The sequence below is a fragment of the Balaenoptera musculus genome, chromosome 15, assembly GCF_009873245.2.
Source record: "Balaenoptera musculus isolate JJ_BM4_2016_0621 chromosome 15, mBalMus1.pri.v3, whole genome shotgun sequence".
NCBI classification, from domain to species: domain Eukaryota; kingdom Metazoa; phylum Chordata; class Mammalia; order Artiodactyla; family Balaenopteridae; genus Balaenoptera; species Balaenoptera musculus.
The window spans coordinates 48133628-48269694 of NC_045799.1; the positions used below are offsets into that span (position 1 = coordinate 48133628).

The 136067-nt window shown below is 46.8% G+C and overlaps 3 protein-coding genes across 8 annotated transcripts; 1 reads left to right on the top strand and 2 right to left on the bottom strand.

The window, feature by feature from the left end:
- Positions 1–14514: 14514 nt before the first annotated feature.
- KAT14 (lysine acetyltransferase 14) lies at positions 14515–54088 on the bottom strand. Of its 5 annotated transcripts, none has more exons than XM_036825299.1 (11): positions 53805–54088; positions 51428–51546; positions 46845–46966; positions 32170–32351; positions 29895–30311; positions 29212–29780; positions 20301–20437; positions 20088–20134; positions 19217–19417; positions 17467–17657; positions 14515–15492 (listed from the first exon to the last, which is right to left on the bottom strand). In XM_036825299.1, exons 1-11 carry the CDS (start codon positions 54061–54063, stop codon positions 15319–15321), a joined length of 2418 nt encoding a protein of 805 aa, XP_036681194.1. In that variant the 5' UTR covers positions 54064–54088; the 3' UTR covers positions 14515–15318. The 5 variants fall into 5 exon arrangements, with proteins under 5 accessions (XP_036681194.1, XP_036681193.1, XP_036681196.1 ...); XM_036825298.1 differs by having other exon boundaries at positions 29895–30314; XM_036825301.1 differs by lacking the exon at positions 20088–20134 and having other exon boundaries at positions 19217–19392.
- Positions 54089–54330: 242 nt separating this feature from the next.
- On the bottom strand, positions 54331–57645 carry LOC118881018 (protein PET117 homolog, mitochondrial). Its single transcript, XM_036825303.1, has 2 exons — positions 57424–57645; positions 54331–54514 (listed from the first exon to the last, which is right to left on the bottom strand). The coding sequence occupies exons 1-2, from the start codon at positions 57517–57519 to the stop codon at positions 54365–54367; spliced, it is 246 nt and encodes an 81-aa protein (XP_036681198.1). The 5' UTR covers positions 57520–57645; the 3' UTR covers positions 54331–54364.
- A 34358-nt stretch (positions 57646–92003) lies between these two features.
- On the top strand, positions 92004–132372 carry OVOL2 (ovo like zinc finger 2). 2 transcript variants are annotated; one of them, XM_036824222.1, is made up of 4 exons: positions 92004–92463; positions 93128–93333; positions 104161–104353; positions 131971–132372. In XM_036824222.1, exons 1-4 carry the CDS (start codon positions 92364–92366, stop codon positions 132171–132173), a joined length of 702 nt encoding a protein of 233 aa, XP_036680117.1. In that variant the 5' UTR covers positions 92004–92363; the 3' UTR covers positions 132174–132372. The 2 variants fall into 2 exon arrangements, with proteins under 2 accessions (XP_036680117.1, XP_036680116.1); XM_036824221.1 differs by lacking the exon at positions 131971–132372 and adding an exon at positions 117879–118582.
- The last annotated feature ends 3695 nt before the right edge of the window (positions 132373–136067 follow it).

A 136067-nucleotide genomic window follows, 5' to 3' on the forward strand; every position in this document is an offset into this window, starting at 1 on the left:
ATGTCCTTCACCTGCCTCTTGTCCATAGAAAACCTTAGCCAAAGAATAAATTTAATCAGAGAAATGAGAAAATATAGAAACAAAGGAAAGCAGTCAAACAGGACAAAATAATAATAGTTTAGCCGTTAAACAAAGTCAAGGACCTTTAGTTCCTCCTCAAGGGCTATAGATCATATTCTGAGCCGTGTCCTGTGAGCTGTCTTATAGATACTGAAGCCCCCACCAGGTGGAAGAAGTTAACTACCTGATGACCAAACTGTAGCCATGACATAAGCTGCCGCAAATCCGAGAACTGGCCTCAAAGAAATGGGAACAAACCGACCCTGGAACTGAAGACGGACTGTGCTTAAAACAATCAAGATGATGCTGATCAGACCACCGGTGACATTTTGAGATGACTGTCAGAGCTGACTGTGCTGTGCTGCATGCGGCCCCCTCCCTCTGCCTATAAAAGCTCTTGCCCACTGATGGGCAGTGGGGAGTTGGCCTTTGGACAGGAGTCCGCCTTCTCCCCCCGTTGCTGGCAACTGGAATAAAGCAAACCCTCCTTTCCATTAACACTTGCTTCTCGTATTGGTTTCCAGCTGGAGCAGCCAGAGCCCTCAAGGAGCCCTGCGGGGAGAGACCAGTGCAGATTAACGATGAGTGTAACCCCGGGAAAGCATGGGATGCAGGAAGAGTTGAGAACTTGCAAAACTCACCTTTCTCACCTAAAGGTCAGCAAAGTGGTGGCCATGGAAAGTACAGATGAGCACAAGTGACCTTCTGCAGTGCTGGAAAGGGCCGGTGTCTTCAACTAGGTATCTCATATACCTAGGTAAAAAAAGTCATCAAGCTGACCCAATAAAATACACAAATTTGAAAAAAAAAAAAAAAGAGCCTGGTGGTGCTGGGTGGAAGCTGGCAGGTGGTGAGGCAGCTGTTCAGGCTGCTGCTCTCCAAGGCCTCCTCTGGGCGCTGGAGGGTCCCTCGGCCCCCATCCCATCTCCTCAGAGTTCTATGGGGAGGAAACAGGGTCAGGGACAGTGACATGACCAACTATGAACCAGTGCACTTGGCCCGCCTGGCGGGCTGATGGCTGGGGGTGGCTTCCAGAGCAGAGTCAAGGCCTTTCCCACAAACCCCTCTGGGATGGGCTGGGATACTTGACACGCAGCCTGGGCACACATGAGGGATCCACAGCACAGTCACCCAGGTGACCCCACAAAGAGGGATGGAGAAGGCCGCTCTCTTCTCTTTGGCCATCAGCCAGGACCTGTGCCTGCAGACCGTGTCCCTGGCCTTGCCCAGGGCCCTATGAGGGGACTCAGACAGTAAACTCCTTGGAGATAAGAGTCCTCTTGGGAATCCTGGTGCCTTGCACAGGGCTAGAGACTTGGAAAATGATTGGCCCAAACCCTGGCACTGAAGACTCTCTTCTAAAATTCGCTCTGGGCTCTCCCTCCTCTGAAGGAAGGAAGACTCTGCACTCACCATCTCCAGCTCAGAGGACTTCTGATTGGAAAGGCCGACTCATCCCAGTGTGGACCCCACACCTCAGGCCCTCAGCCTGATGGCCCCAAGAAAGTCCACCTGGAAGCTCAGATTTCTTTTCTGCCCCTCCACTTCAGAAAAAACCCAAGCGGAGATGAGGTGACAGTTGACCTCAGCCCTCTCACATCATCTACTTGCCAACAAGCCGCCCACCCACCAATCCACTCAACCCCCCAACCACCTGCCAGGCCATCTGTCCACAACCTCCTCCAACTTCTGTCACATGCCTGTCCTTCAAGGAGCCAAGGGTCTTTGGAGATGATTTTCTCCTTGAGGTTGACTGGGTGTTGGAGATTTTCAGAGATGGCGAGATGATTCCACAGTCAGGAAGCCTTCATGGACGCGGACAGATGGGAGAGGGGCTGGATGCTGGGGCGCTGCTGTCTGCCCCCCCAGGTCCGGACCTGACACCTGCTGGCTCTGTGAGCTCGGGCGGTTTCAAGTAACCTCTCTGTTCCTGACTCATCTGACCTGCAAAAGCCGGTGAGGTAAACCACCAAAATGGCCACAGACCTTCACCCCTCCTTGTATCATGCCCTGTGCAACGTGACTGCAGCTCCTACCACCCAGAGGTGGACTGATTTTCCTACCTCTTGGATCTGGGATGACCATGTGATTTGCTTTGGCCAAGAGAATGTGGCAAGAGTGATGATGTGCTGATTCTGGGCTAGACCTGAGCAAGCCTTGGTACTCTCTGTCTCTCTCCCGCTCCCACCCCTTCCCCCAGCACGTAAACACGCCCAGGCTAGCCTGCTGGGGGATGAGACACCACATGGATGAAAATCCCCGTAGCTCCAGCCAACAGCCAGCCAACTCCCAGAAGCCTAGCTGAGCTGTAGGGAGCCCAGCCGAAGCCAGGACTGCCCATGTGAGCCCAGCCTAAATCATTCACTCACAGAATCACAGGCAAATAACTGGTGGTTGTTTCAGGCCGCTAAGGTTTGGGGTGGTTTCATGCAGAACTGCTGTGGCCACAGGTGAGTGATGCAATAGGATTATACGACTCCTGTACCTCAGGGTCACGGCGGGAGTTAAACGAGATGCTCTACGGAAAGTGCTTAGCTCCCTGCCTGGCACGAGGCAACATCCCATGGATGTTAACTGTTATCCCTGCTGTGGGACATTGTCCTGTGTGAAGGTCACAACTACGATCTCAGCCACATCAACTGGACTACAAGTTGTCTCCACTCGAGAACCCAACCAGCCACTCGTGGGCCACCTGTGGCCCCACCTACAGAAGCCTGGGCTCTGCCTGAAATTTCTAGCAAAACCTTCTTAAAGTTATATAATTAGCAGGTGCATGAACTGGCTGAGGTGGGACGTGCCAGGTCTGGCTGACACGTGGAAATGCTGGACTCCCGGGCCACCTCGATATGGGGCCCCTGCCACAACACAGCAGACCGTTCCAGCAGTCTCTTCAGGTCCAAAGAGAAACGTGGGTGGGGCGGGGCACTGTTTATCTTTTTTTTAAAGCTTCCCAGAGGACATTCTGGCCCGCCTTGGAAATGCTGGGCTTGAGTGCAACTGGACATGAGGGTGAGCAGGTGGCCTCTGGAGACCAGCCTCACTCCCACGGTGCGACAGCTTCGAACGTGATGAATCGCAAAGGGTTTGTGGTGCTACCTGACTCTGACTGAAATTCTAATTCCAGAAGTGAGTCACGGACTTGGCACCAATACCGTGGGTGGTATGTACAAGGATGGTTTTTGCTGCCTCGTTTGTGGTGACAAAAAAACTGGAAACTGCCGGAATATCCAACAGTAGGGGGATGGTTGAAGAAACTGTGATACTTATAAACCTCTGTTTCAAAGTAAATTAAACCTGTTTTTTGACCTAGAAGGACCGTTATGATGTATTGTTGAGAAAATCAAGTTGCAGGATAATTAATGCACTGAGAATAATCCTATTTTAATAAAATGATAAAAATCTCATCTAACTGTATAAATATTAGCATATGTTTGTGTGGGTAAGGAAAGCGTATGGAAGGATACACACCTGGAGGAGTGGAGTAGGGGGGAGACTATTAGCTTTTCCTTTCTTTTTATTTTTTATTCAGAGATCATTTTAAACTTACAGAAAAGTTGCAAAAATTAAAATAGTACAAAGAACACCTATATATCCTTTGCCCAGATTCACCTACTGTTAACATTTTACCCCTTTGGCTTTATGATTTGTGCCTGTTCCCTGTCCCGCCTTCAGTAAATTGCAATCTACACACACACACACACACACACACACACACAAATTCTTCCCTGATCCATCTGAGGGTAAGTTACATGCATCATGGACATTTACCTCTAAATACTGCAGCATGTATTTTCTAAGAAAAGAGATGTTCTATTACATCTCCACAGTATAGCCTTTGGCTTAAGAAATTTAACACTGATACAAAGTATGTTCTCTGATCATAAGAGAATTAAACTAGAAATCAGTAGCAGGAAGATACATGAAAACATTCCCCCAAGATATGGAAACTAAATGACTCACTTCTAAATAAACCATGGGTCAAAGAAGAAATCACAAATGAGAAAACATTTTGAATTTAACAATGTTAATACAATCTTTGATCTAATCCACCGATGACACACTGTTTATTAATTCTTCATGTCCTTTGACATGTGACTTGATACTACCACTAACTGGCGTTGAGTAGAATTTACCTCCCTTCCCTGCTGAAACTGGGCTGGGACATGGGACTTGCTTGGGCCAAAGGAAAGGGGGCAGAGTGAGAACGTGCCAGTTCCCGACGGACGCTGGTGTTCTTCCTCTATCCTGTGTCACTGCCACTGTTATGTGAACAGCATCACCCCGGCACCTGCTGCACTGCTTCCCTGGGACCCAGGGAGAACACGTGTGGGGCAGACCTGAGCTATACGCACAGACTGAATGGGAGGGGCCGAGCCAAGCCCTGCCAACCTGCAGACGACGCACGGGAAAGAAATGCTGATTGCTGTGGACCACCGAGAATTTCGCATCTGTTATGCAGCGATGACTGATCGTATGGTAGCCGACACATACAAAACACTTCCTTCACATGAGGGATTGTTGTAAGGCCTTTACTAATGTTAAGTCACTGCACAGACAACGGTCCTTTTTCACAAACGAGGACGCTGAGTTTAAGCTGCCAGCCCAAGCTCACATGGTTAAGACGCTAACGGTTAACACACTAATGGTTGCGTGACCATGGGACACACTCCCTCTGGACATCTGCTGGGTGAGACCACAGTTTGTGGTCCTCTGAGCCATTCTGAGCTGGGGCTTCTCTTACTTGCAGCCGAAAATATCCTGCCAAGCCCACGTGCACAGCCTGCCTCACTCCCCCGGCCTCATCCTCTCCAGCCCCGGGGATGTCTGACGAGCTTGGGGAGAAAGATGCACTTTTCCCAAACACTAGTTTACAGTCGGGATCCTCCAAGATGCCCCAAGGGTCACAAAAGCCAACAAGTCTGGTTTTCTGTCCACAGACGTGCAGGCAGGAAAAGAACAAACACCAACATGTGCAAAAGAAAAGGTGGTGCGACAATAAAATGGAATTAAACCCCGAGTCAGGAGAGGAAGTGGGCCCTGCTCCGGCTTCATCCAGGGAAGGTCAGTTACCAGAAGCTCAGGTAGGCCTTCGGGCTTGGAGAAGGGATGCATTTCGGAAAGTGAGATGAGGAGCCTCCCCTTGGGAGGCCCGGGGTGGCAGCGGGAGATGACAGGCAGATCCTCCCGGACTAGTCCTCCCAGCCTGTGCGTCTCAACCTTGGCCATCACTAGAATCACCTGGGCTGGGAAGCCACACCCCAGCCCAACTACATCAAATTCTCTGTGGACGGGACCCAGGTGTGGGCGATTTTGTGGCCGAGGCTGAGAAACACTAAGCAACAGCCTCATTTTAACTAGGGTCTCCCCCTCCCCTGAGGGTAACCACCATTGTTCCATGGCCCCCAGCTACCAGGCAGCCTGCCGAGTACTCCACATGTTCTCACGGGTCCTCCTCACAACAAATCACAGGTTTTTAGCAAACAGGGAACTGAGGCACAGCCAGCAAGCAGCAGGTGCGGGACTTAGGCCCGAATGGTCCAGAAGCCAAGCTTTTTACAGCCATGCCCCACACCTCAGTGATTCAAATGACCTGAGAACTAGGTGAGGACAGAAATTTCCAAGAGGCCCAAAAGGGGATCCGGGCTGGTGGGCAGAAAGAGGGGTCTGCCGTCGGACTGGGGAGGGGGGCCCAGAGAGGGAAGTAGGGTTCCTGGGATGGCCGGTCTGGGGAGACCAGGCCTTCGTCGACTAATGAGAGCAGATAAACGAGGGAACCAGGCCAAGGGCCCCAGAGACAGAGAACAGATGTCCAATTCTTCCCTGCGGCCTGCTCTCCCAGGACTGGGGGAAACAAGTACACGGGGTTGGCTGAGGACCAGCACCTACCTGCCTTTGAGTTGTTTTGTTTCTGCCTTGGTCCCTTCCTTCTCTTACCCCCTCCTCCACCTCCCTCCTTAATACCACACGAAGGGGACTTTTGAGGGACCCTCTCCACAAATTCCCCAGATGGGACCAGCCAGTTAGACTGGGTTGAGAATCACCACTTCAATTGTGGGAAGAACTCATATGAATAAATGAGAAACACCAAGATCTCCCTACTCCCTGGAGATTAAGAGACAAAGGATGCAAACAATTTATAAAAGAAGGAATGCTACTGGGAAACAAACAATGGAAAATGTTCAACCATACTAATAATTTTTTAAATGGCAAATTACTGCCTATTAAAAATTAGCAACAAGTACTTCAAGTGATAATAACTAATTCTGGTAGTTTTGAGGTGAGACTGGTACCGTAACACATTAATGACAGTGTTGGCAATGAGAAAGTGACAATGAAAATGTTCACATCTTTTGACTTAAGAATACCATTTCTGGGATCTATCCAGAAGTAAAAAATCCAATCCATGGCAAAAAACCTTCAGCACAAATGTGTTCACTGCAATGTTTTATATAAAAGCAGGAATCCTAATGAGGAGCACTAAAAGAATATGAAAACAGAACCATTAAAGAATGGTCATGAAAACCATTTAGCAACTTGAAAAAAATGACTGTGATATAACAATGAAGCGATACAAGTAAGTAATTCCTAATCTATTTTCTGTCTCTATTAACTTGCCTTTTCTGGACACTTCATATAAAAGGAATCATACAACATGTGTTCTTTTGTCTGGCTTCTTTGAAGTGTTTCAATTCGTGATGTTTCACCCCTGTTATAGCATTTATCAGTGCTTGCTCCTTTTTATTGCTGGGTAGTACTCCACTGTACGCCATCTATCACATTTGTTTATCCATTCATCAGCTGATGGTCACTTGGGCTGTTTCCACCTGGAGGCTATTGTGAATAATGCTGCAATTAATATTCATGTACAAGTCTTTCTGTGGACGTATGTTTTCATTTCTCCTGAGAGGAACTGCTGAGTCATACGGTAATTCTATGTTTAACATTTTGAAAAACTGCCAGGCTGTTTTCCAACACGACTGCACCATTTTACATTCTCACCAGCAATGTATGGGGGCCCCGATTTCTGCATAGCCTTAGCCACCTGATTATTTATGTCTTCATATCATTTGAATATCATTTGAATTGTGAATATCATTTGAATATCATTTGAATTTGAACACAAAAGAACATCATTTGATGTGAATATCATTTGAATTTCTCTAATGACTAATGATGCTGAGCATCTTTTCATATGCTTACTGGCCATCTGTATACCTTCTTCAGAGAATTGTCTAGTCAAATCATTTGCCCATTTTAATTGCAGTACCTTTTTTTTTTTTTTTTAATGCTATTCTTGTCTGCTTACATTCTTTTTTTTTAATGTATGTATGTATGTATGTATGTATGTATGGCTGTGTTGGGTCTTCGTTTCTGTGCGAGGGCTTTCTCTAGTTGTGGCAAGCGGGGGCCACTCTTCATCGCGGTGCGCGGGCCTCTCATTGCCAAGCACAGGCTCCAGACGCGCAGGCTCAGTAATTGTGGCTCACGGGCCGAGTTGCTCCGCGGCATGTGGGATCTTCCCAGACCAGGGCTCGAACCCGCATCCCCTGCATTGGCAGGCAGATTCTCAACCACTGCGCCACCAGGGAAGCCCTGTAGTACCTTTTTTTAACACTTCATTTTTTAGAATAGTTTTAGGTTCACAGAAAAATTGAGCAGAAAGTACAGAGATTTCACAAATATCCCTGCCCCCCATACACAGCCTCCCCCATTATCCACATCCCCCACCAAGGTGGTACCTTTGTTACAGGAGAACCTACACAGACACATCACTGTCATCCAAACTCCATAGTTTACATTACAGTTCATCCTTGGTGTTGCACATACTATGGGTTTGGACAAATGAACAATGACGTATATCCATCGTTATACCATTATACTATCACACAGAGTATTTTCACCGCTCTAAAAATCCTGTGTTCTGCCTGTTAATAATCCCATCCTCCCTCCCTAACCCCCAAAATCTGATCCTTTCCCTGTCTCCACAGTTTTATCTTTCCCAGAATGTCGTATAATTGGAATCAGACAGCAAGCGGCCTTTCCAGACTGGCTTATTTCACTTAGTAATATGCATTTAAGGTTCCTCCATGTTTTTGCACGCTTGATAACTTGTTTCTTTTTAGTGCTGAAAAATATTCTGTTTTCTGGACATACCAGTTTATTCATTGACCTGCTGAAAGACATCTTGGCTGCTTCCAAGTTTTGGCAATTATGAAAAAAGGTTCATGTGCAGGTTTGTGTATAGACATACATTTTAACATCATTTGGGTAAATATGAGGTGATTGTTGGATCATGTGATAAGAGTACGTACGCCTATTTTTGTAAGATACTGCCAAACTGCCTTCCAAAGTAGCTGTACCATTTCGCCTTCTCACCAGCAATGAATGAGAGTTCCTGTTGCTTCACATCCTCGCCAGCATTTGGTGTTGTCAGAGTGGTGGATCTGAGCCATTCTAAAAGGTGTGTAGTAGCATCTCGTTTTCATTTGCATTTTCCTGATAATATGATGTGGAGCATTTTTTCACATGCTTGTTTACTCTCCGTATATCTTCTTTGGTGAATTGTCTGTTTAGGTGTTTTGCCCGTTTAAAAATCAGGTTGTTCATTTTCTTATTATTAAGTCTTCCCTGTATATTTTGGATAACAGTCCTTTATCAGATGTGTGCTTTGCAAAGATTTTCTCTCAGTTCGTGGCTTGTCTTAATTTCTTGACAGTATCCTTTCACACAGCAGAAGTTTTCATTTTAATGAAGTCCAGCTTAGAAAATCTTTCTTTCATGGATTGTGCCTTTGTGGAACCAACCAGGACCCTAAGGGGTCTTCCCTGGGACAGACCCCTCCCCCCACATCCTCTGCTTCAGCTCCTCTCTGAAGTACCTAATAGTACCTGATGTACATTTCCTGAGTTGTTCTACAGATGCCAAAACCCCCACTAGATAGAAGAGGTTAACTACTTGATGACCATGAGTATATAGCCCCCCAGACCTACTAGAGCCTAAAGACTGATCATATGAACCCCTGTGACACTACCCTGTGACCTCACCATCAGCCAATCAGAGCTGATCACTTACCCTGGGACTCCCTTCCCTCACCTTACCTCTCAAAATGCTTTGCTGAAAACCATCGAGGAGTTCGTATGCTTTGAGCATTAGCTGTCCTGGATTCCTCGTACAGCGCCCTGCAATAAATGCTGCTCTTTCACCACAACCTGGTGTCAGTTGTTTGGCTTTACTGCACTCCGGCGAGTGGACCCAAGTTTTGGCTTGGTAACATTTCATGTTGTATCTAAAAAGTCATCACCATACCCTAGGTCATTTAGATTTTTTTCCTATGTTAGCAGTTTTATATGATCCATTTTGAGTTAATTTTTGTGAAGGATATAAGATCTGTGTCTAGATTTTTTTTTTTTTTTTTTGCACGTGGATACCTAGCTGTTCCATTACCGTTTGTTGAAAAGACTATGTTTTCTCCACTGTATAGCCTTTGTTTCTTTGCCAAAGATCAGTTGGCTATATTTATGGAAGTCTATTTCCGGGCTCCCTGTTCTGTTCCATTTATCTAGCTATCTGTTCTTCCAGCAATACCAGTGTCTTGATTACTGTAGCTTTATAGTATGTCTCAAAGTTGAGTAGTGTCAGTCCTCCAATTTCATTCTTTTCCCTCAATATTGTGTTGGCTATTCTGGGTCTTTTGGTTATAAACTTTAAAATCAGTTTGTCAATATCCACACAATAACTTGCTGGGATTTTGACTGAAATTGCTTTGAATCTATAGATCAAGCTGAGAAGAAATGACATCTTGACAATGTTGAGTCTTCTTGTGCATAAATATGGAACGTCGCCACATTTACTCAGTTCTTTGATTTCTTTCATCAGAGTTTTGTAGTTTCCCTCATATAGACCTTGTATATATTTTGTTAGGTTTATACCTGCTAACGTAAATGGTATTGTTTTTAATTTCAAACTCCACTAGTTCATTGCTGGCATATAGGAAAGTGACTGACTTTTGTATAAATAACCTCATATACTGTAATCTTGCTATTCACCTGTTAGTTCCATTTTGGGGTCAACTTTTTATCAATTCTTTCAGATTCTCTACATAGACAACCATGTCATCTGCATACAAACAGTTTTATATCTTCCTTCCCTATCTGTATACCTTTTATTTCATTTTCTTGCATTAGCTAGAACTTCCATTAGCTAGTACGATGTTAGAAGGAGTGGTGAGAGAGGACACCCTAGTCTTGTTCCATCTTAGCTGGAGGGCTTCTAGTTTCTAAGTATTCTAGTTTCTCACCATTAAGTATGATGTTTAGGTGTAGGTTTTTTGCATAAGTCCTTTATCAAGTTGAGGAAGTTCCCCTCTATTCCTACTTTGCTGAGAGTTTTTATCATGAATGGGTATTGGATTCTGTCATGTATCATGTGATATGATCGTGTGATTTTTATTCTTTAGCCTGTTGTATGATTGCATTAATTGGAAACAAGGAGTATTTGTTAAACTATGGTACATGCCTATAACAAAATATAATTCTACCATATATGATTTTTTAGAACATATGACAACGTGGAATGTTATTTGTGATCACCTAAAAAAAACACAACCCCAAAAGTCGTATATCTTATAGAACAAGATATACAATATGATCACAGTTCATTTTAAAAACTAGTATATGAAAAAAAAAGACATATGCAAGAGCACATGTATGTGCATAAGACAAAAGGCCTTGTAGGATTTATACCAAAATATCTAAAGCAATGGGCTCTGCTGGGTTAGAGAAGCCTCTCCGGTAGCTGGTAACAAGCCAACGTGAAGTAAAGCAAAAAGGGTCATTTGACATGTAACGTCTAGAAAAGGCAAATCTATAGGGACAGAAAACAGACTGGTGGTCGTCTGGGCTGGGGCAGGAGTGGGGACTGACTGCAAATGAGCACCAGGGGCCTCTCTGGCCCCATGTTCTACAACTGGATTGAGTGATAACTCCATAAATCTACTAAAAACCACTGAACTGTACACTTGAAATTGGTGAATTTTATAGTATGCAAATTATACCTCCACAAAACTTTCAAAGGAAGGAGGGATGATTTACTATAAAATGGGATGCATGTAAGGGGAAGCCTTCCCCAATCCTGAGGGGGAGCCTCAGCCAGCCTCAGGAGAGGCCTCACCTGAAATCTATCTGAAACTGTCCCAGTCCTTCCTGTTCTCTACAGACTGGCCCACAAACAAAACAAAAAACAAAAAACCGTGGCCACCTAGAGCTCCTGCACGCTGGCCACGAGGAACGCCCTCACTGCATTCCTAGCATGGATGAGGTGTCCACCAGCTACAGCCCACCCAGTTGCCCCAAAGGGGAACAATTCCAAGCTGGGCAGCTGCCCTCTGGGTGTCACAACTTCAGAGGCTTTTCCATAATGACCCTTGTGGTTGACTATACTTTGGTGCTCGCCACCCCCCTCCCCTCAGGAACCACATATCCCAGTATTTGTCCTTGTGAAGCCCTCCCTCCGGCGTGGTCTAGGAATTCGGCCACGTCACTGGCTCTGGCTGATGGGTCAGCAGTAAGCACGATGCAAGTAGAGGCTTGAGAAGCACTTGCAGTGGGGTCTGTCTTCCCAGCTACCTCGCCATGAGGTGGTGTAAGCAGTCCCACGGGGAGGTGGAAAGAGAACTGAAGCCCCCGGCCAGCACCCCAGCTGAGCTCCCAGATGACAGGGGCTGCCCCAGTGCCCCTGCCAGCACCACATGGAGAGAACCATCCAGAAAACCCTCAGAATCCCAAGAGAAAAGAAACCGCTATGGTGTTAAGTGGCTAGAGTTTGTGGTGGTTCCTTACGTAGCACTAGGTAACACAGACATCCTTTGGCCTCTTGGTCATCAGAGAAGTCCTGGTGAGTGTTGAGAAGTGCCACCTGTAACACTGAGTGCCCGGCCCACCTGCCCAGGACACCCTACTGTGCCCCTGGGGAGGCAGGAACTCTTGCCGGCATCTTACTGAAGGGTGACAGGCAGGCCCTCACTTAAGCTCAGGCCACTGCGGACCCCACTCTAAAAGCCGCTTCCTCAAGGAGATATGAACCTAGAAGGCTAAGACGCCATTGTCTGGATACTAAGACCAGGGGTGCAAAGTCTGAGTAGCAGGGTACTGACATATCCTCAGTGAATCTCTCCATAAGACACGTACTTGAGAAGTGAACCCTGCCTGCCTTAACTAAAAGTTAACGTTGCCAGAAACGGGACTTATGTCCACTGTATTCCTGCCCGAGTGCCTACAGAAGCTGAACAGGAGCAAAAAGCAGATCCCCCCAAATCCTGGGACACTGTGCAAACCAACTAGCCAGGACGCTTCAGAAATGTCCACATTCACAAAGACTTGGGGACGGTTCCTGATCACAGGAGACAAAAGGAGCCTGACAACTGAATGCGACACGCAACCTTCATCTTCTTTTGCTATAAAGGGCAGTATTAGGACAATCAGTGAAATGTGAATTAGGTCTGTACATTAACAGCAAGAGATCAAGGTTAACTTCCTTGATTTTGTCACTGTACAGCAGTTAGGTAAGAACATTCCTAGCTTTTATTAAGGGTAAAGGGGGCACAGTATCTGCAACTTACTTTTAAATGGTTCAGAAAAAAGTGTGCGGTGCACACACACGTATGAGTACAGGGGGCGCAAACGTGTGAAATGTTAACATTTAGGGAACTAGGATGAAGGGTACCTGGGAATTCTTTGTACTCTTTTGTAACTTTTCTGTCAAGACTGAAACTATGTCAAACTTAAAATAAAACATTTCTAAGATACTGTTTGGTGAGTCATTCCTTTTGAACCTTTGTTCCAACCACTCGGCTGGCTCCAGAAAGGTCTTCCCTCCAGTCTGAACAGGGCTTGTTATTGCTTTTTGGCTCACACACCCCTCTGAAAGTCTGATGAAGCTTCAGGCCCCTCCCCCCAAAAAAATTCACACTCACACACACCTGCCTTTGCACACGACCACAAACGCTGACCTGGGAGCCCAGCAAGGAAAACATGGAAGGTCAGAGTGGGAAGCGAATCAGCTCTGAATCCAGGCCGCCTGTCAGGGTCCAGGGGCCTTAGGCCCCGGGGAGAACTCCTCCCCAACGTCACACGCCCCGCAGGCAGGGAGGGGCCGGTGCCAGGACTGGGGTCCTGTCCTCTGCTTTCTGTCTGTGCGCCCTGGCACGGACTTACTCATCAAGCCCATTTTCTCTTCCTTAAAATTGAGGCAACGGTACGACCACCTCATGGAGTCGCTGGGAGAGTTCAGAGCTCAGGAACGGGGCTGACATTTTTCCTACTCTTAGCACCTTGTACCTGGTCTGCTCGATGCTGCCTACCCCGAGCCCAGCTGGCTGGGTGCTGAGTGCGCTCAGGGCAGGCAGCGGCGCAGACATGAGGCCCCGCCTCAGGCTTACGCCCCAGAGGCCCCAGTTGCCAGCAATTCTTGTTTTTCCTGATATCCTCTGAGATCAGGCCTTTGCTTTCCATCCCACTTGGAGCCCACTGCCTTTTGCTAGACATACCTTTGATTTAATGTAGCCTTTAGCCACATTCACTTTAGAATACTAGACATTTTGGCCAAACGTGAACATACGAGCTTTTCAGCCCCCATTCACCTTCGCCTGGAAATTCTCTCTCAAAATGACACGAATTATAAGGTGTCACTCAGAGTGCAAATCGGTCTGTCTTGAAGCCCTGGAGTTTCACTGCAGAGGAAAGTATGAGAGGGCAGGTCCGTGGACACACACACACCCGGGGCGCGTACGGGCTGGGGCTCAAACCGCCTGTCTCCCCCGAGTGTCAGCTCTTCCTCGAGCTCTGGGGTGAAAAAATCGATCACTTTAGCCATAAAACAGACACACTCAGATAGTAGAATATAACATACCTGTAATCTTAAGAACCTAAACCTTAAAGGCCAAGCAGGCAGCAGGTGACAGCTGGCCCCTCCCAGTCTGTTGGGGGTTCCCGCAGGGCCAGGCTGGGAAATGCTGGTTTTGACCCTCTGGAAGGGGAGAGGGTGAGGAGGAGCCCGGAAGACTCCTTTTCGGAGGCTGACCATCGCTGCTTTGATCCTGGCACCTGAGTGACTCCGCGTGTCCAGCCCGGGGCCTCATGCGGGGGAGGGGAAAGGGAGCCCCGATCCCAGCCAGGTTAACAGAGATAAGCGACAGGACAGCTGCAGACTCTTCCTGCGGGGGCGACACACGTTCCCCTGGAACGAGGGGATTCAAGCTCCCTCTAAGCACAGCCTCCAGAACAGAGATGCCTGTGGTCCACGGAATACCAATGCAAAATTTTAAATGTGCAGAGTTTTCTAGAGGGTGTTCAGCCTTTTTTGGATTCTCAAAGGGATTCATGTCCCGAAAAGATAAGAACTACTGCTCTTAATTAAAAAGAGTTTGAAAGCAAACTGATGAGACTGAAGCTCTGGCCATGGGTCGTCACAAGGAAAGATTTTTATTTGAGAACATCGGATACTTCTGGAAATGTTCCTGCTAAATCCAAAAACACCTGACAGTCCAGCTCCAACACTCACAAACCCACCAACAGCCTCGTTCCACAGACAAGACGGGACCGTCCACGGCCGGCTCCCCTCCCACCGCCACTTGCCTCCATCCAGGGGCACAACTGAAATGCCAGGCCGCTCAGCTACTCCGGCCACAGGAGGGGAGAACGGGATCCCGCCTCCTAGGCCAGGGCCCCGGTGGGGGATGCTCACAGGGGCACAGCTGAGGCGACGTCACACACGAACACCGTGACCAAAGTCCGCGAGTGCCCGACGGGTCCCCCTGGCTTCAGTGACAGCACAGCCAGGCTGGGACGGGCTGGCGTCCACCGTGTGATCATCTCACCACCCCAGGACAGCATGGTGCCTCTGAAGGAAGCACCGCAGGAACCCTTAACCGCGATCACAGTTCTCACACTTTAAACGGGACAGAATCTCTCTCCCCAAGAACACCAGTTTGGACCTTCCTGGCTCGACAGGCTGTCGGGCAAAGGACAGCGCACCTGCCAGTCTTAGTTGACCGTGGAGTCCAAGGTGTGGGCAAAGGCCTGTCCAGAAAGGGCTGGACAGCGACTCAGCTGAAGGGGCGCCCACTACTGATGCCACTGCCCACGCCGCTCTCAGCTCGGCTGAGATCAGAACCCGCGGTGAAGCGAGCACCTGCTGCTGGGGGTCTACTGACGGCCCTCCTCTACGAGCACGTGTGCCCCTCTGTGAAGGGGTGCACTCACATCAGCGTCGCAGCCGCAGGAAGAACGCGTGTTTACACTCCGCGCTCTCCAAGGGGTAATATTTATCGTAAAAATCTAAAACATATTCTTCAGTCTTGAATCCAAACTTCTGGTAGAGCAGCATAGCAGGGTTGCTCGCTGAGACGTGAAGGGTTACGTCCTTGCCCATGCAGGTCTGCCAAAAGAGTGGAAAAACACAAGGTGAAAACAAAAAAGCCGGAGGGAAAATGAGTGGGTGAAGTAACTTTTAAGTGTAGGCAGTCAGTTACAGAAACCAGAGACACTGGGGCCTGAAGCTGAGACACTGCAGCACCAGCAACAGCAGGAAACCTGACCCTTCTCTGCCACCACCAAAACACCGCCTCGAAACGTTCAAGACCAAGGAAACGGACGGTAAGCTGGGTGTGTTCTTTTTCTCTTTGGAGCAAAGAGCCAACAGGGATACTTCACTGTCAATTGTTTTATATTCAACTGCATTTAAATACATCAAGCATATCAACACCAACATCACAACATTCTTGAAGAAACAGAGGATAAGACGAGACATTCTGCTTTTAAAAACTAGACGTCATTCTGCAAGGGAATCGTAAAAATTCCCTGCCTAGACCTTCCAGAAAATATGTTAAATTATGTAGCCAGATATGAAATATTAAGACTTCTGTTTAATTACACAACCTGAATACCTTATACAGACATTCTGAATCACAAAGACACCCTCTCATCACTCCCAAACTTCTGAGAACTGAGGTTTCTGCATTTAGCGTGGGCCTAATCCTAGGGGAAAAGAGTGATGCTTGCTCTGTCAAGTCTAGGCGAGTTCTTGGATTCTTTAGTTAGCTACACAGAAGAAAGTACCCCGAAAGCCACATAAATTCACAACTTGCTCTTTAATGAGGAGGCACTGAGATCCTAGACTTGATGAGTTCCTGAGATTTTACAATCCCAGGTCAAAAGTAGACAGATTCCTTCTCTTCCCTGCTTCCCTCACATTCTGCATCCAAAGGCATTTTTAGGACAAGAAAGAACTACAAGCACACCAAGGACGAGAGTCCTCTTTACGCTGCAAGTTGGCACAGTCCCAGCAGCGCCGTCGCCGAGCACAGCTGACCGTCTGGGTGGTACTGTGTCTGGGCCGGGGTTTATGGTCTGGCCGGGGGCCAGGCACCCACATACAAAGACGGACACTCCTCCTCCCAGCCAGGGAGGCTCAGTAAGGACCGAGTGTGCCACCAGAACATCACCCCTGCCCTATCCACTGGCCCTTGCTGGTGAAGGAGAAGGCAGAAGCCCGTGGCCAACCTGCCAGGAGAGGGTGGACACGGGGAGGTAGGCCCTGTGCACGGGGTGGGTGAAGGTGGGGTGTGGCAGGGATCATGGAGACAGCCTCACACTAACTGCCAAGAGAGGAGAGGAGAATACAATTCCTCGATAGAGGGTTCTCAAGGTTCTCACCAACATCTGTGAATTATTGAGCAAGTTTCATTAAAAACTGGAAAAAAAACCACTGAATCATCTCCATCTTCTATTTAAAAAGAATCTTGCCCACGTGACACACAATGCTCCATACCCAATGGTTTCTAAATAAGCTTCCAGGTAAATTCTGGGGGAAAAAAAATCCTTGCATGTTTTTCTGGTGTTAGTATATAAATATATGGTCTATTTTCCTCAAAGGTGATACAGATATATCAAGGGATGAATTACTTAGAAGGTTCATAGCAACAGTAAAATTAAAAACAAGCAGCATTAACAGAATGCACGTACTACTGATTGATAGCTTTGCTAAAATGTTTAAAAATACTTAAGAACTAAAAGTCACTTCTCACTTCCACTTCTCAGAGTCACCGCGGTGGTGATTCCAAGAGCAGCAGCAGTTACAACATGGACGGTACAAGTGCTCTAGGCTCCCACTCGTGGTACTTTCCTCATTTCATTTACTACACACGTTCACAGACTGATTTCTTTGAAACCTGGGTGTGAGAAGCGACCCTCTTTTAGGGGGTGAAGGCTGCTCTCTGGGGGTTAATAACCTCGTGAGCGACACGGACCGGCTTCTCTTCACTGGCGGCGCCTGGCGCTGGCCCCCTCCTCCTCCAAGCCTTTCCCGGAAGTCCAGAGGCAGGTGGGCAGACGGCGAGCAGAGACCACGTACCTGAATCAGATGATAAATCATGAAAGTCGCGATCCCCGCTCTTCTCCACTCAGGATGGACAAACAGAAATGAAATGTACGCTTCGTTGTACTTCACATCGGGGACCATGAAGCCAAAGGCAATGATGACTTTCCTATAGAGGACGACGACGCTGAAGTCCGGGTACTGCAGGCACTCGGACAGGTCAACACCTACGGAGAGAGGCCAGCAGGGTCAGCCCGGGCTCGGGGGCTAGTGAGCAACAGGCCACTCAGTCTGTGCTTCCAGCTGCATCTGCGTGCTAAAACACCCAAACTGGAGACAGAGACATTACCATAGACACCACACATTCAGATCATAAAAATAAAAAAGTGAATTTTAGAAAATATCAAAATTAGCATCGCCTGGTCTACGTACATATGTTAAAAGAAGAGAAGCAGGACAGGGTGGGTAGCAGAGAGCACGCAAGCTCAGAACTGGACGCACCTAGCGTTGCACTCGGCCTCCAGGGCCGCGAGTGCCAGCTGGCGCATCCCTAAGCGCCCCGCCTCGGTGTCTGCCTTGGGTAAGATGAGAGATACCCAGACCCCAGGGGGCTGGGGAAAGATCCCGAGACCGCCCGTACACAGACAACTGACAAGCTCTTTGGTACAAATGTCACATTTTACAATAAAGGAGTAAAATATAACATAACTCCATGCTTAACGTTTGGAAGGCACCCAGTGTAGGGGCAGGAAGTAGCAGACACTCCCAGAATGCTCCTTTCAGCCCCATCCCACTCCCCACCACGTGCACTGTGACATCCTGACAAAATCTTATCCAGCTCCTAGAAGACAAGTATTATTTCCTTTACATTCCAAAGCAGCGCAGTAAAACAGATCCACAAAGAACGTGTTTATATTTAGCAATGAAACTGTGTTCCTTTGATCGATGGCTTCAGAGACAATATGTTAAGGCTGATAAAATCACGAATCACATTGGATTTATTCTTATTTTCAAAGTCTGTAGTTGGGATATTTGGCTTTTTAAAAACAACTTTTGGGACTTCCTTGGTGGTGCAGTGGTTAAGAATCTGCCTGCCAATGCAGGGGACACGGGTTCCAGCCCTGGTCCGGGAAGATCCCACATGCCGCCAAGCCCGTGTGCCACAACTACTGAGCCTGCACTCTACAGCCCGTGAGCCACAACTACTGAAGCCCACGCACCTAGAGCCTGTGCTCTGCAACAAGAGAAGCCACCGCAATGAGAAGCCCGGGCACCACAACAAAGAGCAGCCCGCGCGCAGCAACGAAGACCCAACACAGCCAGAAATAAATTAATTAATTAATAAAAATAAATAAATAAAAACAACTTTTGGCTGTGCTAACACTCTCAAAAGGACCAGCTAAATAAACAAAGCACACAGAATTATTAAGGAAAAATCAAAAGTGTCCAAATACGCCCAAGCTACCAGCCTGTGTGGTGCTGATGGACATTACCTGGGATCTAGACACATGTGGAAGCAAAAAAGGGTGAATCATTTATTCTGGAACCAGAGACAAACAGGGAAGAGGAACAAACAAAAACACTGTTCATTAATTTAACTGTTGGCTTCTTCTGGACCTTAGGAAAGAAAGAGATGTTTATATTTTAATATTTCTGTGTTAGCAGAGACAAACTGAATGAAATCATGTAAGGTTTTGGGGGCCACACGACATACACTCATTTTAAAAACTGCTAAAGTGAATGACACAGAAAATGGATCTGCCTAGTTTGGGAGGGGAGAACATACCAGGCCAGAAAAACTCCTGACACATGGAGTTTATCGTCGGAATGTGATTTGGCCGGACATAGCAGTAATCAAGAGGTGCATCCGGCTCTGGCGTCCAGTGAGGGTCACTCCTGTACAGGTGGGAACGAATCTGGGACAGCAGCTGCAGTTTGGGTGGCTTTGTTTCATAATCACGCCTCCAGAACCCAGAAAATAAACAAACTGAAGTCAAGAAAAATACCCATTATTCCCAGCCATTTGATTCACAAAACTCTTTGATCTGCTTGAAATTTTAAATTAATTTGCACTACTTTTATGGCGGCTGACTTAACAGCTACAATACTTTTCTGGTATGAAATTTAAAATTCATTCTATTAACATTCGTCAGACCCAACCCCTCAGTACCTGCCAGGAACTCTACTAGTGCTGGTGAGCCTTGATGAACAGAATGGGGAAACAGAAACAGCATCCTAATTCAACCCTCTGAGTGCTGTGACACAGGACAGAGCCCAGGAGAGGAAGGCCCAACCCTGCCAGGACAGCTGGGGACCAGGAGGTGGAGGAGGCTCGCTTGCTGCTTCCCGGCGTCTGCCCGGGAGGGCGGGGCTGTGCCAGGAGGACCGCATGACTGGGGGCTGCAGAGCAAGCGTGGTCAGCAGAGACAACTGTCAGTCACGCACAGCCCAGCGCTGGGGCCTCTCCGGCCAGCTCGGCGTCCAGGGCGCTGCCTACACAAGGAGACTCATCAGCAGTCCACATACAGGCCCGACTGAGACATCATCCCATTTTTTCATTTCACAGACGACTTAATATATATACAACTTTGAAATTTAAAACAAAACAATGAGTATGATAATCATAATGAAATCTAACAGAGTTAACTTATCCTTGCCTTTTATGTTTCTTTCAAAGGACCATCCTTTCTGCAAAAATGTACAGCTGAAACAAGCCAAGGATGAGACTGGACACAGAGCACAGACTCGGTCCTTGCTGATGCCAGCTCACAGGTCTTGGTCTTTATTCACTCCAACTGGGGAACAGGGCTTGAAAACCACAAACACTACTCCCCATGACACGCTCGACATCACAGCTCTTCTCTGTATACCTGATGTAAGGCTTTAGGATCCGAGAAGTGTAAGGGCTGACAATGCTCTGGTCCACAGCCATATCTTCTGACCCCACCAAACGGTACAAAAATTTTGTGGTCTGGTGCCGAAATCCTTTCCTGGATGGCAAGGCAGTCTATGAGAAAGACATGCTAGTTACATAAAAATAAAATTACTCAAAGGATTGGTTTAATTTCCACAGATAAGTAGTACTTACAACATTTTTATGTGTCAGAAAGTAAGTCCACAGGAATTAATTGGAAAGCTCAAGGTTCAATACAAACTTCATAGGTACCTTTACATAAAAATGGATATGAAAAACTAATTCCGGTTTAATAGTTTAAAAGCAAAATAACTTTAAAAATTTTTAAGTTTTGTAAAGATTCTAAAAGAGATTTAGACAGGTGAAACGCAGAATTGATCCCTGGATTTACAGCCTCTCCAGATTTCATGTTGTCTATAAAGGCACAGTCAAGCCACTCATCAAATGTTCACCAGTCCGAGCATCAGGGGGGAGGGGTAACACACACAGGCCTCCTGTCTCATGAGTGGTCTCTGTTATCACAGGGGCGTGGGGGTCAATCACTGCTGCATCTGCATGTGGATCTATTACAATATGTCTCTACCAAGTAAATCTGACAAAAGCAGGACTGATGCAGATTATCATCCCTAAAACACAGCATGAGCGTAGAGGCCCGACCAGAGGGTCAAGGGGGACGCAGTCCTGCTCCTCCAGAGGATGTCCCCACAGAAGGGCTGCAGATGTCTGCTCTCCAGACACTGCTGCTCCAGGGCCCTCGGTCATGTCGTAACAGAACATGACAAGTAGGGTTTTATAGCAAAGAGCTCAGATGGAAAGACTAAAAGGCACATTTATAAAGTGGTTTCCCAAGGGTTGGATGAAGTTTAGAAACCTGAGTTGTTTTTGTAGAAACAGCTTGCTCTTAGCATAGAAAATAACTTCGCTGGAAGAAGAGCAAGAATTCTTTCCTTAATAATTTGCTCTGATTACTTTCCCAAACCGGACACCAAAACTTTCAAAGGCCAACTCTGAAATTCTTCCAGGACTTTGCATTTTAAAGTGAAATTCAAAGTTGTGGTATACAGTTTCCAAATATGGCCCAATGCTTCCTCCTGTGCCTGAAGGTACAAGTGTCTCCCCACATGGAAAGGTGGAGTCAACATCCCCTCCCCTGGAATCTGGCGGGCCTGGGACAGGCTGGACCAGTCAGAACATGGCATAAGTAACATTCTGGGACTTCTGAGCACAGGCCATAAGGGAGCCGGCGGCTTCCACTTCCTCCCTCCTCGAGCCCAGCTGCCACGGTGCCCAGGCGCAACCACTGAAGGGCTGGCGGTCACACGGAGACAGGCTCTGGAGGACCCAGCTCCCAGCTGAGTGGAGCCACAGGGTGGCCCTTCCTTCAGCACATGAAGGAGAAGAACACCCAGCTGAGCCAGTCCACAGACTCAGAAGAGGAATTAAATAGTTACTGTTTTAAGCCACTAAGCTTTGGGCTGGTTTGTAACGCTGCAGAGATTACAGCGGCCCCTGAGCCCATGAAGCAGCATCAGGTTAAATGGGAAGGTGAGGTGTGTGAAAGCCCTGGATGCGCGCAGTCCCCACCCCTTCCCTCTCCCTTGCTTCCACACCAGTTTGAACACCCTCAGCTTCTGCCTGGAACACTACTCTAGAATCTACTCCTGGTGAAGGTGCTGTGAAAACTGTTGAAATGACAACAAAGGACTTAGAATATTGCAACTTAGTTGACAAAAGCAGCAGCTGCAGGGTTTAAGACGACTGACTCCAATTTTGAAAGAAGTTCTAACTGTGGGTAAAATGCTATCCAACAGCACTTCATGCTACAGAGAAATTGCTCATGAAAGGAAGGGTCAATCAATAACGCAGACTTCACTGTTGACTGATTTTAAGAAACTGCCACAGTCACCATGATCAGTCCACAGCCATCAACATCAAGGCAAGACCCTCCACCAGCAAAAAGATTACAACTCACTGAAGGCTCAGACGATGGTATTTTTTAGGAATAAAGTATCTTTTTAAAAAAATAATAAATTTATTTCTTTTATTTCTTTTTATTTTAGGCTGCACTGGGTCTTCGTTGCTGCATGAAGGCTTTTCTCTATTTGTGGCAAGCAGGGGTTACTCTTTGTTGCGGTGCGCAGGCTTCTCATTGCGGTGGCTTCTCTTCTTGCGGAGCATGGGCTCTAGGCACACAGGCTTCAGAAGTTGTGGCACACGGGCTTAGCCCTGCACCAGGGCTCGAACCCGTGTCCCCTGCATTGGCAGGCGGATTCTTGACCACTGCACCTCCAGGGGAGCCCCAGGAATACAGGATCTTTTAATTAAGGTATATATATTGGATTTTTAGAGATAATACTATTACACACTTGATAGACTACACTATACTGTAAACATAACTTTTACATGCATTGGGAAACCAAAATATTCACGTGACTCTCTCTGTTGCAATATTTGCTTTAATGCAGTGGTCTGGAACTGAACCCGAAATATCTCTGAGGTCTGCCTGTAAGCACTCAACAAACAATGTTAAGGATAGGTCTCTTCAAAAAACCAAATGAAAAGATAAAGAAGTAATGGCGTCAACATTCATATTAGGAGTCCAGAAGGGGAAGAAAAAAATAAAGGAGAAATGTATTTAAAGAGCATGATGAGGAATTTCCCAAAATAAAGAAGCATGAGTTTCCCTTCAGGTTCCAGTCCTGCATGTAAGGAGCTTGGAAGTCCTCACTCCACCATAACAAGGAAAAGGCTGAACAAGCTGAAAATCAACAACTCTTCTCCGACCCATCAGAGAAGTAAGGTCACAGGGCAAACCGTTGCCTCGCAGACTGGAGACAGACAAGTGGATACAGAGGTTCACAACCTACTGGAGTAAGAAGCCTCGGGAAGCAGTGCCGTGAGGGGAAAACCTTACCTGCCATCGATGAACTGCTGAAGGCTCAGCGAGGACAAGTCTGAGAGAACAGACACCAGGCAGGCCCCGCACTTGCGTGAGTTTTACCACTAGGAGGCTCTACCACGTGCTCACTGTGAGGATCAAAGAAAAATCCCCTCCTGCTGCCATGGGGAGCAGCTCATTCTGAACTGTCAGGGTATCTGTGCTCCTTAACAAGGCTGCCCTCAGGCGAAACTATTCTGCCAGAGCCTAACCTACCTGAGGGAAGGGAATACCCAGCCCCTGCCCCCTCTAGCCACCTTGTCCCACCTAACTGGGGAGGAAAACTGAGAAGCCCTTGTGGAGTCTCAGCCCAGGGGCACATGCTCACTTAGAGACCGAGGACCAATCCGAGGACACCTCCCCCCCACATCACTAACGGTCTATTCCCACAGTGCCTTGTACCCAGGACACCATCCTTGGCTGTCAACAAAAAATTACAAGGCAAGCTAAAAGGCAAAAACACAGTTTGAAGAGCCAGAAGCATCAGAACCAGACTCAGATATGGCAGAGATGTTGGAATTACTGAACTGGGAATAACTATGATTAGCATGTTAAGGGCTCTAATGGACAAAGTAGAGGACATGAAAGAACAGATGGGTAATTTAAGCAGAGATGGAATTTCTAAGAAAGAATAAAAAAGAAATGTTAAGATCAAAACCACTGTAGCAGAAATGAAGAACGGCTTTGATGGGCTCGTTGGTAGACCGGACGTGGCTGAGGAAAGACTTCCCGAGCTTGAGGACATGTCAACAGAAACTGCCAAAACTGAAAAGCAAAGGGAAGAAAGGCAGAACGGAACAGAATATCCAAAAACTGTGGTACAACTACAAAAGGTGTAATATATGCATAATGGGAACAGCAGAAGGAGGAAAAAGGAACAGAAGAAACACCTGAAGCAATAACAACTGAGAATTTCCCCAAGTTAATGAGACACCAAACCAAAACCACAGTCCCAAGGAGCTCAGAGAACAAGGAGGATAAACGCCAAGAAGCATGTTGGACACGTGTAACTGAAAGAGAAGAGGTGCCAAGCAAGATAAATGAGAGCAAAAAACACTTGAAACGCATGAACACAAGTCAAGATCAAAAACAAAGAGAAAACTCGGAAAGCTTCCAGGACATGGGACAATAAAAAGGGAGGCCACCTACAAAGAAACAAGAGTAAGCCTGACATTGTGGCTCCAGGAAAGACACTACAGCAAGACGATGATGGAGTAATAATGCTAAAAGTTAAAAGAAAAAACAAAATGACAATTTTATATCCAACTATGTTAGCATTTAAATGCAAGAGTGAAGTGAAGATCTTCTGAGGCATACTGGTTTAAAAATTAACCTCAAAAAGACCGTATTTTAAAGAACTATTAGAGGAAGTACTCTAGCAAGAAGTTAACCCAGAAGAAGCAATGGGAAGTGAGACTGAGTGAACACTTTAGTGAGATTTACTGGTACCTAAACAAGCAACACAAAAGAAAAAAAGGCAAAGGAGAGCATGCAAAGGTATTTTTTGGTTTGCAGGGTGAAGAGCACATGATAATATTAAAAAATTAACAGAGAAAAATCAATACATGTCTTAAGTTAGGACCTATAAAAAGAATAAAAATAGGACATACAATTTTCTTTACAGAAAAGATTCAACATCACATAGACTATTTTCTTTGACTGCAATATAATTTGATTAGAAATTAATTACTAAAAGATACTGTAAAAATTCTCATGTATCTAATAAAACTACGAGTTATTTACCACTAAATAACTCTTGGCTTAAAGAGGAAATGCTGAGAAAAATTACAAAACGCAAAGTACTGATTGATAAAAAATCACATCATTTCAAAGGTCATGAGTCATGGTTAAAATATCATAGAGACAGTTATAGCTATGAATATACTGATCAGAAGACAAGAAAGAGAATGGATTGAACAAATGCATTTACGGCTGCTCCCCTATGTAACTGCATTAAAGAGATACTAAAATTCCAGGTTAAAATGGGGGATTAAACACAAACATCCAATTTTATTTCCTCCCAAAACCCAACTACAAGAAACAGACTTAAAAAAAGAAAAGACAAGCAGGCAAGAACAAAAAGATCAGGAGAAGAAACCAAAGTAACTGGGAAGCAGATGGACACAAAGTAGCAGATTTAAAGCCAAAATCCCAAGCTGGCTTTCAGTGAAGTGAGAACCAGCCCAACCTGTACTGCAGAATCCTCCTAAATTAACCCAGGTGGCAGCACCAGGTTCCTCTGGAACTGGGAAAAACTAAGGAGCAGATAAAAGCTGTGGGCGGAGCAGGAAGGCCCCACACCTCCAACCCCGCCCCCACCGGCGGGGTGGCTGCCCTCCCCACAGGAGTCTGGGGGCCCAGCTCTGCAGAAGGCCTAACCAGGCTCTGGACGGGCAGCTCACGTGGCACTGAGGGGTGAGGACTGCACCAGCTGAAGGCTAAGTAAGACCCCCTCTCCCGGTGGCCACAAGGGTCCCGAGACTGAAGAGTCTTCTGCAGGGACTCTGACTGGCCTAAGGGTCTAAAGGAAGTGACACTGGGGGTCCTCGGCCTAGAATTCCCTGTTCAACCTAGCTTTCCCGAGGACTCTGAAAGCACTGCTCCACTGCCGGCTTCCTTCCAGTATTGCTGTTAAGCTGGCACTCAGCTTTACCCAGCGCTAGCTGGGGATTCTGGCTCTAAGTTCAAGGCCTTTCAGACACACAAGGTCTCAAAGTTTACTTCCCAGGCAGCTTTCCTCTGGAAGCCACTAGGATGTGCTTCACTAAAGAAGGGAGTAAACCTATGAAAAGGTAAAGATGGGGAGCAGGAAACAGGGGGTTCAATCCAGCAGAGGGGAAGATGGGGCTCCGGCAAGGGGAGATGCCAGGACCACGATGGCGGCCAGTACAGAGCGACAAGTGTGACTCAAGGGGCAGACATCCTGAGGCTACCGTCACTAAGCCTCTGCCCCACTGGACCGTCTTGTAAACCCGAGGACGCTTGTCCGTGCTCAGCTTGGTTCACAACGCATGTGAGGCTCCCCTGCTCCCTCTGCGGGCTCCCTGGGTCAGCGGAGGACACTTACCCCACAGATAACCGCCCTGACCTCTGACAAGCTGGAGGGAAGCACGGCAGCCCTGACGCAGGACAGGGACCCCCCCCCGCAACCAGATTTCCGCACATTCGCTGGTACACGCTGCAGCCCGCTGATGCTCACACTCCCAGGACTCCTTAACGACCTTGGCCACCGACTTCCCCAGGAAGGGGTCACGGCACGGCAGCTGAAGCCAGAACACGACTGGACGAGCTTCCTGGGGCTGCCGTATCAACACTGCACAAACAGGGGGCCTTAAACAACAGAAATGTATGTATTCCTTCTCTCATGGTTCTGGAGGCCAGAAGCCAGCCAGCAAGGTGCCAACAGGGCCGTGGTCTCCCAGAAGCTCTGGGTGGCAGTCTATTCCATGTCCTTCTCTTGGCTTCTGGTGTGGCTGGCAAGGCTTGCTGCCCCTTAGCTCTGCAGACACATCACTCTAAAAGCTGTAAAAGCTGCCTCAGTCATCACATGGCATGTCTCCTGTGTGTCTCTCCTCTTGTAAGGACAGAAGTCACACTGGGTTAAGGGCCCAACCTACTCCAGTGTGACCTCAGCTTAACTACTTATACCTGCAAAGGCCCTATCTCCACATGAGGTCACATTCACTGGCACCAGGGGTCAGGACTTCAATATACACTTTTGGGGACACAATTCAATCTACATCAGTGACCCAAAAAGCCCGTCAAGCTTATCTTCTCCTGGAAGCCTTCATCTAATAGCAGCAATTTCCTTACACAGCTCCATCTGTGCTTCCTACTTAGTTTTCAAAACAAACAAACAAACAAAAAAACAACTAAAAGTACACTGTTTAGGGATAAAGACGTTAAAAAGGCAGAGGAATGATTAACACTGAAAGTCAGGAAGTGGCTCCCTCTGGGGGGAGCAAGCAGTGCCCAGAAGGAGCTTTAAGGTGTTTTTAATGCCCTGTGTCTTAACCCAGGAGCTAGATTCATAGTTATTTATCTTATTAACCTCTAAATTATATCCATATGTTCTATGCATTCTTCTATGGGTACGATGCATTTCATACTTTTAAAAATTAAGTATAGGGATTAAAAAGACAAACCTATGAGAACAAAGAAGAGGTGAGCAGATGACAGCAACGAAAGCATATGAGTAAGAGGCAAGTGACTAAGACCAGCAGAGCCAAAACCTAAGGCAGCGGTGAGGACAGGCCAGAGCCGGTGCCTCAGGACAACGCAGCAACGGGGGCATCAGGTCCTGCTGAAGCTGAGGGTGAGCAGGGTGGCTATGGACTGAGCGTCTCTTTAGTTAAGAGGTTAAAGCTCCAATGACACCTCTGCCGTTCACATCCAGAAATGACCCCTCCCTCCAGGGGCAGGCTAGACTCTGGCGGCTCCAAAGAGATTCTGAGGCAGCCAAGGGTGGAAGCTCTGTCCTGAAAACGGAGATTCAGGTGAAGTTTAACAACTGCATGGTCAGCTCCTGGTCCTCCCTATGAGGCTTCTAGGATGTAGGCAGGCAGGTTACTACTTCCCAGGAAAGGAAAGCTGGGAAATAGGGAAATAAAGAAAATTAAGGGGATCCAGCTACAGCAAGGGTCTTTGGCAAACTACAGACCCCACAAGCCAAAACCAGCCTGCTTTTGTAAATACATGTTATTGGCATACAGCGACGCCCATTCATCATGTATCATGTACGCTGCTCTCACACTGCACAGCAGGGCTGGCCTGCAAAGCCACAGCTACTTACTATCTGACCCTTTATAGAAAAGGCTTGCAAATCTCTGGTCTAGAGGGCCCAATATCCAAACAACAGGGGTGTTCTAAAGAGACAAACCAGAGACAATAGAAGATAGGAAATTCCAGAACTCGAGAAGGAGCGTTTCAGGGACTTCCCTAGTGGTCCAGTGGCTAAGACTCTGTGCTCTCTATGCAGGGGGCCTGGGTTCAATCCCTGGTCAGGGAACTAGATCAAGCATACCATAACTAAAGATCCTGCATGTCACAAAGAAGATCCCACGTGCCACAACTAAGACCCAATGCAGTCAAATAAATAAATAAATATTAAAAAAAAAAAAAAAAAAAGGAGCATTTCAAATGGCAAGGCCCACAGAGCAAAGGCCCAGCCCCAGGAAAGAAAAGCCCCACATGTGGTATCATCACTGAGTAATATCAGAACGCTGGCAACAAAGACCAGATGCCACTAGTGTCCAAAGAAGCAGACAGGAAAATGTGCAAAGATCCAAACAGGCAATTCACAAACAACTAGGAAACAGAAAAAATGTTTAACTTCACCTGTCATCAAATAAATGTAAAAAAACAAGGCTTCATTTTACAGCCATCAGATCAGCAAAACCAGTTGAAGGATGGTTAGTAGCAAACTCCAGCAAAGATACAAGAGAGAAGTCGTCTTGCTCCTGCCGTGGGAAGGCGGATTCCAGCACTTCTGGGTGGAATCAACTGTTCCCGGGAGCGCTCACACACAGGCATCCTCCGGCCACGCTGACCCACACTGACCCCAGCTGCTCTTTCCACAGGGTGTCACCTAACTACACAGATGTTCACACGCCTTCACTCCTGCTCAGCTCAGTGTCCAGTACGCTGTATGTCCTCAACAAACCTGTCCATCAAAGCCACGACCCAAACCATGTACAGCCACCCTCAGGGACTAAGAGATACAAAGAAAACATCTAGGTTCCTTCTGGAATCCCCAAAAGGAAAACAAAAATCCAAACTCAGATGTATGAAAGGATGTTCATATTGGACAAATAAAAAAAAATACAGCCCAGCCATTTTTGTACCTCTCTCCCTTGCTGTTTTCTTCCACATCCCCACGTGCTCCTTGGAGCTGCAGCCCCAGGAGTTGGAGAGCGAGGCCAACACTTACCTGGTACCGGTCAAGGATTCTGAAGTCCTGACAGGTTGTCCTGTACATGGCTTGTCCAGCCGGAAGCCTGGAAACTCCTCCTTCTTTGGCCCCATAAATCCCGTCCACTAACAGAAGCGCGGCATTCACAACCTGATCCAGGTCAAAGAGCGGCAGCCCCCGGTCCCTCTTCGCCTGCCGGACAATCAGCTTCCGCTTCAGCCGCCGGGCCTCCGGGGTCATGGCCACGGCCCCGGGACAGGCTTCCAGCCGCTTGAGGAGCAGCTTCTCCTCGTAGATGCTCACGGGGGTGAACCTGGGCCCTTTGGGCTTCCGGTCCTTCTCCAGCACGGGCTTCCTCTTCTCTCGAGCCCTTGTTTGCAAGGACGTGTTGGAGTCTGTGTCCTCGCTGTCGATGTCCATCCTGTCGGGCTTCTCCTCCTCACTCTCCACCTCCTGCTTGATCTGCTCAGGCGCTCTGACCTTCTTCCTGCCTCCAACCCCTGGCCCCGAGGCGGCCAAGCCGGCAGGGGGCGGGATGTACTCCATCCCGGGGTCAATGACGCCGTCACCTTCCATCTCATCGTCATCTGCGCAGAGCAGAAAGCAGGAGGGGAATGCAGACCCGCCGCCCACAGGGACAGCACACACACTGCCATCAGGGCCACACACAACCCAAGAGACCCGAGGACGGGCCGTCTTACCGTGAAACAAGGCTTGTGGCGGCATCACGTCTGGAATCAGATCAGCTTCTGAGAGCAGGCTGGGCGTGGCTGAGTGAGAGGCAGGGGTCCCAGGGGCAGAGAAATCCAGAGACGGGGAAGGAGATGGGCTTGTCAGCGGGGTGCGGTCAGAGGAGCTCAGGGACGAGAAGTCGATCACTTCTCCTTTTTCCAGAATCACATCCGGCCTGCGTCCTCGGCTGATGAACTTCACAGGCGTCGAGGAGGTGCTGCGGTCAAGAAAGCCAGCCGCCTCTTTCTGGGCTCTCCGGATGTCCTTCGCTTCCTGAGTGCGAGACCTTTTCTCTTTCAATTCCATGGCAGATTCCACAGGATTCCGACTCACCCGCTTTCTAAGTCCCTCGACAGTAATGATGGGATCTAAAGTTGGTTTCGAGGCTGCTGGAAAAGAATAAATATCTAAATTTTTTAATAGCTATTCAACGTTAGCTTCTTTTTCTAACTTATTGTGAATCTACTTCCATGTTTGAAAGAGAAAAACGTTCAATGAATGCCCTAAACTAAGATTTAGATTTCTCTTAACCAGGAAAAAGGAATTATAATGCAAATGTAAACACTTCTGCACCGTCTTTCACCTACTGGAATTGGTAAACGTTAAAAGTCTGATAATGCTCAGAGAGCGTAGGGGGAAAAATGGATAGTTCATGCCTTTTTGATAGGGCATAAACTTTATTACAACTTTTTAGAGGGTAATTTGGCAATATGATTAAAATTTTGAATAAATATGCCCTTTGATACAGCAACCTATTTCCAGGAATTTATCACAAAAAATTGGCAAATATGTGTAATTATAGTATTGTTTAAATACCAAAAAAGGATAGAAATAACCAAAATGTCCATCAACAGGGTAAAGGTTTAATAAATTATCACATAGCCATTCAATGGAATGCAATGAAATAAAAGAAAATAGGGTAGATCTACATGTACTGTTATGGGAAGATGTCCAATGTATACTGGTAAGTGGGGAAAAAAATGGAGAACAAGTAATATAGTATGAATCAGTTTATGGGGTTTTTTTCAGTAAAAAAATGCTTCAATATGCAGAGGGGACTTCTGAAAGCTTCACAAGAGACAGCAGTGGCTCCGCTGGAGTGAAGCTGCAGGCAGGGTGGGCATGTGGGGAACTTTCAGACTTTACACCTTCAATACTATGAGATTTGTTTCCAATTATATTTTTAAAAATTCAAAAGGTCGGGCTTCCCTGGTGGCGCAGTGGCTGAGAGTCTGCCTGCCAATGCAGGGGACACGGGTTCGAGCCCTGGTCTAGGAAGATCCCACATGCCGCGGAGCAACTGGGCCCGTGAGCCACAACTACTGAGCCTGCGCGTCTGGAGCCTGTGCTCCGCAACAAGAGAGGCTGCGATAGTGAGAGGCCCGCGCACCGCGATGAAGAGTGGCCCCCGCTTGCCACAACTAGAGAAAGCCCTCCAACAGAAACGAAGACCCAACACAGCCATAAATAAATAAATAAATTTAAAAAAAATTCAAAAGGTCATTAAAAATCAGATCAATGTGTGATAGTACGGAGCTACTGTTAATTTTTTATAAGTGTGAAAATGGCATTATGGTTAGGCTACAAAAAAGAGTCCTTATGGATAAGAGATAAATCATGAAATATTTAGGAAGGAAGTGCTGATGCCTGGAAGTTGCTACTAAATAATCCGAGGGTGGGGATGTGTGGAGGGTTGGGAGAAAGGACCCAGGGGCCAAGATAAGATGAGATTGGGACGTCCCAGGTGGTCCAGTGGTTAAGAATCCGCCTTCCAATGCAGGGGACGAGGGTTTGATCCCTGGTCGGGGAACTAAGATCCCACATGCCAAGGGGGGAACTAAGACCTGCAACTAAGACCCAACACAGCCAAATAAATAAATAAATATTTAAAACAAACAAACAAAAAAAACCCAAGATTGCCAGTGTTAACTGCTGAAGTGAAGACAAAGGTACCAGGGGATTCACTGTATTACTTCACATTTGTATATTTAAAATTTTCCATACTAAAAAGATTAAAACCATAAATAGATTGAAAATAGAGAACCTTTCAGATACTAAAGGAAATTTATTAAACTGGTAACTTGATTAGGCAGTTATAAAACATTTTTTGTATAATATTTATTTACGGCATAAAAAACTGTGTTAGAATAAAACTATGGGGCAGAGCAGCTCCGGGGAGGCAAGGGCTCCGTGCCTGGTAAAAGCGGATTGTCTACACTGGCACCTCTCAGCTCACGACAGTACCTTTCACTTTCAGAGTGGAGATGGACAGCTTCTCTCCCTCGGGTTTCAGGGTAGGGGGCCTGTTGTGGACGAGCTTCCACCATCCTGGTTCTCCAAATTCCTGAGCTCCCGAGCGGAAGTACATGGGGCTCCCCACGCTAAGGCAGCCCGCCACTGTGCTCCACCAGGTGGAGGTCTTTTTCCTGGAGAGTCCAAGAATTTAAAAATTATTGGCTTTTCAACTCTATCCTTACATAGACAGTGCAGTCTCTGCCTCCAAGTCTGTGATAGGCTATGCAACTTCCCCTCTTTGAAGGAACAGAGCACATCGGGTAAGGGAGAGGCTCGGGGTTCTGCGTGGCTTCAAATGCCAGCTCCACCACCTTCTAGCTGCCTCAGTTTCTTCATCTTTAAAATTAGGATAATAGAACGTGCAAGACTGCTGTGGGGATTAAATGAAGTTAATTCAAACAAAGCTCATAAAACACTTCTTATCCCTGATTATGGAGTTCTACAGGCTAATTTTATTTAACTTGAGCTGCTTTTATGTATGAGTTAAACACAACTCTCAGGAAAGAAAGCAGGAGAGTCATTAGCCCTGGTAAACAGTTCATTTTACCCAAGGAGAAGGATGCATCCCTCAGTCTGCTACTTGCCTTCACATAGTAGAGTAGGAATAAAACTATATGGTATGTCCCACAGAGCTGAACTGTGGGGGAATTACCAACTCTGACCAAACCCCCCCAAAATACAGCAAGCATTTCAAAATAACTACACAACAGTGTATACAACAAAAATTTTAAATGATATGTAAAATGTCAACTATTCAGGTTCCTGCTAAAAATGCTTTTTTAAGGAAACTGTTCTATTTCCACCTTGAAAACATAAATCAATGACCAGAAATCCTAAGGAACAGTTTTTCATAGGAAAGTCAGTCTAACAGATGACAAATACTGCTAGGGAGGCAAGAGAAAAAAGTATCCTTAGGAACAGAGATGTACTAGAAAAACACAGACAAACCAAAAGAACCCCACAAAAAACAAAAAAACTTTATAAAGGCATGAGCACATATCTGAGACAGGAGAATGACCCCCAGCATTCTGGGTCAGAGCAGAACAAGGTCTCACCTTGTTCTGACCTTTCCAGGCCCCCCTCCTGTTGCCCAGAGGTCGGACCAGGGCAAACCCATCCCACTTGCTTTCTTACACTGCCCAACGCTGTCCCACAGGCCCTGTGGGATCTGTTCACTTTTCTTCCCATTATCCTATTTGGCTTTGAATCCCTCTGGTGAATTTTCCATTTCAGTTATTGTACTTTTCAGCTCCAGAACTTCTTTATCTCTTTATTGATATTTCCGTTTTGTCCATACATTGCTTCCCTGACGTTCTCCACTTCTTTCTTTAGTTCTCTGGGCATCTCTAAGACAGCGCTTTAACGTCTTTGTCCAGTAAGTCCACCGTTAGGTCTTTTTCAGGGACAATTTCTGTTAGTTTATTTTTTTCCTTTGAATGGGCCATACTTTCCTTGTTCTTTGTATTCCTTGTGTTTTGCTGGGCAGTGGACATTTGAATCTAATAATGTGTTAACTCTGGACACCAGACTCTCCTCCTTCCCCGGGGTTTACTGGTTTTTGACAGCTGCAGGCTGTCTCTGTGCCAAAGATCAGCCGGAGCAGAAACTCAAGGTCCTCTCAGCTCATGCCTAAGCCTGTGCCTCCCACCCTGGACATGCAGGGTGGCTAATTCCCCTGTATATGTGGTTGCTTTTGAATGTCTTAGTCTTCAATGTCTGGCTCCAAAAAGGGGACAAAGAGGAAAGTGAAAGCGGGGAGGAAGGTGCCAGCCCTCTGAGTCCCTTTAAAGTCACCTCAGCCAGAGGGGGAGGGGCTTGCAACAATGGAGGAGGTGCAACAACAAAGGCCGCCCACCCCTCTGTCAGCACCTCTGTGATCAGAAGCAGCAGTCAGTGATCAGCACAGATATGATATGTGGAGGACAGCGTCCTTTGTGTCCACCCCGGATCCCATACTATGTGCAAGCTGCTCCAGGAATATGTGCATGGCTGTCTGCCACGGTTAAAACTGACCAACACTGATTGTAATTTATGGTGCAAGGCTTCCACTGGAAGTTGCAAGCCTTCAGCTGACTCCAGAGTTCCAATACAGTTACACTGGAGTCTGCCAATGCAACTGCTACCTAGGTGGGCAGACAGATTTCTGGTGCTTCCTACTCTGCCATCTTCCCAGAACCCTCATCATACAGGCATAGCTCATGTTACTGCACTTCACAGATACTGTGTTTTTTAAAAACTGAAGGTTTGTGGCAACCCTGAATCAAGCAAGTCTATCGGTGCCATTTTTCCAACAACATGTGCTCACTTCATGTCTTTGTGGCATGTTTTAGATGTTGTAGTATTTCAAAGTTTTTCATTATTATTGTATTTGTTACGGTGATCTGTGATCAGTGACTTCTGATGTTACTCCTACAACTTCCTCAAGTTCAGACGATGGTTAGCATCTTTTAGCAATAAAGTATTTTTTAATTAAGGTGTGTACACTGTTTTTTAAAAAATAATGCTATGCATACTTAACAGACTACAGCATAATGTGAACATAACTTTTATATGCACTGGGAAATCAAAAATTCACGTGACTCACTTTATTGTGATATTTGCTTTACTACAGCAGTCTGGAACTGAACCTGCAACATCTCTGAGATATGCCTGTATAGTATTTTTAATTTTAAATACTATGAATGTGTTTTATCGTATTTCATCAAACATAAGATCCACTGACTTTAAGACACACCATTTTGTGTACAAGAAGGAAAACTAGCTATCAAGTAAGCTATGACACACCATCACTTCTAAGATGTATCCAGCTGTCAGAGATGTCAAAGTTTGAAAAACTGTTTATCTTAAAATCAATGAAATACGGTAATAGAAAAAATATTCAAACTATTCTTCAGTAATCAAAATTATAACTTTGGGAACAATTCAAGGCTAGGACTGTAAAACCAGATTAAATGATCACATATACAATAGCAATTAAAATGTAGTAATTAAGCTTTTGCATACTTTTTAACTTGCTTCTACAATAGGTACATAAAGTTATTTAGGTTAGCCCTTAATAAACCTTTATACATTTAAACCTTAATAAAATATTAAGGACATATAAGATGTGAAAGAAAATGTATTCAAATTTAAAACTTCATTATACGGTATACTATTCTCTCATATCCTATGGCAAATGAGAAATGGTTAACATTGTTAAGAATTTTAAAGTATGTTCCATGGAGAGCAGACTGTAAATCTTTAGCAGCTATGAGAAGTGTTTAATTGTGGGGGTAGTGAGTCTGTGTGTTCATACATGGACACATCTGGGCACTGGAGACCACCTCGGGTGAGTGGTTTCAGGGCTTCTCCAATCATTGATGCTTAAAGCAGAGTTCCCAAAGGGAAGGACAGCACTGAGGCAGGAAACTGAGTGCCAAGGAATCACAGAGTAATTTTTAATTCTCTTTCACTCCTCTGGTTAGATCAAGGAGAAAGTTAGTTGCTTTAAATTCTCACTAACACACATAGTCTCCCTTTTTGATCAAGAAAGATGCCTCACAAAGAACTCATACAGTTCAACATCAAAAAAATGAACAATCTGATTAAAACATGGGTGGAAGATCTGAAAAGACATTTTTCCAAATAAGACATACAGATGGCCAACAGGTACATGAAAAGATGCTCAGCATCACTAATCATCAGGGACATGCAAATCAAAATCACAATGAGCTATCACCTCACACCTGTGAGAATGGCTATGATTAAAAAGAAAACAAATAACAAATATTGGTGAGGATGTAGAGAAAATGGAACCCTCGTGCACTATTGGTGGGAATGTAAATTGGTGCAGCCACTACGCAAAACAGTATGGAGGGTCCTCAGAAAATTAAAAATAGAACTACCATGTGATCTAGCAATTCCACTCCTGGGTACTTACCCGAAGAAAACAAAACACTAATTTGAACAGATATATGCACCCCTATGTTCACTGCAGCATTATTTACAATAGCCAAGACATGGAAGCAACCCAAGTGCCCATCAATAGATAAAAGGATAATGAAGATGTGAGGGGGAGACCTTCAAGGTGGTGGAGGAGTAAGACGTGGAGATCACCTTCCTCCCCACAAATACATCAAAAAAACATCTACATGTGGAACAACTCCTACAGAACAACTACTGAATGCTGGCAGAAGACCTCAGACTTCCCAAAAGCCAAGAAAAGCCCCACATACCTGGGTAGGGCAAAAGAAAAAAGAAAAAACAAGAGACAAAAGAATAGGGACAGGACCTTCGCCTCTGGGAGGGAGCTGTGAAGGAGGAAAAGTTTCCACACACTAGGAAGCCCCTACACTGGCAGGGACAGGAGGTGGGAAGCTTCAGAGCCACAGAGGAGAGCACAGCAACAGGGGTGCAGAGGGCAAAGCAGAGAGATTCCCGCACAGAGGATCAGTGCCAACCAGCACTCACCAGCGTGAGATGCCTGTCTGCTCACCCACCGGGGCAGGTGGGAGCTGGGAGTTGAGGCTCGGGCTTTGGAGGTCAGACCCCAGGGAGAGGACTGGGGTTGGCTGCGTGAAGACAACCTGAAGGGGGCCAGTGCGCCACAGCTAGCCAGGAGGGAGACCAGGAAAAAGTCTGGACCTGCCGAAGAGGCAAGAGATCATAATTTCAGAGTGCACAAGGAGAAGGGCTTCTTGCTCTGTGTGCCCACAGACGGCAGAGCACCGCCTAAGCGAGCTCCAGAGACGGGTGCGAGCCGCAGCTATCATCTCGCACCCCAGAGACAGGCATGGACCACTACCACTGCCACCACTGCCACCAAGAATCCTGTGTGCAAGTGCAGGTCACTACCCACACCCCCCCGGGAGCCTGTGCAGCACACCACTGCCAGGGTCCTGTGATCCAGGGCCAACTTCCCTGGGAGAGCACACGGCGTGTCTCAGGCTATTGTAATATCATGCTGGTCTCTGCTGCCACAGGCACGCCCCACGTTCCAATTATGACTACCGTACCCCTCCCTCTCCCTGGCTTGAGTGAGCAAGAGAGCCCTAATCAGCCGCTACTTTAACACCCTCCTATCTGGGCAGGGAACAGAGGCCTGAGGGCAGCCTACACGCAGAGGTGGGACCAAAACCAAAGCTGAACCCCAGGAGCTGTGCGAACAAAGAAGAGAAAGGGAAATTTCTCCATGCAGCCTCAGGAGCAGTGGAGTAAATCCCCTCAATCGGCTTGATAAACCCCGCATCTGTGGAATACATGAAGAGACAACAAATGTTCCCAAAACTGAGGCGGTGGACTTTGGGAGCTACTGCAGACTTGGGGTTTGCTTTCTGCATTTGATTTGTTTTTGGTGTTATGTTTATCTTAGTTTAGTTTTTAGTGCTTGTTTTCATTGGTGGGTTTGTTTATTAGTTTGGTTGCTATCTTCCTTTTTTTTTGTTCTCTCTTTGTGAGTGTGTGTGTGTGTGTGTGTATGTTTCTTTGTGTGATTTTGTTTGTTTAGTTATTTTTTATTTTTTGGCTGTGTTGGGTCTTTGTTGCTACGTGTGGGCTTTCTCTAGTTGTGGCGAGCAGGGGCTACTCTTCACTGCAGTACATGGTGGCTTCTCTTGTTGCAGACCACGGGCTCTAGGGGCATGGGCTTCAGTAGCTGTTGGGCGTGAGCTCAGCAGCTGTGGCTTGTGGGCTCTAGAGCGCAGGCTCAGTAGTTGTGGCACAGGCTTAGTTGCTCTGCGGCATGTGGGATCTTCCCAGACCAGGGATCGAACCCACGTCCCCTGCACTGGCAGGCAGATTCTTAACCACTGCACCACCAGGGAAGTCCCTTGTCTGTTTAGTTTTGCTTTTACCATTTGTCTTGGGGCTGTCTTTTTTTTTTTCTTTTTTTTCTTTTTATGAGTGTGTATTTCTTTGTGTGATTTTGTCTGTTTAGTTTTGCTTTTACCATTTGTTTTGGGGTTCTGTTTTTTATTTTTTTCTTTCTTCCTTTTCTTCTGTGCTGTGAAGCTGGCAGGGTCTTGGTGCTCTGGCTGGGTGTCGGGCCTGAGCCTGCGAGGTGGGAGAGCCCAGTCCAGGACACTGGACCACCAGAGACCTCCTGGCCCCATGCAATATTAATTGGAGAGAGCTCTCCCAGAGATCTCTGTCTCAACACTAAGACTCAGCTCCAGTGCTGGATGCCCCATACTAAACAACTAGCAAGACAGGAACACAACCCCACCCATTAGCAGAGAGGCTGTGTAAAGTCATACTAAGTTCACAGACACCCCAAAACACACCACCGGATGCGGCCCTGCCCACCAGAAAGACAAGATCCAGCCTCATCCACCAGAACACAGGCACCAGTCCCCCCCCCCACCAGGAAGCATACCCAAGCCATTGAACCAACCTCACCCACTGGGGGCAGACGCCAGAAATAAGACGAACTACGAACCTGCAGCCTGCAAAAAGGAGACCCCAAACACAGTAAGTTAAACAAAATGAGAAGACAGAGAAACACACAGCAGATGAAGGAGCAAGGTAAAAACCCACCAGACCAAACAAATGAAGAGGAAATAGGCAGTTTACCTGAAAAAGAATTCAGAGTAATGATGGTAAAGATGACCCAAAATCTCGGAAATCGAATGGAGAAAATTCAAGAAACGTTTAACAAGGATCTAGAAGAACTAAAGAGCGAACAAACAATGATGAACAACACAATAAATGAAATTAAAAATACTCTAGAAGGAATCAATAGCAGAAAAACTGAAGCAGAAGAATGGAGAATAGTGGAAATAACCGCCCCAGAGCAGAATAAAGAAAAAAGAATGAAAAGAATTGAGGACAGTCTCAGAGACCTCTGGGACAACATTAAATGCACCAACATTCGAATTATAGTGGTCCCAGAAGAAGAAGACAAAAAGAGTCTGAGAAAACAACTAAAGAGATTATAGTCAAAAACTTCCCTAACGTGGGAAAGGAAATAGTCACTCAAGTCCAAGAAGAGCAGAGTCCCATACACGATAAATCCAAGGAGAAACACGCCAAGAGACATATTAATCAAACTATCAAAAATTAAATACAAAGAAAAAATATTAAAAGCAGCAAGGGAAAAGGAACAAATAACATAAAAGGGAATCCCCATAAGGTTAACAGCTGATCTTTCAGCAGAAACTCTGCAAGCCAGAAGGGAGTGGCAGAACATATTTAAAGCGATGAAAGGGAAAAACCTACAACCAAGATTACTCTACCCAGCAAGGATCTCATTCAGATTCGACAGAGAAATTAAAACCTTTACAAACAAGCAAAAGTTAAAAGAGAATTCAGCACCACCAAACCAGCTTTACAACAAATGCTAAAGGAACTTCTCTTGGCAGGAAACACAAGAGAAGGGAAAGACCTACAAAAACAAACCCAAAACAATTAAGAAAATGGTAATAGGAACATACAATTGATAATTACCTTAAATGTAAATGGATTAAATGCTCCAACCAAAAGACAGACTGGCTGAATGGATACAAAAACAAGACCCTTATATATGCTGTCTACAAGAGACCCACCTCAGACCTAGGGACACATACAGACTGAAAATGAGGGGATAGAAAAAGATATTCCATGCAAATGGAAATCAGAAGAAAGCTGGAGTAGCAATACTCACATCAGAGAAAATAGACTTTAAAATAAAGACAAGAGACAAAGAAGGACACTACATAATGATCAAGGGATCAATCCAAGAAGAAGATGTAACAATTGTAAATATTTATGCACCCAACATAGGAGCACCTCAATACATAAGGCAAATGCTAACAGCCATAAAAAGGGAAATCGACAGGAACACAATAATAGTAGGAGCCTTTAACACCCCACTTTCACCAATGGACAGATCATCCAAAATGAAAATAAATAAGGAAACACAAGCTTTAAATGACACATCAGACCAGATGGTTTTAATTGATATTTATAGGACATTCCACCTAAAGACAACAGAATACACTTTCTTCTCAAGTGCACATGAAACGTTCCCCAGGATAGATCATATCTTGGGTCACGAATCAAGCCTCGGTAAATTTAAGAAAACTGAAATTGTATCAAGTATCTTTTCCAACCACAACATTATGAGACTAGATATCAATTATAGGAAAAAAAACTGTAAAAAAATACAAACACATGGAGACTAAACAATACACTACTAAATAACCAAGAATCACTGAAGAAATCAAAGGGGAAGTTTAAAAATACCTAGAAACAAATGACAATGAAAACATGATGACCCAAAACCTATGGGATGCAAAAAGAACTGCAAAAGCAGTTCTAAGAGGGAAGTTTATAGCAATACAATCCTACCTCAAGAAACAAGAAAAATCTCAAATAAACAACCTAACCTTACACCTAAAGCAATTAGAGAAAGAACAAAAAACCCCCAAAGTTAGCAGAAGGAAAGAAATCATAAAGATCAGATCAGAAATAAATTAAAAAGAAATGAAGGAAACAATAGCAAAGATCAATAAAACTAAAAGCTGGTTCTGTGAGAAAATAAACAAAATATTGATAAACCATTAGCCAGACTCATCAAGAAAAAAAGGGAGAAGACTCAAATCAACAGAATTAGAATGAAAAAGGAGAAGTAACAACTGACACTGCAGAAATACAAAGGATCATGAGAGACTACCACAAGCAACTATATGCCAATAAAATGGACAACCTGGAAGAAATGGACAAATTCTTAGAAAAGTAGAACCTTCCAAGATTGAACCAGGAAGAAATAGAAAATATGAACACACCAATCACAAGCACTGAAATGGAAACTGTGATTGAAAATCTTCCAACAAACAAAAGTCCAGGACCAGATGGCTTCACAGGCGAATTCTATCAAACATTTAGAGAAGAGCTAACACCAGTCCTTCTCAAACTCTTCCAAAATATAGCAGAGGGAGGAACACTCCCAAACTCGTTCTACGAGGCCACCATCACCCTGATATCAAAACCATACAAAGATGTCACAAAAAAAGAAAACTACAGGCCAATATCACTGATGAACATAGATGCAAAAATCCTCAACAAAATACTAGCAAACAGAATCCAACAACACATTAAAAGGATCATACAGCATGGTCAAGTGGGGTTTATCTCAGGAATGCAAGGATTCTTCAATGTATGCAAATCAATCAATGCAATACACCATATTAACAAACTGAAGGAGAAAAACCATATGATCATCTCAATAGATGCAGAAAAAGCTTTTGACAAAATTCAACACCCATTTATGATAAAAACTCTCCAGACAGTGGGCACACAGGGAACCTATCTCAACGTAATAAAGGCCATATATGACAGACCCACAGCCAACATCGTTCTCAATGGTGAAAAACTGAAACCATTTCCTCTGAGATCAGGAACAAGACAAGGATGCCCATTCTTACCACTATTATTTAACATAGTTTTGGAAGTTTTAGCCACGGCAATCGGAGAAGAAAAAGAAATAAAAGGAATACAAATTGGAAAAGAAGTAAACCTGTCACTGTTTGCAGATGACATGATACTATACTAGAGAATCCTAAAGATGCTACCAGAAAACTACTAGAGCTAATCAATGAATTTGGTAAAGTAGCAGGATACAAAATTAATGCACAGAGATCTCTCACACTCCTATACACTAACAATGAAAAATCTGAGAGAGAAATTAAGGAAACGCTCCCACTTACTATTGCAACAAAAAGAATAAAATACCTAGGAATAAACCTGCCTAAGGAGAAAGGCCTGTATGCAGAAAACTATAAGACACTGATAAAAGAAATCAAAGACAATACAAACAGATGGAGAGATATACCATGTTCTTGGATTGGAAGAATCAACGTTGTGAAAATGACTAAACTGCCCAAAGCAATCTACAGATTCAATGCAATCCCTATCAAACTACCAATGGTATTTTTCACAGAACTAGAACAAAAAAATTTTACAATTTGTATGGAAACACAAATGACCCCAAATGGCCAAAGCAGTCTTGAGAAAGAAAAACGGAGCTGGAGGAATCAGGCTCCCTGACTTCAGACTATACTACAAAGCTACAGTAATCAAGACAGTATGGTACTGGCACAAAAACAGAAATATAGATCAATGGAACAGGATAGAAAGCCCAAAGATACACCCACGCACCTACGGTCACCTTATCTTTGATAAAGGAGGCAAGAATATACAATGGCGAAAAGACAGCTTCTTCAGTAAGTGGTGCTGGGAAAACTGGACAGCTACATGTAAAAGAATGAAATTAGAACACTTCCTAACACCACACACAAAAATAAACTCAAAATGGATTAAAGACCTAAACGTATGGCCAGACAGTATAAAACTCTTAGAAGGGGACTTCCCTGGTGGCACAGTTGTTAAGAATCTGCCTGCCAATGCAGGAGACACGGGTTCAAGCCCTGGTCAGGGGAGATCCCACATGCCGCAGAGCAACTAAGCCCGTGCACCACAACTACTGAGCCTGCACTCTAGAGCCCGTGAGCCACGACTACTGAGCCCACGTGCCACAACTACTGAAGCCCGCACACCCTAGAGCCCATGCTCCACAACAAGAGAAGCCACCGCAATGAGAAGCCCGTGCAGTGCAACGAAGCGTAGCCCCCTCTCGCTGCAACTCGAGAAAGCCCATGCGCAGTAACAAAGACCCAACACAGCCAAAAATAAATTAATTAATTAATTTAAAAAAAACTCTTAGAGGAAAACATAGGAAGAACACTATTTCACATAAATCACAGCAAGATCCTTTTTGATCCACCTCCTAGAGAAATGGAAATAAAAACAAACAAATGGGACCTAATGAAACTTAAAAGCTTTTGCACAGCAAAGGAAACCATAAACAAGACCAAAAGACAACCCTCAGAATGGGAGAAAATATTTGCAAATGAAGCAACTGACAAAGGATTAACCTCCAAAATATACAAGCAGCTCATGCAGGTCAGTATCAAAAAAACAAACAACCCAATCCAAAAATAGGCAGAAGATCTAAACAGACATTTCTCCAAAGAAGATATACAGATTGCCAACAAACACATGAAAGGATGCTCAACATCACTAATCATTAGAGAAATGAAAGTCAAATCTACAATGAGGTATCACCTCACACCAGTCAGAATGGCCATCATCAAAAAATCTAGAAACAATAAATGCTGGAGAGGGTGTGGAGGAAAGGGAACACTCTTGCACTGTTGGTGGGAATGTAAATTGATACAACCACTGTGGAGAACAGTACGGAGGTTCCTTAAAAAACTAAAAGTAGAACTACCATATGACCCAGCAATCCCACTACTGGGCATATACCCTGAGAAAACCATAATTCAAAAAGAGTCATGTACCACAATGTTCACTGCAGCACTATATACAGTAGCCAAGACATGGAAGCAACCTAAATGTCCATCAACAGATAAATGGATAAAGAAGATGTGGCACATATATACAATGGAATATTACTCAGCCATAAAAAGAAATGAAACTGAGTTATTTGTAGTGAGGTGGATGGACCTAGAGTCTGTCATACAGAGTGAAGTCGGTCAGAAAGAGAAAAAACAAATACCGTATGCTAACACATACATATGGAATCCAAAAAAAAAAAAAAATGGTTCTGATGAAGCTAGAGGCAGGACAGGAATAAAGACGCAGACGTAGAGAATGGATTTGAGGACACGGCGAGTGGGAACGGGAAGCTGGGATGAAGTGAGAGAGTAGCAGTGACATATATACACTCCCAAATGTAAAACAGATAGCTAGCAGGAAGCAGCTGCATAGCACAGGGAGATCAGCTCAGTGCTTTGTGACCACCTAGAGGGGTGGGATAGGGAGGGTGGGAGGGAGACGAAAGAGGGAGGGGATATGGGGATGTATGTATACATATAGCTGATTAACTTTGTTATAGAGCTGAAACTAACGTAACATTGTAAAGCAACTATACTCCAATAAAGATGTGAAAAAAAAAAAGATGTGATACACACACACACACCTACACAATGGGATATTATTCAGCTATAAAAAAGAATGAAATCTTGCCATCTGTGACAACATGTATGGACCTAGAGGGTATTATGCTAAGGGTATTATGTGAAATAAGTCAGAGAAAGACAAACACTGTATGATTTCACTTATATGTGGAAGCTAAAAAACAAAACAAATGAAGAAACATAACAAAACAGCAACAGTCACAGATACAGAGAACAAACAGGTGGTTGCCAGAGGGGAGGAGGGTGGGGAGAGGGGAGAAATAGGTGAGGGAAATTAAGAGGTACAAACTTCCAGTTACAAAATAAATAAGTCACAGGTATGAAATGTATAGTGTGGGGAAAAACAGTCAGTAGTTATGTAGTATCTTTGTATGGTGACGTATGGTAACTAGACGTACCGTGGTGATCAGTTTGAAACGTATGGAAATACTGAATCACTATGTTGTGTAACAGGAACTAATGTAGTGTTGTAGGTCAATTACACTTCAAAAACAAACTCACAGAAAAAGAGGTCAGATTTTCCAGAGGTGGGGGGATAAACTTCCAATTATAAAATAAAAAAGTACTAGGGATGTACTGTACAACATGATAAATATAATTAACACTGCTGAATGTTATACAGGAAAGTTGCTGAGAGTAAATCCTAAGAGGTCTTATCACAGGAAAAAAATGTTTTTTCTGTTTCTTTAATTTTGTATCTCTATGAGATGAAGGATGTCCATTAAACTTTGTGGTCATCATTTCATGGTGTATGTTAAGTCAGATCATTCTGCTGTGCACCTTAAACTCATACAGTGCTGGATGTCAATTACATATCAATAAACCTGGACGAAAAAAATATATAGATGGAATCATAGGATTAAAAAAAAAAGGAAAGAGGGTTTCAGATTGCCTTTACAGGTCATGGGATCTAGCTACAAGTCAATAGCATTGCTTTATTTTTAGTGCACTTATTTTTACAGTTTCATTCTATTTATGGCAAGTGATATGGGTTTTCCACTTACCATGGTGGTGTGAAGTTTCTTTTTTTTCAGTGACTTGATTTAAATAAGTAAACGATAATTCAAGTGATAACTAACATGGCCAAAACCCACTAGTTTAATGGTTAAATTACAAGAAGCTGGAGAGTAATTAATGTCTTTCAGTAGAAGTATTGAAAAGAAAAAGAGCCTCAGCTGATGCCTCTCAGAACACGCTCTAGAAATGAAACTGAGCACCTGCTGCTAAAATATGCCAACTTCCTTAAAACAGGCAATTTAAATCCAACTTCTTCCAGAAGACAATCCACCAGACAGAACAGCACTGAAAGATCATGAAAACCTTCCAAGATCTAATTTTATCAGTTTTTTTTCCTTCCTTGTCCCTTATAAATGGGGTGTATTAAGTTCCATAAATAGAGCTAAATCATTAAACTAAGACAACAGATTTCCTTTCTTTAAGAAAAAGAACCACTTATGCTGTCAATTCTTTTCTTAGTTCTATTTTTCAATCTATTTTTGCCTCACAGCAGCCTGCAGAAGGTCACCCCTCCGTGATTCCTCAGCAACTTTGGCAGAGCTGTGACTTCTCAGCACCCGAGAAAACGGGCTGCAGGGAGTTCCGAGTGAGGACAAGCACAAACTCCCTGCTCTGACCTTTATCCTGTCCACAACGACCCAATTATGCAAGATTTATGAATCTCACACAGGACTTCAGAAGGCAACTAACAATCAGAATTTCAAACAAGGGACTTCCCTGGTGGTCCAGTGGTTAAAACTCTGCGCTCCCAATGCAGGGGGCCCAGGTTCAATCCCTGGTCAGGGAACTAGATCCCACATACCACAACTAAGAGCCCGCATGCCGCAACTAAGATCCAGCACAGCCAAATAAATAAATATTTTTTTAAAAAAAGAGAAAGATCTCAAACAATCCGCCAATGCAACTGCAAACTTGCTAACCTCTAATAGCAATAAAAATCTTGCTAGATGCACATGGACCCTTAGTTAAAACATCTGGCGTGGATGTCTGTGCCCCGGCACCCCTACTACGTCTGATGAACCAAGGAGGGGTCACGGAGGAGAAGCACTCAGCAGCAAATTCAAAGCATCATGATGAAAAGAGTATCAAAGGAATAAACCATATGCGTGTTAATGTGCCCAGACTCGGCCAAGCACTGTGAATACCAAACAGTATACAACGATTTCTACCTCCCAGAGTTAATAAACACAAACACTAGTAATTAACCAAGAGCAACTTAAATGAGTGCAGTCAATAACTGCCACCATTTCTCTTCTTCTGACCTCCTATAAGGCACTGATTTTAAAAGGACATAATATTCCTCTACCCTCAAATTAGTCACCTATCCAACTATTAAATTGCCTCATTTAATCAAACTCTCTATTTTTTAACATTCTAAGAATCTGTTCAACTGTCTTCTTGCTCAGTAGAAACCAACAGTTTCCTTCAAAAGTAGGATAAGAAGTATGGAAACCTACCCTTGTAATTACATCAACTTCCACTTCGATTTTTAACTTAAAAGTAACAACATTTTTCTGGATTAAAAAATTCTCAGTAATTGCCACAAGTAATTACTCGAATTCTCTAAAGGCCTGCATTAGGCTGTCTCAAGTCTCATATACTTTATTCTTTACATCTTCATTCAAGTATAAGATTTTTTAAAAATCACATTACCTATTCCCAAGCAAAAAAGTCCAATGTTTCTCAATGAAAGCGCAGATGTCTTCTTTCCACCGGAAATAGCCCTGACGCCCACTGCCTTCCAGGGACAAGTTGTACATCGCCAGCATGACCACCTGAAACAGAAGCAGAACAGGCTGGGAGAAAAGCACAAACAGGGATGGTAAACTTCAGGGGGGAACGTTTGTTGTTTTATACTCTGAGTATGAATAGAGGGGGGAAAAGGAAGGATAATATCTTGGAATATTCTCAGGACAGAATTCTACTTCCTTTCTCGCTTTCCATAGATGAGTATCACTGTTCCCCTTAATCACGTGCACTTGTTCCTCCCATGTTACATGTGCAAGGCTGCTGTGTGGCTGAACTGGTGATGAGTAACTACTGCCCTAAGCAGCCCCCATCCCAGTCCCCCTCCACCATGCAAAGGCAGCGCTAAACACCGTGTTAACCACTGGCATCAGGAGGCCCCAGGGCCTGCTCCAGCCGGCATTTCTGACGGACAGTGCTGACCTTTACTAAATATTCCAAGCATCACCCCTGCACATATACTTTTCTAAGCTCTTTAGAGGGCAGAAACAATAGACTCTCAGAATTTCAGAGCTGAAGATAACGTGAGGTACCATCCCCTCTGGGTTTAGCCTTTCTCAGCTGTGGAAACTGTTCCTGAGATGAAATCAGAATAGACAAGGGGCAGGGACCTGAAAGGCCTGGCTGCCTGGCCCATCCTCAGAGAGCAGGACACCCCCAGCTCCACATCTAATCCAACCTCGTATTTAATAGATAACGAATTCACGGCCCCAAATGGGGAAGTACTTTGCAGAAATATGAATAACACATTCTCACTGTAAAAGACTTCACTAAAAGAGAAAAGAGTAAAGAAGGAAGTAAAAATCATTTTAAATCCACCATCAAGAAATAATCCTTTTTAACATTTTCAGTGATTATCCTATTAGACATTTCTCTTCGCATCTAAATGCAATTTTGTAATCGTAAATGGACAAGAAACTACACACGCTATTCAAAACCATGTTTTCAACCTAATAAAAATAATGATTAATCTTGGGCCAGCGCAATTGAAAAGGGGACAGAACCTAAGAAGAGAATCCTTCCATAACTCTTCTTTCCATGACGAGTAGCCCAAAGCGGTACAGGGTCTAACAGACTGCAGTTCACGCTCCCTGACATCGATGTTCACAGCCCCAAATCCCGATGGCCCAACAGGGAGACCGACAACCACACCCTCCAAGGGGCCTGGTGATTCTGATGCTCCTACCGAGTCTCAACTTCCCCCATCCTTAAACTTGTAAAATTTGCAGACAGTCTGCCAATTAACCCCATGAACAGACTTTTCAAATCATTCCACTTATTTTTGCATCAGGTCTGCATCAGCCAACAAACCTCTCCCTTTAAAGTTATTGTTCACGGGGAGTCGCTGTTTAATAGACACAGGATTTCACTTTGGGGAGATGAGCACTTACTGGAGATGATGGTGGTGATGGTTGCAAAACAATGTGAATGTGCTTAATGCCACTGAACTGTATGCTTAAAGACGGTGGAAACGGTAAGCTTTGTTATGTATATATATATATTTTTATAAATTTATTTATTAATTTATTTTTGGCTGCGTTGGGTCTTTGTTGCTGTGCGTGGGCTTTCTCTAGTTGTGGTGACCGGGAGCTACTCTTCATTGCGGTGTGCGGGCTTCTCATTGCGGTGGCTTCTCTTGTTGTGGAGCACTGGCTCTAGGCACGCGGGCTTCAGCAGTTGTAGCACGTGGGCTCAGTAGTAGTGGCTCGCAGGCTCAGCAGCTGTGGTGATGGGCTTAGTTGCTCCACAGCATGTGGGATCTTCCCGGACCAGGGCTCAAACCTGTGTCCCCTGCATTGGCAGGTGGATTCTTAACCACTGCGCCACCAGGGAAGCCCTGTTATGTATATTTTACTACAATTTAAGAAAGCTATTGTTCAAGAAATACCTTAAGAAAAGGATGGAATGAGCTCTTCTGCCCACTCAGACTCCTAGAGTAACTTGGAAACGTGTATTCACTGTTAATCTCCGTGGTACAGACACAAGTGTGTTGTTTCATTTCCGGTACTATTTTTTTTTTTTTTTTGAAATATTTCATGACTTTAGAAAGTTTAAATTCACATATTTACTTGCAAATAACTTTTCCTATTACCACCGTATTTACTGAGCAAACTAAAAATCCAATCACGAAGGCCATGGTTCTCCCTCTTCTGGAATCTGTAATCTTAAAGAACGAATCCCAGTTGCGTTTCTGCTCTCACACCACCAGCCCAAGCTCCCAGTAACAGGCTGGCCTGGGGAACCAGCACAGCTCCAAGGCCTTGCTCAGGCTGGCACAGCCCAGCGGGCACCTCCCAAGTATCTGCTGAAGAGCATCTGGAAAGATAATGAGCGTGTCTAGGACAAGAACGTAAAAACCACCCTACTTGATAGCTTCCCTACTTTTCAGACTGTTGTTCACACATCACCAAGGAGGAGGAGAGGAAACAGAAAGTGTGTGGAAGGGGCCTTTTAGTCACCTCATTACTGTTGGCATTTTGTAATATAAACAAGCATTTCTACTTCTTATTTTGGTAAATCAACAAAGTTTAAGATTTAAAACAACAGAAAACCCACATTCCAATTGGAATACGACATCAACAGAGTCTATTCCAGACCAACGGATCCTTTTAGCTCTTGCATGAGAGAGACAGAGACAGAAAGGGAGAGGGAGGGAGGAAGGGAGGGGGAGGGAGAGGGAGAGAGGGAGAGGGGGAGAGGGACAGGGAGAGAGGGAGAGACGGAGAGAGGGAGAGAGGGAGAGGAAGAGGGAAGAGGGAGAGAGGGAAGAGGGAGAGAGGGAGAGGGAAAGAGGGAGAGCGGAACAGGGAAACAGGGACAGGGAAAGGGGGACAGGGAGAGAGGGAGAGGGAGGGAGAGGGGGAGGGAGGGCGAGGGGGGACGAGAGGGGATGAGGGGGACAGGGAGAGAGGGAGGCAGAGAGGGAGAGGGAAACGGGGAGAGAGGGAGAGAGAAGAGAGGAGAGGAGAGAGAGAAAGAAAAAGAAGAGATGCAACTAGAAACACTGGTCAGTACTTTCCAAGAACCAGATGTGTCTGGTCCCAGTTTTCACTTCATTATCCCAGGGTATTTATTATCCATATGTCTTTTGGAAGTGAAAAAATAATTTTCAAGAGATGTTAGTCTGATTAAATGAGAAAATTGAGCCAATATTACCAATATATTGAGCAATATAATCAAAAGCCACTTTTTCTTTTAAAAAGAATCTCCACAGAAAACTCATAGTCTTGAAAGTAACAAATTACATACATTTGCTCTTCTTCCATTTTACAATTTTATGAGAAGCAACCTGCAGGCCAAATGCAAACCTGCCTACGTATGCACACATCAGAATAATCTACTAATATTAATCTGACCTTGCCTAGACACAGTATCCCATGCACACTTTAAAAAAAAATCCCAGTTAGAATACTCATGAGACTGTATCCTCAATACAAACTTCCGTTCATTTTCTACTTACATATTTTCAGGCAAGTCCAAAAAGGCTCCCTAAGATCACCACTGACAGATTTCAACAGATGTCCTAATAAAGCACTGATAATTAACATGATAGCCTCTGGCTGTGAACACAGCTAGAGTTTACAAGGAACACCCTAAGTGCCTTCGAGGGTACAACCTAAAATCTTTCTCATTACCCTGTTTATTTCCTTCACAGCAAAAAGTGCTAGGGGTATTATTTGTCTGCCTATCATCTAAAATAAATGTCTAGAATGTCAGCTGCCTGGGGCTAGGGTCTTGGCTGTCTCATTCACCACGAAGAAGAAACAGCTAGAAGGATCAGCTGGTCTCGACTAGATTATACTCTCCAGGCCTAGAACAGTGCCTGGTTCGTCATATGCACTCAATATTTGTCGAATGAATAAACATAAAAACTGAGTGAGTGATGTCTAATACATTTTTAGAACTTAAAGACTGCATATACCATTGGTGCCTGGTTATAAACATATTAATATAAAAACAAAACCCAAAAAATTAATACAACCTGGAGATCAGTTAAAAGACACTGTTTGGGCTATAGTTGGCTGAGATTAGGGTGACCATCTTTACTTTTTTTTTTTTAATTGAAGTACAGTTGCTCTACAATATACAACAAGTATAGTTGCTAGTTTCAGGTGTACAGCATATTGATTCAGCATCTTTATATTTTTTAGAATGGTTTTTTCTAAAAATAGCTGCCAAAAAAAATGTGAACCTCTTCGATTAAAATCAGTTTGGTATTATGTATAAATGTATGTATAAATGTATATGTATAAATGAAACCGTGGGTGAGATTTTCAGAATCTCAAACCCAATTCACTAAGTTGGCAGTGAGTATTTTCACTAAGAACTCCTTTCTCCACACATTATGATTTTCATTGTGAAATAAAGTGACCCTCAAAACAACTCAGAAGCTCATATGTAGGTTCCTCATTCCCTAGTTATTTATTCCAATAAATTTCGCGGCGTGGGGGGGACCAACCCCATGAATTCTAGAGAAAGCTTTAACTCACCTGCTGCCACGTCAGCTTCAGCCGCTCACACTGCTCCTTGCCATCTTCAGAGCAATCGGAACAAGTAAACCTAAAAAAATTATCGCCCTTAAGGTAACTGAGCTGTTCCCTCAGCTGACCTAGGAGGAAAACAAAAAGGGCACGTCACAGGTGTATCTAGAACAGAGGTAACCCAAAGTTTTAATCAATCTACCAGCCATTTCCCAAGTTTCCCAGGCTGTGTTTTTCCTTTTCTTTCAGCCAGCCCGTGAGGGCGGGATGGGGAAGGGAGTAGAGAAGGTTTTTATTCCTCTAACATCAAGTGCATGCCCACTAAGATAGATCTGTGGTTCCCGGACTTTCAGAAGAAAGACATTGGAAAGGCAGGTAGGATTGTTCTCACTGGCTGTTCCAAATGTTAACATTCCCGACTCCTACAGGAGGTCTCCTCACACATTCTTCCAAGAAAACATCTGAGCTCCCACTGTGCCACTGGGCTAGGAACCAGGAACACAACACCTGAGACAGACGCGGTGCTGGCTCTCAGAGGCTTACAGATGCGGTGAGGGCTACAGAGGAGAGAGTAGGTAATCACAGCAGCACAGAGGCTCTCCGTCCTGACTGTGCATCAGAACCACCCAGGAAGTTTTGTGTTTTAAATATGCCTGGGTCTATCCCCTGCAAAATAAATCAACCTCTGGAAGCAGGGCATTTTCTGAAGTTCCCCAGGTGATGCTGACGCTCTGCGAGACGTGGAAACCCTGTAGTGGGATGTGATGGGCGCCGTGGGGCAACGTGAGAGCACATAAAAGAGGTGCCCACCCACATGAGGAAGACATGAGCACTAGAAAAAGCGGGGTGGATGGGGGCCTGAAGGATGGCTAGAATTGGCAGGTGAAAAGAGGTGTTTGTGTGTGGGGCGGGGAGTATAGAGGCTGTAGAGACAAATGTTCCACAGAGGAAATTTACATGCACAAAGTCCTAGGGATAAGAAAGAACTGCTTGGGCTTCCCTGGTGGTGCAGTGGTTAAGAATCTGCCTGCCAATGCAGGGGACACGGGTTCCAGCCCTGGTCTGGGAAGATCCCACATGCCGTGGAGCAACTAAGCCCGTGCGCCACAACTACTGAGCCTGCGCTCTAGAGCCCGTGAGCCAAAACTACTGAGCCCACGTGCCACAACTACTGAAACCCATGTGCCTAGAGCCCGTGCTCCACAAGAGAAGCCACCGCAATGAGAAGCTCTCGCACTGCAATGAAGAGTAGCGCCTACTCACCGTAACTAGAGAAAGCCAGCGTGCAGCAACGAAGACCCAACACAGCCAAAAATAAATAAATAAAATAAATTTATAAAAAAAAAAAAGAATGAACTGCTTGTGGAGAAGGAAAAGCTCACCCTAACTGCAAAGCTCTGTATCCATGTGGGGACAGGAGAGCACAAAGGAGAGAGGCTGGAGCAATTACCAGGGGCCCCAGGAGGCAGGGCATTTACAGCACAGGCTGAGAGGATGGGGGAAAGCCACCCAGGCTTTCAGGCAGAACCCTGAATCTATAAGCAGAGACAGCTCGAAAGCAAAAACTAGCTAACTTATAATAAATTTTAGGTTTGCTTTCTGTGAAAATGGTGTTAATTTATTAATAAAAACTATGAATCTGAAGAGTTGAAACCACCTTAAAAACACCTCCACATACCAGAAAATGACCCAGTTCACAACAATATATACATACATACACATATATAAATTTCTCTGACCTAGTTACCTAGTTACAAATTCTATCACACAGAGCATTCCTCTAGTACATATGTCTTTACTACTCTCTGCCTAATGGAAACATCCTGTTTTGCTTAAGAGCCCTGATGCCTGGCAAAGCACCTTATTGCGTGTATCTACTGCCAGCAGATCAAGGAGGCCAGCAAGGAGAAAACACAAATGGCCCTAGAAAAAGGCATAATACATATTTAATCTTCTAGTTCCGACTTTATATCAACATACTATAGCAGTTGTTTTCCATGTAAGTTAAACACTACCAGAGTTATGTTTATGAGTCTGAAGTTTAGCTCTACACTGGGCCTAGAATTTGGCCCCAAAACCACAATAACGTGACCCTGATAGAAAAATGTGGCTAATTCTTTAAGTAACACAGAATTTCCAATTTTCTAATTTTTATTGGGTTACAATCGAGAATGTTAATTTAACAACGTGATAGAGGTTGGCAGTAATATATATTAGTACAAATGTGTCTACGTTTTATACAAATTTGCAGTTAATCAACTACACTAATAATAAATATAAGAGTTATCTTTTTATTTGGGTCTCTTTCACATTCATGTTTCTTTCACAGGTTAGAAAAACAAACCCCGCAGGAATTGACAAACCAAAGGAAAGGAGAAGCTCTTACTGGCTGGGATCCACTTCTGGCACTTGTCGCAGAAGTAGGACAGCTGCTCCTCCATCCACGACACGTCCCCTTCATCACTGTTTAGGGAGTCCCCGCTCTGGTCGTGAGACAAGTCCACGGACGCCTGGTCCTCTGACTCGACGATCAGCAGAGTCTCCCCCTCCACCTCCCCCTCCTCCAGCCCCTCCGAGGTGGACGTTCTTGTTGCTTCATCGTCGTGCCGACTGATCAAACTGCTCAGATGGATGTTACTCTCCATCCCTCCCGGCTTGCAGGTTCAGTGCTCTCAGGAACAATCTCAGTCTCTGGACACTAAGCTTGAAGGGGCTCCTTGCTGACCACACAAACTCTCAGAAGAGCGTCTGCCTGACTCTACTCAGACACAAGGGGCACTTAAAGCAATTATTTAGAATATACGATCCATCGTCCTTTTTCTGATCAAGTTTAAAAGGACGGTGACCACAAAAAGGCTGAAGATCTCACTAAGCTGTTCTCCATCAATACTCACTCACACACACTTAACGCTGTCTGTTCCATCAATATCTCACACGCATTTCAAGTCACGTTTTTTGAGATCCTTTTGCCAACACCATCTTCTCTCTTTCTGCTTCAAGTTGCTCAGTCAGAAGAATCTGTTCTCCCAAAAGACGAATATTTTCTTTTTTCCGATTTTGCCTCTCAATGTCTCTGATCACTCCGTCACGAAGCCTCTAAAAACGTAAGAAACAGATTTTAGAGAAACTCGGAACAGGTGGTTCCCATCCTTGTGTCATTCAAATCCAAAAATCAGTGTTACCAAAATACACTTAAAACTTTTAGATTCCAAGTACTCAATTACTATTTTAACTTTCTGTGTAAATGTAAATGTAATAAACCATCAAATTAACTTGGTAGCGTGATAGTATTATTACAGACCTCTTATCATACTTTAAGAAATTTTGCATCATTTAATATAAAAATGGGAAATAACAATTAAAACAGAAAAACTGCCACTACGCTGAATTTTAAAAGTTTAGTTAATATATGATGCTTTAAAAACGTGATGAGGGACTTCCCTGGCGGTCCAGTGGTTAGGACTCCGCACTTCCACTTCAAGGGGCACGGATACTATCCCTGGTCAAGGAACTAAGATCCTGCAAGCAGCAGCTCAGCCAAAAGAGAGAAAGAACAACTTGATGAGAGTTACTTGAGTAACTGTGAACTACATTCCTGTTAGCAATTGTCCTAACTGAATAACAAACATCCAAGAAAGAAAATTACTAAAATTTGAACAAACTTTAAGGATGCAAGAAAGTAAAGAACTCGGCTTCTTCTATTATGTACAGAGAAAAGGTAAAAATTACAATTACATAATGGGGAAAGACGGGGAAAAAGAACGCTACCAGCAGAGGAAAAAATAAAGGCCCATTGATGGTCGTTACTTTGATAAACACTAAAGACAGGTAGAAAATTCCAGAATATGGACCTGGCATCTAAGATGAGACTTTCTAAAGCATCAATCCAGTCATTACTAATAACTTACACTTTACAGGTCATAAAATACTCTTAATAACTTAACAGTGGCCTTGTGAGGCAGAATAATGGGGGCAGGGCCTGGGGCCTGGGTAGGGTTTTTTTAAATTACTATTATGTCTATTTTAACAACTCACCAAGTACCTACTTGCTGGCCCTCCTCCAGGCCTAGGGCTTCAGTCCCCATTACGGGGGAGCTGGGAAATTTAAGAGTCCTGGGACTGATAACACAACTGAAAACCAACTGTCCTGAACCCTGTGCCCCTGGCAAGATCTCCAGGCAGAATCGGAGGCTCTCATTCCACTCCTCCCTCCCCAGCTCATCCTCTCCTGTGCTTCTTCCATCAGGACGCACCTATACACCCCACCCAAGCCCCGAAGCCCACACCGTCCACACCTGCTCTGAGGTCCTCCCCTCCTTTCTCAGGGACTTTAGCACTCAGCTTAGGACCTTGTTCTCCATCCAGCATTCGCTAGTTTCCTCCAGGTTTCAAAGTCTGTGCCGACTGCCTCGCACATCCCTCCTGCGACTTCCACTGTACTACCTTACTAAACACCGAGACCTCTTCACCATCACGACTCTAACACCTAGAACGCGGCTCCTCGTGTAGTACTCACTGCTGGTTTTGCTGGGTTCCTGTGAGGATCGAGGATGATGCATGGAAAGTGCTTAGTACAGCGCCTGGTATGTGGCAGTCAGGAAACAATGGGGGACAACAGTCATTGTTTTATTTTTTGCTTCCTTGAACCTTCCAACACACCCGCTGTGTCAAACATTTGTCCTCCTCTTTCCCGCTGCTAGAAAGTAACCCCACAATGAATGACTGGACGTAAAACAAACACAGATTGTTCCGGTCAATCTCAACCTCTAACTTCCAAATACCTAAACCTTACACTTGTCCCATTCTGACAGTGGTTCTCAACCCTGGCTGCATGTTTGAATCCCTGGGTCGCTTTTAAAACGTACCTAAGTGGGATCTGCATCCCCAAGAGATTCTGATTCAATAGGTCAGGAGCAGGGCCCAGGCTGCTACCTGGTAAAAACTTCCAGGAACAATCGCACGTGTAGCTGGAGGTCAGAACCAAGCTTTCACGCAGCCGTACTCCATACTCGGAAAATCCCTGCTCGCTGACCTCAGAGCTGCATCTGACATAGCATCCTCTACCCTATCTCAAATTTTCTCCAGTCACCATCTTTTCCTTCTTAGAGGAGAAAATCTCCCGCTTCTGTTCCAAAAGCTAACCCCTTAGAACCACTACGTTAATCTCAATCTCTAATCTCTTCCGCGCCCTGTCACCATTAATCATTTCATTCCCTCCCCTAAATTCTTGTATCATCACAGGCTTCCTCTGACTTCCAGAGTGTGAACACGGGACAAAGGCCTCACCTGCTGCATCTCTGCACCCCGAGCACCCGGCGCGGTCCCACGCAGACAAGCCTGTTTACAGTGACTCACCCAGCGGCCTGCGTCCACCCCGGGCCAAACGGGGTCCACCGCACCCCTCCCCACACACACACCCCCCGCCCCGGGCGGCCCCCGCTCGCGCCCGGCCTTCCGTCCCCGGAGCAGCTGCGCGTCCTCATCTCTGTTTCCCGACGCGCCCGGGGCGGAGCATGGCACACTGGGGCCCGGCAGTAACGTCCGCAAATGCGAAAAGGAAGAAAACAGGCCTGGGAGACACAGCAAGACGGACAGGCCCCTGAGCGGTCAATTCAAGGATGTTTCCGCACATAAAACCACCGGAAAGAGAAAAATTGGAGGCCGCTATCTCTATAGTCCCCAGAATCTAGTTTCCATAGCAAACTGTTCCTTAAGAAGGAAAAACCCACCTCACACGAGTATCTCTCCCAATTCCCGAAGGCGAGAGGCGGGGAAAGCGTCACCAGCGCTTCGACACCCGCGGGGCGGGGGCGGGGCCGGCCCAGAGCACCGGGGACCACCGCCCCCACTTCCCGGACGCCCCAGGGAGCGGTCTCCCCGCCTCGGAGGAGGGGGGCAGGGGAGAAAGGAAAGGCGAGGAGGAAGCGGCGCCACGCGGAGCCGGACCCCAGGCCCCAGGCCTCCGCCGCCGCGCGGGCCAGAAGACGCGGGCACATGACACCGACCTGCTGGTCCTGCCGCTGCTTCATATGCACGCCCGCCACGGTGGCCGCCGTTAGCACCACCGAGAGCCCCAGCACCACCTTCGAGCTCCCCGACATCCCCGCGCCGGCCGCCGCGGCCTCCGCTCCCAGTTCCCCAGGCCCGGGGCCGCCGCCGAGCGCGCGCCGTTGCCGGGGCGGGCCAGGCTCGACCCCTCGAACGCAGAGCCCCAGCTGCCGCCAGGCGCGAGCAGTCGAGAGCCGAGCGCCGAGCGCCGAGCGCCTCCCCGGCTCAGCGGAAGGCGCGGCTTCCGGTAGGGCCTCGGAACCGCAGGCATCCCCTCCCTGCCCTGCGGGCGGGCGGGTAATAACACTCCCCAGAGCCCCGGCCCAGAGCTGGCCCCAGCACCACCCAGGGCGGGGTTCCAGGCCTGAGACCTCTCAGTTCATCCCCCGCCCCCAGCGGCGAGAGAGTCCGGGGGGCGGGATGCCGGACCCGGTACCTTGCAGACCCTCGACCGCGCGCCTCCCTTCGGAGCGCGGGGCTGCCTCGCTCAATGCTAGCCTCACCAAACGCAGCCCTCGTTGCCCCTTTGGCGGGGAGGTGCCAGGAGATGGAGTTTTTCTCGTTAGATGCTGTAGACACGGTCACCTGCTTTCACCTTGACGTTGTGGGGTGGCGGGTCAGGTCTGGTTTTTCTTGACGTCAAAAAACCTTCTGGCTACAGAGCAAGCTCTCTGGGCAGCGGCACGTCTTCGCCTGCTGGCACGAAAGGCGCTGTCCCCTTGCCGCCCAGGTAATCCTTGAGGCATCCCTTCTACACCTAGTTCCCGCCCTCAGATGCCCGAAATGATCGAGCGAAGCAGAGCGTCGAGAACCGCCACAGAAGGTACTGTGCAAGGCGCAAACAGAGGTTGGGCTTTCCAGTGAAAAGGTATTATCATCAAGTCATTCTTTCCCACTAGAATTCCCAAAGGACAAACTTCCTCCTGGGCAAGCAACTGTGGACGCTGTTGATTTGGGCTGAGTCTCCATTAGCCTCACCCCAGGGCTTCTTCGACATTGATCTCTGTAGTGCCTTGCTGTTCCAGCGTCTGCTGTGCGAGACTCAATGGCTTGAGGTGAATGTTGCTCTCAAGAAATGTAATAAGGGCTTCCCTGGTGGCGCAGTGGTTAAGAATCCGCCTGCCAATGCAAGGGACACGGGCTCGTGCCCTGGCCCGGGAAGATCCCACATGCCGCAGAGCAGCTAAGCGCGTGCACCACTACTGAGCCTGAGCTCTAGAGCCCGCGAGCCACAACTACTGAGCTCACGTGCCGCAACTACTGAAGCCTGTGCGCCTAGAGCTCGTGCCCTGCAACAGGAGAAGCCACAACAATGAGAAGCCCGCTCACGCAACTAGAGAAAGCCCGTGCACAGCAACGAAGACCCAACACGGCCAAAAATAAATGGATAAATTAATTAATTAATTTTAAAAAGAAATGTAATAAGATAAAAATAAATTCAAAAAATGCAAATACCCTTTTCAAATGTCATTTTGTCTGCAGCATTTTTCTCAGCAGAGGAGGAAGTACCATTGAATTGGAGAACGGGGTCCCTGTGCTGACCTTGGAGTTAGAAGCAATTTAATTCAGGACATATTTGGGTGTTTCTCTAAAGACAAAAAAATCTATATTAGACTGCTTTTTACTTGTGGTAGATTCCAGATATTTTTTTCTCCTAACTCAGTGCATCTTCAATAAAGCTGCATGTCTTTAGAATGTGTGTCAGAGTGAGATGGCCTTTCATTCTATCATGACTGATGTTTCAACTTGTTTTCTTGAAATGTATTGTTATTCTACTTTTTAAAATCCCTTATGGGGGGACTTCCCTGGTGGTCCAGTGGTTAAGAATCTGCCTTCCAACTCAGGGAGCATGGGTTCGTATCCCTGGTCGGGGAACTAAGATCCCACTTGCCATGGGGCAACTAAGCCTGTGCGCTGCAACTACTGAGCCTGTGTGCCAGAACTAGAGAGAAGCCCACCTGTGCACGCTGGAGCCCACACACCACAACTAGAGAGAAGTCCGTGCGCCGCAACAAAAGATCCCTCATGCCACAACAAAGATCCTGCATGCCGCAACTAAAACCCAATACAGCCAAATAAATAAAATAAAATTTAAAAAATAAAATAGGGCTTCCCTGGTGGCGCAGTGGTTGAGAATCTGCCTGCCAATGCAGGGGACACGGGTTCAAGCCCTGGTCTGGGAAGATCCCACATGCCACAGAGCAACTAGGCCCGTGAGCCACAATTACTGAGCCTGCGCATCTGGAGCCTGTGATCCGGAACAAGAGAGGCCACAATAGTGAGAGGCCCGCGCACCGCGATGAAGAGTGGCCCCCGCTCACCGCAACTAGAGAAAGCCCTCGCACAGAAACGAAGACCCAACACGGCCAGAAATATTAAAAAATAAACAAAAATTAAAAAAAAAAAGAAAGTACCAGGAGCAGTAGATTCAAGGCAGCCCCCATCCCTCACGCAGCTGAACGCCTGGAAGGAAGACAGACTGGTATCAAATAATCACAATAAAAAAGACAGGGAGACAGCTGACTGTTATCAGTCAAGTAGCAGTTCTTACGTTCTGCGTGTTTGTGTCTCCCTCAAATTCTTATGTTGAAATCATAATCCCCAATGGGATGGTATTAAGAGGTGGCACCTTTAGAAGGCAATTAGGTTTAGATGAAGTCATGAGGGTGGGGCCCGCATGAGGGGCTTAGTGTCCTTATAAGAAGGAAAAGAGACTAGACACACAAACAGATGGCACCTGCAAACCAGGAAGAGGCCCTCACTAGAACCTGACCAGGCAGGCACCCTGATCTCAGACTTCCCAGCCTCCGAAACTGTGAGAAATAAATGTCTGTTGTTTAAGCCGCCCAGTCTATGGTATTTCTGTTATAGCAGCCCAACCTGACTAAGACAGCAATTATCTGTTCCCCAAAGTTAAGTGCGGGTGTGGATCTACTGCTCCAGAGTCAGCATCACCTGACACAGGAGAAGGTTCAAGGCCCAGATCTCTGTCAGGACCTTCCAGCACTCTGGGAGCCAGGTGCCGGCTTGTCTTGAGTTCTTCACTCCCTTCCTCTCTGTGGTAAATCATGACTAATGCCTACTCAATGGAAAAGTCCTACTTAACCACTGCAGACTCTGGGTGAGAGGTGGTCCTGAAGTAATCACAGAAGTAGGTACAGGCAGAGCTTCTACTATAGGGTGGAAGATTTAAAATTGAGACCCACGCACCCACAGGGAGGGTAAAAAAAGTCACATCATGATTTGCAAACCCTCAGCACGTTCAGGCACCATGCACATTTTAAAGCTGTTTATCCTTGGACCAGCATCGCCCCACTTCCCCCACCCCCCAGCCCCTAGCAACCACCATTCCACTCTCTGCTTCTGTGACTTTGACATTTTTAGATTCCACATATAAGTGAGAGCATAGTGTCTTTCTGTGTCCAGCTTATTTCACTTAGCATAATAAAATGTCCTCCCGGATTTCCTTCTTTTTTATGGTTGAATAATATCTCGTTGTATACATATCCCACACCTTCTTTATCCATTCATCTGTCAGTGGATACTTAGGTTGTTTTCATATCTTGGCTATTTTGAATAATGCTTCAATGAATGTGGGGATGCAGATACTCTTCGAGATCCTGATTTCATTTTCTTTGGATATATACCCAACCGTGGGATTGCTGGATCATACAGTAGTTCTATTTAATTTTTTGAGGAACCTCCATACTGTTCTCCACAATGGCTGTACCAACTTACTTTCCTACCAATCAGTGCACAAGGGTTCCCTTTCTCCACATCCTCACTAACGTTTGTTATCTTTTATCTTTTTGGTTTTTTGTTTTTGTTTTTCTTGGCTGAGCCACTCAGCTTGCAGGGATCATAGTTCCCCAACCAGGGATTGAACCCCGGGCCCCAGCATTGAAAGTGTGGAGTCTTAACCGCTGGACCGCCAGGGAATTCTCTTATCTTTTTGATAATAGCCATTCTAACAGGTGTCTGTGATATCTCATTGTGGTTTTGATTTGCATTTCCCTGATGATTACTGATGTTGAGTACATTTTCATATGCCTGTTGACCATTTCAATTATAAGATAAATAAATTCTGGGGATCTAATGTACACAGTGGTGACTATAGTTAATACTTGTATACTGGAAATTTGCTAGGAGAGTAGATCTTAAGTATTCTCACCACACACAAAAAAGTTAAACTATGTGAAGTGATGGATGTGCTAATTACCTTGATTGTAGTAATCATTTCACAATGTATATCAAATCATCACAGTGTACACCTTAAGCATGTACAATTTTTATTTGTAAGTATACCTCAATAAAGTTGGGGAAAAAAGAAATTTTAGAAAAAATTTTACGGACCAAGAAGAAAAATAAATTATGTACATACACGCACATATACACACTCAAAAAAGAGAGAAATGTAGCATTGACACCCAATACAAAACAGATGAATATTGATATCTTAAACACATTATGCTAAGTAAAAGAAGCTAGTTACAAAAGACCAGGTATTGTATGATCCCATTTATATAAAATGTCCAGAATAGGCAAATCCATAGAAACAGAAAGTAGATTACTGGTTGCCAAGGGCAGGGGGTGTTGGAAGGTGGGGAGTGATGATGGGTTCACAACTCTGTAAATCTACTAAACCACTGAATTGTACACTTTTTAAAAGGGTAAACTTCAAGGTATGTTAATTACTATTTCAATAAAGCTGTTAAAAGATGGTGAAAAAACATAAAGCCGTTTATATGTATCAACTTATTTCATCTTCACAGTATGTGCTATTATTATTCCCATTTTACAGATGAGGCAACTGAGGCACAGAGCAGTAGGTAACTTGCCCAGGGTCCACAGCCTGAATGTTACAGAGCGACCTAATTGGTTTTTTTCAAAAGACATAAAAGATTAAATTCACCTGGTTTAAAAGTTTAAAACAGAGAACATATATCTTCGGGTGATAGGGAAAATGTGTATATGTAGAATCTTCCAATTCCATACTTCAGCTACTTAAAGAAAGGGAGGAGTGGAAAGAAAGGGAGGCCGCTAAGAATGGACACACAGGTGATCTGTAGGTCCTGAGGTCATAGCATTGGCCTCTTGGGATGTTCACCTGACTTCTGTGCCCCGTTCACATGGGCCTCTGGGGTTCAGTTTTCGGGTCTCCCATTCCTCCCTTTGTAGGAGCCTGCAGCCCTCCAGCAGGATGTTGTTCTCAGAAGGTGGCATCTGTGAGCGAAACTCTACAGCAACAAAGGGCTTCTGGCTTCAATGGGGACAGTCCCTGACCTCTTGGGGCCTCGGTTTCCCCCTCTGTACTGTGGGGATGATGATATGCCTGCTACCTCCTGGGCTTGCTGGTTGAGAGGAGGAATTAGCAGCGTGACTGCACCAAGCCAGGTGCGGGGCGGTGATGCCTGCCGCGCCCCGGCCAGTGAGCCTTCAGTGGTCCCCCGGGAGTCGTGAGATGGGGATCCCGTCGGCCTGGGGGGAGGGGAATCCTTGTCTTCGCATCCTCAGGAGAAGTCTGTTCATTTGCAGCTCGCAGGGCATTTCGGTGACATCCCAGCTGGCGGCAGCGGAAGCACTCTCGCCCTGCTTGCCCAAACTGTGCATTAGAGTTTCGGGGTTTCAAAATACTTGGTGTGGCTGAGTTCTTTTGGATTCAAAATCCAGTCACATAGTCAGAGAAAAACGTCAACATTACTGGTTGTTAATGAAAGTAAAGAGCTGTTAATCCTTTAAATGTAACTTTGACTGCTGTGAATGTATGAATCATTGCTAAAAAATAATGGCTTTAACTGACGATATCACGTGTTGGCAAAGACATAGAACAGGTGGAACGCTCTGTACTCCTGGTGGGAGTGTCTGTTGGAACCACTTCAGCTGAATGTGCTGGAGCTGAACAGGTGTGAACCTGGTGACCCAGAAACTTCAGCCCCAGATGGAGGCCCTGCAGAACTGCTACGTGTGTGCACCCAAACACACGTGCAAGCATATCTGTATAACCCCACTTGCAGAAGTCAGCACGGGGGTTACCTGGGGGGGGGGGGCGGGGAGGGCACAGCGGGAGAGTATTTACTGGGAGAATGAGGTGTGAATGGGGCTTCTGGGATGCTGATGTCATTCTGTTTCCTGATCTGGGTGCTGCTACTGGGTATCCGTGAAGATTAATCAAGTGGTACATGGATTCTGTGCTCATACCTATATGCATGACCTACTGCTATACAAAATCTTACATAAAATTATGAACTGAAAAAAAAAATGCCTTCACATTTTATCACCACTTCTTGCACTAAGAAAGTTTTTTCTCCATGATGACTATCAAGGATTGAAGATATCGTATTAAGTGAAGTAAGTCAGATAAAGACAAATATATGATATCACTTATATGTGGAATTTTAAAAAATGGTACAAATGAACTTACTTGCAAAACAGAAATAAACTCACAGACATAGAAAACAAACTTATCATTACCAAAAGGGATGGGGTGGGGGAGATAAATTAGGAGTTTGGGATTAACATGTGCGCAGTACTATACACTATGTACGATATAAAATAGGTAAAGAAGAAGGACCTACTGTATAGCTATATATGTATAACTGAATCACTTTGTTATATACTTGAAACTAACACAACATTGTAAATTAACTATGCTTAAAAAAATTGAAGAGATTATCATTTAAAATGTCTGAATCGGGAATTGTGTGCAGACATTTTAAACATAAAACTTAATATAAAAAAGTTAGATGCAGGGAAGCCTGCTCTAGTTTTTCATTTTTAAAAAAATCACAGAATTGTTATCAATTTAAATCTACCCAATACTTTGTTTTTATTCTTTTTCCTATAATTTATAATATCATAGATTTTTGTTTTTATTTTTTATATCATGTAAAGAAAATGTAAGTAATTATTATCCACAAAGCTCCATTTAGAATTATCTAAGCTCCCTCAAGTTGATTCCAGTGAGATGCACAAATATCCTTTTTTTAAATGTTTCTCAGGATGGGACAAAGATTAGGAAGCATGGCTAATTTAACACCATTTGCTTTGTAGGCAGAACTTCAGAACCTTGTGTATCTGCCCTTATTCTAGTATCCTGGTTGTCTAGTGATCACGTCAGCTCCTGCCCTTTTCAGCTTTGGAGTGACCCAGATGTGCCCAGAGTGACCACTGCTCTCCTGGAGGGGACAGCGGTGCTCCATTCACAGCTTCTGTCCCTTTAAAGTCAGCCTTGATTAGAGCTGAAGAGGCTGGTGGTGACATGCAAACCTCAGGAGCTCAGGTGCTCTGGAAGCCCGGGAGCTGCAGGCTCCTGCACCCTTGCTGAGTTGTTTTCAACCTTGAAGTCCCTTTGAAATTGATTGCTTGCGTGATACTTCTTGCTAAGTAAAACCACTGGGAGACCTAACCAATGCCATCAGATTGAACTTATTTTCTAAGAAAAAAATATGACTCCGACCTTCTTAAAACCTCTCAGTGGCTCCCCATTCCTATAGGATAAAGCCCCAAACTCTTTAGAATAGCATACTACCCTCTGCACTCCCCTGCAGTCTCTGCAAAGTAAGAAGAAACATCAAAAAGAAGGACAGTTGGAGACCAGCGGCTTGGAGAAGAGCCACGCAATGGAGACTAAGTGGCAGGGGGTACAGTCATCTCCTTGTGTTTGAAGAATGTGGTCACCCAGTGCTTGTTCCACCTGCACTCACACAAGGGCGGGATTTGAAAAAATGCTTTCACCACTGAGTGTGTAATTTGGCTTCTGTTGTGTGGGTTTGAATCGGGGCCAGGTCCCCGAAGCTATTGGGGGAGAGCTGGGTTTCCAAGTCACTTCTGTCTTAGGGAATATTACTCACCTACTCTAGTGGGAGGTATTAATAGGGAGGCTTGGGTTTAAAGTGAAATAGATGGTGGGCACGAATGTGCAGGTGAGGGTGGAGGCATGAGGCAATGAATGAGAAGGTTTTGTGGGCAGGGCTGAGGAAGAAAGGAGGCAGAGAGGCGATGGTTTGTTTAAGAAGAAGGTGGAGGTCATTGGCCAAATTGGCACCTGTGACCACCTTTTTAAAAATATTTATTTATTTATTTATTTATTTATTTTTGGCTGCATTGGGTCTTCGTTGCTGTGCGCAGGTTTTCTCTAGTTGTGGCGAGCGGGGGCTACTCTTCGTTGCGGTGCATGGGCTTCTCATTGTGGTGGCTCCTCTTGTTGCAGAGCACGGGCTCTAGGCGTGCAAGCTTCAGTAGTTGCAGCACATGGGCTCAGGAGTTGTAGCTCACAGGCTCTAGAGCGCAGGTTCAGTAGTTGTGGTGCATGGGCTTAGTTGCTCTGTGGCATGTGAGATCTTCCCGGCCCAGGGCTCGAACCCGTGTCCCCTGCATTGGCAGGCAGATTCTTAACCACTGCGCCACCAGGGAAGTCCCTCCTGTTGTATTTTAAACTACTGGAGATGAAAGCTGTGTATTATTTGTCTCTGACAGCGCTTTATCTATTACAGTGCTTCCCACATGGTCAGTAAAAGTGAGCTAAAGTGAAAAAGATGATGAACAGATCTTTGTGGAATAAACAATATTAGGAAAACGTATGCAACGCCTATCCTTTTCCAATAGTAACCAATTTCATAATCATTGTACTTTTAAAATCGTCAAAAACATGTACAGTTGTCTCAGTTTCTTTCTGTTTGGAATGGGTTTTTGTTGTTGTTGTTTTGTTTTGTTGTTGTTTTGCATTTTAAGGATAGGCTGATAGTATTTGGGAACTTGGAAAAAGATAAGTATAAAAGTCATATCAGGGCTTCCCTGGTGGCGCAGTGTTTAAGAATCCGCCTGCCAATGCAGGGGACACGGGTTCGACACCTGGTCCGGGAAGATCCCACATGCTGTGGAGCAACTAAGCCTGTGTGCTACAACTACTGAGCCTGTGCTCTAGAGCCCGCAAGCCACAACTACTGAGCTCACGTGCCACAACTACTGAAGCCTATGAGCCTAGAGCCCATGCTCCACGACAAAGAGAAGCCCGCGCACCGCAACGAAGAGTAGCCCCCACTCTCCGCAACTAGAGAAAGCTGGTGTGCAGCAATGAAGACCCAACGCAGCCAAAAATAAAATAAATTAAATAAATACATTTTTTAAAATAAAAATAAATAAATTAAATAAAAATACCATACACTTAAATAAAATAAATTTATTTTTAAAAAATCATATCAGAACATCATTCAAACCTAACATATATAAATAGCCTCCTCAAAAAAATGAGTCAAGGTTTAGTGTTTTTCTTACAAGGAACGGGCTTACATTCTTATTTGGGAACTTTTTGTGAGGAACTCGAAGGCATAAGGCAAAGAGAGCATAAATCAACCAACGTGGGGACAAAAGAAAGAATGAGACGTCCCCAGGAGGTCTGTTAGAAGCTAAATGGCACGCAGAGCTCCTGCTTCACAGTGGCTCCGGTATGAATTTTGATCTGTGTTCTTCACAGTCCATGGCAAGGTTTCCCTTTAGGAGTGGTCTGCAGTAAGGAAGGTCTAATCCCCTCCCAATGGCACGAGGGGGTTATAGGTCCTTTTAAAACCCTTTTTCCTCTTGGGGAAAACAGTCACTTGTTCTTCTCATGCAGCTGCATTTTCACCAAGCAGGACAAAGCGCAATCCTGAATTTGGTGGATTCCAAATATCATCACCCCCTTTGTTATCAACAGCAAATATTGATCTAGGGCAGGGACCTCATCTTTGCTCTCGTGTCCCTGGAGCCTAGCACAGTGCCCTGTCTGTGTTTGTCGAGCCAAGATAAGAAGCCTGCTTCCAAGGAACCAACAGTTGACGGTGAACCTTAGCTCCTTGTGCACCATTATACAAATCAGATTAAAATAATTTTAAAATCTTAAGCATTTTAAAACATGGGGGTATCACACAAGTAAAAGTGCAAATCTTAAGTTAGCAGCTTAATGAACTTTTACAAATGAATGCATTTGCAAAGCCACCACCCAGATCAGAACAGAGCACATTTCTAACACCCCAGAGGCCTTCTTTATGTCGCCCCTAGAGGATATGACTTGTATCCTCTTAGATTAATCTTGCCTGTTTTTTGAACACTATAGAAATGGAATTTTACAATGTATTCTCTTTTGGGTCCTGCCTCTTTCACTTAATGCTCTGTGAGCTTCATCCTTGCTGTTGCATGTACCAGTACTTAGTTCTTTTTCAGTGCTGAGTAGTTTTCCATAGTACGAACATACTGCAATTTACACACCCATTCTCCTGAGTGGACACTTGGGAAGCTCCCAGTTTAGGCTGTCGTAAATAAGGAATGTTATGAACATTCTCATACATATCTTTTTTAAAAATTCTGTTTATTTATTTGATGACTTTTTTGTGTGTTTGTACCATTTTATGAATCTTAACATGTGTGTAGATTTATACAACCACAATACAGTCCCATCACCCCAAAGAACTCTGTGCTACCCCTCACCTCTCAACCCTGACAGCCACTGATTTAGTCTCCACCACTATAGTTGTGTCCATTTGAGAATGTCATATAGATGGAATTACATAGTACGGAACCACTGGAGACTGGCTTCTTTCACTCAGGTAATTAGTTTGATATCCATCAACAGTACATCCCTTTTTCTTTGCTGACATGTTACATGCCTTTTGATGGACATCAACGCTCACTTCTACTGGGTATATTTGCAGGAGTGGAATGGCTTGATCAGATTTTCTTCCTGTGTTGAACTTTAGTAGGTACAGCTAAATATTTTTCCGAAGTGGTGGCGCCAGCAACGCGAGCGATTCCAGTTGCTCCCTGCCTTCACCAGCTTGTGGGAACATTCTGCTTAGTTTGATTGTCTGCTTTAGCCATTCTTGTAGGTGGGAATGTAAATTAGGTTTTACAGGTTGTCCTAAATCATAGAAAGATTCAGTCATCTTCTGTAGCAGATGCTCTTGGTGCCCTGCCCGGGTCTCCTGGGATCCCTGTTACTGTCTCACCGCTGCTGCAGGTGCTGTTGCTAAAGGTTCATACCTGCAACTTTATCCAGGGCTTGCCCTTGGGCCGTGAGAGCTGCCACGCAGTTTTCATCCCCCCCCCACCACCCCTCCACCCCAAACACACATACACTCTGGGGTGGTCGCAGCCGGGGGTGCCAAAGGCCGGTTCCCTTGCCTCGAGGATTCCCGATGTTGCAGTTTATACTTCAGCGCTCCGCACAGGATCAGGCTGAGACTGACTTCACCTGAAACCTCATTCATGTTTGCTTCTCCTCTTGCGCCCCTCACTCCCTTACAAGGTTGTCCTCTGAGCACCCCCAATAAAGCACATGGACAAGAACCCCCCCATTTTCAGCTCTGCTTCTGCTTCTAGGGACCCTGACCCAAGACAGCTTTGCAGTGGTTATTTCTCCGTGCTCTGCCCCCAAAGGGTCTGCTTTCTGTTTTACTGTCTTCTTAGAAAAACTAGACATTTGATTACAACTGATAGAAAAACCTGATAAGCAGTAGCTTAAACAAACAAGTGTTTGTCTGTTTGTTTATGTTCTCAAGCATCAATGTGACAAGTGCCAGTTAAGCTGCATGTTTCCATGCAGAACTATGAGAAAAATAAAGTTACCCTTGACCATCTCACTTACTCTCCGGGACCCCCTGCCCGTGGGGGTCCCTCCTTCTACTTGCTTTCCCTCCATGAGTCCCCGTGATCTCTGAACGTTCACTCCATTTTCAAACAGTACCCCCTAAGAATTTTCAGGATCTTGGGTTGCTTCAAAGACTTTGCACACAAGAATTACTATCTTATGCCAAACAATTGAATTTTTTTAAATCCTGAAATTTTTATCAGTAGGTAAATTAATAACTAGCCAGTTAATTTCATTAAACTCTTCACAACATCCATCTAGCTCTTTCTCTTTGTAGGAAGTGATTAAAGAAATTCATCCATGCTCAGGTGTTAATGACATTCACTAATTCAGTTAGTGTTTTTAGAGGGTCTGATACACGCTCTAAACTAGGTGGGACGGTTACAAAATGAACAATATATTGGCCTCTCTTCTAAAGACCCTGCATGCACATGTTTCATTACATTTTTCACTCTACTGTAATTGTCGGCTTGCTGGTTTATCTTGTCCATTAGATTGTAAGCTTCTTGAGGGCAAAGACTGTTTATCTCTGTGTTTCTATAACTAGCGTAGTGCCTGGAACATCCCATACACATGTGCCAAAAGCAGAGTCACAGAGAAGGATGAGGGGGGACAGAGAAAGAGAGGCAGGAAGGGAGAAGGGGCGGGGTGGGTTAAAGATGGCCACCCATTCTTTGCAGTTTTCCCACTGAGACCCTCAAATCCCCTTTTCACATGGGGTGATCTTGTGACTTGCTTGTACCAATAAAATGGGGCAGATATGATGCAATTCCAGGCCTAAGTTCTAAGAAGGTCAGGCAGCTTCTGCTTTTGCTGCCTGGGGGAAGCTAGCCCCCTGTTAGAAGTCCAGCTATCCTGAGACTACCATGCTGTCAGGAAGCCCAAGATAACTTCATGGAGAGGCAGAATGGAGGGAACCCAGCCAAGAACAAGGACTGAAGCCTAGACTTTACGACCCGGTTGAGTTGTTCTAACCAGACCTCAGCTTTTTGAGCCCTTCCAGATGAAGCCCCACATAGCATAGAACACAGACAAGCGGTTCCCACTGTGCTGCCGTCAAGTTCCTGACCCACAAAATCGTGTTCAAGCCAAATGGTGTCTTAAGCCCCTAAGTGTGGGGATGGTTTGTTGCGCAGCAAAAGATACCTGAAACGGGAAGTATTCACCAGACAATTTCTTGTTTCATCATTCTCAGTAGCTTTTATTCGATTTAAGATATGCCTGTGAAAAGAGAGCAATTCTTAGTACAAGGTAAAAGTTGTTATAGTGGAGATGTTTTCGGGCAGAGAAAAATTTTCTGACACTTTCCTCGTATCCTGTGAAGGGTAAGGCGTGCCTTAGTTGGTCGTGTTGGATACCTTGATCAGGGCTAGGAGGGAAGCTGGGGAGCCCCCTGCACGTGTTGAAACTCAGTTACCTACCCCGGTCGGTCGGGGAGCTCAGGTCAACGAATGACGCGGGTCAGTGACGGCAGGTAGGGAACGGTGGGAACAGTGGTCTGGGAACCACCTGCACTCAACTCCAGCCAATCAGTCTTGAAGGAACATGGGCCCTGCGTTGTTGGATCTTCCATTTTTCCCCGAAGCAAAATAGCCAGATTTTTATATGAAGTCTCCAGATTTTATATCTGGGCTATAAAATATGTTGGGCTTTCCACTTGAGCTCCCCAGTCCAGTGAATGAGAGCACTGGATGAGGTATCAAACTCATCATACATTGCACATGTGTCTCTCCAGGCATCCTATGACTTTTGAGAATGAAAATTGGTCTGTCTATGTGCTTCTCAGCAAAGTCCAACTGGATCAGAATCCGTGCTTGAAGTTCTAAGTGTGGGTGAGACGTGGAGCAACCACATCTAATGGGTGTGTGAACTGGTACAACCACTTTGGAGAACGGTTTGGCAATAAATACTAAGACTGAGCTTGTACCTGCCCCATCCCTGTGGCCCAGCAATGCCACTCCAGGGTAAACACCCAAGAGAAATGCAGTATATATTCACCAAGAGACGTGTATAGAAATGTGCATAGAAGCACTATTGGTAGTAGCCAAATATTGGAAACAAATAGTGTCCATCAACGCTAGGATGGATAAACAAAGCATTGAGCAAGAGAGTATTACACAACAATGCAAAAAAAAAAAAAAAAAGAACGCCCACACACAATAGAAATGTATTGCATGTTTACTGCATGAAAAAAACATAGATAAATCTCACAAACAAAATGTTGAGTGAAAGAATTAGACATGGAAGAAACCATACAGTATGGTATACGGTATACGAGGGTTCTGGTTTCCCCACATTTCCACCAACACTTGGCACATAAAGTTCAAAAATAGGCAAAATTAATCTACGATTTAGGCTGATAGAGGTTACTCTTGACAGGACTGAGTGTAAGGGGGCTTCTGGTGCCCTGGTTATGTTTTGTTACTTGTCTATGAGCTGGATACATGGATGTATTCAATTTGTAAAAACTTCACTGAGCTATACATTTTTGATTTGTACACTTTTCTATATGTATGTTGTATTTCAATCAAATTTTTAAAAAGCAAGATTTGAAAAATGTAGCACTTCTCTTTTGATCTGGGGCAAGCCTCTAGCTACCTGGCCTGGACACGTAGCGTGAGAGAACCTTTGTTTTCTTAAGTATCCAGAAAATGCTGCTGTGCTCTGGGACGGCTACTAACTGTCCTCTCTGATTTCTTCTCCGTCGTCCTGGATACAGGGCAGCCTAACCGGCCTCTCATTTCCCAGTCTCTCATCCTGGGCCAGTCGGAAGTCGGCAGATGTGAAGGATGTGAGCAGCTCTCTAGTTACCTACAGCTTACAACGAGCCACATGCTGTGGCTTTCTCAGGTGCCTCAATGTGGAGATGGCAAGGATCCACCTTTGACCATACAGACAAAAAAGAAAAAACCCAGGGGATGGCAGAACCACAGAATGGAAAGCAAGCAGGTCTCTGATGTCCACGGGACTCAGAATCACCCTGTCATCCTGCATGAGCTGGAATGTTGACTTGGGAGAAGTGAGCCTCTTTTTCACTTGAGTTGCTGTATTTGGGGGTCACTTTGTTACAGCAGCTAATCCTCTGCCCCTTCCCAGACATTTCACAGGGCAGCTGTCCTCACATCCCCGCAGGCAGCAGGGTCTTAGGGCTCAGGGGCTGCAGCTGTGGAACTGCTGAATATGCCGAAGTCAGTCAGAATTACCGTGTACGCTGGGTCCTTTGAAGCCATAACCGTGGGAAGGCATTGAGAGAAATGTTGAGTGTGGATATGAGAGGTTAGAGCACTGATTCTCAAAGCATGGCCCCCGGAACGGCAGCCATCACGTCACTGGGAGCTTGTTAGAAATGCAAATTCTTGGGTCCCACCCAGATGGAATGAATCAGAGGCTCGGGGATGGGGCTCAGCAATGTATGCGTTGGTAAGCCTGCCAGGGGTTCTAATGCCCACTCCAGTTCGTGAACTACTGGTTTAGAGGGGCCAGGAAACTTTTCTGGAAAGGGCCAGATAGTAAATATCTTAGGCTCTACAGGCCACACGGTCTCCGTGGCAGTGACTTGGCTCTGCCAGGACAGGGTGGAAGCGGCCACAGGCCACATGGAAATGGGCCTTAGAGAATCAGCTAAATGCAGGACAAAGTGATCTTATTTTTGAGAAAGAGAATGTCCCCCAAGTCTCCATCTCCCCTGTGGTCAGTCTTTTTTTTTTTTTTTTTTTAATTAATTAATTTATTTATTTATATTTTTGACTGCGTTGGGTCTTCGTTTCTGTGCAAGGGCTTTCTCTAGTTGCGGCAAGCGGGGGCTACTCTTCGTTGCGGTGCACGGGCCTCTCATTGCGGTGGCTTCTCTTGTTGAGGAGCACGGGCTCTAGGCACGCGGGCTTCAGTAGTTGCAGCACACGGGCTCAGTAGTTGTGGCTCGCAGGCTCTAGAGCGCAGGCTCAGTAGTTGTGGCGCACTGGCTCAGCTGCTCCGCGGCATGTGGGATCTTCCTGGACCGCGGGTTGAACCTGTGTCCTCTGTATTGGCAGGCGGATTCTTAACTACTGTGTCACCAGGGAAGCCCTGTTTACTTGGTTTTTAAAAATATTTTACTATGATCTGTTTACTTTTTGGTGTCTGGATCTTCTGATTTTTTTGGTGCGGGGGCTTCAGAAAAGAATGTTTTTCCTTCTTGTTTTTCTTTCTTTTTCATAGAGTAATTTGTATAACATGGGAATTAGCTGATCTTTATAACTTAGACCACCTGAAGGATTTCACTGGTAAATTATTTGCTCCTAAGTAATTTTTCAAAGTATTTAACTTTTAAAAAGTTTTCAAAGTAGTTTTAAAGTATTTAAACTTTTTAAAAATTTATTATAAATGTGTCTTTTTGTAAGGAGTTTGTAATTGATTTAGAATAGAGTACTTGTCTTTCAAGGGGAGGGGCTTACATTTTCTTATTTTAAAACATAATCTTTATTCTCAGAGCAGTTTGGATTTACAGGAAAATTACAGAGATAGTACAAAGACCTTCCGTATACCCCAAGCCCAGTTTTCCTTGTTATTAGTGTCGTATATGTGTGATATATTTGTTACAATTAATTAACCAATATTGATACATTATTGTTAATTAAAGTTAATACTTTATTCAGATTTCCTTGGTTTTTATGTAGTGTCTTCTTTTTTTCCTTTTCCATTATGGTTATTACAGGATATTGAATATAGTTCCCTGTGCTATACAGTAGGACCTTGTTGTTTATCTATTTTATATATAGTAGTTTGTATCTGTTAATCCCAAACTCCTAATTTATCCTTCCTTCACTCCCTTTCCCCTTAGGTAACTGTAAGTTTGTTTTCTGTTTGTGAGTCTGTTTCTGTTTTGTAAATAAGTTCATTTGTATCATATTTTAGATTCCACATATAAGTGATATCATATAGTATTTGTCTCTCTCTGTCTGACTTACTTCACTTAGTATGAGAATCTCTAGGTCCATTCACATTGCTGCAAATGGCATTATTTCCTTCTTTTTTATGGCTGAGTAATATTCCATTGTATGTATGTACCATGTCTTCTTATCCATTCCTCTGTCGATGGATATTTATGTTGCTTCCATGCCTTCACTATTGGAAATAGTGCTGCTATAAACATTGGGGTGCATGTGTCTTTTCAAATTAGAGTTTTCTCTGGGTATATGCCCAGTAGTGGGATTACTGGATCATATAGTAAGTCTCTTTTTATTTTTTTAAGGAACCTCCATACTGTTCTCCATAGTGGCTGCATCAGTTTACATTCCCACCAACAGTGTAGGAGGGTTCCCTTTCCTCCACACCCTCTCCAGCATTTATTATTTGTAGACTTTTTAATGATGGCCACATAATGTCCTATTTCTGTCCCAGGATCCTACCTAGGATGCCACATTGCATTTAGTCATTAGGTCTCCTTAAGCTCCTCTTGACTGTGACAGTTTCTCAGATTTTCCTTGTTTTTTGGTGACATTGTCAGTTTTGAGGAGTACAAGCAAGTATTTTGTAGAATGTTTCTTAATTGGAATTTATCTGAGATTTTTCTCATGGTGAGGCTGGGGTTACAAGTTTTGGGGGAGGTAAAGTGCCATTTTCATCTCATCTTATCAAGAGTCCGTATTATCCACATGACTTATCACAGTTGATGTCGATCTTGATCACCGGGATGAGATAGTGTTTATCAGGTTTCTCCACTAAAGTTACTCTTGTTTTCCTTTCTGTACTGTCCTCTTTGAAAAAAAAAAAGTCGCTGTGCAACCCACACTTGAGGATGGAGAGTCAGACTTCACCTCCCTGAGGACGGTGCAGTAGCAGAATACTACCCTCCCCACAGCTGTCCACGCCCTAGTCCCTGGAACCTGTCATTATGTCTCAGACAGCAAAGAGGAATTAAGGATGCGGAGGGGTGGTGAGAGAAAGGAGGGATCAAGGATTCTTCCTCTGGGGCTGCTGAATGAATGCCATTTATTGACGTAGGGAAGGCTGGGGCAGGGACGCGGGGAGGAGAAATTTCGAGGAAACAGTCAAGACTTTTTCAGACTTACTGGGATGGTCAGGAGACACTCAGATGGAGATACCAAATAAACAGCTGATCCGGGGGAATCTGGAACTCTAAGAAAGGTGTGGATTGCACCTATGACTTTGAAGGTCAAGAAATTTAACAATAAGGAATGGGTGAGATCTCCTTGGGAAAGAATGTAGGTAGGGAGGTGAAAGGAGTCAGCACCAAGCTCTGAGGAAGAGTTGAGAACAAAAGCCAAGCTGGAGGGGGTTCTTGGGAGGAAGAGTGAAGAGGGAGTGAAAAAGTGTAGGTATATATTGTAGAGAACATATTGTGGTTCTCAAACCCAAACGATTATCAGAATCACCTGGAGGGCTTGTAAAGCCCAGATTCCTGGGCCCAGAGGTCTTGGGTATCGCCTGGTGATTTGCATTTCTAACAAATTCTTGGGTCATGCTGGTGCTGCTAGCCTGAGGACGACAGCTTGAGACCCACTGGCAAAATAAACACTGTTGGTATGAATGGGCATCAGAAAACTGGAGGGCAGGTGGGATAAAGGAAGGATTTTTAAAGATTGAAGATGAAGGGTATTTGCTTTTTGATGGGAGTGATTGATAGAGTGAGAGAGATGGACGATACAGAAAAAAAGGGATAAATGAAGGGGCAAAGTCCTTGATTCTGCAAACGGGGCTGGATTTGGAGCATCATAGGGGCTTTGGCCTCTGGTAGGAGCTGGACTTTACCCCATGGTAGCAGTGTGCATAGGTTTGGCAGATTAAGCGTGGAAACATTGAGCAAGCTTGTACCAGGGGAGCTTCCATAACTGCCATAAAGAATGAAGAGTGTATCGGAAGCTTTAATATTCTGTATTTTCAGGGAAGAATGAAAGCAGAGTGGAGAAAATGATGGAGGAGGTTTGAGGCAAGGGGACAATGTATGAACTTGTCTTAGGGAACAAAAAGTCAATTTCCTAGACCAGCCTAATAGAACTTTCTGAAATCAGAAAAAATGTTTATAATCTGTGCTGTCCAGTATGGTAGCCACTAGCCACATAAGACAATTTATATTTAACTTAATTTAAATTAAATAAAAGTAGAGATTTAGTTCCTTAACTCACTAGGCACATCTCATGCCTCAGTGGCGCATTCTTAGAGAAACAGATTTGGGCTGTGGAACTGAGTTGAAGGTGGGCTTGGGGTTTGTGAAACCAGCCGGCCCTGGTTGGTAATTTTTCTTCAGCAACGCTCACCAGCTCAGGGACAGGCCCAGAGAAGGGGGATGATACAGGACTTTCAAGGTGGAGTTTTTTGTAGGACACAGTGATTTGTAGGACAAAGGGTGAGAGGACCAAAGCATCAAGGGTACTGGGGATGGAGTGGTTACAATGCAGGACTGTAGAGTATCTGGTGCAGGACGCTGAACAAGAAGAACATTGAAGACAAGAGGACTCTTAAATGTGTCCCCACTGTTAAAATGACCTTTCCAGAATAAAGCATTTCTCTTACTTTATCTGTAAACTGTATCTCAAGGATACATTTTTGACAAGGGGAAGCTTCTCTTTATGCAACATTCCACCTAATAAAGAAGGAATGATAGCATTAGAGGATAACAATCTATAAGTCCCTAATGAAATAACAGATATAGGCGATGCTCATCAATGGCTGCTAAAACCACAAAACGAGGGACAAGATAATTTTATGCTGCTTGATGGAAGAATTCAAATGCAGTCTTGCCAAAAAACCAGCTCTGAGTCTGACCTGTCTTCTAGATCCAACAACCCCTTCGCAGAACACGTTAGCGCCAGGGGGATAGAATCAGCACATCTAAATTGTGGGAAATTCTACCAGATACACGACTTGGCTTCTTGAACAAATTAATGCAAGGGGGGAAAAAGAGATGGAGAAGAAATCTAAAAGAGATTTATGAGACACGTCAATAATAACTGATTGTGGTGATGTTGTTTATGATCCTTATATTTTAAGAATACGAACTAAAATACTCACAGGTGAAATTATATATCTGGGATATATTTCAAAATGAGCCCAATGGTGGGGGCATAAATAAAGGAAGAGGGGCCACTGGAGGATTAGTGGTAGCTGATGAGGGGTACTGGGGGCTTCATTATACTATTCTTTCTTTTTTTTTTTACATTTTTTTTTATTTATATTTTGTTTGTGTTGGGTCTTCACTGCTGCGCACAGGCTTCTTCTCTAGTTCCGGCGAACGGAGGCTACTTTTCACTGCGGTGTGCAGGCTTCTCATTGTGGGGGCTTCTCTTGTTTCAGAGCACAAGCTCCAGGCACTCGGACTTCAGTTGTTGTGGCACATGGGCTCAGTAGTTGTGGCTCGCAGGCTCTAGAGCGCAGGATCAGTAGTTGTGGCACACGGGTTTAGTTGCTCCACGGCATGTGGGATCTTCCCAGATCAGGGCTCGAACCCATGTCCCCTTCATTGGCAGGCAGATTCCTAACCACTGCACCACCAGGGAAGTCCCTATACTATTCTTTCTACTTTCTGTATATTTGAAATTTTCTGTCATAAAAAGGTTAAATAAAATAATCCCTCCTACACTGGATACTCTTTCCAGATATGAACTTGTCTCTCTCCTTCCTTTCACAGCCAAGCATCTTGAAGGAATTGTCTCTGCTGTTTCTTCACATCCTTAGTTTCTGCTCCTGCCTTGCACCATGCAGTCTTGATCTGCCCGTGTTCCTTTCTCAGACCTGCTCAGCCTAAGATCCTCCACAACAGGGAACACTCTTCTGCCCTCACTTCCCTGACACTATTGGTCACATCTTCCTTTTCAAGTTCTCCAAACCAGGACAACTGGAGTCAGACAACAAGAGCTCATATCGGGTTGGCCACATCTTGGCTTGATCTTACTGGAGAAGCGCTCTCATTCTCCGTCTCCCCAACTCAGAAATGATGATAGTAATAGTGTCTGCCTGTCCTGGGTACTTGCTGCTGTGTAACAATCCACCCCCAAACTGAGGAGCTTGAAACACTTTATGATCTCCTACGGTTCTGGGGGTTAGTGGTCTCAGTCGGGCAGCTGTAGTCAGATGGTGCCCAGGGCTTAGGTTGCCTTCATTCGCATGCCTGGCCCCAGATTGGAGTGGCTGGAGCGGCTGGAGCGGCTGGAGCTGGCCGGGCATCTCGCTTTCCCTGTGTGGCCTCTCTCCATAGGTAGCTTGGGCTTCCTCTCAGGATACTTGGACTTCTTACATGCCAGCTAGCTTCCCCCAGAGTGAGCATTCAATGAGACAGGAAGTAGAAACTTCTCAGTCTGGAATCTGGCACAACCTCACTTCCACCATACCTATTGGTCAAAGCTATTGCAGAGCCTGCTAGGATTCCAAAGGAGGGGACTTGGTGAAGTACCAAGGAGAAAGTGTCAAAGTCATTCAGCTGTGAAACAAACCTACTCTTTATTATAAATAAACTCTCTCCCCCACACCCTTTCTCTTTCTCTCTCTCTTAGCAGTGGCTTAAACAATACAGGGTATTTTTCTCTCATTATAAAGAATATGAAAATGAACAGTTGCAGGCATTCCTTCAGCTGCTCAAGGATTCCTTCAAAGGCCCATGCTCTTTCTTTCTGCTCTGCCAACATTGGCACATGGGCTTTCATCATCATGCTGCCATCCTCATGGTCACAAGATGGCTGCCACACCTCCAGATATCATAACCAAGCCGAGTTCTGCTTGGGACTCCTTGGATGAAACTATGTCACGTGGCCATAACTAGCTGAAAGGGAGTCTGGGAAAGAGAGTGGAGCTTGGTACGTTACTATGCCACATGAAACTGGAGGTCTGTCACCAAGGAAAAAATGGAGAACGGATATCTAGTAGGCCACATTGTATCAGCCATGTTTCCCTAAGTAGCTCATTGCTTGGCACTTGGTAGGTCGTAAATATGCAACAATGATGGACTGTGGCCACTGTGTATTAGAAATCAGGACTCCAGGTCACCTCCTCTAAGGGAGAGTCCTTACCCTTCACCCCGTGATAGAATTAACTACATCCTCTGCCCAGCAATACCCAGGACAGGCTTTTATCAAAGCACGTGAAAGACTTAGGACTCATTTTAAATTTGCGTTTCTGTCTCCTTCCTCTCGATGTGACCCTTTGAGGTCAGGAGCTGGATTTTGTTCCCCTTTGGGTCCCCATCACCTAGCAGGATGGGGAAATGAATGTGATATTGACTTCCAGGTTTGGGGAGTTTTGATAATAGAAGGTCTACTTAGGAAAGGTGAAGGAAATCAGAAGACGAGAAAACAAAACAGAAGAAACATTCAGAGCCAGTCACAAAATTCTCTTGAAAATAGGCTTATAAGGTGCATTAATTAGCAAGTAAAATTACTCATGCTGATTCAGTAAAAAGGAGAGTAAAACCAAAAAAAAAAAGAAAAACCAACAACAACAAAAAAACCCCAAAACAACAACAACAAAAAACAAACCCCAGAAGGTGGTTAAAGAGAATAGAAATGAGAAGGAAAAAGCAAAAAGGAAGGGAGAAAGAAAGGAGAGGAGAAAAGAAGGAAGGGAGGTGGATGTTGGTTTCCTGGGGCTGCTATAACAAATTACTACGAACTTGGTGGCTTAAACAACAGAAATGTATTCTTTCCTTTTTCAAACTTGGTGGCTTAACAACAGAAATGTATTCTTTCTTTCTTTCTTTCTTTCTTTTTAAATATCTATTTATTTGGTTGTGGGGTCTTAGTTGCTGCTCGGGGGATCTTCGTTGCTGCATGCAAACACTTAGTTGCTGCATCTGGGATCTAGTTTTTCCCTGACCAGGATCAAACCCGGGCCCCCTGCACTGCAAGTGTGGAGTCTTAGCCACTGGACCACCAGGGAAGTCCCAAAAATGATTCTTTCACAGTTGTAGAGGCCAGAAGTCTGTAATCAGTACCCCTGGGCTGAAATCAAGGTGTCGGCAGGGCCGTCCTCCCTCTGGAGTCTCCAGAGGAGACTGCTCCTGCCTCTTGCAGGTCTGGGGGCAGCTGGCGTTCCTTAGCTTGTGGCCGCATTGCTCCAGTCTCTGCATCCGTGCTCACACGGTCTCCTCCTCCGTCCGTGTGACGCCCCCCTCTGTCTCCTCTTACAGGGACACTTGTCATGGCATTTACCCTCCCCCCCGCAGATAATCCCGGATAATCTCCTCATCTGAAGATCCTTAACCTAATCACCTCTGCAGAGACCCTTTTCCAAATAATATCACATTCCTGGTTTCCGGGGCATTTTTCAGCCGAGGAGACGACACGGACGCGTCAGCTCCCCCACTTGAAAAGCCACCTCCCTTTAGAACTACACTGGCCCAAATCATTCTTTCCACACCAGCCTTGCGGTATCTTAGCTCTATGTATGCAACCACTGTTCCATCACATGGTGGCCGTGAGAACATGCCTCTCCTGTCCCACCTGCGGGAGTGTGATTGGCCCTGGACCTCGGCTGCTGCTCTGAAGCAGGGGGCTGCTCCAGCCGGTGACTGAGCACAGCAGGGATACTGCCGACCCCCGGGAGGCCCCTCTGAGAGGTGACTTTGGCTGAGGACTCCCTGAAGGCCTTGCTGACTCGGCCTTAGAATTTCGCGGCCATCTAAGACCATCCACCCAGACTCCCTCCCTCCCACTCTCCTTCACTGGGGTCCGGACTGGAGCCTGGTTGGACAGTTCTCCAAACTTTTCCCAGTCCCCTCTCTGGTTTTGTTTTCTTTTGTTTTTGTTTTTTTGGCCCCACTATGTGGCTGGCAGCATCTTAGTTGCCCCACCAGGGATTGAACCCAGGACCACAGGCAATGAAAGTGCCATGTCCTAACCCCTGGACCACAGGGGAATTCCCTCCTTTCCGTTTTGTCCCAGGCATATCCCCTAATAAACTTTTTGCACATTTAATTCCTTCTTGGTATCTGCTTCTTAGATAATCTAGATTAACACGTATTACCTACCTAATACTTATCTTTAAATAATTCATCATTAAATAAATGTATTTAAAAGGGAATTTTAGGGCTTCCCTGGTGCACAGTGGTTAAGAATCTGCCTGCCAATGCAGGGACACGGGTTCGAGCCCTGGTCTGGGAAGATCCCACATGCCGCGGAGCAACTAAGCCCATGCGCCACAACTACTGAGCCTGCATTCTAGAGCCCGCGAGCCACAATTACTGAGCCCACGTGCCACAAATACTGAAGCCTGCACGCCTAGAGCCCGTGCTCTGCAACAAGAGAAGCCACGGCAATGAGAAGCCCGCGCACCGCAACTAGAGAAAGCCCACGCACAGCAACGGAGACCAAACGCAGCCAAAAATAAATAAATTAAATTTAATTTAAAATAAATAAATAAATAAAAAGGAAATTTTAACTCAGCCATAAAAAAGAATGAAATTTCTTCCATTGCAACAACGTGGATGAACCTAGAGGGCATCATGCTTAGTGAAATAAGTCAGAGAAAGACAAATACTATGATCTCACATGTGGAATCTAAAAAATGAAACAAATGAATGAATATAACAAAACAGAAAGAGACTCACAGATATAGAGAAGAAACTTGTGGTTACCAGTGGGGAGAGGGAAGCAGGAAGGGGCAAGAGAGGGATAGGGGACTAAGGAGTACAAACTAATATGTATATAATAGATGAGTAACAAGGGTATGTTGTACAGCACAGGGAATTATAGACATCGTCTTTTTTTTAAAATTTAATTTAATTAATTTTTTACACAGCAGGTTCTTATTAGTTATCTATTTTATACATATTAGTGTATATGTCAATCCTAATCTCCCAATTCATCCCACCACCTCCCCCCTCCCTGCTTTCCCCTAGCCATCATCTTGTAATAACTTTTAAAGGAGTAGAATTCGTAAAAATACTGAATCAGTATGCTGTATGCCTGAAACGAATATAATATTGTAAATCAACTATACTTCGATTTCAAAAATTAAATAAATAAAATAATCTAATAGAATATAAAAATAGATAGGTAAATAAATAAATAAATAGGACATTTCACATCACTACAAGAATAGAAAGCCAATATCACTTGCCATAAACAGGGGGAAAGCTGAAATATAGATGCAATATAGACCAACAGAATGATGTTGTTAAAGTTTAACCACGTACCCATTGCTTGCCTGACAGAGGATCAGAGCCTTGAGGTTGGCTTGCTCCTTAAAGGGGAGTCTTTGCCAGTATTAGAAAGGAATTAAAGACCTATTAGCACCAAGCTGAGACTTTCTCCTGGACCTAATCAGAAAGGTCAAAGAGAATTAAAAAGAGAACAACTTTCTCAACCTGGGGCTTCCACGTTCGTGTTTACCTAAGACCAGTAAATATGCCTCAAAACAGCCACAGAGCCTTGCCTTGTTGAGTTCATTGCTGCGAAGCCTGTGGTGGGAAAATTATTGAGATGTTAACTTTTACTATGTTCAAGTAGTAATTTTTCCTCCATCAGTACCAATCAGGTAGATGTTCCCTGATGCTTTCTAGTCTTTGGGGGGTCTGGGTTGAATAAGCAAAGGCTTTTGAGGCATCTCTCTTGCAGTCTTTAAAGAAAACCTAAACTCACAAGTTGGGAGGAGAGGTGTGGATGAAGGGAGAGGTGTGGATGGAGGGAGAGCAGGGAAGTTGGATCCCAGGATCCAGAAGCAGTGAGGACCCTCATGCCCCTCACTGGCACAGGATCTAGAAGAAAAGGTAGAGAAGGTGGCTTCCATGGCAAACCCACCACATTGGGATGGGAGCTTGGAGTCAGGTAAAAGAAATAAAATTGTGAGGTTGTCCCTATACCTGAGTGTGTGGATCTGGATTCGTACACACCTGTAAGCATCTTAGAAGATTAGATCAGTAACTCACAATGATAATCAACTCACTTCCCAAGCCATTTTATCTATTTATATTTACATGGGGCCCAAACGATGGAGATTTGTTGTTTCTCATGTATGTCCTTAATTTACAGACGCATGCCCTCTGTCTCATAGGAGTAAGCTAAGAAGTCATTGTGGTCTGGTGGCCTTTGGAGACCCAGCTTTGGTTCATGGGGAAGGGACACACTGTCTTTTCCATGAATCACAGGACAGCAGAGAAGCGAACAAGTGTCATTTTTATTAGGTATTTAGTTGAAACTCTTGGTAGAAAGTGAGAAAGCACAACTCCCACTGGCTTGAGCAAGAATATGAAAGAGAGAATTTATTCAGCATTTCCAGGGGTAGATTTGCTTCAGGCTGTCATGAGGACTCAGTCTGGCTCTCTCCATCTCTTGGCTTTGCTTTCCTCTGTGTTGGCAGCATTCTTAGGCAGCTGCTGGTGGCAAAGGTGGTTGCCTGCCCCGGGCTTGTGTTGCATGCTTTCTCAGTCTCAAGGGAATGGGAGTCTCGGCAACAGCTCCTGGCCAGCACTGGTTCAGTTTGGATCTCTGCCCTGTGGCCAAGTTGAAGGTTCTAATTAGCCGAGTTAAGCGCCCGCCTCCCACAGGAGGCGTGGAGTCAGCCTGTCCAAAACTGCATGTTCAGTTACTGGAAGACAGGGGAATGGATGACGGGGGGAAGGTGGAAACAACAGGTGGCCTCCACAGGTAGACATTGCCCTTCCCCAGACACAGGCGTGCCCAGGAGCAGGGAGAGCTCGTTAGTGTGGAAGAGACACCGAGATCTTGTTCTTGGAAGATTCTGAGTGTGTTTACAGATGGAGTAACCCTCAGGCGAGGGGGATCCCCTGCATGGCACATCCCAGGCTGGCTGGGGACCCTGATGGACACACTGCTGGTTTCTGCTGAGCGTAGGATGGACGTTCTCGGCATCTGGTGCTTTCCTAACGAGGGGCTCGAGAGAAGGGGTCCTGACCTTTCTAGACTTTTGTTTTCTCACTTGTGAAGTGTGTGTAAAAAGAGATTTCTCTCCCACAGATGGCTGCTTAGTGAAACAACGTGGCTAGTGCATATTACCCAGTGTCTGGATTAGAGAAGGCATTCGATTAACATTCGTCATTGGCATTTAAACAATAGGAAAATGCTTCCTACAGGCACATTCACAAATATGATCCCATTTTATACTCACAGTAACTGTGTGAAGTAGGTAAGAGACACGTTATTGTCCCATTTTAGGGATGAACACACTGAGGCTCAGAGAATTTAAATGACTTTGCCATGTCCCTGGAGTGTGTCAGTGGCAGAGCCATGGTCCAACACCAAGTCCTGGTCTCTCAATGCGACCTCCCTGTCACCCCCCAAATCACAGTGCTGACCAGGAACACGTGGGGATGCTGAAGGACAGTCGTCCAGAACAGCATAGGCTCCTCATGCTGGTCATTAATAGTCTAGACCAGCACAGTCAGATGGAATTACATCTCGAACCACAGATGTCACGTTAAATTTTCTAGTAGCCACATTAAAAAGTAAAAAACAAAACAAAGAACCCTGAACTCTATTTTAATAATACATTTTATTTAACGCAATATATCCAAACTATTATCATTCAATATATAAATTAATATACAAAACTATTAATGAAATATTTGCAGTCTTTTTTTTTTTTTTCCAGTAGTGTCTTCAAAGTCCCATGTGTATTTTACACTTAGAACACATCTCAGTTCAGACCAGCCACCTTCCAGGTGCTCAGCAGACACATATGACAAGCTGGTGATTCTCGTTTTGGACAGTGCAGGACTAGAGGCAGATTAGGTGTCAGCTTAGGGCACCAGACAAGCAAGAGCATGAGAGGGGCTGAGGGAAGAGAGAGAGAGAGAAGTTTCACGCCCAGGAGTTTAACCAGAACCTTGCAAATTATTCTAGAAAGAAAAGATTTAAAATAAGGATACATATTTTGTGGTTCGTGTTGTTTTTATTTTGAGTTATAGTAGCGCGGGAATGAGACTTCATAATCTTGTCATTGATTGGAAGACCACCTAATGAGGTCCTGGAGACAACGCCAGTTGCAGAATAGACGACCCAAGATGTGGCAACAGACTCCACTCTAGCTTGTTTAATCCGAAAAGGAATTTATGAAAGGTTGTTAGGTAGCTCGTGGAATCTCCAGGAGATCATAGAATCAGTCTCGGAAAGGGAGCCGCCTGAAACGATGCTCAGACTGCAGTTCCGGGCGTCTCCAGTAGGGGCTCTGTCGCCGTGGTCCGCGTGCCCGGGCCCCATCCTCGCTGAGCACAGGACCGGCCTCCAGGACCCTGACCCCCCGCTCCTTGTGCTAAACCCAGTGTGTGCGTGAACCCCGGTCATGGATCCCGGGTCACAGGCTTGCACCCAGCAGCGAGAGAGTCTGAGAAAGCAATCTTCTGGCTCCCTTGTGAGGAGGTGAGACTCCTAAGGGAAAATTACCCAAAAGGGAAGGTGTGCAAAGTTACTGGCTTTCCTCAAGCAGGGCTCATGCGCGATACATCAGCTGGTTTGGTTTTTATTTTTAAAAATATTGTCAAACATATTACATAGACAAGAATGTGTATAATATGTATACATGGTTAAATAACAACAACAATTATTCTCACTTCCCAGGTTGAGAAATACGGTATTACCAGTACTTTGGAACACCCACCCCACTCCCTATTTATCCCACCCTAATTTCAGACCCGTTCCTCTCTCCAAGTGAGCAGCATTCACCTGACTTTTGTATCAATCATTTTCTTGCTTTGCCTAGTGTTTTTTTAAATTGAGATATAACTAACATATAACATTCTATCAGTTTTAGGTGTACAATGCAGATTTGATATACGTATGTATTGCAAAATGATTACCACAATAAATTTAGTTAACATCCATCCTCACACACACTTAGTTTTTTTCCTTGTGATGAAAACTTTTAAGATCAACTCTCTTAGCAACTTTCCATTTTTTTAAATTAAACTTTTAATTTTGAGATAATGCAGATTCACATGCAGTGGTGTGCCCTTCATCCAGTTTCCCCAATGGTAAACTTTACAGAACGAGAGAGGGTATTATCAGCAGGATATTGACACTGAGACAACCCACAGGTCTTATCCAGATCTACCCAGTTTTACCTGTACTCATTGGTGTGTGAGTGGGGGTGTGTGTGTGTCTAATTCTATACAATTGTATCACAGGTGCAGGTTCGTGTATCAGCTACTACAGACACTGAGCAGTCCCATCACACAAGGATCCCTTGCTTGCCCTTTTACAAATCCTTAACTCTTGACAACCAATCTTTTCTCCATTTTTATGATGTTGTCATTTCAAGAATGTTATGGGGGTCTTCCCTGGTGGCACAGTGGTTAAGAATCCGCCTGCCAATACAGGGGACACGGGTTCAAACCCTGGCCCTGGAAGATCCCACATGCCGTGGAGCAACTAAACCAGTGCACCACAACTACTGAGCCTGCGCTCTAGAGCCCGCGAGCCACAACTACTGAGCCCATGTGCCACAACTATTGAAGCCCATGTGCCTAGAGCCCATGCTCCTCAACAAGAGAAGCCACTGCAATGAGAAGCCCGCGCACCACAACAAAGAGTAGCCCCCGCCCACCGCAACCAGAGAAAGCCTGCGTGCAGCAACGAAGACCCAACACAGGCAAAAAAAAAAATTAATAAAATAAAAAAATTTATATATAAAAAAAGGATGGGGCAAAAAATGAAATATTTACAAAAAAAAAGAATGTTATGGAGCCCTAGCAAAATAATACAAAATATAAAAATAATATAAAGATGGAAAATTAATTTTTTTGAAAAAGAAAATAACTAATTTCAGAGGGATCAGAGACTGAAGGGAGATTGCCCTAAATCCTTATTTTCCCATGTAGGATATTAAAAGATAATGCACTGAACTCACATATACACAGGTATCACTGTGAACATATTTAGTTTCTAAACTAAACAAACAAGCATAACCAGAAAAGATTTTGTTGCCTCTAAGAAACTGTCAAGGGTTACAACGGCCTTTTGGTAAGCCTGTTAGAACAATTGAAATTTTATCTTCCTGGATTTCTTTACTACATTTAAAAATGAAATAAAAATTTTTAAAATAAAAAATAAACAATAAGAAGAATGTTATATAAATGGAATCATACAACGGGTAACCTTTGGGATTGCTTTTTTTTTCTTTTGTTTTCCCCAGCCGGGCCACACGGCATGCAGGAATCTTAGTTCCTGAACTGGGGGCCGAACCCGTGTCCCCTACAGTGGAAGCACAGAGTCTTAACAACTGGCGAAGTCCCTGGGATTCCCTTTTTTAACTCAGCATAGTCTCTAGAGATTCTTCCAAGTCGTTGCTTGTTGCTTAATGGTTTTAACACGTGTCTGTATTCCTAAACAAGATATTGTTTACATTGATGTTTTTAAAAATCATTTGAATCTTATAGTACATTTCTTCTGTAACTTGCTTTTTTGTTTCAACAATATGTTTTTGAGATTTACTTTTGTTAATGTGTGTGGCTGTGAGCCATTCCTTTTCACTGTACAGATTTATCACTACGTATTAATCCAATCAGTTATTGATTGTCATTTGGGTTGTGTTTTTTATTTTTTTGAGTATGACGAATGATGCTATGATGAATATTCTTGTCTGTGACTCTTGGTGCAACAGTGCAAGACTTTTTCTAGATTGCAAAACCTGAAGTGGAATTTCTGGGTCATTTAATATGTGTATGTCCAATTTGACTAGGTAAGGTCAAACTCTTTTCCAAAATGTTTGAATCAATGTACATACACAGTAGCAACGTTTGAACAATTTCATTGGTCCATATCCTCACCAACACTTAGTATTGTCAAACTTTAAAATTTCGCCAGCCTGGTAAACATAAAATCGTATTTCATTGTCATTTTAATTTGTATTTTCCTGTTTACTAATGAGATTGAATATATTTTTATATGTTGATGAGCCATTCATGTTTTCTCTTCTGGGAGATACCTGTCCAAGTCTTTTGCCATTTTTCTATTGAGTTTGTCTTTGCATATTCATTCATAAGAGTTCTTTATATATTCTGGATTCTAAGCATTTGTAAGATAAATGTGTTGCAAAAAGTTCTCTCAGTATGTTGTTTAGCTTATTCTCTTTATTGTGCCTTTTGATACATTTAAAATTTTTCGGCAGTCAGACTTATCAAATTTTTTTTATGGTCTGTTTTTTGTTTCTTAAGAAACTCTTCTCTACCCTATATCATAAATATATTCTTTTACATTATCTAGCTATCTATTGGGTTGGTCAAAAAGTTCGTTCGGATTTTTCCATTCAGATCTTATGGAAAACCCCGAACGAACTTTTTGGTCAACCCAATATATATGTATATCTATACATACATATTTCAATGTTTAATCCATGGGAAATTGTTCCGTGTGTGCATTAGTCAATTTCCTTTATTTTTCCCCAAATGGATAACCAACGTTCCAGTTCCACCTATTGAATTACTCATCTTTCCCCACAGCTCTGCCGTGCCTTTTCTCATAAATCAAATTTCCACATGTGTGTGGGTCTGTTTCTGGGCTCTCTGTTCTGTAATGGTGGTCAGCCTGTGCACCAATGTCTATCTGTGCACCAATGCACACTATTTTAATTACTACTGATGTCTGATAGAGCAAATCTACACACCTTGGTTTTTTTTCGGGAGTGTGTTGCTTATTCTTTCATATAAACTTCAGAATAATTTTGTCAGGTCCCACAAACAGATCTTTCTTCCCCCAAGTATTTTTAAGAATTGTATTAAATCTATAGATGAATTTGGGGATTTTTGACCTCTTTTTGACTCGGAGTCTTCCAATCCATTAGTATGGTAAATCTTTCCATTGATCAGTATCTTCTTTAACGTCTTCCAGTAAAAAGTTTTCTAATTTTATCCACAGGGAACTTGCATAATATTTTTTAAAAATTTATTTCAAGGCACTTTTATTTGGGTTGCTGTTGTAAGTCAATTTTTTTATTAGACTTTTAATTTTTCTGCTACTGCCATATGGAAATGCAATTGACACAACACATATCCACTCTCACAGGCACACACACACAGATTTTATATACAACAACCTTGCTAAACTCTCTTATTAATTTTAATAATTTATCTGAGGATTCTTTTGAGTTTTCCACATAGACAATCATACTGACTACAAATCATGTTGGTTTGTTATTTCCTTTATAATCCTTATACATTTATTTCTTCTTTTTTGCCTTATTGAACCTATAAGGAAGCTGGTCTAATGTTGAATGGAATGTTGAGAGCCGGCAGCTTTGTCTTGTTCTGGGGTGCTGGTTCAAAGGTGAATTTGGTTTGTGAAAATTTATCTGGCTGTGGACTTATGATCTGTGCATTTTTTCTAACACTGTGTTATACTTCAATAAAATGTTTAAAAAATTTTTAAGGAATATTTTCCTGACATCCTAACCTCTCCTCGTGACTGTCTGCTCCAAGGATGCCACTGAGCAGGTTTGTACCTGTCTATTTCAACCTCACCGTACATTACTGGAGAAAAGAAGTCTTAATTGAGAACACCGATGGTGCTTGCATGCTTTAGAAGAACTATCAGGGGGAGGGGGCTCAGCAGCCCCTGAGGGCAGAATGGGGAGGGGAGATGGAAATGCAGGGAAACAGATTTCCATAAAGCAGAAGGAAAAGCTTTCTAAGATGGGTGTTGTCTAACCAGAGAATAGGCTGCTTTTGGGAAAAATGAGCTCTCCAGCACTGGAGGTATTCAAGCAGGGCTGGCGACACACCTATCATGGACACTCTTCCGGGACCACCTCCTCCCCGCAATACTGGGTGAGCTCTGGACCATAGCGTGTCTTCCGTCTCTTCCAACTCCAAACTTTTGAGATTTTTAAAAGAATTGGGTTCATTTCTTTTTTTTTTCTTTCTTTCTTTTTTTCTTTTTTTTACCATTTCTTATCCTACTTTTAGGCAATACTCTATCAATACCTCTCATAATACTTAGAAATCTGACCTTACACTAGAGAAAAGTCAACAAAGGCAAAACTGTTTCTTTGAAAATGTTAATACTGTTGATAAACCTATCTCAAGTCTGATCACACACACAAAAAAGAAAGATAACACATTAGATTTCCCTTCTTCCAAAGAAATATCCAGCAAATATCAGAATAAGCATGCATCCAACAATTGGTTGAATAAAAGTGTAATTATACCTGTTATTTTCACCTCCAATCCCCTGAAGATTGCGTTGCATTTTGAGGTTTCTAGCCTTAGATCCTATCATTCTATAATATTTTCAAATAATGGACAAAGTGTCTCAGGCACTCGGTGATCTGAAATCCAGTGAAAGGTGAAGAAGAAGAAAAAAAGGCTCTGTAAAATAAGGAATTTTGAATGAAGTGAAGTTTTTAAGCTTTTTATGAGATGGGACATACTTCCGTGATTTCACAGTTTTACTCTATTTTTACTTTCATTCAGCCAAGCTCTCTCTTTCTAGCAAGGCTCCAGTTTGTTGGCGGATAAAAATACATTCGCAGTCTCTCCCAGAAGCTGCGCCATCAGCCTCGTGGACGAGAAAGAAGCCCGGTCTCCTTGTGCCGCTATGGAAATGTCTTCCTCCTCCTCCCCTGGCTCACCCGGCTCAAAGTCTTTTTCCTTCTTTGTTTGTCGTTCTCAGAGAAAATCTGGAGTCCAGACAGGGAAGAGCCCAGAGAGGGTGACCCCTTGAGGGCAGCTCCAGAGGCGGGGCGCGTCTGCACCCTGAGCAGTCTGGGCCGAGCTGCGCCCCGTCTCCGAGCGCGGGGAGAGTATTCCAGCCGAGCCAAGAAATCCGTTACCAGGCTGCTGTGTCCCCAAGGGCCATTCCAGGGCGGAAGAGGATGGGGAAAACCGCTGTGTTGATTCTCCCGCCCTGTGGGCTGGGCGCGCAACGGGTCAGGTTACAGACAGGTGAGTCGGGCGGCTGGGCGAGCTGCTGGCGCCAGGGCACCCCTGGCCGGCCGCGTCCCCGCAGCCCCCGGAGCTGGCACACGTCTGAACACCCCGGGAAGGAGGTGCCCGCCACGGCCGTGGAGGCGGTGCTATGCGCCCCTGGGCACACCGAGCAGAGGCCGTAGGACCCGCAGCGCGCCCCCCAAATCCCCCAACGCGGGTACAGCTGCGCTTAGAAACTTGGCATCTTTCTTTTACCAACTCCCCTTCCTTCTCTACCCTCTCCCCCATCCCCGGCCCTCCAGGTATAAAGGTAGATTAAAACAAACAAACAAACAAGCAAAAAACCCCAAACCCAAAATAAATACCAAGCTCTCCAGCCACCTCCCCAGTAGGGGCAGTGAGGGGATGTAGCCCATCTTCACTGGCTTCTTGGAAAGTATTTCCCAGCCTCAGAATTTGGGGAGCAAACGGTTAGGGGAGGCAATAATGGGAGTGGGCGAGGATAAGAAATCTGTTTCAAAACTGTGTTTGCATAGCCAGCACTTGGCTTTTTTTCCATCGTGTTTATTTGGGGTAAGGGGACTCTTGGGGTGGAACAAACGGACTTGTTTTTCTTAGATTGTATGGCACAAAATAATGTTCTAAAGATGCATGAATTTTAACATTTAATTTTACTGTGTTTATTTGGGAGACTGTTGTCTATGAAGGGGAGCTGAAACTCCCAAGGTCCCTCTTTACCAGATCAGAATCCTGGGGAGTCTCCCGCGGCCTCCCCCTTCCGCACACCGAGATTTCAACAAACCCCGGGAATGATCCACAAAGTCCAGAGGAACTGAGCCATTTTCTGGTTTGCTTGTCGGAGGCGAATCCACTGGGGCGGGGTGGGGGGGGGGGCAGGGGAGGGGGCGACTCGCGGGGGCTCCAGCTCTAGGGGGGACGCCCGGGGAGCGGACTTGGTGCTTTCCTCAAAGAGTTCGCCCTGCGGTGCCTGTGATGGGGAATGGGGCAGGGGGCTGAGAGAAAAACGTTCTTCCCTTTTTAAGAAGGGGAGGGGGGAAGACTGAGACGTTAAATTCTTTTGCAAACATTCGTGCCGAAGGAAGGGCTGGAACAGGCAGCCCCGGCCGCCGGAACCGGTCGGACAGGTAGCGAGCTTGTTGACACCGTTATGTTGCAGGGCGCATGCTCACTCCCAAGTTTCCTGGTGCCTTTTCTATTCCACCTTATGAAACTTTTTCCTCGGCGTGGTCTCACCCGCGATTTAAGGCATAGGTGTCGCCGAGCCGGGAGGCTGGGAGTCGCCGGGCGTGCGGGGGAGAGGCCGGGCCGCGCCGCGGCGGGGGGCGGAGGGAGAGGGCCGGCCGGGCGGGAAGGTGGGCTCTGGCCGCGGGGAACCGGGGATCGAGCCGCCGCCGCCCCTAGAGGGGAGCAGCCGGGACGAGGGGGCCGCAGTCCGGGGAGGGGGCCCCACGATGCCCAAAGTCTTCCTGGTGAAGAGGAGGAGCCCGGGGGTCTCGGTCCGCAGCTGGGATGAGCTCCCGGACGAGGAGAGGGCAGACACCTACATCCCAGGTGAGCGCCGCGCCGGGGCCGGGCCTGGGCGCCGGGTTCCTGGGGTGCGGGCAAGGGTGGCCGGGTCCCCTCTGCTCAACGCCCGGGGCTGGACTCTCCCCCTCCCCCATGTCCCTCTTTCAGGGGGAGGAGGAAGTCACTGAGGCGCGGGAGAACCGAGAGTGAGAGGCTGGGAACCTGGGACGCCCTGCGCCCCCTTCCCCCTAGTGGGCGCCTCTAATTGCCCGGCGGCGGGACCGTTGGCTGCAGCGCGGGCCGGGGTGGCCCGGGAGGGGGGGCTAGGGGCCAGTAGGGGCAACCCTCAGTCCCACGTCCTCGTGGGTTGCACAGGGATGGGTCAACCTCTCCGGGGCTGGGTGGGTCGAGGTCAGGGCCCCCGCCCCCATCCCAGGGAGAGGAAATTTGGCGCGCGGGTCCCCAGCCGCGCTGGGCCCTCTGTTCCTCGTGGGCGCTGGAACTGGGACTGAGGAGCGGCTCCCAGAACCCTGAGCTCGCTCGGGAGGCCGAGTCCGGGGCTCTCTCGCCCACCCCCGCGGCGTTGCCCACTTGGCGAGGTGCCCAGGTACGGGGCGGGGTGGCGGCGGCACCGCCCGCAGGTCAAACTGCCGCGGGCGCCCGGGCCTGACGCCGCGTGTCTGTGTCGGGGCGCGGCCCTCCCCCGCAGTGGGCCTGGGCCGTCTGCTCCACGACCCCCCCGAGGACTGCCGCAGCGACGGCGGCAGCAGCAGCGGCGGCGGCAGCAACAGCGCGGGGGAGCCCGGAGGCGCGGAGAGCAGCTCGTCCCCGCGCGCCCCCGAGCCCGGCGATGGCGAGGTCCCCGGTGGACACCTGGCGGCGAAGCAGCGCCCGGTCGCCAGGTCGAAAATCAAGGTACGATGTCGACTCTGCCCCCGCCGCCACCAGCACCACGCCCTGGCGTCGGGCTCCCGGGGCCGGCGCCTCTCCCTGTCGCGCCCGCCCGCACGCCCCGGCACCCGAGCACCCAGCGCGCCCGCAGCGCAGCTCCTGCACCTGCCCCTGGGTCGCGGCCAGGGCGCCTCCCCGCGTCCTCCCGCCTGCCAGGTAGCCGGCCGCCCGCGCTGCTGCGCCCCGGAGACTGGCTTCCCGCACGGGCACAGGCCGCCCGCGTGGCCTCCGGAGCTGCCTAAAGGCTCAGGCACAGCTTCCTCCCCCCAGCAGCCCATTCTGTGCGCAGGGCCTGAAGAACACCCTGGCCGTCGGAGTTCCCGGGGTGGGAAAGAAGGGACCCCAGGCCCCGGGCTCCCCTCCTCTGAGGTGCAGTTCCTAGAGCTTCGTGAATTCTGAGTTTCGCCCCCTTCCTCGAGTTCTGGAGGCAGTGGTGGCAGCTTGGCACACAGTGGGTCTTTCACAATCACAACTATTCCCAGTGCCAATTATGAAGTGCCCGTTAGACACGAGGTCTGTGCCGGGCACTTTAAACTTGTGTTTGTCAAATTTTCTTGAATTATGTTCACGGATAAACGGATTCAACTGCAAATTGGCCCACTGCCCCGCCCCCAGTGGGTTGGAGTGTTTGTTTCCCTCTATTTTCGCGCTTCAGCCCCCACCCCCACCCAGCCTCCTGGAATTGTAGGCCACAGCTTATCCGGACGCCCATCTGCGCTTTCCTGTGTGGAACTTCCATGATTGCCTGCTCAAAGGTATCCGCTACCTCTAAGATTAAGCCGTCCCATTCCACTGACTCACGGACGGCGGGAGCCTGGGAGTGGTGTTTTAGGAATCACATGACCCCAGTTCCTAGCCAGGTGGGCCTTAGTGTGAGCCTTTTCGGGCTTCAGGCCCTTGGTGTAGGTGTTAAGTCTTGGGCGCTCCAGGGTGGTCCCGAAGCCCCCCTGCCCAGGCAGCGGGATGGGGCGGAAGCCCTAGGGTTCGCTGTGGATTGCGAAAGCCTCCTCCGTTACTTTTCCTGGGAGAGGTTTTCCCTCCCCTGTGCATATTCCTGGCTCCAGGGGCTTGGCTCCGTGGTGGGCTGGCGTGCATTTGGTTATGAATTGAGGCTAGAGGCTTGAGCTTGGAATCCTTAAAAAAGACACCTTTAAAGGATGCTTCGGACTGGGTGTGGGCATCCTGCTTAGTGTTAAGTGCGCCGCCGAGGTTTAAAGCCAGCTGATGGGAGGCTTTTCTGGGCCTGATGGGGTTAACTGGGAGGGACAATTTGCCTGAGGCCTGTAGCTCTGCCCTCCAGGAAATTCTACAAAGTATCCCACTTGCATGTTTATCACCCGGCCGGAAGGCCAATTTGCAACGTTGTTTTCGGGTGGTCTATAGCTAGTTTACCCCTCTGTCCCCCAACTGCCCAGATTTCCCTGGAGACAAGGTGGCACAGGAAAAATATCCAGTCCCTTAACCACCATTTTAGGAGATCTCTGCCACCCCAGGCAAACAGCTCCACTGGGGCCCTGGATTAAGGGAATGAATAAACCAATCTTCTTCCCAGGATCCTTGTTTTGGTGCTGACCCCAGGGGTGGGGGGGGGGGTAGGGCATAGAGTATGCTCCTCAACCCTTAACAAGGTTTCCAGAGGAGTTTTTGTTTGTTTACTGAGGACGAAGTTCAGGTTCCCTCTCCCTCTCTGCTTCCATAAGACCTCCTGGGGTTAAGATGCTCCAAGCCTACAGAATTATCAGCTGTGGTATTGGCCATTTTCAAATGACTGGTCCAATTGCCCGTGACTTAGCATGTTGTGTAACTGTACAGTTCTATGCAAAGTATGCTGAACTGTCTAAGAATTAGTTTCCTAACCATAAGAGGGGGAAGCCACTCAAGCATGATGCATTTTTTTCAGTGACTTGAAGACACTCACTGGACAGTTGGTTCTTAGGACCAGACAAGGGCAGAGAGAAGCTACATCCCATCCAACAGTATATAGTGCCTGCTGTGCACAAGGCAGCCAGGAGATAAAGATGCTGCCACACTGGTGTTCCAGAATCTTCTGACAGTAATGGTTAGGGCTCTAGGCTCTAGTTTAGTTCTTCTGGGCCTCAGTTTCCTCACCTGTAAAATGGGGATAGTAATGAAACAAGTAATGAAACCTCATAGAGTTGTGAGGATAAATGAGTCAAGCGTGAAACATGGTAGGTGTCCAATAACTCTAGCTAGAATTATTTGGGTTGGTGGAGAGACACAAATACTAAATTAATTATTAACCCTATTACAGGAAAGTGAATGCTCAACTAGAAGCACAAGCAAAGATGCAGTACATTCTGAGGAGAGGAAGGTTTCTTGGTGTGGATTTGAGGGCTGTGGGAGAAGGGGGAGGTACGCTTTAGGGTAGTATGGGCTGAGCCCAAAGCTTGAGTAAGGACAGGACTCAGAGCTGGAGGGAGGATGGGAAATGGGCCTGGGGTCAGGGAGAGTTGAGGTGAGGAGCTGGACATGTAGCCAGGACAGGCTGCGATGGTAAAGGGGCCAAGCCGAGAAGTGTGGGTGCTCCCGTGGGGGCAGAGGAGGGGCTCTGGAAGGTTTTTGAGAAGGAAAACCTCATTTGGGTCCATCTCACCGGCTCTGGTTGGGGATACGTTATCTGTTCTGAGCCTCAGTTCTCTGATCTGTAAAATAGAGAAATAAGAGAATCGGCCTCTCCAAAGCATTGGGCAGATTACATGAGACAATGGGGGCAACATGCTGATCAATTTTGCGTGTGTGTAAACTGCCCAGTGGGGAGTTAGCCGATAGTGATTCATAGCAAGTTTTGTTAATGTCCAATACTTTGTTACCTACAGCAGGGACAAGGGATTTAGCAACTGGATTGGCTGGATTTAGGTATTTTTTAAAACCCACCCATTTGATATTTGGAAGGGAACATAAGCCCCATCCCTAATTCCCTGCCTGTTGACTTCAGTCTCCCAAGACAGAATTGGATGCCCCAATTCCCCCCACCAGTCTTGTAACTCACTGACCATCTCCTTGGCTGACCAGACTTTTCTTCTTGACTCTAGACCCACCAAAGGCAGGGAGCATTCCTGCTGAGCTTGTATTTTCAGCACCCGGTGCAGTAATGCCTGACTCATAGGAGGACATAAGTCAACATAGAAGAGGAATACAGGCAGGGAAGGAGTCAATAGCATCTGGGGGAAAATAGGAAGCAAGACAAAAAGGGAAAAATGCTTGGAATGGATGCTTGAAAAAGCTTAAATTAATTTAAAGGGGGAAAAAAGAGGAATAGGAGAACAATGTGTTAACTGCAACCAGCTTTTAACTGGAATATAGGTGAAGTTGGTTTTTGTGGTTGGAAGGGTCTGAATGGATTTGTTGCAGAAACAGAATCCACTGTAGCTTAAGCAGACAGTGGTTAATTATAGGGTACTAAATGGGCTAAAGAGAGACCAGGCTGAGCTCCCAGGAGTGACTCCCAGAGCCACACTACAGAACTGGGCTACCTAGGGAACTGCAGCCTCGGCCTCTTTGGCTGCTGTCGTGCATCACGATGCTTCTGCTAATGCAGGGTGTGAAACAATTGCCACCACATACCTGCCTCGGCTCAATTAACTCAGGCCCGAAGTCAAATCTCCTGATGGTGCATGTAACTGGTGGTACCCCAGTCACATCTAAAGACCACAGATGCCAGGGATTCTGGGAAATATAGTGTCTAGCTTTGTAGCCTCTGCTGTACAGGAAGGCCCACCAGAGGAGCAGGAACAGAGGCTGAGCGTGTCCACCCACAGGATCTACTTCAGGGACCCTTATGTGGTCCAATCTCCTCATTTTTGTGGGGAGAAAGGTAAAGCCAGAGAGGTTTTGTTGAGTTCCTCACAGGTACTAGTGGCAAAGCCCAACCCAAGGCTCCTTATTCTTTAGCGTTGTTGTACTGCATCGTGGAAGGTACCTTTGACGCCTTAGCCATTAGCACTGACAGCCTGACATGAAGGAATTGAAGCAGTTTCTCACCATGACGTGAGACAAACCACAGGACTCATCCCTGCCTCTCCCACACGTCATGCCCAGACCCATGGGCCTGTCCCGGGGAAGTGCAGGCACACGTTTTGCAGACAACAAACCCCATCAGAATCTCTGTGGGCACCTACAAGTCCTGTGGCCACAGGCGGGTTTCAGCTATTTGAATCTGTTTCTTCTGGATGATTAGGATATGTTCCCTTCAGCATCTCTGCATTTGGGAAGGTTCTGCATTCTGCCATATAGTGGAGTTGTGAAGCTTAAGGAAGTGGTACATAGGAGCAGGAGGGGAATTTTTATCCTAAAGGAACTGGGGAAATACGCTTAGCATGTTTTGAGCACTCAGGCATAAGCAGATGTGTCACTGGAAATCTCGTCTGTGCGGCCACCGGAAGGTAGCCTGCACTCACGGTAGCCTCCCACAGGAAACAGGACCATTAATTTAAGGAACTTGTCTGGTGGAAGCATCCACAGAAAATAAAGGATTTTTTTTTTTTTTTTTCCTTTAGAAGTTGACAGGTAAGTGACCTTAGCCAGCTTTTGAAGTTGGTCAGAGGGCCAGCCCAGGTCCCTACCTCCCTGGATGCTCCTGAAGTCTTCAGCAGCTCTGATACAATGATGGGTTTGTTTCTGCTGCACAGGCCTGTTTTTTAGAAGAGCTAGAGGGGAACTTTGTGTGTTTTTTAAAATGAAAGCCGAGATCCTGCAGAAAACAGGACAGCAAATAAGAAAGCGCCAAGCTGCAGGGTTGGGGAACTGCTATCTCTCTTCATCTTTCTTGCCCTGAATTAATCTCCAGTTAGTTAATTAATCTCCAGACTGATGTCACCTCCCATCCTTGTGGTAGCTTCCTTACTTCAGTAATAAGCCTTTTGGAGAGTTAATTTTGGATTAAGGGTGAGACTATTAAGCTTTTTCTGAAGATAACAGTGTCTGGAGCAGTATACTGTAATTGAACACATAAATACTTTCCATATCAAAACATGAATATTGACACCAAATGGGTAGCTTCCACTTTTGTTGCCAAGGGAGATAGGAGCGAATGTTGGTTTTCAGAGCTATTTGGATTTCAGAGTCACAGATGAAGGACTAGGGGCTGGTGACCCACACTGAAGGTTAGTTCCCTTTTTCTTCCATCAGTGAGAGAAAAACTCAAAAGACAAATGGAGAAACAATGGGTTTTGACCAATTACCTTTTATTTAGGATCACAGGACTCTGGAGCTTGTCTAACTCTAAGAGTTAGCATTTACTGGCGCAACCCGTCTTTTTTTTTTTCTTTTTTGGCTGTACCTCACGGCATGCAAGAATCTTAGTTCCCTGACCAGGGATCGGACCCATGCCCCCTGCAGTGGAAGCGTGGAGTCCTAACCACTGGACTGCCAGGGAAGTCCCTAGCAACCAGTCTTTTTAAAATAGCTTTTCTTATTTAATTCCTTAACAGTCCCAAGAGGCAAGTATCATTATTGTCCACATTTTATGGGTGATGAAATGACCGCTTAGAGAGGTTGAGTAACTTGCCTACTTCCCAGACTGTAGGTGGTAGAGCAGGATTTGAACTTAGGAAAAGAGCTCATCTAATCCCATTTTATTATTTTTATATGTGGGAAAGTGTGGCCCAGGGATATTAAATGACATCACACAGCCATCCAGGTCTAGGTTTTTATTTGATCTTCAGCATTTCTTGTCTCTCCACCCCGCTCATTTTGTGACCAGGTGACAAAGATGTAACTAGTTTTGGTCTACCCCTTGCAGAGTAGAGTAACAAGGTAGTTCGGTTAACCCTATTTTGGACTTTTAGGAAGTAGAGTGGTAGGTGTAAGCCTGTGTAAACATAATAAAGATGGCCCAGTGAGCAGACAGGTGACCCGAGGAGAGATTGCCAGTCCTCCGGCACATGGGGCATCATTTCAGGAATCAGGGGTGTCTTCTGTATCATGCTGCCCATCCTGGGAGAGAACACTCAGAAATGTGGCAGCTCTGGTGTTCTAGAGAGAATGTGGTACATCTATCACCGTTCCAGTGTTCTATTGCTGCTTCACAAACAACCCCAAATTTAGCAGCTTATAATACTTTATTATGATGTCTTCTAGTTCTGTGGATTGACTGGGCTCAGCTGGGTGGGTCTTGCCTGGGGTTTCTCTTGTGGGTGCAGTCAGATGGCAGTGGGGTTGGAGTCTCCCGGGGGCTTGACTGGGCTGCACATCCAGGAGGGCTCACTCATGTGACTGGCAGTCGGTACTCTTGTCCTTTTCTAGCTACTTTGTTATACGGTTACACCATCTTTTTTTAACAAGTCCCTATTGATGGGCATATAGGTAGTTTCCAGCTTTTTGCTATCACAGACCAAATTTCAAGGCACATGTGAAGTACACTCTGGGATAAATTTCATGTTTAGGAATTTATCCTCCAAATATTTTTCTGAGGAATTCTTAGGAATTTCTCCTTTTTTTAAAAAAAAATTGATGTATAGTTGATTTACAATATTGTGTTAGTTTCAGGTGTACAACAAAGTGATTCAGTTATACATATGTCTGTATACATATATGTATATATGTGTATATATATTTTCCGATTCTTTTCCTTTATAGGTTACTATAAGATATTGAATATAATTCCCTGTGCTATACAGTAAATCTTTGTTGTTTATTTTATATATAGTGGTATCTATTAATCCCATACTCCTAATTTATCCCTCCCCCCCCCCATTCTTTCCCCTTTGGTAGCTATGTTTGTTTTCTTTGTCTGTGAGTCTGTTTCTGTTTTGTAAATAAGTTCATTTGTATTATTTTTTAGATTCCACATATAAGTGATATATAGTATTTGTTTTTCCCTGTCCTACTTACTTCAGTTAGTATGATCATTTCTGGGTCCATCCATGTTGCTGCAAATGGCATGATTTCATTCTTTCTTTATGGCTGAATAATAAGGACTCTCACCTTTCTAACGAAGGAATTTTTCCTTCCTCTGAAAAGTGAACAAGTCTGGGAGAAGCTGGCTTCATCTGCCATGATCTTTTTGCTGTTTAATTAACCCTCCATCTTCTTTTGAAAAGGCTCTCTTCAGACGCCTGGATATAATTCATAAATGTCTGGAGTCTGGATTGGTCAGAAATACATTTATAGTTGGCAAACAACCCTTCATGGGCTGGAGGGTGCACCTTATGGGAATTCTCTACATGAACATTTTCTGTTGACTCAGTTGTCCATGTTGTGAAAAGTGGAGAAATGGGAGCACTGCCTTTGCTGAGGCAATTGGAGATCTTTTATTTTTGCTCTGAGAAAACCAGAGGGAATTTCCCCTGAGAATGGGGTGCCCTCCCTCTCCAGTCCCCTCGCCTCATTCCCTTCTTCTCCCCTGTGTTAAAAAGCTTTCTGTATCTCTCTCAGTCAGATGATCCACTGGTCCTGCGCTCCCTTAAATGGTCACTGATCTCCATCTCCTCTGCCCTCAACATTTTTATTCTTTTCAAACCAAATAATGCCAGTGATTTGAGATTTCCATCCTGGACTGTAATAAGAGGTATCCATGTTACATGCAGAGCATTTTAAAAATAGGAGATTACCAAAAGGATTAAAGTAAACAAGGGTTCAGGTTGGAACCATAGTTGGCGAGTCCTTGGGCACATGGTGCAAGGCTTTCACAAGACAGTCCTAGCTTTCTTCACGTTTTTCATCAGAATTACCAGGGTCATGTGCCTCTGTTCTATTTTATTAGCCGCACTACCTCTCAAATGACCTTTATCCTGTGTAGACTTGGCCTTGAGAAGCTCACGGTATTTTGTTTGCCAAGACTTGGGCCATATTTAGTCTTTTCACATCCCTTCAAGGGAGGCAGTGACCAGAATGGGGACTGCGGGTTAGGAGGAGACCATGACCTGTCCTGTGATAGGAAAGCCTTGGGCACAGCTGGGTCTCCCTCAGGCCCTGCCAGGCCCCACCCCTTTGGGGGGCAGAGGTGGGGTATGAGCCCTGCGGTTGTCCTCCTGTATCTTCCAATGTGCCCCCCCCGCCCTCTGACAGTCGTTGGGGTCCCCGAGGTAGAGCCCTCAGGGGGGCCCTGCCCTTCTCTGCTTCTCTGCTCCTCTGCTCCCTCATCTCTGTTCATCAGCTACTCTCCAGGGCTCAGGCTGGCCAGGCTGGACCACACACAGTCCCCCTTTTCCCAGCGCCCTCTCTGGCATATTCCTTGCCCTTCCCCCATCTTCTTCTTCACCGTGGCCTGGCTGAGGAGCTCACCTCTCTGGGTACACTTTCCCGTGCGCCCACTGTCCGGGCTAGGCTCCCCTCCCAGCCGCCCCTTGCACCCGGGGCTTCCCCAATGGCAGTGGCCTGTTGCCCGGTCTGCTCTCCGACTAGACTGGCAGCTTCTTGGGGACAAGCCATCCTGGTGCTCTGAGCACAGGCCCTGTCTCGGATCAGGCACACATCAGTGTCGGCTGAGACTAAGATGGAGCAGTGAGAATGAACTGGTGGAGGGGGCTGACTGGAAAGCCCTGTTCTGGGGTCTTCGCCTCCTGCCACCTGTGAGCCATTGCCCACCAACACTTTCTGACCGTGCACGGCCCTCATCTGCGCTCGGGGCATGGGGGCCAGGAGCCTGCGCAAATGCTTGCTGGCTTCCATAAGGTGTTCAGTTGAGGAAACGTTTGTGCCTGATGGAAGCCTCTGGAATGAGTTGGAATAAAGTCCTGAACCGTGTGAGGGCCAGTCCCTCACATCTCAAGTGTGGTCTATGGACTGCACGGTGGCATCTCCTGGGAGCTGTCTAGAAATGCAGCATCCAGACTCCACCAGACCTCCTGAATCAGAACCCGCACTTTTTTTTTTTTAAATTTTATTTATTTATTTATTTTGAATTTTATTTTATTTATTTTTTATACAGCAGGTTCTTATTAGTCATGCATTTTATACACATCAGTGTACACATGTCAATCCCAATCTCCCAATTCATCCCACCACCCCCACCCCTGCCACTTTCCCCCCTTGGTGTCCATACGTTTGTTCTCTAAATCTGTGTCTCTATTTCTGCCCTGAAAACCAGTTCATCTGTACCATTTTTCTAGGTTCCACATATATGCGTTAATATACGATATTTGTTTTTCTCTTTCTGACTTACTTCACTCTGTGACAGTCTCTAGGTCCATCCACATCTCTACAAATGACCCAATTTCATTCCTTTTTATGGCTGAGTAATATTCCATTGTATATATGTACCACATCTTCTTTATCCATTCGTCTGTCGACGGGCATTTAGGTTGCTTCCATGACCTGTCTATTGTAAACAGTGCTGCAATGAACATTGGGGTGCATGTATCTTTTTGAATTATGGTTTTCTCTGGGTATATGCCCAGTAGTGGGATTGCTGGGTCATATGGTAATTCTATTTTTAGTTTTTTTAAGGAACCTCCATACTGTTCTCCATAGTGGCTGTATCAATTTACATTCCCACCAACAGTGCAAGAGAGAACCCGCATTTTAACAAGACCCCCAGAGAATTCGTGTGTGCACTGAGGTTTGAGAGGCGCTGGTCTTAGGGGTACAGGGACCAGTTTGGGCAGGGTCTGCAGTGGCTGGAGAAGCTCATCAGGGAGGGAACAGGTGAGCTGAGGCTTGGCAGAAGACAGTACCCTGGTGGATGAAAGGAGGGTGTTTGAGACAAGGAAGGTGTTAAGCCAGGAAAAGACCAACTCTTCTTGCTAATAACGTTTGTCTGAAAATTAAGTTTTTTAGGTCCTTTTATGAATAGAATTTTGGCAGAACGATTGGATCCATCTTCTAAAGGATCTGATAACTAGGAAACCTTTAATGAATATATCAGCTCTGGTGTTTTTCATCACACAGTTAGAGATTCTGTTTTCTTCCTTTGAGGCAGCAAACACGGTTGAGAGAATGAACCAGGCAGTCCGGAACCTGGGATTTGGTTATAGTTTTTCTGATAATGAAGCTGTGGGATCCTGACCAAGTCACTTCCCAAGATGACCATCTTATTTGTTCATGATTCTGGGTCAGGAACTGGGGCACGGCTGGGCTAGGCAGTTTTCCTCTGGGCCAGGTTTGTTCACTCAGCTGGTGGCAGCCCTGGCTGGGCTGGAAGGTCCAGTGAGTCTTTATTCATACCTGGCACCTCATTGCTCCTCTGCATGGCTGCTTGGGCTTCCCCACAGCATGGTGGGCTCAGGCTTCCTCATGGCTGCTGGCTTCCAAGAGGGAGGATACAGAAAAGCTGCACCGTTTCTTAGGATCTGGAACTGACACAGGCCCTGCCCAGATCCAGGGGGAGGGGAGACAGTCGCTTGGTGGATGCTGGCCCGGGGGGAAGGAATTGACTGTGGCTGTCTTTGGGGGCTCCGTGATGTTATCAGACCTAGACTCCTCTTTCCTTTCTGCTCTTCCGTCCTCAGCACTGGCTTCCGCCTTGGGTCCGAGGCGGCTGTTGGAGCTCTCCCGAGCAGGAAGGAGTAAATCACGGAACAGGGCACCATCCTTCCCCTCAGAGAGTGTATCTCACCAGCCAGGTGGTCCCACCCGCAGGACTTGCTGTGAGGCTGGGAAATGTAGGCGCGTAGCTGGGGGCGGGGTGCCCTGCTGGTAATCAGAGGTCTGTCCCGAGGACCAAGGGGAGCATGGGTGGGCGGGGAGCTGCCTTGTTCCACCTTCCCCAAAGCCAAAACCTGCTGGGAGTTTTTAGAGGGGCGCGGGAGCCCGAGTCAGGTCCAGCCTAGACGCACCGGGTGGTGGGCGCGCCGCCCCGCGCGGGTCCTCACTCCTCTCTCTCTGTCCCAGTTCACCACAGGCACCTGCGGCGGCGACGCGGCGATTCACACCTGCGATCTGTGCGGCAAGGCCTTCCGCCTGCAGCGCATGCTCAACCGGCACCTCAAGTGCCACAGCCAGGTGAAGAGGCACCTGTGCAGCTTCTGCGGCAAGGGCTTCAACGACACCTTCGACCTCAAGAGGCACGTGCGCACGCACACAGGTGAGGGAGGGGCGCGGCCAAGAGCTCCTGGTTTTTCCCCGCAAGGAACCCAGTCGGGAGCCTGGGGCAGAGCTATGTTTCCGGAAGAATCGCGGGGCGGGGTGTTTGGGGCCGGGCCGCCCGGCTCTGCCACCTGCCATTGGTGTCCCCTGGGGCCCGCGAGCCGCTCTCAGCCTGTTCTCGCCCCGGTGAGATGGGCGGCGCATCACCGGCCGGAAGTGTCCTGGGAGCTGTGATGCCCGCTCGGTGCAGCCCTCGGGCCGGGCTGAGGGCTGGAACGTGGTCTCCGTGGTCCCTCTGCTGGTATTTTGTGCTCCTTTCTCGGGAAGTGAGTCTGTCTCAAAATAGCATCACGTTGCTTCCTCCTGAGAGCTCAGAAAGAGAACACGCAGCTGACTTAGCGCTGCCCGAGCCTCCTGCGGGGGCGGGTGGGCAAGTGTCGCCCCCACCCTGAGCTTTGCTCAGCGCGGGTCTGGGTCCTCGCCAGCTCCCTTACACGACAGCCCTGGGGTGCCCGTTGGCCGCCCTCCCGCCCCCTCTGGCTGTTTGTAGCCTCGGTAGTTTTGTCTAGGAGACACCTGGCCTCCAGGCTGGTCCTTGAGGGCCACACCTGTGCCAGAGCGATCCCGGGAGGAGAATTCTAAGATGCCATTTCCTTGCTAAAAAAACCTTCTCCAGCTCTGGGCAGGACAGAATCCAAACTCCCCGTCTCGATGGGCTCCATGTAAAGCCCCTCACAGTCTAGGTCCCCTCTTCAAATCCCCATCCTGTCCCAGCCCCTCCCACCCCATCCCACTCCATCTTTTCATCCCACCCATGTCATCTCATCTAAATCCATCCGATCCTAACGATTCAGTCTTGTCCTGGTGCCACGCACTCTCCCTACAACCTCATAGAATTTACTAATTATAGTCCCGCCAATCCCATCAAGCCCTTTCAGGGTTTAGTGTTTCCTTAAGCATTTTGGGGGTGGGGTGGGAAAATGTCCACTCCTCTCTCCCAGGGGGCCTCTCAGGTCCCCAGCCGCCACACAGGGCCCTTCTCAGATCCTCTGTATTCAGATTTCCTTTAAGCCCTTATCACACTTTTTTGTTCTTAGAGTACTGGCCGTGAGCTTCCTCCCTGGCCTCAGAAGGGTGTCCTCCACCCTAGAGAGTTGACTGGCATACTAAAAGGTTTTTCTTTTTCCTTTAAAAAAAACTTTTCTAAAGTGAAATTTTCACTTAAATGTAACATACATCCAGAAAAGCACACAAATCATAAGTGGATAGTTTGAGAATGTAGGACTTTTTACAAAGCGAACACAAGCATATAACTGGCTGGAGTATTTCCAGCCCCCATAAGACACTGCCCCCTCCCTCCTGCCCCTCTGGTCACTGTCATCTTCCCTCCAAGAGGCACCAGTAGCCTGACTTCTATAAAAGTTTGACCTCTGTGTGGCCAGGCTGACACCTGGGTTGGGGCAGGGAGAATGCTTAGGGAGTGGCGGGTGATGGTGGTCCTGTGTGATTAGGGAGGGTCCTATAGAGGGTGAAGGGTCCTGTAGGTGGTGGAGGGTCTTGTGGGTAGTAGAGGGTCCTGTGAAGGATGGGGGTCCTGTGGGTGACAGGGGGACCCCTGGCTATCAATGGACCCATCAAGTGGCTGCAAAGCTGGGCTTATAGGCAACTGGCCCAAGGAGCTGGAGGAAATTGGGGACCATTCACGCCGTCATTTGTTGTTGGTTGTCCTGGAGAGTTTCTCAGCTTTTCCTCTCTATCTGAGGATGTCCTTGAGGGCATGGCCTATTTCTTCTGCAACTCCTCACCTGGTGGGCTCTGTGGTCACTCCCCCACAGAGTGAAGGGGGCTTGGGGAGCATTGTGGGCTGTTGGTACCTTCAGTTGGAGTAAACATGGAGCTGCCTCATCTGTGACTGAGTTAATTCTCCATTAGTAGAAATATTAGGGACTGACTGCTCTCAGGGAAGAGTTTGCAAGAGTTTGCACTGAGTTGGTCAGGTCACACAGTGGTTAAGAACTCTGGATCTGAGCTAGCTGATTCTGCAACCTTGTCAACATTACTTATCTTTTTGCCTTAGCGTGTCCATCTCTAAAATGGGCATGGTTTTATTACCTATCCCCTAGGTGATGGCTGCGAGGTTTCAGGGCAATAATGGCATATAAAGTGCTTCACAAATTGTAAGCACTTAGTAAATATGAGCTATTAGTGGTGGTAAATGTTGAAATAGTTGGCAGAGTTTTCCTGGGACCCTGCGGTGTGACAGGCCCGAAGACTCACCTCTGTACTTGTGGAGAGCTCAGCCAACATAGGGAGAAAGAATCCAAACCCCTGACTGTAACCCAAGGAAACCAGCAGGTGTGCCAGAAGAAAAAGTGGCGAATGCTGGTGGGGAGGCCTGGAAGGTGCATTGTTGCTGGCAGGGGCACCAGGGAGGCTTCTCGGAGGAGGTGTCCTTTTGGCTGAGCCTTGAAGAGTGAGCAAGATTTTCACAGTTGGACGGGGCGGGAAGGGCATTGCAGATGGGGAATGTCTTAGTTTGGGTTCCCCCAGAAGCAGACCCTGACAACGAGGATTTGGGTGAAGCCGTTTATTTGGGAGATGGTCCCGGGGGCACAGTGAGGGGATGAGGAGAGGAGACAGAGGGAAGGAGAGTCAGTGAGAGCTAGTTACTTACTGAGTGGGTTACCACTGGGGGCAACTGGGGCTCAAGCCCGCTGGGGGCCCTCTGAATGCACACAATGAACCCCAGAATTGCTCCAGGGGTGGGAAGTGGGGTATTTATCCATCAGCTCCCATCCTTGCTGTTGGGGGTCCATCCTGGGACCCTCTGCTCCTAGGCAGCTCCTCCCCGAAGCCCCTTGCAGGCCTCACGCCTCGGGGGAGCATCATCGGGCAGGAGCGGCAGGAAGCCACTGGCCTCCTGGGACTGTCCGAGCTGGCCTGGTGGGAGGCTGAGGGGTTCGGTGGGGGGGTAGCAGTGTCTGCCAGGGAGAACAAGCCTTAGCAGCCGGGGTGGGGGGGTGCGGGGGGGGTGTTGGCAGAGACGGGAGAGCCTGCGGAGGCCCGCACAGCTTCCTCAGGTGGTAGCGAGCTCAGAATGGTGGCTTTTCTGCAGGCCAGGCCCTCGGCTTTATCCTGTTGTGTCCAACAGCCCCGAGGAGCCCCGAGCCCTTGTTACCCGCAGTTCACAGGTGAGGAACTGGGGACGGCTGGTCTTCCTGAGTCCAGGTCCCCCGCTTTCCACAGGCCCCTTCTCTGTCCCCGTCCCCTCAGTACTGTGCTCACTCAGCGTCCTTTCTGAGGCTGGGCCTTGCCAGCCGCCCCAGTTCAGTTTCTAGGAAGCCAGCTTGCATCTGCGAGAGGCGCAGATAGAGAGGAACTTGGGCCTGGCACAAAACCGCACCCTCCAGCCTGGCTTTATTATTTATTTTTAAAAGTTGGATATGTGGCATTTTAAATTTACTTTATTTATTTATTTATTATTTATTTATTTTGGCTGTGTTGGGTCTTCGTTTCTGTGCAAGGCTTCTCTAGTTGCGGCAAGCGGGGGCCACTCTTCATCGCGGTGGCGGCGGGCCTCTCACTATCGGGCTCTCTTGTGGAGCACAGCTCCAGACGCGCAGGCTCAGTTAAATTGTGGCTCACGGGCCTAGTTGCTCCGCGGCATGTGGGATCTTCCCAGACCAGGGCTCGAACCCCACGGTCCCCTGCATGGCAGGCAGATTCTCAACCACTGCGCCACCAGGGAAGCCAACTGGACATTTTAAAAATTACAAATGGCTTTGCATTTTAATCTCTGTTGGATAGCTCTAAGGTCATGAATCTACAGATAATGATTTAAGTTTTTTTATTAAATTTTGACCTTCCCTTAAGTGACCAACAAATAGCATTATGGAAATGTCTTGAACCTATTTCCCTCTGGTTTATTTAATTTATTTAATTGCCGTGCCCTCGAGGCACATGGGATCTTAGGTCCCCGACAAGGGATCGAACCCGTGCCCCCTGCAGTGGAACGCGCGGAGCCCTAACCATTGGACAGTCAGGGAATTCCTGTTTCGTTTTTGTTTTGTTGTTTGTTTTTGGAGTATAATTGCTTTACAATGTTGTGTTAGTTTTCTGCTGTACAATGAAGTTAATCCAGCTCTATGTATACACTATATCCCCCCTCCCTATTGACCTCCCTCCCACCATCCACCCCATCCCCCCATCCAGGTCGTCAACAGAGCACCGAGCTGAGCTCCCGTGTGCATTATAGCAGGTCCCACTAGCTATCTATTTTACGCATTGGTAGTGTATATAAGTCAATTCTAATCTCCCAACTGTAGAGATGTGGATGGACTTAGCGTCTGTCATACAGAGTGAAGTGAGCCAGAAAGAGATAAACAAATATCATATATTAATGCAGATATGTGGAATCTAGAAAAATGGTACAGATGAACCTATTTGCAGGGCAGGAATAGAGATGCAGATGTAGAGACCATGGGACATGTGGACACGGGAGGAAGGGGAGGGTGGGACAAAATTCCCTGCGTTTATTCTCTGATGGAGATGTGCCTCCAGGTAATAATGACCAGAAAAGAGGAGTCAGGCCCTGCTGACAAAACTAGCTGGTGGCAAACAGAAAAAAGGGGCCCCAGCTCTGGGGATGCCCCTCTGCGGCAGCTGGAGGGACAGGCCTGGCCTCCTGGCGCAAGAGGCCTGCCCTGCAAGCTCTGAGCTCTGTGCAAAAAGGATAATCAGTAAAAAGAGCAAAAATCTGGGCTTCTCAGACCTTTTTGTAGTTCATGTGTACCACCTCACTGGCTCCAAAAGATCTCACCCAGAATTCTGGGAATTCGGTTTTGCCTTTGATGGAGACGAGAATGTTGGATTTTGGCTCTTGACAATTACAAGTACATGTTGTGTTTGGACCAGAAGCAAAGGTGTGGACAGCGTTCTCACAAATACAGTAGGCAGATGAGTGAAGGTTTATGGTTGCTCCCAGTCCGGTTGGGCCAGACCATATCAGACTAATTGGAAGACTTACCTGGGATCCAGGACCCTTCTTTTGAGAACTGCACGCGACAGTGTTGATGAGGTGGGCAAAGACAGTGGGACCGGAGACCGGGGATTGGGATTAATCCCCTCCCCCCACGTCTCCTCCTGAGAGAGCGGGGCCTCTAAGGAAAGACTCAGAACACGAGGAAACTTCTTGGAAAAGGTCCAGGGAAACCAGAGCCTGGAAATGTCTTACCTTAATATCCAAGCAGATGAAAGAAAAGATTAAGACTTCTTTTTTGGATATGACTTCACCAAGGAAAGAGTAGATCAGAGGTGTGTGTGTGTGTGTGTGTGAGATGGGGGAGGGGAGCAGCCAAATGACATCTGAGTCCAGATTGGAAGAGAGAAACTGGAACAGAAGAAACTCGGTTAACATTTTGTGCAAATACGTCTGCAAACGAGTGGCTGTTTTCAGTCCAAATTGACTTAGGTTGGGTTCCCTAGAAGCAGATTCTGAGACGGCGATTCTTATAAACCGATTTATTGAGGGAGAGCACTTGGGAGAAACCTGTGAGGGAGGGGAGAGCAGGACAGGGTAGCGGGGATGTGGCCCCAGCTTGATCCCACCAGGGCTCTGGGGTGTGACTGGTGCTACAGGCCTGTCCTGTCCCCAGGCAAGTGGGGGACATTTCTGTGCCCATATGAGTCAGAGGCTGCCTTTCCCCTGGGTGGGCAGGTCACTTGCCCAGTGCCCGTTCCTTGGAGAAGGAGACATCCAGGAACTGTTAGCTGCCAACATAGGTGACAGCTGGCCCAGAAAAGGGGGTCCTGATGGGGGACCAAGAGGGTCCACTGCACACATAATAGAGGGAATTGCTCTATTTAAGTGGAGTTGACAGGGTCACTGAAGCCAATGTGTGACATTATGGCTGTTGACCCACCTGAGGACAAAATAGAGATGGGGGGATGGGAGGGATGCGCTTTCAAGACAGGAATGTATATTCAGTTCATAGCCCGTGAAAAATGTCATGGGCATGGTTTTAGAGAATATTCTTTTGGATTTGTTCAAGTGTTTTAGGTTGAGCCAGCTGGCCATCCAGGGAGGGAGAGAGTTTGCTGGGGGCAGGCAGGGTGTGGGTGGGGGAAATCTGTCATTTAGAGTCAAACAACCAGCAGGTGCCAAACTCAGCACTGAGTGTCTCCCCCCTCGCTGCCCAGGGACCCCAGCGCCAGTGGCACCTGGGGGCGTGTTGAACGTTTACTGAGGTGTCAGGTGTGGTCTGGGCGTTCTTCGCCACTGTGACCAGATGTGCCAGGCTCATCAGACAAGTACAGCTTGCACTGAATGCATTTTATTTTTCTCATATGTAAAGTGACTACTTATTTTGTAAAAGACTTCAGTCAATACACAGACTACAGGGGAGAAAGCCTGCGCTGCTGTAACCAGTCGAAAAGGGCACACACATGTGCAGGGTCCCCCGCTCGGTTTGTGAGGGCTCCAGGGAGGCATAACCTGGGTTGGTGATAACTTTACGACCCTGACTAGAGTAAAGGAGTTGGTTCGAGGTGCGCCTGCCATTCCTGCGGAAGCTTCTGAGTTCCATGGAGGGAGGCTGAGGAATTCAGATGCGAGGTCCGGGCAGTGGGGAGGGGGCTCTGGCCGGAGCGCAGGGTCTGCCCTGCCCCCCTTAGTGGGGCCCTCGGGCCTTATCTTCCATCTGGGCCACATTGAGAAGGAGAAGGCAAACAAATCCCATCTTGATTGAAGAAGAGGAAACAATGGTGTCTGTTTGGAGCCTACGGGGAAGGGTTGATTGGATTGGGAAAAATGCAGGCTGGGAGAAGTTTGGAGCAGGGCGGGTGGGGGAAAAGAATAGAGTTACCTCCACCCCGAGGGAGCTGAATGCTGCCTTGTAGGGTGGCCTCCTTCACTCACCAAACTCTCCCCTCTTTTATTTTGACTGACTTTTTAGCTACCAAAAATAATATTGAAAGGGAACAATGAAAGAAAGAAAAAAAGAAGCCTCCTCTCCACGCCAAGCCCTAGTTCCACTCCTGAAAGCAAGCCACCATTTAATTTTTTTTCCCCAGAAGTTTTTAACACACATTGCTTTTCTCATGTACTATCTATCTTAGAGATTGTTTCCCATCTGCACAGGTAGACATACCTCACTCTTTTGAATAGTTGTCAGAGCGTTTCTTAATATGAGATTATGACGTAATTTCAAATATGGAGGCACTGTCATTTTTTTCTCTTGCCCCAAATGATGACACTTATTTACATTTTCAGGGTTGGTTTTTTCTTTCCTCCCTCCCTCCCTCCCTCCCTCCCTTCCTTCCTTCCTTCTTTCCTTCCTTTCTTCCTCTCTTTCTCTGTCTCTCTCTTTTAATTTTAGACAGCACTACCACAAATATTCTTGTAAATCCTTTGCCTACTTGTGTGAGTCTTTCTGTAGATAATTTCCCTGAAGTGGGCCAAAGAGTAGACCCATTATGATGTTTATGGGGTGGTCACATTGCCTCCTGAAGAGTTTGCTCTAAATGTCCACTCCCACAAGGAGACCTGCAGAGAGCTCCTTGCTAAAGTCCATGTTTGGATAAAGTTCAGTAAAGGAGACTTAGCTACAGCAAGCAGAGAGCACCAATGACAAAGACTTTTCTTTGGGGATGAGTGACATGAAGCTTGATTTGGTAGTAGGAATAGAACATTTGAAAAGAAGAAACCCTTTGTGATAACCCAACACACAGTATTTTCTGCTCGAGGTGATACAGACCCGCAGCACAATAGTCTGGAGGGTGGATGGGGAAGGAAGTGTGTCCCCTCCTCTCTCCACCAGCTGCCTAGGAACGACATTTTAAAATATTAGCCTTTAGAAAAATTATTTAGTTTTTTAAATTGAAGTATAGTTGATTTACAATGTTGTGTTAGTTTCTGGCGTACAGCAAAGTGATTCAGTTATACATATGTGTATATATATTCTTTTCTATACTCTTTTCCATTATGACTTATTACAGGAAAAAATTATCCTTTTTTATTGTGAAATAGATAATGAACAAAAAGGTGTACATATAGATACAGTTTAAAGACAGATACTAAATATTCACATACCCACCAGCCAGCCTCTGAATAGAGCGTATTTGCGTTCTGTTGACCTGGATTGTAAGCTGTTGAAGCCGCATCCCATTGAATATTCAGTGTGTGCTGCATCCTTTGCTTGTGAGATCTCGGTTAATCCTCAGAGCAGCCTTACAAGGGGTATCAATTATTATCCCCATTTTACAGGTGAGGAAACTGAGGTGTGGACTCAGTTAATGTGTGGCCGATGGGTGGTGCCTGGGTTTCCAGTGGCCTTGGACTCTGTTACTGTGCAGGTGTCAGTAGGTTAATGATGCCTGGTGCAGGGATGGTTCCGGGATCCCACTCCAGGTACGGACAAGATTGGCCTTTGCTCGAGAGCGCCCACGTCCAGGACAGGCGAGGCCCAATGTCAGGGAGGCCTTGGTATCTGTCCCCCTCATCTGGGGCTCCTCCCTGGCCCCCTTCATCCCCTGCCTCCCGAGTTTGGGGGAGAGGAGGACTCCAGGAGGGAGGGACTTGTTCCCCAGCCCAGAAAGAGTCACCAAGAGGCGGCTGCTGGGTGACCATGTCTGCCTGCACCAGTGAGCGAGGGATGAATGTGGTGTCTGCAGAGCGGGGTGGGGAGGGCGGGTTTGCAAAAGTCAGGATTAACTGCCATAACTAGAGGTGTGGGGACCTCCTGTCTACCCCCCTCCAAACCCCGCAGTCATCCTCATCCTAGCCGTCATCTGCACGACGCAGGGCTCTGAAATCCTCTAGCCCTTGCTATCCAGGCTCCGCTGGGCGCTGTGCCCGTAGGATTCGGCTGAGCTGCGGAATGAAGAGAGGAAGGAGACGTGACCGTGCGAGTGGACTTGGCCCTGGCCCGATGCCCTCTGCAAGGAGCAGGGCTCAGGCAAAGCCATGCAGCCCCGTCCGCATCACCTTCTCAGGTCACCGTTGGGAGTGGGGACCCCCAGGAGTAGGATTGGAAGCGTCCACTTCCAGAATCCAGGTTAAAGCCTGGTGTCAGTGTGCTGGTTTCCCCACCAGTTGAGTTTGGATGTTTTAAAATAGTCGAGGGCGGTTTCCAGTCACCCTTGAAAGGAGCAGCTGGCCTCTGGGTGAATTTCTGTCTTGATGAGCTTCGGGTCTGAAGTCAGGTTGCTGCTTGATCAGCCAGAGGTGGTGGGAACCAGCTGCCATGTGGGCGCAGAGGCCTGGTTAACACAAAGCCCCTTGTGGCCCAGACATGCAACCTACGTGGTGTATTCCTTTGGAGAGACCTCACAGCCCCTACGTTTGTAGAAAACTAGCCCCAAGATGTGACCTCTCTTTTTCCTGGGCCAGTAGGATTCATTCATTCATTCAAAAATTATTTACTGAGCACCTATTAGGAATTCTCTGCTGGTCCAGTGGTTAAGGCGCCACGCGTCCACTGCCGAGGGCCCAGGTTCGAGTCCTGGTCAGAGAACTAAGATCCCACAAGCCACGTGGTGCGGCCAAAAAAATAATAATAAAATAAAAAATAAAAATGATTTACTGAGCACCTATTATGTGCCAAGTGCTGAGGACTATAAAGGAGTTTCTTTTAGCAGTTTTTCTGAAACATGTGGAATATGATACAGGCCTGCTTTCTGCTTGGGCGGGCTGGAGGAACACCCCACCACAGCACTGAGCTAACACAATTCTCTTCACATGAACGTTAGAGGAAAGGATGGAAGCTTCTGGATGTGGACAGGAAGAAAAGTGGAAGCGACTCGATTTGTTCACATGGTTGAACGAGGGTGGGGGGAGTATTTTTTTCCATTTTGACTTCCTTTGTCATCTGTGTACTGAAAAAACTTCATGAACAGACATAGCTCTCCCGGCCCCCCTCCACACGCCAGCAGTGTGGAACTGGGGACGTTTAACCTTGAAGAGAGGACTTGGGGGGGCCTGGCTGCCTCAGACACCCCAAGTGCCATCCTAAGGCTTCACCACGCGTTGCTTCAGACCTGTGACTCCAGCATAAGCAGCCTCAGCAGCACCTGGGAACCTGTGAGAAATGCAGATTCTCATCCCCACCCCAGAACCAGATCCGCCAGCAGGGGGGCCCAGAATCTGTGTTTTGACAAGTGCTCTAGGTGGTTCTGTTTCGGGCTCAAATTTGAGAACCACTGCTTTTGCTTGGATCAGGACATCTGGGGTGGGGCCCGAGGCTCTGCACTTCCAACGAGCTCCTAGGTGATGTGATGTGAGGTGGACTACACCTTAGTACCAGGTCGTTCAAGTCAGCATCATGTGATGGGACGGTGTGGGCTGGAGCAGGGCTTCCTCAATCTCTACAGTTTTTAAAAGATGGGATTTGGGTGCAGCTGTACAACAAAACGCCACGGTGCTCTTAAAAAGGAATGAAACCAAGCTGTAAGCACCAATATGGGAAAATCTCCAGGAATATTTATTTATTTATTGAAGTATAGTTGATTTACAATGTTGTGTTAATTTCTGTTGTACAGCAAAGTGATTCAGTATATATATATACATTCTTTTTTTTGATATTCTTTTCCATTATGGTTTATCGTAGGATATTGAATATAGTTCCCTGTGCTATACAGTAGGACCTTGCTTGTTGTTTATCCATCTTATATGTAAAAGCTTACCTCTGCTATCCCCAACCTCCCACGCCATCCCTCCCCCAACCCTCTCCCCCTTGGCAACCACCAGTCTGTTCTCTATGTCTGTGATTCTGTTTCTATTTCATGGATAGGTTCATTTGTGTCATATTTTAGATTCCACATGTAAGTGATATCATATGATATTTGTTTCTCTGTCTGGCTGACTTCACTTAGTATGATAATCTCTGTGTCCATCCATGTTGCTGCAAATGGCATCATTTCATTCTTTTTTATGGCTGAGTGATATTCCATTTTATATGTGCACCACATCTTCTTTACCCATTCATCTGTCGATGGACACTTAGGCTGCTTCCATGACTTGGCTATTGTGAATAATGCTACTGTGAACACAGGGGTACATGTATGTTTTTTAATTATAGTTTTGTCTGGATATATGCCCAGGAGTGGGATTGCTGGATCACATGGTAATTCTATTTTTAGTTTCCTGAGGAACCTCCATACTGTTCTCCACAGTGGCTGTACCAACTTACATTCCCACCAGTAGTGTAGGAGGTTTCCATTTTCTCCACACCCTCTCTGGCATTTATTGTTTGTAGACTTTTAAATGATGGCCATTCTGATCAGTGTGATATGGTACCCCAGGAATACTGTTAAGAGAGAAAAGTAGATTTTGAAAATATCTTTTGATAATAGTTTGCTTCCGTTAAAGCCAGGATAGTAACATCATGATAAAACCCATTATTGCATAAATAAACTATTTAAGCATTTTAGAATGTGAATTTTAATACACCTGTTTTTCAATTTTTCACTAGTTTTTCAGCAACTCGAACATTCTTGGGGAAAAAAAATAACCATTAAAAAAACAAATAAAAACATCTACGTGGGGATGCACATTTTCCCTTTCGCCTCAAGCTCCAACATGACTCCACGCAGCCCTGGTGGATCCTGTCCTTACTTAAATTTTTGATAACTTGTTCATCATGGATTTTTTTGTATATATTTTGATTTTGAAAATATTTATCTTGATTGATGTTTTCACATACTCTTAAATTTTGAGCCTAAAGCTTTGGGGATTCCTGCGGGCAGTGGTCCTCCTGGCCTCTGGGCTCTCAGATGGTCTGAGAGCTGGCAGCCCACTCTGCTCCACGGACCCCCCAGCACAACATTCACCCTCTCCGGGCTTCCGTGCTCATGGGACACTGTATGCTTCCTTGAATCCCCCCCACTTTAGAGCCTGAGATACACCTACTGAGGTCTCCTTACCTAAGTTCCCGTCTCACCCTGTCGGGTGCCCACGGTGGGCATGGGCATGACTGTGGTTTGATTGGCTGAGCTCCCTGCTCCTATGGTACCTGTGGCCTCTCCATCTGCAAGGCAGGCCCCACTAATAGTGGTTCACTTTTAAAGCCAGCAGGAGAGCTAGGTTGGAAATAGTTTCCTAACTGTAGCCGACGCCATCAGTGTCCTCTGGCCCCTGCCATTTCTGGGCACACCCGTCCATGTCGTTGCTGCCCAACCTGCAGCCAGCCTGAGGATGTCCTTGCTGGAGGCCACCTCTACCCCAGGGCAGGCTGTACATGCTGGGAGAGAGAACCTGTCCCACCCAGGGCGCTCTACACGGTGCTGCCGGAGCAGGCGGAAAAAGACTCAGCTCCCGAGGGCAGGGTAACTCGAGGTGTGTGTTCTACTCTGTCCCCCACCTTGCCTGGCCATTTGGACTCTGGTTGCCCACAGTGGTGACCGGCTGGATGACCCCTTTCCCCCTTGTCATCATCTTCCCTCCCCTGCAGGTGGGGAGTCACCTCCCACTTTTCATGGGGTCACTTTTCATGGGGTCACCCCTCCTGAGAGCACCTCCCAAATAACTCCTTTTCCAGAGAAACCCAAACTAAAATTAAAACAAGGTTTACTCTGCCCACTTCGAAACCCGAACATTAAGGCAGGCAAGTGGTGGTGTTTTGCTGTATGCATCCGTTTTTATTACGTTTGCTCTGTGGACAATTTTGTCTCCTGCCTTAATCATTTTCCTCATGTTCCTCATCCTTGGTCATGATGATTTTTTTTTTTTCTCCCTATTTCCCACACCCCTCAGCCCCTGGCAACTCTTTTTCTATTGTTTCTGGGAGTTTGACTTTTCTGTATCTAAGTGACACCACGCACTATTCGTCTTTCTCTGTCTGGCTTATCTCACTGAACATAATGTCCTCAAGGTCCATCCATGTTGTTGCAAATGGTAGGATTTCCTCTTTCTCCTGGCTGAATAATAATCCATTGTAGATATATACCACACCTCTTTTATCCAGTCATTTGTTGGTGGACACTTAGGTTGTTTCCATGTCTTGGCTATTGTGAACAGTGCTACAGTGGACATGGCTGTGGAGATATCTCTCTGAGATCCTGTTTTTATTTCCTTTGGATAAATACTCACAGTGGGATTTCTCGATCGTATAGAAGGCCTGTCTTTAAGTTTTCGAGGAACCTCCATACTGTTTGCCACAGTGGCTGCACCAATTTACATTCCCACCAACAGTGCACAAGGGTCCCCTTTTCTCCACATCCTCACCAGCATTTGTTACCTTTTGTCTATTTGATAATGGCCATTCTGACAGGTGTGAGGTGATCTCCTCTCTACGTGGTTGTGATTTGCATTTTTCTGATGACTGGTGATGGGGAACATCTTCTCATGTGTCTGTCGGCCCTTTGTACGTCTTTGGAAAAATGCCTGTTCAGTTCCTCTGCCCGTTTTCGAATCGTGGTGTTGGTTTTTTGCCGTTGGGTGGTGCAGGATGACTTTTAATGGCTTCATAGGTGGGAGGCTCTGGCTGGGCTGTGACCAACTGGTGCTGTGTCTGCCCCTTATCCTGCAGGCATTCGCCCCTACAAATGTGACGTCTGCCACAAAGCCTTCACCCAGCGCTGCTCCTTGGAGTCCCACCTGAAGAAGATTCATGGGGTGCAGCAGCAGTATGCCTACAAGCAGCGCCGGGACAAGCTGTACGTCTGTGAAGACTGTGGCTACACGGGCCCCACCCAGGAGGACCTGTACCTGCATGTGAATGGTGCCCACCCGGGCAGCGCGTTCCTCAAAAAGACATCCAAGAAACTGGCAGCCCTCTTGCAAAACAAGCTGACATCCACGCTCCAGGGCAATGCCAACCTGAGCGAGGAGGAGGAGAAGTAGGAGAGGGCGTGGATGCCAACGCTGCCACGTGTCCACAGATTCCCGGTCTTGAGGGCCCCCTGACCCACGGGCTCTTTCTAAGTCCAAGTGTTCCGTCCATCTCTCTGTCCTCTGGGGGCCTCAATGGGGGGCTCCGTTCCAAGGCTGTCAGTGATAACAGTGGCTTCAGGCCCCCCGTAACCTGTATCCTCAGGAACACTGTCACATGAATGAAAGCTTGTGGATGGCTATGATCACCGTCTGGGGTTTGGGGTTTTTTTTTTTTTTTAGGATTTTCACACATGGAGGCAGGGGTGTTCTTAAGAGAGACACCCCTTGGAGAGGTTGATATGGTGCCTTGAAATAAAAGTACTTCCACTTGAAATGCTACTCCAGCAGGGAAAATGAATCCTATTATTCTGAAAGAGTTAGCAGGAATTATTTTAATAAAGGAAAGGTCCTTGTGAAGTTTTCCTGATCAGAATGAAACAGGAGAGCGTTGCCCTGTAGCTCCCTGTCCAGGGCTTATCGTGGGACCTTCGACTTCAGGTTATTTGGGGGCTGATGTTTTGTACTAGTGGGTGGGTTTGAAGAAGGGCATCTTGAGCGTTGGGTAAACATAAACAGATAGCTAGTGACAAGACAGCCCCACACGTGGCTGCCAGGCAGAGGCGCTGGGCTCAGCTTGGCAGGTGGTTCACAGATGCTCTTTGGGCCAGGGTGTTGCTGCAGAGATGCTCTGGCCTCCAGGACCGGGCCTGCTGGCTGAAGGCCATCCCCCCTCCGTGAGTCCAGCACCGGGGACACCGTGGACACCGTGGGGCCGAGGCTGGAGCATGAGGAGCCCCTGGGGGCCCTCAGTGCCCCTGCAGGGGGGGCAGGGGGGGAGGTGATGGCCGCGTCAGCATCTCCTTCAGGGCATGTGACTGCTGCGCGAGGTGACCTTTGGCCACCTGCACCTCCTCACGTGGGAGGTTAACAATAAAGCCGACGGGGGGCGGGGAGTGTGTGAGGTGGTCTCCAGAGTCCTTCTGTGCCTGCAGGGGCCGGAGGAAGGACTCAGAACTCTCAGGAGCCCCTGTGGCCGGGAGGGATTGACTTGTAGGAGGTGCCCATCAGCTGTGCCTGGGCGCTGCCGGGTCAGAGTGCGCAGGTTCATTTCCACTCTGAAAGTCAAGGAAATCTTTCTTTGGGAACGTTTGGATGGTGAGGCCATTTTCTTATTTCCTCCCTCCCGTCCATCATCCTCCCTTGCTCCTCTCCTCCCCTCCCCTCTTCTCTCCCTACTTCTCCCCCCTGCCCCCTCCCCTGCCACCACTGTGGGCAGGGCCTCATGCCAGGATCCGGGCAGTTTAAGTGGTACATCCCGTAACTCAACGTTTCTTTGCCAAGTCAGCACTTTTCTTTCGGAAGGAAGGGAGGGAGGGAGGAAATAAACCCTCTTTCCGAGCACCTACGATGCACCGGGCACTGAGCCAGGCACCGCTCGCTGCATGATGTCCTCGAAAGCACTCCTGGGGGGTCAGCATCCCTGTGCCAGGTGGTGGGGGGCAGAGGAGGCAACCACAGAGGCCGTCGGCCGGGCTGGCTGCTGGAGGAAGGGTCCAGGGCCCCTAAATCTGGTCAGAGCTCCTTTTTCCCTCCCTCTCCCCACCCTCCCTTCAAAAAGGAAAGACAAGGCCTCAGGTCCAACGTTGGCTACACAAGAGTCCAACGTGAGACTAGGGCAGGCTTTGGGGGATCCTCACCCCTCCGGCTTCTCTGAAGGTAAGACTCAGTGCTGCGGGCCAGACTGAGGGGCCACCATGGGTCCTGCTCTGCTGCATCTGAAGGTCTGGGTGTTTGGGCTGAGGCTGCAGTGCCACGTAGTCTAAATGGCCACGTTCGAGCATCAGCAGTGGCAGGGTTGCCCTTGGGACCCACAGTGGCACGTGGGGTGTGGTGGTTGCCCAGTGCAGCCTCAAGGGACACAGCCAGTGCTGAGGGCTCAGCCCTGGTCCAGTGGGCAAACTGGGTTGTGTCTCAGCAGTTGATACAGGGGAGAGAGGCTAGAAGGTGGTTGATTTGCTTTCCTCAGTTATCTGGCATTCCTGTCAAGGAATATCTCAGTGACTGGCTGGGCCAGCTGGCCTGTGGCCGGTTTTGCATAGGGAATTGTGAACTAGCTGACGTGGTGTTCTCTTTAGGGTCAGATTTTTATTAAACAGAACTCTTCTGGTGGCACATGACAGAAACTCAGTTTAAAATGACTTTAACAGAAAAAAAGAATACATTAGCTGTAATGTCTAGGGTTTTTCCAGCTTCAGGGGTGGCTGGATCTAGGTGCTTAAATCATATCATCCTTTATCTTTCTGTCTTTTATCCAGTTTTCCTCCAGGTGGCTTCTTTCTCAGGCAGATTCTAGTGGAGGCTGGATGGCCATCCACTGCTCTGGACGTCTTTGCAGCAGCCCAGCAGAAGGGGGTTTTATCTTTTAGCCAAAGATCCTGGGCTGATGCTTCCTGTGTCTGACTGGCCCCATCTGGCTCTTGTCATCACCTCTCCCCTCCGACCCTAGCCAGTCACTGTGCTCTGCTGGCCCAGGCCTGAGCCACGCGCTCCTGCCTCCTCCGAAGCAGGGCTGGAGAGAGCAGGCTGGCTACACCTCTGGCTTGGGAGGGGTGGGAAAGTGGTTCCCCGGCAGAAAGCAGGGTGCTGTGCCCAGAGAGGAAATGGATGTTGGGCAGGTGTACCAGCTAAGACAAGGCACAGCTGCTGGAACAAAGATTCCCAGCATGTGGTACGGCTTAAAGAAGAGAGAAGGGTGTTTCTTCCTCATCTAGCAGCTCTGGGTTGGCGGGTAGTTCTCCTCCATACCATCACTCAGGGACTGGGACCTCTTTTTTTTTTTTTTTTAATAAATGTATTTATTTATTTAATTTTGGCTGCATTGGGTCTTCGTTGCTACAAGCAGGCTTTCTCTAGTTGCGGCGAGCGGGGGCTGCTCTTCATTGTGGTGTGCGGGCTTCTCATTGAGGTGGCTTCTCTTGTTGCGGAGCATGGGCTCTAGGCGTGCGGGCTTCAGTAGTTGTGGTGCGAGGGCTCAGTAGTTGTGGTGCGAGGGCTCAGTAGTTGTGGCTCATGAGCTGTAGAGTGCAGGCTCAGTAGTTGTGGCGCGTGGGCTTAGTTGCTCCGCGGTATGTGGGATCTTCCCGGACCAGAGCTCGAACCCATGTCCCCTGCATTGGCAGGCGGATTCTTAACCACTGTGCCATCAGGGAAGTCCTGGGACCTCTTTCATCTGTTGCCCTGGGACCTTGTGAACATGTGCATGGTTGGAACTGGGGTTCTGGTTTTCAGCCGGTAAGAGAATTGTCCGGGTTTGGTTTCCTCCAGAAGCTGCTTCTGAGTCAAGAGTTCAAGTTCAAGTTGCTGGCTTAGAAGGTGATCCCAGAAAGCAACAGATGTAGGGAGGTGGGGAAGTGGGACAGGAAAAGAAAGACAATGAATGAAGAGACTGTAACCAGGGAAGTTACTGATGTGGGCAGTTGGAGCTTAATCCGAGAGGGGATTGCTGGGAGACAGTTTCCCCACAGGAGGGGCATAGCAAGCCATGATCGACTAGCTCCCCATGCCTGGGGGTTTGGTTGAGGGTGCTGGCATTGGGGGCATTCATTTCTGGGTGCTTCCAACCTGCCCTGTGCGCTGGCCAGGCATGCTTCCTGTGCCAGGAAAAGCCCTCAGGCAGAGTTCAAGGGCTTGGCCGTGAGCAATCTTATATACCAGCCACATACTGCAAATGCTGAGGAGACCTGGGTGGGGCGGCCCTGGGTCTGGCGCAGGTGTGCACGGGTCACACCCACCCTCTGAAGCTGCTGGCCGGACGCGGCACACAGCCCTTCCACTCACATTGCAGGGTGAGGATTTTGCCACGTTACCTGGGGGGCAGGAAAATGCAGCTTCTCAGCCACAGGCTCTTGTATGCCAGAGCGGGGGACGGATTATGGGAGCAACTCGCGGTCTCTGGCGTGGCAGGCAAAGCCAGCTGACGACCACCCGAGCCTCTGACCCCCTCCTCCTCCCAACCCTGTTTGTTTGTCCTGCTCTCAGCCAGTTGTCAGGAAATCCAGCTACAGTGTCCAGGGTCATGATTTAGGGCACTGGTTCTCAGGTTGGCAGCCCTGGAACCTTAAGTCTGTAAGTGGTGAGGGTGGAGATGGATGAGCTGTTGTCAATATCTTCTGTCCCTCATTGGAAACCATCTACTAGCCTGTACGAAGTCCACCCAGCAACGCCTTTGCTTTTGGTTGGTGTTAGGTCAGCACCTAGTATGGAAACTGATTCTTGTGCTCGTCAGCAGTGCCCCTGGTGGTTTGTTTCAGAGAGAGGGATCTGTTATCAACCTACGTGCTTTATTTGGTTGACGTCTTAGGTTGGGTTCCTTGAGGCGGTCTGAGACAGGGAATCTAGGGTACGTGATTTACTGGGGGAGGCTCTCAGGAGAAACCAATAAGGAGGTGAGGGATGCAAGTTACAACAGAGAGAAACCAGGCAAGGCTGTGGGTTCCGCTGGAGTCTAGCCTCAGCCCGATCCCAGGGGGAGCTCTGGAGTGTGAGGTGCCATAGACAGTGTCCCACCGCGAGGCCAGGGGCCGGCCATTGGCTGTGGCTTATCCCTGGGGGGTGAGGGGGAAGGCAGGACCACCGGCTGTTCAGCAGCCAACCCTTTTGGAACCTGGGGGTGGTTCACGTGGAGGTTTCCAGGGTGAGGGAGGGAGAAATCACAGGAGTGGATTCTTAGGGGTGAAGGAGATTGAGGTCCAATAGTTATACTTTGATAAGGGCCCTCTTTGGGAGCTAAAGGAGTGAATCACTTATTGCAAATTATGTGGTGTTTGGGGGGGAAATAAAAAATGTTTTTAAATGTATGCGGAGAAATGTCTTCCCCCCAAATTCGTTTCTCATCTGCCAAACCTCCTCTACCATCATCATCAGCCACTCTTAGCTTCTCGTGTACCTTTCTTGAGTTTCTTTACTCATATAGAAGCAAATAGGAATATATGTATCTTTGTTCTCCACTGCTGTTTTTAAAATTAACGTATAGCATTATGCATACTCTTTGGAACCTTGCATTTTTCTTTTTTGAATTTTCTTTTTTTTATTGAAATATAGTTCATTTACAATGTTGTGTTGGTTTCTGGTGTACAGCAAAGTGATTCAGTTATACATATATATTCTTTTTCATATTCTTTTCCATTACAGCTCATTAAAAGATATTGAATATAGTTCCCTGTGCTATACAATAGGACCTTGTTGTTTATCTATTTTATATATAGTAGTTTGTATCTGCTAACCCCAAACTCCTAATTTATCCTTCCCCTCTCTATTTTTCTTCTAATAATACATCTAGTAGCTCTTTCCATAGTAGTACAAAAAAGTGATCTCATTCTTCTTTATAGCTATCTATTATTGTATTGTATGGATGTACCATAATTGAGACAAAGAGGTTACATGGCTTTTCATGAGATTAAGGGCTGTTTGTAGTTCCTTTTCCTGGGAGCTGCCTGAATGCCCATTTTTCTGTGGGGTGGTTGGTCTTTTTTTCTGCCCAACCTGTAGGAATTTGTTTGTTTTGAATATATCGGGAAGTTTTGTTCTTTGTGGTCGAAGTTGCTGGTTTTCTCCCAGATCGTTGTCATTTATTCTTCAATTTTGCTCATGCTGTTTTTTTTTGTTTTGTTTTTTGTTTTTGTTTTTTTTGGGCCAAGCAGAAGTTTTGTGATGTTTATGTAGTTTGAATTGATCCATCTTTTTCTTTTATGGCTGCTGGAGACCGAGTCATACTTAGAAAGGCCTTCCCACTCCAAGGTTGTACCGGAATCCTGTCATGCTTTTTTCTAGGACTTTAACGGTTTCATTTTATCACGTATAAATCTTTGATCCATTTGGACTATTTCCTGGCGTATAGTGGGAGGTATGGATCCAACTTTATCGTTTTCCAGATGGCTGACAAGAGATATTTTTTAACAGGGAGCTGGTCCAAAACACACCAGAAAACACTGTCTTCAGGAAAAGGTCTTATGCCTCAGCAGAAGGTATTGCAAATTATAGTGAGGAGCAGTTTTCTTTAATTAGCAGAGATTCATTTGTTCAGCGAATATTAACTGAGTGCCCACTGTGTGTTCGGTACTTTTCTAAATACTGAGGCTGGAAGAAATGGACCCAAGTCCTTGCTCTCCGGGAGCCCCCATTCTCCTGGGGGGAGACAGATATGAAATAAGCAAATATAGACTATGTGTTTTTTTTGTTTGTTTTTTGTTTTTTTTGGTGTTTTTGGCTGCACTGTGCAGCTTGTGGGATCTTAGTTCCCCAACCAGGGGTTGAATCCAGGCCCAGGGCAGTGAAAGCACTGAGTCCTAACCACTGGACCGCCAGGGAACTCCCCTATGTTAACTAGTATAGAAAAAATCAAATTTGGTGTTCCAGTTACTATGGCTATAAAAACTGTGTCAAAACTTCGAGGCTCTCTGGGGCAGGCATTGGGACAGGGCACAGCACAGGGGCAGAGGGGATGGCTCTCCTCTGCTCCGGGGCGTCTGGGCCTGTGGACTGTCTGAGGGCTCGTTCACTCGTGCATCTGGGGGCCAATGTTGGCTGTCGTCTGGGGTCTGGATTCCCCTCCCTGTGGGCCTCTCCTTACGGGGTCTCTCTGTGGGTTTCCTCCAACGTGGTGGGTTCCCAGGGGCGTGCTCTGAAGCCTCCGGAGTCCTGCAGGGTCACTTCTGCACACTTTATGTCAGAAGCGAGTCCCTAAGGCTGGTTCACATTGAGGGGAGGGAAATGAGTCTCCCTTTCGATGGGAGGAGTGGTTCTACAAGAGCTTATGGGAACCATCCATGTTGCTACGGCCCTTTTTAGAAAATGGAATCTGCCACCTACAGCAAGGAGGCTGGGACCAGGACGGACAGGCAGACGGACAGGTGGGGAGTGTTGGTGTTTCGTTTTGGGGGGGCAGGGACGTGTGGCCTGGAAGAAGTGAGGGCAGAGGGAAGAGCAAAGGCCGAGGCCGGGAAGCAGGGGTGCGTGCGGCCTGAGAGCAGGGGGTGAGGAGAGCTGGGGCGAGTGTCGACAGGTCAGGGAGGTTGGGGGCAACAGGTAGCCACTGCAGGCCTTCGTGAAGACGTCAGCTTTTCTTCTGAATGAATCAGGAAACCATTGAGAGTAACAAGATCTCACTTAGGTTTGAGCAGACTGGCTGCGGCTGCTGTAGGAACAGATTTGGAGGTGGGAGGCCTGGGTGGAGGTGGGGAGGCCAGCTAGGAGGCCACTGCAGAAATAAAGGCAGGACACAAGGAACGTTTGGACCAGGGTGATGGTGGAGGAGGTGGCAGGAACGTCCAGATGCAGGATATGTTTTTGAAAGTAGTGCTAACGGGGTTTGTTGATGAATTGGACGTGGGTTATCGACAGACCATACAGCTTTCTTTGTCTGGGGCAGTTCCAGTGTATATGTATGGACGACACGATCATCACCCCGGTGATGAGAAAGAGAGAGGAGTCAAGGATGGCTCCAGAGTTTTTGTGCAAGCGGCGCAGTGCCGTTTACTGAGGTGGGGACGACCAAGCGTGAGGAGCTGGGTCGGGGAGGGGTGGGGTCAGCAGTTCCGGTTTTGAGCTTTTCAAGTTGCTGATGTTGGCCATGAGCCATCCACGTTGTCTGGGAAGGTGTGAGCTCCCTCCTGAGGCCGGAGGTGGAGATGGGAACCTGAGCCTCGCCGGAGCAGACAGCGAGAAGCCACAAGGCTGGATGCTGTCCTTCCAGCGAAGAGAAGCACCGTGGGCACGTGGGCACGCCGGCGTGGAGGTTAGGGAGTGAAGGGGGGGACCCAAGTGATGGGGACTGAAAAGGAGCCGTCATCGGACAGGAGGGACGCGGTGGAGGCAGTGGGGCGGGTGCACCTTCGCGGGTGTTTTCCGTCACCCGTGGGCACCTGCTCATCCCTTTGAACGAAAATCTTTCTCAGTTGTGTGTATTTCCTCATCTTAAACGAAGGACTGAACACAATCCCATCTGTTACGAGTGACCTGGTCACTTTATAAACGTCGCCTGCGGTCACACCGTTTGTGTGCAAGGCTTGGCGAGGCGCTGTGGCCCACGGGCTGCTTGTTCCCACGCCCTGCAGCCCAGGCCGTCCCACCTGCCACTGCACGAAGCATCTGCCCTCCCCCAGCCGTCACTTTCTCCGTGTCCTCTCACCGCGCCTCCTGCTTTCATCCAGGACTTGTCTGATGACCGGCTCGCGGGGCACCCTGGAATCACAGGTGACGCGGGGGCTGTCCTGTGACCTTTGGTCCCTGTTTAGGCTGCTTTCCTTACTTCTTCATTTTCCCTGGATAATTGCTTCCTGGAAGGTGACTTCTGGATAAACGGAGTGAACTGTAAAAGTTATTCTGATTCACTTGGTTATACAGCAGCAACTAACACAACAGTGTAAAGCAATTATACCTCAATAATGATGTTAAAAAAAAAAAGTTATTCTGCTGCCAACTTAATTATGTTGTTCACTGTTTACTAGGCAGCCCCACCCCACGTGTCTCAAATGTCGTGTTAGACCCGGGGTGGGGGGCTGCAGGGAGTGACCCATTAGTTCACTCGTACAACAAGTATTAGTCGTGGGCCTACAGACAAAGCAGGCAAAAAACCCTGCCTGTTTGTTTACAGTACATTTTGATTTACAGAAGGTAGGACATAGATAAATTAGTGACACATGGAGCGTGTAGGGGGCACTCAGTGCTGTGGAGTCACCCAGCAGAGAAGGTGCCTGTGAGAGCCGGGTGGTGGTGGGGCTGTGGGTGAAACAGGTGGTCCTGGGCCTTGGTGAGAAGATGACGGGGAGTCTGCACGCAAAAGCTCGGGATCCAGCAGCATCGAGATCACATGACTGTTGTGGGTCACGGCATGTCCGGTGCTTCCCGTCACTCCAAGGTCAACTCCCTGCTCCCCTTCTGTGGCCCGCAGGCTGCCCCCTGACCTCGTGGCCCAGCGCTCAGCTCCAGCCTCGGTGACTCTGCTTTCCTCTCACACCCCAGGCACAGTCCTGCCTCAGGGCCTTTGCACGCCCTCGACTGCCACACGTCTCCCTCCTTCACTTTATTCTGGTCTCTGCTCAAATGTTGCACAATCAATGAGGCCTTCTGGGTAGCCGGCCCCCAGTGCTCTGTCCCCTGTGCAGCCCCCTCCCACGCCGAATCTGTGTTGGCCCCGTGACACTAACCAACACTGTGTGTCAGAGGTGATGCTGTGCTACTCCAGGCCTAAGCCTGAAGATGGCCTGGCAGCTTCTGCCTTTGAATTTGGGGAGCCCTGAGCTGCCACATAAGAAGTCCGACTACCCTGCTGGAAAGGCTGTGGGAAAGGCCACATGGACAGGCCACCCAGAGAGGGAACAGCCCTGAGACTGCACAGAGAGAGAGGGGCCCAGTTCTCCTGACATCCCAGCAGAGCCTGGGCTTCTCGCCATCCTGCCAGGACACAGATGTGTGAAGGAATCACCCTGGTTGTTCCCACCCAGGGAAGCCTCAGATGACTGTAGCCCCAGCGAAACTCCACGGGGGTGGGGGGTGGGGTGGCAGAAGAACCACCCAGCTGAGCCCAGTCAGTCCACAGAATCTTGAATGATAATAAATTGATTGCTGTTTTCATCACTTAGTTTTGAGGCAGCTGCAAATAACTGGAACCCTGCCCCTGGCCACCCACTCAAATTGCAGCCTCTGTCTCTATTTCCTTTCTTCTGCATTATTTTTCTTCACAGCACTTACATTTCCTGACATTTATACATGCATTTGTTTACTATCCATCTCTCCCACTGCCCTGCCATCTCCATGAGGTGGGAATTTTGTTCGTTCTGCTCACGGCTTTATCCCTGGAGCTGAGGACAGTGCCTGGTTCCTAACAAGCCCTCCATACGTACTTATTGAATGGATGAGTGGATAAGTATCCACTCTTCTGAGATCAAAATGGCCTTGGTTTTAGAATGACCCTTTTCCTCTAAGAAAAAAAAATCCAATCCCCAGCTCTTAAGGGCACACACTGTTCTGTGAGTACCTCCTGTAACTGACCTTAGGCATGAGAATCTGCGCATTTTTATTGAACTCCTGAACTGCTACATGGAAGACTGCTTGGGAAACTAATAGATAAACATTTAAAAATAAAACAGCCACTTTAAACGAATCCAGTTGTGTGTTTGGAGAATGCCCTGTGTTCCCAAAGAGGGGACAAGAAGCAGTAGGTGATGGGAAGCCAGCCAGAGGAAGGGGCGGAGGTGCCAGGCGCCAGGTACCAGGTAGGAGATGCACGGAGGGCTGCTCACGCCTCCCGGGGCCCGCCCCGCACACCCCGCCACGGAATAACCCCCCGGAGAGGCCTCCCGGGCCCCAGAGTCCGGCCTCCTCTGCAGAGGGCGTGAGTCCTGCGGCTGCCACCACGGTCCACACAGTTGCTATTTCGGGTCTCTCCTTGTTGCCATCCGCCTGACGTTTTCTCATCGGATTCCAAGCCCAGTGCACCATTTTAGCTGACGTGGGGGAGTGTTTCGTGGGGACAGCAGATGGATGGGATGACAGCTAGCAGGCTGGTGAGGACAGCTGGGAAGTGCTGCTCCTGTGCCCGAGCTGTTGGCTGTGCACGTGCCCAGTGGAGCCTGGACGTGCCTTGGGAGCAGCAGCCTGCGCTGGGGACGCCGTGCGAGCTGCTTCCATGTCCTGTGCTGCTAAGCGTCCTCGTCCATTCATCCAGTCGACCAACTAACTCACGGATTGACCCGGCAGCAGACCTGAGACAGTGGCTTATTTGCCCCCAGGAAGTGTGAGGTGGTTGTGGGGAAGTGAAACACAAGAGAAGAAAGCCCGGGGTTAACCGGGAGCAGGTTACCGCTGTGGGCAACCGGGCCTCAGCCCCACTGGGGGGCTCAGGGCACCCCAAGGGATAGGGAAGCTGGGCTCTTCATCCGCCACCTCCTGTGCTCCACTGGCTGAGGGTGGACCCCCGGGCGTTACCCTCGTGGAATTCGGTCTGCCTGCAGCCCGACGAAACCTCCAGGCAGAAGTTCTCAGGTTCTTACTAAGATGCCTTAGTCAGCTCGGGCTGGTACAACAAAGTACCATAAGTAGGGTAGCTTAGAAACAACAGAGATGTATTTCTCACAGTTCTGCAGGCTGCAAGTCCAAGATCAGCGTGGTAGCATGGTTGGGTTCTAGTGAGGGTCCTTTTCCGGGTTGCAGACAAATTCTCGCCAAATTCTCGTTGTGTCCTCACATGGCAGGAGAAAAGCAAGCCAGCTCTTCTTCCTGTAAGGCCACTAATTCCATCATGAGGGCTCCACCCTCATGACCTAATCGCCTGCCAAAGGCCCCACTTCCAAACACCATCACGTTGGGATTGAGGCTTCAACATACAAGTTTGAGGGGACACGGCCCATTGCACCATGGTTTGGAACAGCGAGCGCTGAGGGGACGTGGACAGGGCGAGGCAGGGTTTGCTACACCGACCAGCACTGCCTGTGCGTCCGCTGCAGGGGAGGTGTGGTGCCAGACCTGGGGGCAGAAGAAACACAAACCGTCTAGTGGGGGCAGTGGCTGTATGAGTAGACGAGGTGAACACTAATGCAGAGGCCTGGCTCAGACGCCGCGGGAGGCAGACCACACTGAGGGCAGTGAGGAGCTTCGCAGGGCAGGGGACGTGAGCCGGCTCTGGACAGCCGCGTGAAGTTCAGGGTCATGTGCGCGTGGTCAGCCGCTCACAGGGTCTCTGCCTCACGTGGCGGCTGCCTTCTGTGAGGCTGGACAGCTGGAATACTTGCTCCCCCAGGCATTCAGCAAAGGGGGCTGGGCTCAGGCAGCCCCACATCCCAGGGTGACACCTTTGGTGCCAGGTGGGGAGGGACAGCAGCCCAGTGACCCTGGTGACCAATCAGAGGGTCCTGGCATTGGAAGCGGTCGGAGAGGACCCTGGACCTGCCTCCTCGCCCAAGTCCCGTCTGGCTGGCTCCTTGCTTTTAAGACCACACGGGTGGGGAGTGTGCCCACGCTTTGTCACCTATGCCAGTGGTTAAGGAGCAGACCGTCCCTTCCTTGCGCCCACTTCTTCATGCCTGGCCTCAGGGAATATCCTTATGGCCTGCTCTGTTTACACAGTAGCTTACAGATGAAGAAGCAAAGTGACATACATGCTCATGATCGGTTCTTACAGCCACTCCGTAAGGCAGGTAAGAAGTTATTAGCAAAAAAAAAAAAAAAAAAGAAGTTATTAGCTTTGGGAAACAAAGGTTTCCCAAATGCCAACGGATGGGCCCGAGGTGAAGTAGCCAGGACGTGGCAAGTCCAGGAGGCACACCCGGGTCCTCGTCCCATGTGCCTCCCTCGTTTTAGAGCCCCCCAGAGGCCCAAGGGCCGTCACGAGGGCGGGAGGGGGCTAAACAGGCCTCAGCATTTCCCAGACGGCTTGAGACCATTTTGTGTGCTGCCCATGTGCTGCTCTAAATAACACGAGCACGCAGTGAAAAAGGCCTCTTTTCTCTCTGTATTGAGAAGAAAACCGCTGTAGGCTGTAGCTTTTGGCCCTTCTTTTGCTCGAATACCCTCTTTAACCAAGAGGACGCAGGCCACAGATTTGGCCTTCGGAAAGCAAGGGAACTGAGTTAGAATGAATAGCACTGTTTTGTTTTTGTTGTATTTATTTTACGGTTGCCTTCTGTTTACAGCAAGTCATAGTTGTTTTTCAAGATGGTGGTGAGATACAGTTTGCTTTTGAAATAAATTTCTTTAAATAAGAAGAATGAACCTGTTGAAACAAAAACATTGTGTAAATAATTGTCTAAGTGGGGACTTCTCTGGTGGTGCAGTGGTTAAGAATCCGCCTGCCAATGCAGGGGACACGGGTTCGAGCCCTGGCCCGGGAAGATCCCACATGCTGCGGAGCAACTAAGCCCATGCACCGCAACGAAGAGTAGCCCCCGCTCACCACAACTAGAGAAAGCCCGCGCACAGCGACGAAGACCCAATGCAGCCAAAGATAAATAAAATAAATACATTTATTTTTAAAAAATTGTCTAATGGCCCTCACATACGGTAAAAGACCTGGTGGTGGCACAGGAGTGACTGAAGTTTAGGAAATGCTCGTACCCAATAGAGATTAAACGTCTTCATTATTCATAACAATAAAACAGCTACTATTGAGTATCAGTTATATGCCAGGGACTTTAAATTTGTTATTTCTAATCTTTATATAAACCCTATGAAGTAGTTTTTTTTTTTAATAATCTTTTACTTTTCTTTTTTTAATTTATTTTATTTTTTGGCTGCATTGGGTCTTTGTTGCTGAGCGTGGGCTTTTTCTAGTTGCAGCAAGTGGGGGCTACTCTTCGTTGCAGTGCGCGGGCTTCTCATTGTGGTGGCTTCTCTTGTTGCAGAGCATGGGCTCTAGACACGCGGGCTTCAGTAGTTGTGGCACACAGGCTTAGTTGCTCCGCAGCATGTGGGATCTTCCCAGACCAGGGATCGAACCCATGTTCCCAGCATTGGCAGGTGGATTCTTAACCACTGGACCACCAGGGAAGTCCTAGACTTTGATTTCTTTTTTTAACTTTCACTATCCCATTCATTTAGTGACAGTACTGACTTAAAGACATGTTATGTGACATTTCAGCAACACTGCTTTTTTGACACCCTTATCTTCCGTGGAACATTTTTGTACAGATCTGTTAACAGGTATCTCTGTCTTTGATGAACTGTATCTAACATTTTCGTGCACTCATCTTCCTCAGCTGTGATCTTAGAACTCTTCACAGCAGACAGTCCAAGGCCCTGGTTTGGAAGGACGTTTCACTGGGGCTCAGCTCAGCCCTCGGAGGCAGTTTGCGGGCACATCCCTGACGCCCACCTGCTCCTAAGCCTCCTCCCCTGGAGGATGAGGGTCGCTCAAGGAAAGCCTGCCCGGCTGGAGCCACAGAATCCCGCCACTTTATAAACAGCCTCGTTCCTAATCTACCTCCCTGCTCCCTTCTGAGCCAGCGACCCAGTCCACTGGCTGGAAGATGCTGTCCAGAGCTGTGCAGATGGGTCTCCATGCCTCTGCACCAGGAAAAGTGAGGACAAAATCACAAGGCGCCTCAAAAGGGGAGAAGAGAAGAACTCTCACGCAGTTGCTTCAATTCAAACCAGCTGTGAGTGACTAAAATGCCCAGTTTATCCCGAGGTATACGTGGGTCCACTCGCATTTGGCTCCAGGCCCCTAACTGCAGTCCACTTCTCCCACCACTAGATGGCAATCCCGTATTTTAAAATTAATTAATTTATTTATGTATTTATTTTTGGCTGCGTTGGGTCTTGGTTGCTGCGCGTGGGCTGTTTAATTGCGTCCAGCGGGGGCTGCTCTTCGTTGCGGTGCGCAAACTTCTCATTGCAGTGGCTTCTCTTGTTGCAGAGCATGGGCTCCAGGTGCGCAGGCTCAGTAGTTGTGGCTCGCGGGCTCTAGAGCGCAGGCTCAGTAGTTGTGGCACACGGGCTTAGTTGCTCCGTGGCATGTGGGATCTTCCCAGACCAGGGCTCGAACCCGTGTCCCCTGCCTTGGCAGGCGGGTTCTTAACCACTGCGCCACCAGGGAAGCCCGGCAATCGTGTTTTAAAGCAGATTTTTTTCAAGCAATAACACTGTTTAAGTTAAAAAGTAAAAAATAACTGTTTTCACCCCATTATGTTGGAATAAGTCTTAAACCCTTTTGTGAGTGAAGATGAGGGAAAGCAGGACGTTTCAGCAGCCACTGGTGGGCGCGTGAGCTGACATCGCAGTTGTCGGGGGACTGGGCAGTGATGCTCACGCCCTGCACGTCCTGGGACCCGGCAGACATGGCAGGTCTCACCCTTGATAAGGACGCGGATGGCCAACATGTACTGTGTTCCTGCTGTGTGCCAGGCACGAAGCCTCATTTAACCCCCACAACTCTAAGAAGTACTATTATTTCCCCTCAATTTACAAATGAGGAAATCAGCCACAGAAAGGTCAGGTAACTCGCCCAAGGTCACAGAGCTCGGAAGTGGCAGAGCCACAACCCACACCCTGCTTCCACTGCGCTGCACACGGCTCTTGTGTTCCAGGAAACAGGCACACGTGGGGGTGCTGACTGAAGCACCGTCTGCAGCAGAGAAACACTGTTGGTCTAACAGCCCACGGGCGAGACGGTGAACCACAAGGGGACAAGGCAGAGCGCTTGGGAGCCGTGCGCTAGATTTAGTGGTGGTCAACCTGGATGATCTCAGAGACTCATGTTGAGACACAGCAGTAAAAACCAAACACAGAAATTAGAACTGTGTGTTATTCATGGCGACCAGCACAGGTATAAGTAGTAAGACTATAAAAGGATACGCTCAAAATATCGCACCCCGTTTATGATGGTGTTTGTCTCAGGGGAGAGGCAAGTGGGATTAGGGAAAAGGGCTTTTATCTGTAATGTCTATTATCTTTTTTCTCTGTCTCTCTCTCCCTCCCTCCCTCTTCAGCAAAAGGGAAAAACCTCAAACCCTACTCTAACTCAGAATAGCATTTTATGATTGATCTTCACAAACACATTTCTTTTCTTTTTTAAAATATTTATTTATTTATTTGGCTGTGCTGCGTCTTAGTTGCGGCATGCAGGATCTTAGTTAAGGCACGTGCGATCTAGTTCCTTGACCAGGGATTTAACCCGGGCCCCCTGCACTGGGAGCGCGGAGTCTTACCCACTGGACCACAGGGAAGTCCTCACGAACGCAATTCTTACACCTGACAGCTGTGACTGTCAAGGCAACAGGGGAGCCTTTGCTCAGGCAGCGTATCTCCCCAGAGAGATTCCCCCAGGCTCCCTCCTCGGGTTTAAATAGCTCATGAGTTCAGTAGGTTAGACCTCCAGCCACAGCACATCTTTGTTAACCTGGAAAAGAGGGATGGAGGGAAAGGGGGGGAGCCCGGGAGAGTCAGTCTGCCTTTTACTTAGTAATTGATTGGTTTAGTTTAAGACAGTGCTTCTCTTTAGGACACCAGCTCCAAACAACTGAGGTGTTTCTTTAAACATAAAAGTTCCAACTATTCCCTTGCTTTGCTTTTTGTGTGTATGAGGAGGGTAGGGTAGGTTACAATCAAATGTTTAATTGCTCAGGTGGAAAGGTCAGTGATTAAAACAAATTGCCCCCCTCCAACTTCTTCTAAAGCTGTAGGCAAATTGGTTGCCTAGAAACACAATGACTTATGACTAACCCGCCTCCTGTATTGACCAGGGTCAACACGTATGAAACCATAGGTCATTCGTTGACAAGTTTTCCTAGAACTCTGAAAGGTTTATAGAGGTTAATGTTCCCAGATTAACGGGGGCTAATGGCTCTGAGCAAGAAGCCAGGTCTGAGGGGAAAAAAATTGAAAACTGGTTTTTAGTGCCAGCATGGAGCTTTTGCCAGCTGCCAAATGCATTAATAATAATGTGTAGGGAATTCCCTGGCAGTCCAGTGGTTAGGACTCTGCTTTCACTGCCGGGGCCTGGGTTCAATCCCTAGTCGGGGAACTAAGATCCCACAAGCCACACAGCCGGTGGGCGGTGGGGTGGGGAAAGAAGTGTAGAATTGCAGAGGAAAGGTGGAATAGCTTGGTGAGCAGATAGCTTTGACTCTAACGGATTGCCTCAAAGCTCAGGACGGTTCGGCTCTGTTCTGCACTTCTGTGAGGAGGCCTCCTCAGAAGAACAATCTATACTTCCTTTTAAAAACACTTTAATTATCCTCGATTAGAGGATAATCTCTCTGTGTTGCAAATCCTGTTTCCCTTCCCTGGAGTTTAATATGCCACGTCGCTTAGGGGAACAAGTGGTTCCAAATATTAGCAACACCCACGGTAGTTCTGGAAGAGCTGTGACTCCTTGAGAAACTTCCTCTTCTGCCGTAGTAGTGAGACAAGCTCTTTTCAGTTGACCTCCCCCGCTCGGGGGACTGAGCCGCCTTCACTGCTGAGCCTGAGGCGTGCGGCGGATGCAGGGAGGAACCCGTGCAGCTCCGGGGGCCTTAACTGTTTTCACTCCCACCACACCTTCCCGGTCGGACTGAGGGTCTTTCGTGGAACAATTCGCGCCACCTCAGCTTGGGAGACTTGGGACAGAGTGACAGGTCCAAGGTGTGTTTATCTTAAGCCCAGAGAACCTGCTGGGTCTGGGCTCCCCAACTCTAGGGTGAGGCTTGGTGGAGCAGTGGCCACACCTGCTGGGACAACTCCGAATGCTCTCACTTGATTTCTGACTTTGGAAATTACAGGCTACAGGAATATACGCTGCTTGAAAAATATGCGAGGTGTGTGGAGTCAACACCAGGTCTCCCTCAATCCTCCCCCCCTCCTACCCGAAGCTTACTTTCCGTGTGACGTGACCGTGGTCAAGGGCACCTCCTTCGTGTGTGCATGTACATACAACACGCCCCAGAGCTACTGGGTCAATGGTAAAATTCTGAATTTAAAAACAAAATCTAAACAATTACAGGTTTGTGAAATCACTCTATAAATGCACAAATTTAAATAAAAAGCAAAACCAAAAGCCTCATTCCTTAATCACATCTTGTATTTTATTTCTTGTAATTAATGGCTAATGAAGGAAAAAAGTGTTTGTAGCGCCCTACTATTTTAAGCCAGCAACTGTAACTCAAATGCTAATCTACTCCATAAAACAGGGAGCCTTCCCCCAGGGCTGTAGTGGGCGTTTATTAAGTTTCCCGAACCCAGTGGCAACTAGTCAGTTTTATTACTTATCAAACATAGGAAAAAATTACATGTTATTATTGTTTCCCACAGCTGGAAAATTCCACAAACAATACATTTTCTCCATGTACACAATCCCTTGACTCAAACCAGAAGC

Coding starts and splice junctions, on each gene's coding strand:
- OVOL2 (XM_036824221.1), top strand. CDS start 92,364: ATGCCCAAAGTCTTCCTGGTGAAGAGGAGGAGCCCGGGGGTCTCGGTC. Junction 93,334..104,160: donor TCGCCAGGTCGAAAATCAAG/GTACGATGTCGA, acceptor TCTCTGTCCCAG/TTCACCACAGGCACCTGCGG. Junction 104,354..117,878: donor GCACGTGCGCACGCACACAG/GTGAGGGAGGGG, acceptor CTTATCCTGCAG/GCATTCGCCCCTACAAATGT.
- LOC118881018 (XM_036825303.1), bottom strand. CDS start 57,519: ATGTCGGGGAGCTCGAAGGTGGTGCTGGGGCTCTCGGTGGTGCTAACG. Junction 54,515..57,423: donor AGCAGCGGCAGGACCAGCAG/GTCGGTGTCATG, acceptor TTACGTTTTTAG/AGGCTTCGTGACGGAGTGAT.
- KAT14 (XM_036825298.1), bottom strand. CDS start 54,063: ATGGAGAGTAACATCCATCTGAGCAGTTTGATCAGTCGGCACGACGAT. Junction 46,967..51,427: donor TGAAGCTGACGTGGCAGCAG/GTGAGTTAAAGC, acceptor CTTCTGTTTCAG/GTGGTCATGCTGGCGATGTA. Junction 32,352..46,844: donor ACTTTTTTGCTTGGGAATAG/GTAATGTGATTT, acceptor TGGACTCTCCAG/GAAAAAGACCTCCACCTGGT.